The sequence below is a fragment of the Pinus tabuliformis genome, chromosome 3_1, assembly GCF_031772625.1.
Source record: "Pinus tabuliformis cultivar Carrire ecotype Pingquan chromosome 3_1, CPIR1, whole genome shotgun sequence".
Classification (NCBI taxonomy): Eukaryota; Viridiplantae; Streptophyta; class Pinopsida; order Pinales; family Pinaceae; genus Pinus; species Pinus tabuliformis.
This window is the reverse complement of record NC_142301.1, coordinates 917,562,186-917,706,364: the sequence shown is the minus strand read 5'-3', so window position 1 is coordinate 917,706,364 and position 144,179 is coordinate 917,562,186. Positions and strand designations below refer to the sequence as shown.

The 144,179-nt window shown below is 37.1% G+C and overlaps 2 pseudogenes across 1 annotated transcript in view; both read right to left on the bottom strand.

Annotated features, from left to right (window-relative positions):
- Positions 1-38,665: 38,665 nt before the first annotated feature.
- LOC149190694 (serine carboxypeptidase-like 46) lies at positions 38,666-102,267 on the bottom strand (annotated as a pseudogene).
- A 39,821-nt stretch (positions 102,268-142,088) lies between these two features.
- The window catches only part of LOC149190693 (pentatricopeptide repeat-containing protein At2g13600 pseudogene), a 2,855-nt pseudogene continuing 764 nt past the window's right edge, over positions 142,089-144,179 (bottom strand). The window contains exons 1-2 of the transcript XR_016256014.1: positions 142,451-144,179; positions 142,089-142,270 (exon numbers count right to left, since the gene is read on the bottom strand). The exon at positions 142,451-144,179 is cut by the window's right edge and continues 764 nt beyond it. The product of XR_016256014.1 is annotated as a pentatricopeptide repeat-containing protein At2g13600 pseudogene (transcript). The remainder of the gene's footprint in view (positions 142,271-142,450) is intronic.

Sequence of the window (144,179 nt, the reverse complement as noted above, 5' to 3'; positions counted from 1 at the left end):
AAGACAACCTTTATCTGTCCGTGGGGGACTTTTGCATATAAAAAGCTCCCTTTTGGCCTTGAGAATGTTGGGGCTACATTTCAAAGAGCGATGTATTATGTGTTCCATGACATTAGAAACATCGTTTAGCCTTATTTGGATGATCTTTCAGCTCATTCACGTAAGCGCCATGACCATACTAATCATCTCTGGCAAATATTTCTTCACTGTCGACACTACAACATGCGGCTGAATCTGCATAAGTGCATCTTCTACGTCGAATCCGGGCGTATCCTTGGATTTATTGTTTCAAAAGAAGGAATTTGTCTTGATCCTCTTAAAGTCAAGGCTATTGTTAATTTACCCTTTCCTTCTTCGTTGCATCAACTACAGAGTTTGCAAGGGAAAGCAAATTTCCTCCGTCGTTCTATACTTAACTATGTTGAGCTAGCTTTAGGGTTCACCTAGTTGCTTAAACAAGGAACGCCATTCATTTGGGATGAGACTACCCAAAAATATTTTGATAACTTAAAAGTCGTCCTCATCAATGCTCCTTTGTTGCATCCTCCAAACTATCATCACAATTATTTCCTTTATCTAGCTGCAACTTCTAGTATCATCACTATGGTGCTGATGCAAGACAATGACGAAGGTAATGAACATGTTATTTACTACCTCAGTTGCAATCTCCTCAATCCTGAGACACATTATGCTCATGTCGAGAAGTTGGCTTTGGTTGCCGTTCAAGTTGTTCAGCACTTTCGGCATTACATTCTCCTTTGCACTACGATAGTGATTTTCGAGTGCAACCCCATGACTTACATCCTGACTCATCATTTGCTTGGGGGAAAGTACTCCAAGTGGATAGTCATCCTCCAATAATTCAATTTGGTGTTCACTACTACCAAATCTAAGAAATCACTTGTCTTCACTGAGTTGATTTGCTCTCTTCTCTATGCTTCTATTCCTACTGGTGCTGATGAGCAGCTCTCGGACGAGACTCTTTTTCTGATTAGCACTCTCAACTCGTGGTACAGTGATATCATCGTGTATCTCCAAACATCCACCTTATGGTCTGCGTTAACCAAGGATGATCGCCGATGCATTCAACATCAATCCCAACCTTACCGCATCATTGGAGATACTTTATATCGCACTAGTGTGGATTTAATTCTTTGCCGATGTCTAACTCTCAAGGAGGCTGAGAAAGTCTTGAATGACTGCCATTCTAGTGCATGTGGCAGTCGTCTGTCTGGATATGCTACTGCTCAAAATATACTCTGCGCTGGTTATTTTTGGCCCTCCATATTCAAGGATTGCATCCTTGTTGTTCGTAAGTTCCATGAGTGCCAGATTTATCATCGAAAAATGCGCGCCCCACCTACTCACCTTCATCCCGTTATTACCGTTGGTCCTTTTGCCAAATGGGGCATTGACTATATGACATGTAACCCTCGCTCGGCTGGGGGACATGGTTATATTATCGTTGCCATGGATTACTTCACCAAATGGGCCGAAGCGATGCCTACATATTTTGATGACGGTAAAATGACGGCTCAATTTCTATTAAATCACGTTATTTCTAGGTTTGGAGTGCCTCAGGCCATTGTCACCACCCATGGCTCCGATTTTCGCAATTACATGATGGCTGAGCTGACTTCTACGTTGGGTTTGCGCCACGATGGCTCGACCCCATACTACCCTCAAGTCAATGGCCAAGTTGAATTTGTGAACAAAGTCTTGGTTACGATGCTTCAACGCACCATTGGGATGCACAAGTCAAATTGGCATCTCATGCTTTTCTCAGCTCTATGGGCTTACCGAACCTCGACCAAAGACGCCACTGGATTTACACCTTTCCAGCTCGTCTATGGTCTGGAATCAACTTTACTGATTGAGTGTGAAATTCCCTCACTCAAGCTAGCTATTGAACTTCTCCCCGAGACCTCACCTCAAGAAGAGTGCCTCTTATACTTAGAACAACTAGATGAAACTCGTAGTCTTGCTGCTTTAGTCATTAAAGCACAGAAAAAGCAGGTTAAGTCTCATTTTAATCAGTCAGTCTCCCCTCGTACTTTTTTGAGGGTGATTTGGTTTTACTGTATGATCAAGCTAATGATAAGCTGGGGGAAGGTAAATTCGAACCCATGTGGCATGGGCCCTACATTGTTGAGGGTGTGTTACAAAAAGGGGCCTATGATCTAATTGATTATGAGGGCAATCCCATAGATAAGCCCCGTAATGGGCTGTATCTCAAAAAGTACTATGCATGAGTCATCTTGCATGGCTAATTTTGTATAATAGTGTGTTATTCATTTTTGTGAAATGTGGTTTGGCGTGTTGTTTCTCAAGCAACTTTCCTGGTTACTATGTCTTCGCCTGCTTTGAAGATGTCTATGAATCCTCACATGGGTTTCGCTGATGGTGCCCCGTAGTACTCGAAATCTATCCTCCATGGCATGGGCCATTTATGACCCCCATGGTGAGTTGATTGATCTTCAAGGTATTTGTTTAGGTCGAACAACTAATAACATTGCTGAGTATAGCACAATTATCGAACTATTGTCAGAAGCCATTTCTCTTGACATTCGAGAATTGGTTGTCAACCTTGATTCACAACTTGTTGTTCTTCAACTCAACGAGCAATATTCTGTCAGAAACCCTTAGATATTGAGAATGTATTTGTGTATTCGTCTCTTAGAAAGAAATTTTGATTACATCACATATCATCATATTCCTAGGCATATGAATACATTAACAGATGCATTAGCTAATTATGTGTTGGACAAACATTTGCGAAATATGTGAAAAAACAAAACATTTGTACCATAGTAAGCAAGAAAATATAGCATATATATATATATATATATATATATATATATATATATATATATATATATATATATATATATATATATATATATATGTTGATAATGTTTGAGTGTCATACATCAAAACCCCAAAAAATAATATATGTGTTCAAAAGTACATCCGTGGCTCGCAAGCCTCAAAACTGTAAAATGCTAAACCTATAGACTACTCAGCATGGTGCTCATGATAGCATGTTACTACTCGCACCTACACAAGTCAGTAGTTGGCGGATCTGGTCTGATATCCCCACTGTATGCCACTAATACTGGCATGGGATGTCACCCACCTGGGCATACTCTGGGATACCTCTAGTCAATCCCTCAAGGTTCCGTGCAAATTTCCTCCTCATTATGAACTCCTTCCTGACAAGGAGCGATATCAAACTGCCAAGCAACGCACCTGGTGATTGGGGACATCGCGGCTGGTCGCTCTGGTCCCACATCTGCATTTAAAAAATTGAAATGTCATAAACACATATATTTCAAAAAATAATAAACAATCAAAAATTAAAATTGTTTTTCTTACCTCCATCATCACAATCTTCTCCCTTTAGGAGCGACATATCTGGATCGCCATGGAAGTCGGTACCGCTATAGGGCCAATCCTCTACTATGATCAGTTGATGCCTTAGCCACAAAAAGAAGGCAGACTTGTATGACATATGCTGGCCCCCAGTGATTATAGGCATCAGTTCACTCCAATGGACCATCTGTGGGTCTCGTGGCAATGGCGGGTTCACCTCTGCAAGCTGATAGTGAAATAGTGGGATCCACTCCAAAAAGAAGGTCACTAGAATGGAACCATATCCGAACTGCTTCAGGTTTCCTGCCTTGGCTTTGGATAATTGACGCTTCATGTTTACCTTCATGGTTTCCACCCAGTTGAAGATAGTTGGCGCCGTACAATCTATAGCCTATTGTAATTTGGATTTATTGAACTCATGCAATTCCTAAGCCCCAACCACTTTGTTTATGGCCAAGAGAAGTGTTTTCAATACAAGGTCGTTAACACTCGTGATATCAACCTTGCCACTCTTTGATTTCAATGCTTTTGGGTAGTGTTCTGCAAGCAACATGTTCACACTTTCCCCAATAGGTCTGGCCCCATACAGATTGACTGGTTCCCCTCTTCGGGACAGTCCAGTGATGAAATAGATGTCAGAAGTTTCTAAATCTAGTTCTTGGTCCCGGATCACAAATATTTCCCAGTTAATGTCCCAAAGACTGATCAAATATTGCAGCATTTCAGGTTGAGCCCAAAGACTCAGTGTGAGGAAGAATTTGAGGAGCCCACAGTTCCTCAGGGCATTTAAACAGTTTGGGTCTGCCAATGCCTGTGAATCAATTGCCTCATGCTCATGTTCTTTCCAATAGACCATTTTTCACTGTGTTTTGCCTGCAAAAACCATAAATTCAAGTCAACATTCATATTTGGCTAAGAAATTCGGATTCAAGCGGAAAAATCAAGAAAAAAAATTGAATTTTTTATATTCACGGTGCCAGTGTGACTATTTTAAAAATAGTATCGCTGACGGCGCACTTGATCGTGTTAATGACCCTCGATCGACGCGATCCCGTGCCTGGAAATCACGACAATCAAGGGCAATTTTTTTTTTTCTAATATCTCCTCCAGAAATCCAAAAAATAGTTAAAAACAAGGAAAACAAGCATAAAAATAAAGCTAAGGGTCTCTGCGCCTACCTGCAACTGACGGATCGTCGAATGGCCTCCCAGATCTGCCGCAATCTTCTCCCGAAAATCTAGGGCACAAATGGGTGAAAATTTCTCCACACAAGGTAAAAAGGTAAAATGGTAAAAAATTATTTACTTTTCCCCCTTTTATTCAATTTTTATGATATTTTAGGGTTTTAAAAGCATTTTTCATCTATTTTACCTTAGAAATTGGATAATACGTTTATCTCTTGTGCAGCGACAGGTGACAGATTGCTAATGATAGTACTGGAGTCACGTTTAAGCTCTTTTCTTGGATCGTAAAAACTCAAAATGAAAAGATCGCCAAGTATTTTTACCTTTTTAACTTGTTAAAGAGAATAAAAACGGGGGGTCCTCTTTCAAGCTCTTTTCTGACTCTTTAAACATGAAAATATTGCTATTCTCTTGTCGTTTTGAACTTGTTAAAGGTTGTGAAACGTTGTTTACCCAGTCTAGTTTACCCCCTTTTTAGGATGGGATAAACTATTTAAGAAAAAGGTACTCCTTGACTGAAATGGTCAAGCGATTCTCTCAAGTATCGTTTTCTACCTTTTAAGGCTTGAGAGACACAAATGTACGAAAAAGGACCATGTGGAGTTTTCTTTTCCATGTCTTTTTCAAACTCTCTAAACATGAAAAAGATACCGAGTTACACCTTTTTCGGACTCGTTAAAACATTAAATGACATCGGATTCGTCACCATGACGAACATGAGCTTCTTCTTCCTAGGGCTCATTAATCTTACTAGGTCGGATTCATCTGAAGGATGGAATTACAATGCAAGCACATGCTATCCCTTTCAAGCTTGCATTTAAAAAATTATTGGGGTACCTGCTAGAAATGGTGAGGGAAAATGGGAAATTCTATCAGTTGTGTCGGCAGATCACTCTTGAACATGACACTTTATACTTCGTGTCGGGTTGGGATATCCTCACTTCATCGTTGACTTTCCTGGGTTGGGCCATTCATTTTTGCCTTCCATTTGATCTTTCCCACGTCATCACGACCTCCGTTACTATGGATCCAAAAACTGCCAAACTCTGGAGTCGTATCGCCGATATGCTCAAGAGTTGTCCTTCTGTAGTTACACTCATTCTTGATCCTCTATATCATCCATGATCATTTGCATCCCTTTGTTTTGTGTCGATGATGTGGGATACATCATGGCCCTCCTTCGACATGGTCACTTCTCATCGACTTCAGCTCATTATCTGGGAAGTTGGTCAAGAGACTCCCTTCTAGTACCTTAGAGCTTGCATGCCCTAATGGCAAGTTCTTTACACTCGATGACAAGTTCATATCATTGGCTTTCGATTGGGTGATTTCACAGGTGTTCGACTTCAGTTCCTTTATTGAGATTCTATGGATTGTGTTGTTGGTACCTTGAGAACCATTGTCATTATTGGTGATATCTCTCGTGCTTGTTAACGGTTCACACCGTTGACTAGTAATAAAGCGAATTTCTAGCATGTTTGACCTCAACAAATCTATTCACATGTTATAATTTGTACATTTATAGAGTTGTGTTGGAGTGCAAAACCATGGATTTAGATTACAAAAGTCCAGGTTGCAAATCGATGTGACATGATCATGCCAATATACATGTCTCTCTCAGATGGATGGTTGTGACCATACCATGAGTTTTTATATGTGATCCTTCTCATTATTGGATGGCTGCGACCATACCTTGGTTTCGATATGATCCTCTTTATTGGATGGTTGCGCCCATGCCTTGGATCCATTTACATGATCTCTCTCTAGATGGTTGCATCCATACCATGATTCATGTATCATTTGTCAGAGTTTTAGTGATGTATATGTATCTATGCTTGCTTGCATGTTTCCCAATGACGGACTCTAGTTCCCTGCATCTACTTGTAAAGCATTTCACCCCTCACTTTAGTTTGGCCTTCACACTTTAGGGGGCATCTCTTACACAACATTTTGTCACTGTCCCTGTACTCCCCATTCCTCAATCCTAGAGGACCTCTACAATGAACCCTACATGCTTTCCCATCATGAAGAGACTCTCATTATGTCCCTCTTCATGAGCAGAACATTTCCCTTTTGCATCATTTCCCAAGAATCTTCCTTTAACCCCAGTTTATAAGACCGACACTAATGATCCATTTCCTCCTCGTGTCGATTTGCAGAATTTAAAACTCGGCCTAGCGCCGTATGACACAAATGAGCCTTTTCTCAGTCGCGCCGATCCTCTTTTGGCAAGTTTTTTAAATATGGAGTTGAAGCTTCCAGTTCTAGAAGCTCCGTAACGGAAGTCTGGTAAATGGTTGGGATGGATGGAGTCGAGGAAGTCAGTTTGGGCTCCTTTTCCATATTAAGATGGAACAAACCAAAGAGATAAGCCCTCTCCCATCATAAGAGGAACCATCTCCCCTCGATCAAACCTATATAAACTCCTCCTTTTCCAAGTTAATCTAGTCTTAGTCTTTTTGGAGCTTGAATAACTAGGAATATATCTATGGCTTGTAACTTTCTAGTTTATGTTTGTGGAGGGAGAATAGTGTGTTTGGTTTGGTTTGGAACTAAAGGGAAGAAGCCTTAAAACTTCCATTGTTGGGGCTATCCATGTTGTGGGAACCCAAATATGTCAGAGGAGACTTGCAACGTCAAGGCTTTGGTTGTAATCTCTTTCTGAACTTATATGAATACAACTATTGATTGATTTCCTACATTAAGTGTTATCTTACATTTGATGGCTTAAGATTCCTTGACCTTTTAAGTAGGCTGAATGCAATTTGTATGCTATTACATTTGTTGTTGTTGTTTGTTTTCTTGTCTCAAGTATTCGAAGGAAGGAAAGGAAGGAAGCATGATCATCACCAAGCAGAATAACATTCTAAGAGGTAGGCCCTCTTATTTTATTCTAGCCTAAGGAATTTTTCACTAGATTTCTTGTTTGTGGCTAGACCTTCTCTCTCGGGCTAGAGTAATTGTCTTTGTCCACATCAAGAATTTACCTACACCAAAATACTGTACAATGTGTAGTTCAGGATGGAATAGGCTTGAGGATTGCGTAGTTGAGGGATTCAAGGAGCCAGGTTGAGGACTTGATCACTGAGTTTTCCCATTGCGTAGTGATGGAAGGATAAGGAGGCCAGGTGATTGCACAATTTCATAGTTCAGGAGATCAAGGCTGAGGTTTGAGGATTGAGACTATGCAGTGCATAGTTCAGGGCTAACTGGAGGGAAATATTACGCAGTTTTGGAGATCAGGGGTTGGGATTCAGCACTGAGATTGCACAGTGCGCCATTATGGGAGGAATAAATTATACATTGCGTAGTGCCAAGAGACAAGACTATTTCTTAAAGGGTTGAGACTGCAAAATGCACAATCCAAGAGGGATGAATGACGTTGAGTGAGCCGATTGGGGAGTTTTCCAGTTTTTGACTAAGTGTTGGATTAGTGAGATGTGTTAGAAAATTATATATTACAGAGTAATGGAACACATAAAATATTGCAGAAATATAAACATAGAAAACACATAAAACAAGAGAGACAAAAATATACGTGGTTCACCCAGTTTGGGCAACGTCAACGGAGAAACAACCAGTCCTTCCTCTTATATTATCCAACAAACTGAAGAGATACAACCTACAACAGATCCGCTGTAATTCCCTCTTCGCTCTCAATATCCTCTCTCTTCCTCACTTAGAATACTGATCTACCTAGACGCAATACAATTCCCTCATATACAGTGAGGGTTGCTTTCTAGGGCAAAAAACCCTAAATTAAACATAACTTCTACCATCAGATCTTCGCCTAATGAACAACCCAGATTGACTACGAAATTACAACATTTTACAAGGCAATTTTACATCTATTTTTAGCTTCGGGGGTGTTGCCCCCAATCCCCTCGCCAAGGGGGGGCTCCTAAAGGTTGCAGGTGCCCCCCTTGGACCCCCCCTATAGTGAATATTTTATGGGCGGCATTACCGCCCCATTACGAACTAAGGTCCAATGCGGCGATACCTTTGAATACAGAAGATAATCAGGCTCCACACCCAACAAGATGAGGCTGAACAAAATAAAGACTTGAACATGGTCACACACTTATAATACTTAATGACGTAATGAGGAGCTCTCAGAACAGATGAATAACATAATTTCCTCAATGCAACAACTTTGCAACGGATAACACTAAATTCAACACCAAAGATATAATTTGTGATGATTGTGACAAAACTTGTGCGACAGTGCTTGAAACTTTGAAAATGAGTACAATAAATGTTTACATGGTAATTACAACTCATGAACACAAAGATCATTCCTTGAAACACACCAAAACCACACTTGTGCAATTTGTGACACCTACTTTAGCTAAAAGAAGACACTTTAATTTTCTTACAAAAGGGACTAACACACTTAGAGAATGCACATGTGATGACTCTTAATACTTGCGATGACAACATACAAAGTAGAAGTAGGATCTAAAATTTGGATGTAGGCCAAAATTTTGGAGGGTGTTGTAGTAGTGACAACATAAAATTTTTGAGTTGCATTATTACACATACCATATACAATGATCCCCTGTAATTGTGCACTCCTCCATACAAATCGAACAATGTAGAACCTCAGTATCACTTGTAAGAAGTAGATGATTTATGGCATCCATCCTATTATTTCCATTCATATGAGAACTGATGCCCTTGTTATTTCTTTGTTGATAATGTTCCTATATGGATTGTTCAACATTTGAACTAGTTACCAACATAAAATGATCAAGTTTTAACTAATGTTTTACTTTCCATTGTTTCCTCAACTCTTCAACCTAATTTTGTTCCCCAACTGCGAGATATTCTCCTTGTTTCAATCCAAGAACATCTGTTGAAGTTGAATGAATTTGAGTTGTTTCTTTCTCAACATCCCAATTGACAGATATTTGAAACTCCCTTTGTTTTTTCTCAAATCCTCCTAACTTTTGTTGCAAAGATTGCACGGTTTGATGCAAAGAACAAATAATCTTAACTTTTTGTTTCATTCCCAAAGTCTTCTCCAGTTTCACCTGCTTCAAAACCCTATCCCTTTCTACAAATTCCCTTGACATATCACTACTTTCATCCTCTACTATTATCTTTTATTCATTTACATTTTCCAAGGCATCTACCACTTTCTGTAGAATGTCATCCTTTTCTTGTAGCTTTTTTTCCAATTTGTCCTTCTCATAGGCCATGCTTTGTAAATCAATTTTCACACGATTCAGTTTGCTCATTTATTTTATATTTCCATCACTCTATCTAGTCAATTATCCCATATAATTCATGTTGTTGTCATTTTGTATATGATCATTGAATCATGGGGACTCCCTAGATGAGTTTCCTTGATAAACTTTAGAAATTCCTACGTTAGTAGTAGGTGAAACTGATTGTGAAAATGAGATGTTAGTTTTTGTGATGGAAATTTGTTGCCAAATATTACTAATAGTAGGGCATTCAATATTGAACAAAGGCAACTGATAATTTGAATTTTTAGTTACAACATTCATAAAATTTTTCCAATATTTTTAATTTCAAGGCAATAAGATGGACAAGGGGTTGCAAACAAAGGAGTACACCGACCTCCTTTAGATTGAAATTGTTGCCAACTATATCACTCCTCTAGGCCAAATGCAATATCCTTTACATATTTAGGAATATATTTTACTGGTTCCAAACGTATGAAATAAGGCAAGACAAAAGTATCCAATTTCCAATGAGAATCCTACACATGATATCGATAGGAAACGGGGAAAATCACATTTCCATATTTATTTCCAAGCATGGCCACACGTCAAGTACCAATTAGAAGCACATTTTTCCTACTATAGTTTCCCATATTTGAAGGATCATTTCTAAGGGTGGTATGGATACATGCATTGGTTATCATTTTTCGTTCATTGCTATGAAACAAGCCTCCTTACCATTGGTCCATGATTTGGAGGGGCTATTGATGATGCTGCAAGATAATTCAAGGATGCACATTACAGGGTAATCATATCAAAATTGTTTGATTAATGATACAAGTGAATGTTTTTGGGGAACATAATGTGGGTATAAAAAGAAGACAAGTCATATTTTTCTTATTTTTATTCCAATCAAATATACATGTTCAATGGTTAGTATTTACTGACAGTGAACACATTTTTTCCAGAATAATCCTTTCTAAGAGTGGTATGGATACATACATTTGCTATAAATTATGGTCCATTGTTGTGAAGCAAGCCTCCTTACCATCGATCCACAATCTGAAGGGGATATTGATGAAGCTACAAGATGCTTCAAGGATGCACATGACAAGGTAATACTATCAAATTTTTTGATTAATGGTGCAAGTGAATGTTTTTAGGAATTTAATGTGGGTATAAAAAGAAGAACGATCATATTGTCCCATTATTAATTTTTCTTGATAAATTTATCAAATAGAGTATAAATGATTATGATTGGTTCCCTTTAGGTTTTATATCCATATGAACTTGCAAAAGGGATGAAGAAGACAGGTATTTGTGTTGTAGGGATTGGTCACAGATGCCTACCATCTAGAGGCTAGAAAGAAATATAACTCTTTTTTTCTTCTTGAATATAACCATTTCTCTATATTTAATCTAACTCTAGAAGTTGATTATTTTGCTGAAGGATAAAGAGAGGAGCCAACCATGAAAAGAGAGTAGAGCTTCTGCAGTAATATGTATGTACACGCTTTCATGTTGTTAAGTACATGGACTATGCCGTGAAAGTGGATACCTACACTCTTTCCAAAGCAAACAATTTGGTTCTCAATGTTGATGGTGAAACAAGATTGCTTTTCGTGGACCTCCTTGTTGTCAGTGGGATGTTTATACAACAAGAGATTCATGAGATCGGTTATCTAAATGACCTCCTTGTACTTTCATGGTCCTTGATTGGGTGAGTAGTTGATTCTATCCTTTTGATTTTTTGTCTTTGTTACCTTTTGAGACTGTCAATTGTGATATGAATTGTGCTAATTCTTTGTTTCCTTTTGAAACTACACGCACACATATGACCAGAAGGGGTTGAAACAACCCCTCTACTGGCACCCATGGGAAGATGTTCTGTATACCAAGTAGTTTGTTCACATGAAAGCTTGTGCTTGTTTTAAAAACATGTTTCTTGAGGTTTTTTATGTAGGGAAACTAAGATGTTTCACAATACTAATAGAAGAGTCAATTCTAGATATAAAGTGGGCAATTAACCAGTGTCAAGGTCTGGTTGAGTGAACATTGTCTAAAACTATTTATTGTTGAATAATTATATTTGCATTGCATTATTCTATAGGAGCATTACCATATAATCCCCCATGTATTCTCAAAGAAATAATAATTTTTTTAATCAATTTAAGAGATTTGGTTTCATGGAGTTACTGGAATTTTTAAGGTTGTTGAAATTTTCATTTGAAGGTTTGGAGTGATGAAGAATAAAATAAATTTTTAATACCATTTAAGACCTACCATTGGTTGACAACTTTCCAACATATTATAAAATGTTGAAATGTCTTTCACGACCAGCATTAGCAATGCTAAAAGATCACTGACAATGTTACAATGCAAGTTTAAAGACAATAATGAAACAAATAATGCACAAATATTGTGTCAGTGTTCAATATCTATCATGCACTTCTTCCATTAATGCTATGATAAATCCTCTTGATCCATTACCATTCTCCTTTTCTTTTCCTCATAATTTTTGGATTCCTCTTTCTTTCTATCTTTTTTAGATAGGAGAAGTGAATCTGATTGCATCTCCGTACCATAGTCATTTAAGTTCGTTGTGATGTACTTATATTATTGCATTTCCACACCAGTTAGAATAGTTTCTAAGACAAGATTCATGCTAAATGTTCATGCCCCTAACAAATTTTGCGCTAAAATATCACATTTTCCTATTGGAACCTTCAAACACTAACAAGAGTGCTTTTGGAAACCCTTTTCATACATGCATTTCAGCAACAAGTTCTGGCACATGAAACCAATGACTTCCCCATAGTTGATTTGGACACTCGAATGAATTCTATGATCATATTAGTGAGGCAATCAAATACATAATTATATGAGAGGTGTCAAACAAATTCATGTGCATATCTAAATAGGAAAATAGGATATTACCAAGGTAGCAAGGTTAAACTTTTGAACCAAGGTTTCATTCATAACCTTGACTTTTCCTAAAACCAAGGACCTCCCCCCAAAACAAAGGATATTACCAATGTAACAAGGTTGAAAATTTTGAGCCAACATTTCATACAAAACCTATGTTTTCCGAAACCCAAGCACCTCTTTCCATAACAAAGGATATCAATAAGGTAGTAGGGTTAACACATCCTGAATCAAGGTTTCACTCAAAATCCTTAGTTTTAGGAAAACCAAAGACCTCTTACAAACACTTAATAGTGGGAATTTTTCAAGAAGGCGTGTGAAATGATGACATCAATTCGATACAAAGTATCACAAGCATAGTAATTTGGATCCAATGTCTTCGAGTTCCACATTTTGAAGGCATGATTAAGAGGTTTGTTTTCTTTTGACAAACAAAAAAAACCAAGTTTCACCACATCCTTGAATGAATGAGGCCGAGAAGAGGCGGGTACATTAGAACCTTAGGCTCTCCCAAGAAGTTTCAAAACTAGATGCATAGTAGCATCGTTGTTGATGCCATTGTCCAGGAGAAGGAAACTATCATGGACCTACTTTCTTGCGTAGAGAAACTTCTGGTGTCTTGGAGGGATCCCTTCCATTTGTTGCATTTGAATTTTTTGTTATTGAATAGAAGCCACATTAAAGGAATTCACATTTAAACAAAGTGTTTCCCCATAGAAGGACCTCACAAAGACTCGAAATTCCATAGTGGCCCTCTCCCACATCTAAAGGATTATGTTGAGCATTAGCCCAATGATAACAACTAGACTAAGGAAACCCTAGATCTTGAGACTTGGTTGACCAAGATTTTGGCATGTTTTGATTTCTCAAGTGTTATTGTGGCTAATCGTTAGTTCTAATCGCAGGGATGAAGTTGTTATGAAACCAGCTCGCAAAAAGATAGAAAAGATAGATCAACGCCTTAGAAATAAGCCTCTTTGAGGGGGCAACCTCCTTTACATTACACAAATAAACAATTCTTCGACGATTCAAATGAAAAAACCTCCTTTGTATATATAGGAGTCTAAGGGGTCAGAATATAACCAAAGTTGACCAAACAATAATAATATAAAGGCACAAAAATAACAATAGTGGGATTCTATGGGGCACAATAATAACAATATGGGGACAATAGGGGCACAACAATAACAATAAGGGATACAAAGACAATAGTAATGGGGGAATCACTAGTATTACAGGGACCTAACATGCCCCTCTCCTTCAAAAAAGTGTTGTCCTCAATGCTTGAGTAGTTCTGGATACTTCTGTATAAAATTCTCATCCTCCCATGTGGAATATTCAACGGGTAAGTTCTTCCACTTGATGAGATGCTCTGAAATTGATCGGTTTCGTAGCTGTCGAGTTCTTGTTTCTTTGACTGCTTCAGGTTCCAATATGATTTTTCCTTCCTCATCAAGTTCTAGCAATATTGTTTGAACTGGAAGCTTGTCACCTGTAACCTTCTTTAAGCATGAAACATGGAAAACTGGGTGCACTCGGGAAGCTGCAGGAAGCTCCAATTTGTATGCCATAGTACTTGTCTTTTGCAACACCTTGTACTGACCATAATACTTTGGTGATAATTTATTATCCTTCTTAGCTTGCTTGAGGGACATTTGTTTATATGGTTGTAGCCGTAGGAATACCCAATCACCTACATCAAAACTTCTTTAGTTGCGATGTTGATCTTCCTGTTGTTTTATTGTATTTTGCGCCAAGGTTAGGTTATCCTTTAAGAGTTGGAGAACTTGTTGCTGATGCTTGATATGATCTTCCACTACTTGAACCTTAGAATTTTCTCTTAAATATGATGTGATGGATGGTGGATGATATCCATAAAGTGCCATAAATGGGGTCATTTTTATTGTAGTATGGAAGGAAGTGTTATACCACCATTCAGCCAGAGGCAACCATTTGACTCATTGTGTTTGTTTATCAGATACAAAGCAACAAAGATATTGTTCCAAACATTTGTTTACTATCTCAGTTTGTCCATGAAACTGAGGATGATAAGATGAGCTATGAGCTAACTGAGTATCAAGACATGAAAATAATTTTGTCCAAAAATTTCCAGTGAAAATGGGATCTTTGTCTCTTACAATAATCTTTGGGTTTTCCATGTAGCTTTTGAATTGTTTCCATAAATGCAGTAGAAACTATACTTGCTTTAAATGGATGAGGTAATGCACAAAAGTGTGCATACTTGGTAAGTCTGTCAACTACCACAATGATAACACTCTTTCCTTCAGACTTGGGTAAACCTGTGATAAAATCCATTGAAACCTCCTCCCAACGTTGGCTTGGAATGGATAAAGGTTGTAATAGTCTTGGGGTCTTAATTGTTTCAACTTTATTTTGTTGGCAAACCAAGCATTTCGCCACAAACTTTTGAATATCCGATTTAAGGCCATCCCAAAAAAAATCCTTCTTAACCCTGTGGTAGGTTTTTAGAAATCCTGAGTGCCCTCCTAAGGGAGAGGTGTGCAGTTCCCTAAGAATCTTTTGTTTGAGTTGGGAATTCTTACATAGGCATAACTGATCCTTGTACCATAACGAATCATTTTTCCAGCTAAATGTATTATATGTACTGGGATCTTGTTGTATCTTTTGAATAAGTTCCCACACTTCCTCGTCATTCTTCCATTAATCCCTTGCTTCGTTTATCCAATCAGGTTGGATAATAGAAATGGCGCAAAGAAATGCTTCCACATCCTCATCCTTTCTTGAGAGTGCATCTGCCACAACATTTTGCTTCCATTTTTTGTAGATGATTTCAAAGTCATTGTTAGAGCCTAAATCTACCTCAAGCTGAGAAAGGTAGGATCCAGGGCCAACATCAAACCACGCTTAACCTGCTAGCTAGCCCTACCAGGTCGGGAGAGGGATCTCTCCTGGTCAATCTCAGCAAAATATAATTTCTAAAGGCTTGAGATGACTGATATAACTACTGATCTTAGGCTAGGTATAAGTGCAAAGAGTTTTATTGAATAAAATGATGTTTTGTTGGCTGTAATGAAAAGGTAGATCTTGGGTGCAGGGAATGAGGCTTAGTCTTGCAGACATCTCAATGGGGCAAGGTAGGCAATTGATTTTGGCACTTCAAATCAAATGAGATGGAGGGATTAGACAGGTGAGGAGTTGAAGAGGGCAAGAGGAGCCATGGATCCTCTTAAAACAGCTGAAAACATCAAGAAACTAAAGCAAACCTCAAGTAGAGCACTACAATTTCAATGGGTTCTACTTTCACTCTTGTTTGATTTAGTTAGGAAGAAACAAGATAGATAATGTCATACATAACACATAAGTAAATTCACAATTACAAAGAAAATCATTGTACCAAAACAAAATGCCACAGGGATCCCAAAGAGTGTTGTAAACCCTGGTCTCAATTCCTTAGCCAAAATGCTGATATGGGTGTACAATGAAGCTCCTTGCTTCCTCAAGAGTCCAACCATGCTAATGACTGAAAAACCACATAATATAGACAAACCATAGCTCATCCTAGCCTCTAGGGGTCAAGATCACATGTTTAGGAGCTGTTCCAACTAATTCTAAAATGAGAACTAGAAATTAGGCAGTGGAACAACATGCCTCTAGAAACAAGGGAACTGATTCATTCAGTTTCAAACAATTTTTTAACAGATGAATCTACCTCCATAAGTGAAAAGTTGAAATATTTACATCATGATCCATCAATGTAAATTAAATTACATCACAAATTTGACACTAAGAAGGTGAAAAAGTCAAACTGGCAAAAGCTAGGCGAAAAACAAAGTATACTTGGTTAAACTGAGAAAAATTTCCTCTATGCACCACGCCTGATTCTCTATGCATAGTGCCTGTTTGTAGCCACTTTTGAAGGCCTTTTCGGTGTCCAATTCACTCCACGTGTGCTTGTTCGAAAGGCCTACCTATCTACTTTCTAACCCAAGTGGCATTTTCCAATTTTGCCTCCATTTACCCCTCCAAAAGTCAGTTCTCCCAACAATTCTTCCTGTGTGTCAAAATAGGGGCAGTAAGGTCATTTTTTGAGTGTTTTTGACCTTTTTAAGGGCTCAAAACCTGTCCAAATTTCTTGGCCATTAGTAGGAAAGCATATTTTTCCATGCCAAATCCAAAAATGCCAAGTTTCTTTCATTGGGAGGCTCCTACGAAAAGCGAGCGCCAGGTGGCGCGACGCATAGAGCAAAAAATACTGTTTTTTGTGCCAAAAATTCCAAAAATGAAAAAAGTGCCCCAAATTTTTTGAAATTTGGCTTCAGTCTTCTCCATCAAGCATTATGTTGGGTCAAAAAAGCCTCAGCCAATATCTGAAGTCTATCATGCTCCTTTTGCCTCTTTGATGCCCTTTTCAATTTTTCCTTTAAGCTCCTGATTCTCGCCTTGCAGACTTTGTTTCTCACCATGTAATGATATGCCATATGTCTCAACAATGTCTTCTCCTTGTTGGCCTTCTCCAACAACCTCTCTAAGTGGATATTGGCTCTTTCAAGCCATGACTCCCGATCGGCATTGATCTCTTGCTCAAGTGACGTGAGCTCCACCCTCCTCCTTTGGGTAGCTTGGCGATTCTCCCGAATGTTTTGCAACTCCATAATCGCTTGCTGATCTTCAAGCTGCTTATTTCTTTGCTCCAGGTACTTTATTGTCCATTTATCCCTCTCCAAGTTGAGGGACAAGGCATTGATGTCCGCCTGCTGTTCTTGAATGACTTCTTTGAGATTTGTGCTTTGCGGGCCCATATCAGTATCATCACCCTCAATGAGAATGAAATCAGTCTCCCGCTCACCTGATGGTCCTTCATCCTGTAGTGGCCTCTTGCCTTTGTCCTGAACCTATTGTGCTAATGACGAAAGCGAGACCCCTTCCACCCCGAGTGGAGATAATACTTTCTTAGCTGCTGCGAACAACCGTCTAGTGCCCTTATGATAAGTGATAAACACCGAAATACTAGCAGTCTATATCTCATGACCCTCATGTTGATATGAAGGTTCACCTGTCTCATACAAAACCTCGGGAGGTCCTTGAGGGGCTGTGAAAAACTCACGAGAAATGAAGTCCTCCCAAGTGATGCCCTGCAAGCCAAGTGGATGGATGACCACAATCTTAATGAGAGCAAAATGGTAAATACTGTTGAACTGCTGCTGAGGAGTCTTGTGTTGCACTAGGGTGGTCATTTTCTCAATATTGAGGCACATGAAGTAGGGGAGGTTCATCATCCTCACCCTGGTAAAATGCATCAGTAGCCTGATATGATAGGCATATAAACGGGAAAACCGACCCTCACAACTGAAATACTTCATTATCAGTTTCATTAAAGGAGCATATGAATCTTTGAAGTACTGAAAAGGAAATACTCTGCTGAGTTGTCTCAAATAACGAAGCTTGATGTATGGTTCATAATGCTGCCTTTCAATTTGCTGCCTCTTGTTCCATTGCTCTCCAATGTTAGGAATACCGGTTGCTAGTGAAATAGATTCTGGTGTTAAAGTGAATGTGACACCAGCTAGAGTGGCTTGACCATCATGTAAATGAAGCACAAACAAACGGGCCAACTCATGATGAAACTAGATTCTAGCAACCATCTCACAAAATTCATAGCAGGACTGGTGTTGGAAACAAGTGATGGCGAGAGGGCAGGCTTGTAATTCAGCAAGAGTGGTAGGTTCTTCTCGAATGTGTTTGCCACCTCTATGAGGTCTCCTGGGTGCATGTACCTATATGGGAGAGTCACTGTGTGTCTCTTCTTCATGATCATATGAGGGATCAGACTCCATCTCTGCTAGTGGGTGAGTTGTCTTGATGAGGAATAGGAAATTTATAGTGTTTCTTGATTTTCTGCCACCAGGGGAAAAATATGTGAGGGACTGTGGAGAGAGGAAGCAATGAGGATTTTGGGACTGTAGGACAGGGTTTAGTTAGGGAAACAGAGGATTACGAAATGATTTGGGAGTTTTGGGTATAGCACTAGGGTTTGGGGATTTGTAGTAAGGGTTTGGGAAAATGGGAATGGGGGATAGGGATTTATGATTTTTTTTTGGGGAATATGGGAGTTAGAGAATAGGGGAATAAACTGGGAAAATGAGTGAGGGAGTGGAAAGGTGAGGGAATGGGAAAATGGACTTGGTAGCCAAATAATCAATGAAAACCCTAGGCACTGTTTTCTTTGAGAGATGCAAAGAGGTAGGGTTTGATTTTTGTTTACACAATTCACCATAAACTTTGTAACAAATTCTTTCACTAGCCAAGAGGAGAGCTACACTTACTTGTTCAGTGGAGGATTTGGGCGATTTTGGTGTTTTGAGGGAGTTTTTGAAGAAACTGGGCTTGACAGCTCTATGCGCCGCGCCTCAAACCCAACATTCCGCACCCTTTATATGCACCGTGCCCATTCAGTTTTACACTGGAAATCGTGGCCCTATGTGCTACACCTGCTGTGTGCGCTGCGCCACTTACCCAGTGCGCCGCGCCTCCAATTTTGTGCAGATTTCTCCAAATTTCTCTTGCTTGCTCTCAAACACGGCTTTGCTTTGCTCAAACTTTGTATTTTGAATGCAAATGAGCCTTTCAATTGAATAAATGACTTATATACAAGGACCTTTAATTTTTGCTTCATAAAAACGCACTTTTACAATGTTTGGAACATGGCTTGACTTTTTAACTCTGTTTTTTGGGTTTTTTCTCTTCATTTGAGCTTGTGATGAAATGAATGACTTGTGGTTTGTTTTCTTTGCAGGGGATTGGAGCTACTAAGGCTAGGGAAAGTGACCAGGGTTGCAGGTGAAGTGATTTACATATGAAGGAAATAAAATTACATGAATTTATACAATAAAATATGAAATACTCTGTTTTTCCAAATACATTTCTAAACAATTGGTTATAAAATTTATTGGTGTTGGAACCTCCTCATGTACCTGCTGACTGTTATTAGACATTTTTCAAACCTATTTAATGAAACCCTAATGAAACCTTAGACCTAATGGTAATGAAACCCTAGAAAATACTTTTGCAAACTGTAAAGACAAATAGGTGACTGTGTATGATTTTGATGAATTAACATAGGCCAACAGGTAAATGACATGAGGGAAACTAAAGGAGAAGCCACTACCGTCAGATGATCCATGCGCCTAATGGAATGCAGCTGACTGGGCGGGACACCTAATATGCAATGCAACAAGAGGATTTGATCTCTGACGGAGGGATGAAGATACCGACACTAACATTGGCTCCAATGGGGATGGTAGCTCCTTGGAGGTGCCAAGAACTACAGATCTCTGGGAAAGCAGGCAGTGCCTTCGTCCATTGGGCTATGGAGTCAATAACTTCGACAAATCAAAACCAAACTCTTGACTCAATAACTCAATTTCAGGACTGAAAACTGACTCAAAAATGACTCACTTTCAAGACTGAAATTGACTGAAAGACCTGACTCTAACAAACCAAACCAAAATTGAAATCAAGCCTCAGTTTTATAGCCTTCGCCTCGGGCCCCAAACTGAAGAATGAAAACAGTACATACTTGCAATGGAATTTAAACAAACCAGTATATACAATGATGAGTAGGACAACAAAAAACATTTCACAAATAATACCGTTTGAGGAGCCAACCATTGACCGGCCCACCAGGATAGTCTTCACCATTCATTTCTTGCAAAAGGAAAGCATTCTGGCCCCGATATGCAGCGATCTTGTAAGGTCCTTTCCAAAGATTTTCAAATTTTCCATGTTTACCTTTCTCCTCGTTCCTTGCATCCCATTTCAGCACTATGTCTCCTATTTCAAACCTGTCTGCCTTTGATTTTCGGTAATATATCCTCTTGATTCTCTCATGCAGCTTGAAAGTGTTCTAAAATACTTCTTCTCTAGTTTGCTGCAAATGAATCATTTGATTGATCCTCCGCTACAAACTATCATCTTCACTGCCGGCTTATTGCAGAAGTTTGACCACCGGGACTGCCAGAGAGGTCGGGAAGACTATGTCCACACCGTACACAAGCTCAAAAGGAGACATGCTTATAGATTTCTTTTGACTTACCCTATCTTTCCAAAGTGCATTGACCAGCTTTTTGTGCCAACTTTTCTTGTTAGTTTCCAGCAGCTTTTTGATAATGTTGACAAGAGATTTATTTGAGGATTCTGCCAATCTATTGCCTTGTGGGTAATAGGCAGTCGAGTGCCCCAAAGTTATTTTATACTTATGACAAAAGTCAATCATTATTTTCGATTTAAAGGTTGTTGCATTGTCAGTGATCAACTTATTGGGACAGCCAAAACAAGACAAAATGTTGTTTTCAAGAAATGAGATAATTATCGAATCAGTGGCCTGCCTTGTGGGAATTGCCTCAATCCATTTGGTGAAATAATCCGTCACTGTGAGGATCCACTTATGTTGTGCTGAAGAAGAAGGATGGATCTCACCAATGAAATCCAAACCCCACTGCTGAAATGGAGCACTTACTTCAATGGGCTTGAGTGGTAAAGGCTGCAACTTCCTCTTTCCTTGAAAAATCTGACATTCGTGGCAGCTGGCTACTGTTTTGTACACATCAACAAAAAGAGTTGGCCAATAATACCCCGCTCTCAAGATTTTATTGGCTGTGGTCTTCCAGAAGAGATGGCCTCCGCAATCTCCTTTATGAAAGTCTTCCATAACCTGTTTTGCCTCTTCTTCTACTAAACAATTCAGCAAGACACCACCGGGGTCTTTCCAATAGAGTGCACCATTCATGATACAAAATTTTGCAGCCTTCAATTTCAGTGTCCTACTTTTGTTCTTAGCCATTCCAGGTGGTGATGACAGATTTTGGAGTACATAAACAATGTCCGAATACCAAGGAGAAAGAAGGAAAATTTCTGATACTTGAGCGGGCAGATTGTCTTCATCTTCCTCGGACATAGCAGCAATTAGATTAATGTCCAGGGCGTGTAGATTTGACTCAGCCATTAGTTTAGCCTTCCCCTGTCCTTTAACGAGTTTTGTCGGTTTGATTTCCACGTCATACTCCAACAAGGTAGTAATCCATTTGCCTCTTCTCCCCTCCGGATCTATTTGCACTAAGACATCCTTAACAACAGCATTAGGGACATAAGCAAGGATGTGAGAATGCAAAATATAAACCCGAAAATATTTCAATGCTTTTACCAAAGCAAGGGCCTATTTTTCAATTATATTGTACTTTAACGCTGCATCCCTTATGGTTCTACTGAAAAATGCAATTGGTTTCTCAAGCTGGTCTCTTTTCTACATCAAGACCGCTGCCATAGTATGATCCGAGGCAAATGAAAACAAAATAAAATCTTGAGTATAGTCCGGGCTGATCAAAACCGGAGTTGAAGAAAGAGATAATTTCACCAAATTGAAAGACTTAACTGCTCCCTCAGTCCACCTTACTACACTATCTTTTTTGAGCATGTTTGTGATTTCTCTTAAATGTTCTGCAAGATTTGGCACAAAGCAACGTAAGAAATTTATCTTACCATTGAAGGATTGGATTTCTTTCTTACTTCGTGGAAAATCAATCTTTTGAATGGCCTCCACCCAAGCTGGATCGATGCGGATGCCGTCCTTTGAGATAATATGCCCGAGAAGCTTGCCTTCATCCATGGAAAAAAAACTTTTCTTTGGATTGAGAGAGATGCCATACTTCCTACACCGTTGAAATACAATCTTCAAATGATAAAGGCGATCTTCATCTGAATTAGAGAAAACGGTCAAGTCATCAAGATAAACAACTAGAAAGACATCTTTTTCATTAGCAAATGCGATATCCATCACCCGCTGAAAGGTTGCACCAACATTTTTCAATCCGAAAGGCATCTTTTCCTAATGAAAAGTTCCCCACGGAGTGGTGAACGTTGTTTTGTCTCGATCATCCTCATGGACTAGAATTTGGTTATAACCTAAATAACCATCCAGTAGCGACATGCGGGATGCTCCAACTACTCTCTGAAGTATGTGATCCATCTTAGGCAATGGATAGTTGTCTTTCAAGGATACTTTGTTCAAATTTCTAAAATCAATACATAGCCGAATCTCACCTGTTTTCTCGTGCATGGGCACCAAGTTTGAAATCCAATCTGAAAATCTTATGGGGACTATGATACTAGCTTTGTATAACCAATTCACTTCCTTCTTGATTGAGGGTAGCAACTTTGGATTTATTCTTCTTAGCTTCTGACGAAAAGGCTTTTGATTTGGCTTGATCGGGATGACATGTTGAATTATGCTTGTATCATATGACTTCAAATCTGAATAATCCCAAGAAAATACATCAGTAAAAGAGGATAACAAACTGATATACTTTGCTTTTACCTATGGAGGCAACGCCTTTGATAATTTTACCATCTTAGGATTTTCAGCTGATCCAATGTTCACATCCTCAACTCCTTTCTCGGTTGGCAGCAAGCTCGGTTTTCTGGCCACATCATCCTGATCGAAGAGCTCCTCTAAAGGTATTAGACCTTTAGGAATGATGTTGTCTTTGAGCTGCAAAACTTCCATCTGATTGACTTCTATATCCGCCTCACCATCATCATACTCTACATCAATAGAAGTGTCTTTGAATTTACCCTCATTTTGCATAAATTCATTGATCTCTTCATCATCTTGAAACACTTGCCAATACCTTTGATTGTCGGGGACAGCTAGGCGATGCTTCACGTGAATCTCAAACTTGTTGTTTGAATTCATCAGAATTTTCAAATTACTTGTTGCTGTTGCAAGTGAATCCGCAATGACATTCTGAGCACGGGGGACACATGTTAAAGTATAATCAGAAAATACTTTCAAGATATCCAACACTGCATTGTGGTAGGCCCACATTCGAGGATGCTTAGCTTGGTATTCCCCTTTCACCTGCTTGATAACTAACTCGGAGTCGCCATACACTGAAATCCTTTTAGCATTCAATTTTCTAAGAACTTTCAAACTAGCAATTAAAGCTTCATATTCAGCCTCATTATTTGAACAGTCAAAAGCTAGTTTATAAGAACAAACCCTTACATTGCTTGGTACTTTGTTTGGGGCGAAAACAGGGCTACGTATCCAAATGCCAATTCCAGCACCTTCCCTTCCTACCGCGCCATCAAAATCCATGCTCCACAGGCCTGCTTCATCCTCTTCCAAATGCTGAAATTCTGTTTGTTCTATTTCTCTTCCTTGCTGTCTATCATTATCTTGCTACTGTCAGAAGGTTGATTGTTCAGCAGTACTATCAAGTCTTTACCTTTCTTGCTTTAAGACTTCTCTGAAATTTTCAGTGATCTTGGGAATGTCTTCTACTTCAACTACTTGGCTATTTACATCATTAAAGCTATCTGAATACAAAACAAATGATTCTAAATCAATATGTACATAGTTGATTGGATGATTTACCGGTTTCTCCTTGCTAGTGATCATGTACTTCATCTTTTGTTCACGGTATAGTTTCCTCATTTGACCGAACACGAGAATGGTAGCATAGGAGAAATCAAGCTTTTCCCTTTAATCTTTGCTCCGCAAGATCTGGAAAGAAGCATGCCAAATCTAGGAGGTATATCCACTACAACCACATCCATCAAAACATTTTTAGCCGGAATCTGATCCAAACTAACCACCAAATCCTTGATAAGACCAATGCACCTTACTCTACTAGAATCAAAAGAGTAAAGGTCATGATACTTTCTAGTGATATCCAATCCCAATTTCTCCATGATGGCCTTAGGCATGAGATTATGAGAGGCTCCGGAATCAAACATAGCATTATGTAACACAAAGTCATGCACCCTGAGACTGATATAAAAATGAGTGACATCACTATATTGAGACTGACCTTCCAATGCTGGCCCAAAAATCAACTCAGGACTATCATCCTCCACGTTCACCATATCAGATGATGGATCTAAATTCAAAATTTTAGACACCCGACCTTTGTAATTGTTGTTCTTCATCAACTCAATCAAAGGAATGGATATTTTTAACTTAGCAATTTCATTTTCTAAGTTAAAAACTGAAACTTTTTCTACCTCTTTCACTAAAACATCCTTGTTTTCCGTTCTCTCCTTTGAAACACTTGGCTGATTGGGTCTTTCACTTGCTGATGGCGTTTTGTTGGTGTTAGGATCAACTGTCTCTTTTCCCTTTTTCTACACAATGGGAGGATCATTCTTTGGCGCTGATGCCTCCTTCCTTTTCTGAATTGGATTTATGGGCACGTCTCTACTTTGAAGTGAATATTGTCACTGCTGAGCTGACAAAGCATTCATGTATCCTCTTTGGTATTCATCAGACTCTTCCTCAAGAACTGTTTCATTTGCCAAAATGAAATTTTCATCCCTTTGTTCAACTGAATTCTCGGAGTACTCCTCATCTTCAGTGATGAAAATTGGCATATCATCGGGCGTAAAGAAATGATTCTCCTCTCCAATTACATTCTCCTCTTCATCTGATTCTGGACCATGTACAAAATTCTACTATAAGGGTGTCTGAACCTGTTGTTGCACTGCTTGATCTTGTGCTCGCTCCTCTCTTTGTTTGATTCTAAATTGTGTTTGCTGCTGACCATGGAAGTTGGGATTTCTAACTTGTGGTTCAGGCTTGTCAAGTTTCAACCTATCAAACATCTGCTCCATCTTCCGAAGCACTTGATCTAAAGTGGAAGCCTCTTCCTTTATTGTGACTTTCTTTTCAGCTCTTGCTCTAGCTCTCTTGGCAAGCAAATTTGCTTCAACGCTGACTGCAATCTTCTGCATGTCTTCCAAAGTGGTCGGATCTCTCTCTCTTAATTGATAGGCCATATTAGTATCAAAACCGTCCAGAAACTTAATCAAGGCCAACCCCATAGGTGGCTTTATATGATCAGGAATTGCATTGTAAACAGAGTTGAATCTAATACAATAATCTTGGACAGACTCACCAACATTCCGCTTGATGTGCTCATATTCGGAAAGGATCTGAAGAGGATTTTTCTTCACTTCCCAGCGATCTAAGAATTGTCTCTGCAGATTGGCCAATGTAGTGATACTTGTAGCCGGCAAAGCTCTAAACCATTTCCTCACTTCACCACCAAAGGTTTGCACAAACAGTCTCATTGTCACATTTTCTGCGTCAATCTCATGGAGGTCGAAGAAATCTGTCATCCTATCCACATGTTGCTGAGTTGTAACACTATGAGGAGTGTCGTCAAACAATGGAATTTTGCTTTGATAATCGGTGGGCATGTCATCCAAATTCTGGGGCAGCACAAGGGGTGCAAAACGAGCAGCCATTGCTCTTGGTGGATTCGGTCTTGGGGATGTTGGGGGAGTGGGTACAACTGCTGTATGGGGTGTATGAGGTGGGGATGGTGGCAAAGAAATCTTGGATGCTTGAGGGGTATATGGGGTAGAAGGAGTAGACGGAGGTGATACTACTGCAGAATTTTGATCAGAGATAGTAGGCTGCACAGGGATGGTGGGAATGAAAGGAGTTTCGATGGGAATTCCAGAGCTAGATGCGACTACAGAATACCCAAGGGTTGCAGATGCAGTCTCTAAGAAATCAGCGATATTTGAAGCCACAATTGAATTTTGAAGCTGATTCAAGATACAATCGTCAATTGATTTATTGGCCCTTTCAGTTTCAAGATTTTTAATAAACTCTAGATTTAAGGCAGTAGAGGCGACAACACTTTCAAATTTGGTTTCAAACAAAGACAACTCAAACTGCTCGTCAAACTCAAGATCTTCAAGATACTCAAAAACAACAGGACATGAATGAGATTTGAACACGGGAATCACAGAACTTTCTTGGTGAAGGATTCTTGGAATAAGATTGGGATTTTCATACACAGGAGGAGGATCAGGATCCAGATTTGCTCTGGTATATCTTCTGGAAGCTAGTGTGCTATTATTTCCAAGAAATCAAATGGACATTCGCAACTTGTTCAGCCTATCAAATCCTAAACTTATCATCCAAAAGCTTAGAATTATGAGATGTACTGGGGTGATTTGTAGGTTAGATATTCCATTTATAAGACTAGACTGGAGATTGACTGAAGTAGCTTTTATCTACTTGCGCTAGTGCAAAGCAAAAGCGTTTCGAAGGCTACCTGGCTAATCTTCAGACTCCGTCTGTAGTTTATAAAATGAAGAACACTAACAAACAAATTTTTTTTCCCCAGTATGGTTGCCACTATGTTAGAGCCTAAATCTACCTCAGGCTGAGAAAGGTAAGATCCAGGGCCAACATCAAACCATGCTTAACCTGGTAGCTAGCCCTACTAGGTCGGGAGAGGGCTCTCTCCTGGTCAATCTCAGCAAAATATAATTTCTAAAGGCTTGAGATGACTGATATAACTACTGATCTTAGGCTAGGTATAAGTGCAAAGAGTTTGATTGAATAAAATGATGTTTTGTTGGCTCTAATGAAAAGGCAGATCTTGGGTGCAGGGAATGAGGCTCAGTCTTGCAGAGATCTCAATGGGGCAAGGTAGGCAACTGATTTTGGCACTTCAAATCGAATGAGATGGACGGATTAGACAGGTGAGGAGTTGAAGAGGGCAAGAGGAGCCATGGATCCTCTTTAAATAGCTGAAAACATCAAGAAACTAAAGCAAACCTCAAGTAGAGCACTACAATTTCAATGGATTCTACTTTCACTCTTGTTTGATTTAGTTAGGAAGAAACAAGATAGATAATGTCATACATAACACATAAGTAAATTCACAATTACAAAGAAAAGCACTGTACCAAAAAAAAATGCCACAGGGATCCCAAAGAGTGCTGCAAACCCTGGTCTCAATTCCTTAGCCAAAATGTTGATATGGGTGTACAATGAAGCTCCTTGCTTTCTCAAGAGTCCAACCATGCTAATGACTGAAAAACCACATAATATAGACAAACCATAGCTCATCCTAGCCTCTAGGGGTCGAGCTCACATGTTTAGGAGTTGTTCCAACTAATTCTAAACTGAGAACTAGAAATTAGGCAGTGGAACAGCATGCCTCTAGAAACAAGGGAACTGATTCATTCAATTTCAAACAATTTTTTAACAGATGAATCTACCCCCATAAGTGAAAATTTGACATATTTACATCATGATCCATCAATGTACATTAAATTACATCACAAATTTGACACTAATAAGGTGAAAAAGTCAAACTGGAAAAAGCTAGGCGAAAAACAAAGTATACTTGGTCAAACTGAGAAAAATTTCCTCTATGCACCACGCCTGATTCTCTATGTGTAGCCCCTGTTTGGAGCCACTTTTGAAGGCCTTTCTGGTGTCCAAATTTGCTCCAAGTGTGCTTGTTGGAAAGGTCTGCCTGTCTACTTTCCAATCCAAGTAGAATATTCCAATTTTGCCTCCATTTTCCCCTCCAAAAGTCAGTTCTTCCAACACTGCTTCCTGTGTGTCAAAATAGGGGCAGTAAGGTCATTTTTTGAGTGTTTTTGACCTTTTTGAGGGCTCAAAACCTGTCCAAATTTCTTGGCCATTGGTAGGCAAGCATATTTTTCCATGCCAAATCCAAAAATGTTGAGTTTTTTTCATTTGGAGGCTCCTATCAAAAGCGAGCGCCAGGTGGCGCGGTGCATAGAGCAGAAAATCCTGTTTTTTGTGCCAAAAATTCCAAAAATGAAAAAAGTGCCCCAATTTTTTTGAAATTTGGGCTGAGTCTTCTCCATAAAGCATTGTGTTGGGCCAAGGAAGCCTCAGCCAATATCTGAAGTCTATCATGCTCCTTTCGCCTCTTTGATTCCCTTTTCAATTTTGCCTTTAAGCTCTTGATTCTCGCCTTGCAGACTTTGTTTCTCACCATGTAATGATATGCCATATGTCTCAACAATGTATTCTCCTTGTTGTCCTTCTCCAAAAACCTCTCTAAGTGGATATTGGCTCTTTCAAGCCATGACTCCCGATCGGCATTGATCTCTTGCTCAAGTGACGTGAGCTCCACCCTCCTCCTTTGGGCAGCTTGGCGATTCTCCCAAATGTTTTGCAACTCCATAATCACTTGCTGATCTTAAAGCTTCTTATTTCTTTGCTCCAGGTACTTTATTGTCCATTTAGCCCTCTCCAAGTTGAGGGACAAGGCATTGATGTCCGCTTGCTGCTCTTGAATGACTTCTTTGAGATTTGTGCTTTGTGGGCCCATATCAGTATCATCACCCTCAATGAGAATGAAATCAGTCTCCCGCTCACCTGATGGTCCTTCATCCTGTAGTGGCCTCTTGCCTTTGTCCTGAACCTGTTGTGCTGATGACGGAAGTGAGACCCCTTCCACCCCGGGTGGAGATAATACTCGCTTAGCTGCTGCGAACAACCGTCTAGTGCCCTTCTGATAAGTGATAAACACCAGCATACTAGCGGTCTGTGTCTCATGACCCTCATGCTGATATGAAGGTTCACCTGTCTCATGCAAAACCTCAGGAGGTCCCTGAGGAGCTGTGAAAAACTCACGAGAAATGAAGTCCTCCCAAGTGATGCCCTGCAAGCCAAGCTGATGGATGACCACAATCTTAATGAGAGAAAAATGGTAAATATTGTTGAACTGCTGCTGAGGAGTCTTGTGTTGCACTAGGGTGGTCATTTTCTCAATATTTCGGCACATGAAGTAGGGGAGGTTCATCATCCTCACCCTGGTAAAATGCATCAGCAGCCTGATATGATAGGCATATAAACGGGAAAATCGACCCTCACAGCTGAAATACTTCATTATCAGTTTCATTAAAGGAGCATATGAATCTTTGAGGTACCGAAAAGGAAACACTCTGCTGAGTTGTCTCAAATAACCGGGCTTGATGTATGGTTCATAATGCTGCCTGTCAATTTGCTGCCTCTTGTTCCATTGCTCTCCAATGTTAGGAATACCGGTTGCTAGTGAAATAGATTCTGGTGTTAAAGTGAATGTGACACCAGCTAGAGTGGCTTGACCATCATGTAAATGAAGCACAAACAAACGGGCCAACTCATGATGAAACTGGATTCTAGTAACCATCTCACAAAATTCATAGCAGGACTGGTGTTGGAAACAAGTGATGGCGAGAGGGCAGGCCTGTAATTCAGCAAGAGTGGTAGGTTCTTCTTGAATGTGTTTGCCACCTCTATGAGGTCTCCTGGGTGCATGTACCTCTATGGGAGAGTCACTGTGTGTCTCTTCTTCATGATCATATGAGGGATCAGACTCCATCTCTGCTAGTGGGTGAGTTGTCTTGATGAGGAATAGGAAATTTATGGTGTTTCTTAATTTTCTGCCACCAAGGGAAAAATATGTGTGGGAATATGGAGGGAGGAAACAATGAGGATTTTGGGACTGTTAGGACAGGGTTTAGTTAGGGAAACAGAGGATTAGGAAACGATTTGGGAGTTTTGGGTATCGCACTAGGTTTTGGGGATTTGTAGTAAGGGTTTGGGAAAATGGGAATGGGGGATAGGGATTTATGATTTTTTTTGGGAATATGGCGGTTAGAGAATAGGGGAATAAACTGGGAAAATGAATGAGGGAGTGGAAAGGTGAGGGAATGGGAAAATGGACTTGGTAGCCAAATAATCAATGCAAACTCTAGGCACTATTTTCTTTGAGAGATGCAAAGAGGTAGGGTTTGATTTTTGTTTACACAATCCACCATAAACTTTGTAACAAACTCTTTGACTAGCCAAGAGGAGAGCTGCACTTACTTGTTCAGTGGAGGATTTGGGCGATTTTGGCGTTTTTAGGTCCAGTTGTTGAAGAAACTGGGCTTGGCAGCTCTATGCGCCGCGCCTCAAACCCAACGCGCCGCACCCGTTCAGTTTTACACTAGAAATCGTGGCCCTATGCGCCATGCCTACTGTGTGCACCGCGCCACTTACCCAATGCACCGCGCCTCCGATTTTGGGTAAATTTCTCCAAATTTCTCTTGATTTCTCTCAAAAATGACTTTGCTTTGCTCAAAATTTGTCTTTTGAATGCAAATGAGCCTTTGAATTGAATAAATGACTTATATACAAGGACCTTTAATTTTTTCTTCATAAAAACCCACTTTTACAATGTTTGGAACATGACTTGACTTTTTAACTCTGTTTTTTGGGCTTTTTCTCTTCATTTGAGCTTGTGATGAACTGAATGACTTGTGGTTTGTTTGCTTTGTAGGGGATTGGAGCTACTGAGGCTAGGGAAAGTGACTAGGGTTTCAGGTGAAGTGATTTACATATGAAGGAAATAAAATTACATGAATTTATACAATAAAATCTGAAATACTATGTTTTTCCTCAAAATAGAGTTTTGAGGAAAAATACATTTCTGAACAATTGGTTATAAAATTTATTGGTGCTGGAACCTCCTCATGTACCTTTTCACTGTTATTAGACATTTTTCAAACCTATTTAATGAAACCATGGTGAAACCTTAGACCTAATGACAATGAAACCCTAGAAAAGACTTTTGCAAACTGTAAAGACAAGGAAAAATACATTTCTGAAAAATTGGTTATAAAATTTATTAGTGCTGGAACCTCTTCATGTACCTGTTGACTGTTATTAGACATTTTGCAAACCTATTTAATGAAACCCTAGTGAAACCTTAGACCTAATGACAATGAAACCCTAGAAAATACTTTTGCAAACTGTAAAGACAAACAGGAGACTGTATATGATTTTGATGAATTAACATGGGCCAGCAAGTAAATGACATGAGGGAATCTAAAGGAGAAGCCACTACCATCAGATGATCCATGCGCCTAATGGAATGCAGCTGACTGGGTGGGACACCTAATATGCAATGCAATAAGAGTATTTGATCTTTGACGGAGGGATGAAGATACCGACACTAACAGTCATAACCCAACATCTTTGTGACCCATTTTTTATGCTCTTCTGAAGATAATATTTGTTCTAAAAATAATTTAAGACTATCATGATTTGTTTTTACCTTGAAGTGTCTTCGCATTAGGTAGGGTCACCATTTCTTAAGTGCATGTAGTATTGCCAACATTTCCTTCTCATAAATAGCTTTGTGTAAATACTTTCCTTTGATTAGACGGCTTTTGAAAGCAATGGGTCTTTCTTCTTGAATTAAAACACACCAATTCAATTTCTTGAGGCATCACATTCCACAATAAAGGTTTTTGTGAAATCTGGTGTAGCTAAGACTGGTGCTTGGCACATTACCTCTTCAAGATGTTCAAAGGCCTTTGTTTCTTCTGGAGTCCATGAAAATGCATATTTCTTCAACAATGTTGTTAGAGGTGCTGCTATTCTCCCATAATTCTTAACAAACTTGCGATAATAATCTGTCAACCCAAGAAATACTCATAGATGCTTTATGGATGTGGGGATTTTCCATTCCTTAATGGTTTTAATTTTTCTAGAGTCTGCCTTAACACCTCCATGAGATACAATATGACCCAAATATTCCACCTCTTGTACTCTAAAGAACATTTGGAGAATTTTGCATATAATTTTTTCTCCTCCAATAGTTTGAGCACCATGTCAACATGTTGGACATGATCTTTCCAAGACTTGTTGTAGATTAGTATATCATCAAAAAATACTAACACAAATTTTCTAAGGAAGGGTTTGAAAATGGAATTCATCAAACCTTGAAATGTAGAAGGTGCATTAGTAAGGCCAAAAGGCATGACCAAAAATTCATAATGACCCTCATGAGTTCTAAATGTTGTTTTTGGAATGTCTTCAGTCTTCATTCTGATTTGATGATATCCTGAACGAAGATCCAACTTGGTGAAGTAAATTTATCCATGCAATTCATCCAATAATTAATCAATGATAGGAATGGGAAATTTATCTTTAATAGTGAGCTTGTTGAGCTCCCTATAATCTGGACACATGCGCCATGATCCATCCTTCTTCTGAACCAATATAAATGGAGCAGAGAAAGAACTTTAACTAGGTTGAATTATACCAGCCTCTAGCATTTCTGCAACCATGTGTTCGATTTCACTCTTTTGGATATAGGGATATCTGTAAGGCCTAATGTTTGGAGGAACACTTCTTGGAATCAAATTAATAGCAAGATCATGATCACGAATAGGTGGGAGGCCTTTTGGAGTCTCAAATACCTTGGAATGATTGTCCAAGACTTTTTGGAGATATGGAGAAATGGATGATTTCGATGTGGGAACCTCTAGTGAACATAATTGTGCAATTATGCCTTATTGTTCTTACTTTAGAAGCTTTGTCATTCCATTATAGCTTATTATGTTTCCCGATTTCAATGCAATACCCCTTAATTCAACTTCCTTTCCTTCTGAAGAGAATTTCATGAAACGTTCTTGAAAATTAAAAGCTATTGTGCCCAAGGATTGTAGCCATTGGACTCCTAGTACAACATCAACACCACCCATTGGAATGGAAAGCATTGTGCTATTCAATACATATTCTCCCATGGATAGCTTGATATTATGGAACTTTCCTAAGCAAATTATGGTTCCTCCACTTGCAACCATCACTTGACACTCTGGTGCTGGATATAGGAAGTAATTCAATTCCTTGGCTATCTTACAATGAAAAAAATTATGGATACTCCCTGAATCAATAAACACTATTACCTTTTTCTTCTTGATATGCCCTTCTATCTTGATAGTTCGAGGAGTGGTAATTCCAGCCAATGCATTACAAGATATGGTCGGATTCATTTCTTTTTTTTCTAGGGTTTTTTCCTAGTGTATATCCTCTTCTTTTGACGTTTCTTGTTCCTTTTCTTCCTCCTCTTCACAATCTATGTAAAATAATTTCTTCTTGGCACACTTATGACCTTTAGTGTATTTTCTATCACAACCGTAACAAATCCCTTTTGCTCTTTTTTCTTCTAATTGTTGTGGTGTCAACCTTGCAGGTTATGGATGGCTAGGGGCAACAACACTTCCATATTTATGATTGTGAGTGATAGGATTCCTTGTTGCCATAATTTTTCTTGCCAACCTGAATGCCTTCTCCAATGAATCTGGTTCCCACATGCGAACCTCATGTTGGATGTTATCTTTTAAAGTCCCTATGAACACATAAATCCTATGCTCCTATGGAATATCTTTTACCCTTATATTCAACTTTTGGAAGTTCTCATTGTGCTCCATCATTGAACCCTTTTGTTTGAGATTTATCAATTGGCTAAAAAAAGTGTTGCTTTTTGTATCCTCATAATGTGTTATCATTTCATCCGTAAAAATAGCCCAAGTGACAATTTGTTTATGAGAGCAAAGCCATCAATACCATAAAAATTGATTTGGTTCCAAATATAAAGTTGCAATGTGTACCTTTTGTGTGTTTTGCACATTATGGAGATCGAAAAATTGCTCCATTTGTAGTATCCATGTTCCGAGATCCTTGCGATCAAACTTCCTCATATCAATCTTTGGAACATGGGGTTCACAATATAACGAAAGTTGACCTAACAATAATAATATAAAGGAACAAAAATAACAATATTGGGATTTTATGGGGCACAATAATAACAATATGGGGACAATAGGGGCACAACAATAACAATAAGGGATACAACGACAATAGTAATGGCAGAATCACTAGTATTATAGGGACCTAACATGTTATAGGACAAAAGTTCACTTCGACATGCTGTCATTGAAAACCTTTGAACCTACTAACCTTGGCCTAACACTAGCTCGACTAAAGGCCTCCCTCACAACCATGTTTGATGAATTTGGGCTTGTAGTTGCAAGTGATTGAAGTCGTTTTCACTCACCTAGGGTTTTCCTCAATGGTTTACCAAAACCCACCACCAATAATTCCAACATTAATATAAGGATAAAGATCCATATAAGAGTATCTCACAAAAACCAAAGTGTGAGATGAGTATATATGTGGAAAGTAACAAATGAAAATAAAACACTTCATTTGGCTCCAACAGATGTTTATCAAAATTTAAAAGTCACAAAAAAACATAGTCATTGTTTTAACTTGGGAGTATTTGGGGATCCATTGCAACGAGGAGCATTGCTTCTCAAGATCTACCTAATTATAATTGAGCCCAAAGCAAGGGTGGTGGTGATTCATGTTTCAGCTTCATCCTCATTACAAGCTAAAGAGATTATTCTTTGAAGACTATTTTTCTCAAAAACTTAATCTTAATTCTGTTTTTTTCTTTTTCTTTTTAAAAAGCACAACTGCTCATTCCTATCATATTGTTATTCACTTACCCTATTTTCTGAAATCAATAAAATGAAAAGTACTCAAAATTTTAAGTGCATAGCTCTTGATTCAAAGTTGTAGTTTCTATTTTTATATTCTCATTTAGCACATTATTTATTTATACAATTTTACAAGCATTACCTTTCTGATGAAATTGGAATCTTTCTGTAATTTCCCTATTTGGGTCCATGTGTTAATGAAAAGGTGCAAAGGTTGTGTTTGGTTGTGCATTCTATCTTGTGGATTTTTTGGTTGAAAGGATTGTTCTATTTTTTTAACCTAAGTGTAATATTTCTGTAGTATATACAAGAAAGAAATTTGTCATCCTTTTTAGGGAATGTTCATAAATTTCCTCTCTTGTAAATTTTATTTTTGGTATATCGAATTTTTGGATTTTAGCTCAAGCAAAGTGACCAATGGTAAATTGAACAATGTACCATATAGTAGGTGTAAAATATCTTATGTGGAGTTCAACTCTTTTTCGTTCTTGTCCTTCATTACATTTGAATACATGATAAACAATTTGTATTTACAAATTTAGCAATGCACTGCAACTAGGTTCTAGGCATGGCATAATATTAGAGAGCTACGAGTTTCTAGTTGAATCTTTAGGAGATTCATCTTGAGGTCTCAAAGAAGTGGGAATATGATTTTCAAAAGAAATTCTCGTTGTTCCTTTGAGTGGTTCAACAATACCATCTACAATGACTTCTATCTACAGTAAAACCCCCATCTTATAACATTCCAATCACTAGGCCTACACCATCTCATGGAGACCACGATAGGGTTAAGCATTATGGGATCCTTGCTAGCAACAACCATAGTCCTACCAAATGCATTCCTCTTCCTCTTATTCCTCTAGATCTTGAGTTCTTTACAAAAATACATTACCCACCTTACAAAGATGAACCTCCCAGGGGGGAGGATCCATACCCACTCCTATCACTCCTCATGCTCCACCAATTGGGCCTGGTTCTCCCTTTCTACCTCTTACAACCAGTCCACATAAAGTTGATATTTTCCCTCCAAGGGATAACTCCCCTTCCTATGGAGGTTCTCCAAAACAAAAAAAATTGTTGTTTCCTCCACAACACCCCCTCCCCCCCCCCCCAAACCCCCACCTACTAGTTCCCCTTCCTATGATAAATATCCAATACCAAAACTTTCATTGTCCCCACAACTATCACCTGCACCACCTGATTTTAGGTCTAAACCTGATCCCCCTTCTTCGACCACCCTTTCACCTCCTAGTCCTCCACAAAAAAATACAATCCATAGACCCAATCCTCATCATAGGTCATTAGTGCTTGCACCACCACCATCAAAAAATCTTGAAACTCATATTAGCCACCCTTCACTGTCACCCTACAAAAATTCGCCATCACCATCACCGCTTACACCATCACCACCAACAAAATCCTGAAACTCCTATTTCCACCCTTCACTTTCACCCTACAAAAGTCCACCGCCTCCCTCTGGTTCTCATCTTCGTTAGCCACTTCCACCATCCTCAAATGTGAAGTCATCTCCTCCCCTCACCCCTCCACCTTAGCCTCCTCCACTCCCAATATGCCATCACATCACCGCCAAAATCCACAACTATTCCACTGCCATTTCCCCACCCACCTTCACCATTCTAATGTCACAAACCTTAATACAACCTCATCTTTCCAATCAACCTCTTAACTCATTCCAAATACCTCAAAGTCAACACCACATCCCTCCACCTCAATCTCTGTGCACTATTCCACTACCATTTCCCCACTCACCTATACCATCTAATGTCACAAACCTTAATATAACTTCTCAACCTCATCTTTCCAATCACCAAACAAAGTGACCAAAATACCATTAACTCATTATAATTACAACTTGGCAAGCCTTAATGATCTAACACCCTTCCCACTTTTAATATTTCTCCACTCTCTAATACATAATACCTCATGGTAAGTTATTTCAAATGAAATTTTGTTATACCATTGTGTGCATTGGCATATGTTGGGAGCAACTGAACAACTATGAGTAGAAGATTTTTTTGAATTTTAGTATTAGTGTGTGTAATTTTAGTAGTTTAAAGCATACCATACGATCTTAAAGGCATTATCACTTGCGGTTTTATAGACTATGATAGCTTCTAAATATTGTTACTCTTATCACCAATAACAAACTAGTGGCATATGATAGTGGCGTTGCTCTGTTCACTCTTTGTGTTGTATATATACTTGCACTTAAATCATATTGAAGTATTTATCTATGTTGATATTTTGAATTTATTAAAGAAATATGTAATAACTTAACATGGATAGATATCACAAGTTATTTGTGTTAGTCTTTTTGGTTTCATAATTCAAAATATAAATTGGATTAATATCAAATATTGGTTATATCACTTCTGTGAAAGGGTATTTGACAACTAATTTACAAAAGACAAAGGATAATAGATTGTATTGTACACTATTACTAGGGATAAAAATCAACAATTTTCAAAAGAGAAAGAATTATATATTATATTTTACTATGTTATTGACATGAAATACATCCTATCAAAATAAAAATAAACTTAAAATAATCTATTAGAGAAGTTCTAGTGTAACATAGTGCTCCCAATCCCAATTGTTCAAAAAAGGAAAGATCCCAATTGTTCAAAAAAGGACAAGGGATTTGTTTGTTGTTTTCCAGGTCGCATGGAATCATTTCACTTGGACAAGAGTTTTTTGTATTGTTTTCCAGATTATGGGGAATCATTTCACTTGGGCCATAGCTTGTTATACTTTGTTTAGAGGGGATTAAGAAAGAACATGCCCTACTTTGTATGGGATTAAGGAAAAACATGGCCCTTGATCCCACTTTGTCCAGGAAAGTACAAGCAATTTCTTAATAGAGGATTAGGTCAAACATCAATCTCCATGTATGTAAATTTCATGAGCAAAAAGTTTCACATATTATCATGTTTCAAGGAACCGTTTTATGCGTAAGTATTGATATTTTTGATGTGATCATAAGAGAGTAAGATTAAAATGGTTTTTGATGATTGAAAAACTTCATTAATAACTTCATAAACTCATTGCTATCATGCGTGCTAAAGATGGCATACAACCCGAGGAAACTGGGTTTGGGGAAGAGATGATTGTGTTTGGGTTCATCTCTTTGGCTCTAGTTTTGTCTTGGTCTCTCTTGGATTCATGACAAAGCTTGGTCACCTCCTCTATTCTTAAGTTATTCTTGCCCACCATTATTGTAAAGACATGATTCCTTTTAAGTTCTGGTTTCACTGGATTAGAAGGGTTGGGATCTATTAGGTTGCTTATGTTGTATTGTTAAGTTTGGAAAATTTAGAAAAAAAGGATATATTCATAAGGAAGTACTACCAACAATAATAAAAAAACGCACGTAAGTGAAAGAATAGAGCAAGCACTATTAACGAACAACACGTGGTGAAAGAACAAAGAAATCACTATTAACATAAGGAGTAATGCATCTGGCATTGCACTACAAGGTACAAATATTTTTTGTATAGGAATAATGAAGTAGTGTATCTGGCTTTGTACTAGAGGCCATCTCTCGAACAAGACATGATGAAAGATGAAATCTTTGTACAGAGTCAATGCAATATTAACATACAAAGTATTGCATATCACATTACACTATAGGGTACACATATTTTTTGTATAGGAGTAATGAAGTAATGTATTTGGCTTTGTACTAGAGACCATCTCCTAAACAAGACATGATGAATGATGAAATCTCTATAAATATTCAATGCAATATTAACATACAAAGTAATGCATCTGACATTGCACTATAGGGTACAAATACTTTTTGTATAGCAATAATGAAGTATATATGGCTTTGCACTAAAGGCCATTTCCAGAAGAAGGAAAAGTTGATGCTCTAATGAAAGCTATGTACAAACTCTATGATTCAGATGGTTTACTATATGGAACCTCGTGTCCTGCACCCTTGACTGTTGCATAAGTCAAAATACTCTCAGTTTTTCCTTTCACTGAATGTCCATATGCTTGAGTCCATCCTGCCACCTGCCCAATTTTGAATTTTAATCAGCATTATCTACATAAATGCTTCTAACCAAAGTTCTTAGATAAAAAAGATGAGAGTTTACCTGTTTATGATTGTACCAAGGACCATATGGAATGACTGTGTATAAGTTAAGCTCCTTGGCCAGGTTATTGGCAATGGTTCTTGTCGCTGTAAATGGCACCTTTGAATCTTGATCTCCACTGTAGGTTTCATTTGACTTTCAGTAAATCCAATGCTGGAACATAATATAGTATTATTAATAATGCTTTCAAAAACACGATTTACCTGTAAAGTGTAATGCGTAGACCTGCCTTTAGAAGATCAGAGAGGACTGGTATCATACTGATTCCTCTGTTTGTTTGATCATAGAGGAATTTCCTAAATCCAATTTTAGTGTTAGCTATTGCAAAATTTATCAGAATTCAATAGTTAAACTTTAAAAAATATAAATTAAGTAGCACAAAGCAGAAATGTTAATTTTCTTGTGGGGGAGGGGAAGTGGAGGGGGATTCTCTGTGACTGAATTTTGGCCCCATGATGCATCTTTCTTGATATAAATTTTGGATTGCTTAGTAATGAAATAAAAATGCATAATCCTAAATACAAAACCAAACAAATATATAAATGCTATATAACATACCGAGAGCAGGCTTCCCAATGTAGATTAGTGTTTGCATGAAGTGCCTTCTTCACCTCTTGCTTGTTCAGATATTGGTTTATTTTGAAGTGTATGCACAGGTCAATCTTATTGAATGTATGTTCAACCTGTCAAAAAACAACAGAGATCAATCCTAATTGAAGCAACACAACGATGGTTGAAATCAATGCCACCACATATTGATTAATCAATCTCAACATCAAATTGTATTTATGATGAGTAAATGACTTACTTGATGTAGAAATTTCCTTGGTTTTCTAGAACTTGTTGCCTGGGATCCTCCAGCATCTAGACATAACCCCAAGGAAACATCTTCCAAATTTATATTTCTAGTTTCACTTTTCACCTTGCTGAACACATATTGGCAATCCTCAGACAAATTGTTAAGAACATATGTTTCCCTCCACCTTTTGGAATTGTTGCACATAGACTGTGTCAGTTGGTAAGTTTCATCTGAGATGAGACCATGTGACCACAAGAATTCATCATTGTTGATGTTGATATCTATGTCTAACAAAGGATTGCCCATCTGCAAGCAATTTAAGGGGCAAAGCAAATGTCAGTACAAAGGATTGAGCACTAATAGATAAACAAATAGATTAGATTTGATTACAACAATAAAAACAAAAGCCCCATGAGAAAGAACTCATTGTTTCACGATGAAATGCACATTCTCTCAACAACATAATATTTTACATTTCAATAAATGAATGAATAGAATTGAAAACAAACCTCTACTTAAATATCCTATATGATTTTACCTTTGCTACCAGCCTTACACAACTACCATGAAATGGAGTTACATTTCAAGCTGGACCTTGAGCCTAGCAAGCTTAAAATAGAAAGAAAAACCCATGTTTAATAGAGATTGCCCAATAGCACGATTAGAAATGAAAGCCCTTAACCTTTTCATTAGTTACATTCATTATGAAGGTTGTCCCGGTTGACCCTTTGTAGTTAATGAATGCCATAATCACAGGAGCTTTATGTAAACAAAATCTACATCATTGGAAGAATCCTAAAATGATTGTGAAAGAAGATAGACATACAACAATTCCTTTGAGGTTAATGGGCTTGATGTTGGGCTTTTTGTTGTGCTCCATCACAAGAGTTGCTAATTGAGGCACATAGTGTCCTGCAAGATTACATCAACCAACATAGTTAGTGTTAAACAAGATACACAACAACCAACATGAACAATTTTAAATAATTTAAAAGAACAAGTGGCCATAGTATACAGGTGTCAAAAGATAACGCTGAGTCATACTCCATAACTCTCCCCTGTTATGTAAAAATCTACACCTTTGTATTCCGGAAATTTCTTAAACCAAATAAAACAGAAAGCCAAGTTGTCTTGAGCTGCATTATTTGACACTTCTTGTTCAGTTATAATCTTATTCAATATTACCCAAAAACTATAGTCTCCATTATCAATCTAATAAATATATTTCATTGCAGCAATCTAAAAAAACATAAACAATAAATAGCACACTAGTCAATGCATCGTTATAATACTAGTGATCATTGGAGGGAAGCTGTAGCAAATAGACCAAAACCAATTTTAGATATTCCAGTGCTTAACTTTCCCCAAACAATAAAACAACACAAATAAGAGAAACAAAAAATTCCAGTTCTTTCCATTTTACCCGGTCTCTAATAATGATATGTGACTGTACTTTTCCCAAATGAACAAGCCTAGCTATAACACATACTCGAGCAAATAAATTCTGTGCAGACTCACCATTTCAAAACAAATCAGTTCTTTTCAATTCTACCCATTTCGAATATTGATAAGTGACTGTCCGAAATGATCAACTCTAGCAATAGCATATACTTCTTACACAATTCGCAGCAAGTAAAATCTGTCTTACTAATTGAGGGACACAGTGTCTTGCAAGATTACATCAACCTAAATAGTTAGTGTTAAAAAAGTACACACCAACTAACATTGATAGTTTTAAACAACTTAAAAGAACAAGTGACCATAGTATACAGGTGTCAAAAGATAACGCTAGGTCATACCTCCATAACTCTCCCCTGTTATGTAAAAATCTACACCTCTGTATTCTGGAAATTTCTCAAACCAATTCAAAAGGAAAGACAGGTTGTCTTCAGCTGCATTATTTGACACTTGTTGTTCAGTTATAATCTTATTCAATATTGCCCAAAAACTACAGTTGCCATGATCAATCTAAGAACATATTTCATTGCAGCAATCTAAAAAAACATAGACAATAAATTAATCAAGAACATGAACAAACAAGAGAATCGAAAATTTTCAGTTCTTTCCCTTTCACCCGGTGTCTAAGTGACTGTACTTTTCCCAATGATCAAGCCTAACAATAACACATACTTCTTACACAACTCGAGCAAATAAAATCTGTGCAGACTCACCATTTAAAAAAAAAAAATCAGTTCTTTCCAATTCTACCCATTTCGAATATTGATAAGTGACTGTCCGAAATGATCAACTCTAGCATTAGCAGATACTTCTTCTTACATAATTTGAGCAAGTAAAATCCGTCTAAGTCCATTTCAATCTAAGTCCAGACTCACCATTTCAATCTAAAGTCCAGACTCATCATTTCGAGCATTAGATTGAAAACAATTCAAAACGTTACAAGAATGAAAGCAACTTTCTGGGTTGATATAAATAAGTGTGAAGCTACTTGGTGGTCATGAAAATAGTGTTCTCTGCTTCACACTCGATTAGTACAGGAGCAGTATCCCATGTGACTCGTTGAGTACATTAAGGGTCCCAATATGTGTGACTCGTTCGTTTAGTGCTTCTGCCACTCTCCACACTTTTAGTGATTCTGCCAACTTTCATGTGCCCAACTTTATCACACAAGGTGCGTTGAGTGAACCCTTGCACAAGATATTAACACAATAAATTCACTAACCGATGTCAATTATTTAGAAGCAATCAAATAGGCGTTCTCTTTTTGCATGTTTCTTTTAGTTTTTTTAATGAAATATCAAATTTAACAAATTCGATTATAATTGAATTCAAGCAAAGAAACTAGAGAAGAGTGGTGCCAAATGGTTTGCTAGTTAAGTGTTTGGGTTTTGGTTGGTTAATTGTGAGGCTCTTACAATATTTTTACACTATTTTGCACAAGAAAAATAACACTTCCAAGATGTTCTTCTATGTAGAGTTTTCCCGACACTGTTGTATTGTGTCGAAAACATGAGAAATTAAGACTAGCAGGTATACCAAATTGAATTATTACTGTCATAGATGGATCTAAATGAGGCACTTTTGCAAAACCTTAAACACAATTAAAAATTGCAAAATCTAAATTTTGTACAAGGAAATAATAATATTCAGAGAGTTATCTTTTTATAAGCATTTTTTTTTTTGTTGAAAAAAATAGAAGAGAGTGGAGCATTCCCAGTTTAGTGCTATTTTAATTTCGGATTTATTAAGCATCTAGAGGGATCAAATCTCTTGAGGTGCAAAAAAGGTTTGCACCTTAAGAGATTTGATCTCTATCAGCCCTTGATAGATCCCGGGTTAAAATAAATCTAGGATGGTTGAACATTTAATTCTTTACTACAATAGTTAGGATGGAGATAGTGTTGAATGAGAATGGTAGTGGAAAATATAGAGAGAAAGTTTGGATGCAATACTTTTTTGTATATTTGCTTTATAGTGAAGTATTATTAATTTATGTCCAAAGTGTGGAAGGTAAAGACTATAGCAATCACTTTATTGCCAACTTTTTATTAATTATCTTTTTAATATATAAATATTTATTATATTATATATATATATATATATACAATTTTTTGTGATGTATTGAAATTTTGTTTCTGTATATTTTTATTGGTAGATAAAATTAAACTATTATACAGGACTAAATTGAAAAATTTTAAAAAAAATGGAGAAAACAATCATAATTAAAAAACAATAAATTGAAATAGAAAAACTAAGAAAAAAATGTATGATTAATGGAAAAAGCTGTTTCAATTGTTTTTTCTATTTGAAATTAGATTTTTTTTTTTTGTGTGTGTGTGTGTATAATTTTGTACCAATGGCATGATATCATATTAATAGTTAGCATGTATGGGATGGTATAATGATATTCTATTATGATATCAATGCCTAATTTACAATCCATAATAAACTCATAAATTTTGGTTTAGAAGATCTAAATTTCTTTTTCCTTTTAAGATAATTGGTTCAATCCTTCTTTATTAACTTTATGAGTAAATAATATTTTTTTTATTAAATCAACACGCATGTCTATTTTGGAATAAGGATTTTAGAATTTTAATTTAATTATCACTAATTATTAAGTGGATTGTGGTTTTGGATGCTATAGGATAGGGTTTCTAATTTTGTTACATTTATGAGTAGGATTTTCATCATTGCGTCATTGGCACTTCATACGTTCCTTCCTATGATTGTTTGCTTACATTTCAATTAGGTTATTGTGCCTGGTTTTTGCCTCGCTAACATTATGGATTATTGGGGGCTGATGAGGTGGACTATACATTCAACCCAGTCTCTATCCTAACTTTCTTCACTCGATAAGAAATACACACACGTCAGCTATCGTCTTGTCCTCCAAATCCTTCAATTTTCCCCTCCTCCTCCACCAACCTAGATCTCTCGCCAACATAGAATAGAGAAGGGTGTGTAGGTATGTGAAAAAAAATTCTATTCAGTGAAGAAATGTTTAGTTTAGTTTTGTGGTGGGAAAGGATATCTCTCTTCAACTATGTTCATTTGAAATAGCATGAACCAATAGAAACTTATATTATGATTTATCTAAAACTAGTGCAATAATCTGTGCCACAGATGGTTGATTCAGTTTATTTGACATTTCACCAAAATGTTATTGCTAAACAAGGAAGTGTATGGAAAAAGTGCGTCAAGGGGGAATGTTTGTAGAGGAGTAATGTGTGCAAAGATACTAAAGTGGGGGAATAGAGGTTCCTTTGGAAGATCTTCTCTCCCTATTTAACATGCAACCATGATCTGATTCTTCAACTTGTCCTAACGATGAACCACACTCCTTGGTTCAAAACACGTCAACAAATGTATCATTATGTGATTTATGACGAAATTTTTTTCTCATAAAAATAGAGGTTCTTTCGCACATATTCCTCTTCTATGCGTCCTTTCAATTTTCTATGATGGATAGTAGATGTGGAGCTTTATCCATCTTCTTGATTTGTTTATAACTAGTAAATGTTATTAAGCACTTGAACAATGTCCTGATTATGTGTTGATTCGTCGAATAAATACCAAAAAAACTCACATTTAACGACAAGGGAGCTTTTGTTAATAATAGGATTGACCAATGTTTCTTTTATATTAAGGATTCTTTGCAATCCTTGCATTTTGTTTCATTCTTTTAGCATACAAAATAAGCTAAAAAAATCAAGTTAATGCTAGAATGTAACCTTTCCTAAAGGAAGGAACAAGTACCATTTGTTTAAAATTGTATAATTTGATTAGAAAAAAACAAATATTTTGATAGATAACAATTATATTAGTTTGATGATCCAATTTCGCATAATTTACTGAATTTATGTCCCATGAACATAATCAAAGTAAAGCGATGCAAGTTTATTGAAATATTCTACTATATGTTTCGAGAAAGTATTTGCTTTACTGATTCCAAAAATTGCAATCAGTAGATTTTAGCATTTACTAATTTGAAAATTGGATGGGCAAGTAGCAAAGTTTGGTAACTATTTCTTTATTAATCAACAATGGTTCCTAGAGGTTGGGGCTTCTCCTGATTGTCCTGTCATAATGGAGGTATGTTTGATCCATTTGTGATTTACAAGAGCTATACTTCTAGTTGATTTCTTATGGCATCCAATTCAACTTCCAACCATCCAAGCCTTTGTTGAAGTTCATGTTATCACTGGGCTAGAAAGGGTTGGGTTGTGTCAACCTTCAACCTAACGTAACTATTTCAAACCAACTTTTGACTGGAAGTTAGCCCTTCCAATCTGAAAAGGCTCTCTCAATATACTTAAAATTTTGACTAGGATAAGCTCAAAAATACAGATGGCTAACTCTGGTTTTCTATGTGATTTTTGGAGGTGAAAGAGTGTGAGGAAAACCACCATTGGGCATGGAGTCAATTAAAGAAAATCAATTACAAACAACATTGTTTTGTGGAAGCTGAGGCATTTTTGGTTTACTAATGTGAATATGGAAATTTACAATAATCACATCAAATTGAAGGAAGTTGGAGCAATATAATATTGAAATCCAAGTAATCAAATAAGCTATGAAAATTGATAACAACATAGAAGCATGATAGGATGGAACTGAAACCAAAATTGAATCTCAGGTTAAAACAGATTATTGCTGCAAACTGTATTTTATTAACTAAAAATATGCAAAATGTGGTCTTTTCACATCCTTGATCCCCCTTTTTCAAAGTCAAGAAACCACCCATATATAGAGTGAGATCTTCTTTACAAATCTACCACTTGGGATAGATTCGATCAACAGCTAAGAGATCTAGTCTTATTTTATTATTAAAATATTGAGCCTTCATAGGGATTTTCTGTTTTAACAGAGTTTGAAGACGAATAAGAGTCACCCACACAGAACCTATCTAACTGTTGCAATAATTTAGGAAAATAAAATTGTTTGTAGTGTGGCATTGTATTTGTGGAAACTTAGAACATCTGGCCCTTTCGAATCCTGCTGTGTTGTTTATGGGTAAAATGTGTTGAAAGTGTCTCATTGTCCTCTTTTCTATGCATTTTGTTTGATGATAGTGCTACTGGATATACGCTGAAAATACCCTAATTGTCCTCTGAGTAGAGGCGAAGGATGCTTTAATGCTCATTGACTTGGGCCGTTGATATCGCAATCACAATACAAGAGAGGGTCTTTAGCCATGTTTTATAGTGTTTACCAACTGTCCGGACGCAAAAATTTAACAAACAACAATATATAAAGTATCGCATCCATCACAATCGCAAGTCAGAAGGGGCTTCAACAGAGGAGAAACTTGTGACTTGAGTGATCCACGATTGCAATATCGTAATTGGTGGGGGAGAAATTATCACAATCGGTGGGGAGAGAACTATAGAAATCAGCAAGGGGAGACACATTGCAATTGGTGGGCGGGATGAAACTTTATGCAATATCGCAATCGACGGGGGAGGATGTGCGATATTGGTGGAGGAGTGGTGACAGGATTTTCCGATATCGCAATCGGCGGGGGTCTTTGTGATATGCGATATCACAATCGCAAGCGGAGGAGGGACAAGTGGTTGTTTATTGCAAAAGGGAAGGGCTGATAGCGATATGTTTTGCAGGTCCCAACCCTTTAAAAGGGATTGTGGTATGTTTTTTTTTAATGTTTTAAAGCATTTCAAAGGGGAATGGGGAAACACGGCTAAAGTTGGAAATGGATTAATGTGGCTAGAGTTGGGATATGGGTTAAATGAATGAAAATGGATAGTGTTTTTAAAAACAAAGGATGAAATGGGACGGGTGAAAGAAATGGGTTTTAGAGAACTTCTCCAAAACAATTTACACAAGACCTGTTCTTCCTCCTTAAATCTTCAAATACAAAGCACATCAACCTCTTTCAGAAAAGCAGCAGATAGATGCAAAGAGCAGTGGTGGGAAAAAACTTCTCTAAAATGACTAATTAAACTAAAAATTATTTCTAGGATTTATCATGGATAACAATGGCTCCAATGGGGATGTTGCGCTCCTGTGGTGCAGCAAAAAAACAGCATACCAGTTGCCTGGCCATTGAGCTAATCCCAATTTCAAGACTACATTCAAACCCACTTCATCAAACTGAAAAGAAAACTGCAAAATGTTTCCTAAAGTTGAAGGAAACGCTTGCTCAACAAGCTTATTTATGTACCATTTCCCTATTCTAATATTTGAAAATCCACCTGCTTAATTCAAGTAATATGAAACCTCCTGTATAACCAGTCAAAGAGTTGATCCAACACCTGGGCTTCTTGACTGTACTTGAATGAAATCAACAGTGAATCATTTATTGGCAACTCATAATACAAACTATATCCATCACCTGAGATAGTAAATGAAATAAATTCCACCTTCATTGATGACTGGAATAGATTTACCAAACAATCTTGATAATCATGAAAAATCACCTTTTCTTAATGAGTAACACCATGAAGGTTGAATTCATTCATAACTGATGACCTCTGTTGTCCTAAGTCTTCAATTCCAAGAACATCATCAAATAAAAAGGCAACAACATATTTCTTTTCCCTTCCATGTAAATCACCAAAAACATGCATACATCCTTGAACATCTTCAAACATGACATACATATTGTGTGTATCAAAACTAATCTTTTTCTTAGAAAATAAATCAAATATAACCTTTGGTAGTTTTGCTTGAGGAATGCCAACTTGAGTTTGAACACTAACAACTCCTATACAAGCAACTTTATGCATTTCATCCATGTCATTCTTATGATCCTCAAATAGAATAGGTAAAACATGTATATTCATCTCTTCATGTACCTCGGGTTTACCTAAAAGTGAACTTTCATGCACTTCAAACGAGACAACATTGTTAACGGAAAAAAGTTATTGTCTATGTAGAAAACTTTATTCACATGTTACCTCTTTGTTTAGAATCTTCATGCATGTATTTTCAACAACGTGATCTTGAGGAGTTTCTTCTTGACATAAAATCTCAAAAATGAAATGAGCTAAAAACCAATTTGAATGATTTGGGTCATACCTTTGACAACATATAGATTGACTGGGTTGCAAATCCTCATGGATTTCATGTAATATGACTTGACTGTCAATTTGCTAATCTATTTCATCTTCAACTAAAGAAAAGAAATCTGCTTGTTGGAAAACTTCTTGATCATCATGAAAACTAGCTTGAGATGAAAATTCATAAAGTGCCTCTAACATCTCCTCATCATCCATATATTCTACATCATCATCAGTACTTTTGAGATATTGAATGAAACCTTTCCAAAAATTACAATAGTCTTGAAATAGTGGTGATGAAGGATGAGATTTCCCATAATGTCCAAAAAATATTCTATGGAAATCTATAAGAGAACACAAGCTTCCTAATGGAAACCCTTCATACCATACTCTAGCTTTGTCTCCAAGGGTAGCCATAAACATGTTCATGAGACAATCCTTAGGAAACTCAACACTCAATCTACATACATGTATAATATGGAATTTAACCAAATGTAGACCAACGTCATTTTCCTTTTCATCTTTAAATATGGGAATATGGGTTGACGTATCAACACAAGGCATAGGATTTGGATAACCATAGATGTGAGACCAATCCATAGGAGCATACCTGGCATTTCTTCTTACAGTAGAACTCATCTTGGAACTTCTTCAAGCTACTGATCTTCAAGCACTGGAGTCACTATGAAGCTTCAATCTTTTGGATATTTTGAAATTGGAGTCACAGGGTAATATCACAATCTTCAGGAAACTCTGATTTCCTGTTACCCTCAGGAATCAGAATGAAGAGACTCAAAGAAAATCTGGGAAAAGGAGCTTTTTGGCTCCCGAAAAATGCACCAAAATTTTATCATTGGGATGGAATAGGGTTGGGTTGTGTCAACCTTCAACCCAGTGTAACTATTTCAAAACAACTTTTGACTGGAAGTTAACCCTTCCAATCTGAGAGGGCTCTCTCAATATACTTAAAAATTTGACTATGATAAGCTCAAAAATACAAATGGCTAACTCTGGTTTTCTATGTGATTTTTGCAGGTGAAAGAGTGTGAGGAAAACCACCATTGGGCATTGAGTCAATTAAAGAAAATAAATTACAAACAACATTGTTTTGTGGAAGCTGAGGCATTTTTGGTTTACTAATGTGAATATGGACATTTACAATAATCACAACAAATTGAAGGAATTTGGAGCAATATAACATTGAATTCCAAGTAATCAAATATGCTATGAAAACTGATAACAACATAGAAGCATGAGAGGATGGAACTGAAACCAAAAAAGAATCTCAGGTTAAAATAGAGTATTGATGCAAACTATATTTTATTAACTGAAAATATGCAAAATGTGGTCTTCTCACATCCTCTATCCCCCTTTTTCAAAGTCAAGAAACCACCCATATATAGAGTGAAAGTTTCTTTACTCTACTGCCTAGGCTAGATTCGATCAACATCTAAGAGCTCTAATCCTATTTGATTCATAAAACATTGAGGCTTCATAGGGATTTTCTGTTTTAACAGAGTTTGAAGACAAATAGGAGTCACCCACACAAAACCTATCTAATTGTTGCAATAATTTAGGAAAATGAAACTATTTGTAGTGTGGCATTGTATTTGTGGAAACTTAGAACATCTGGAACTTTCGAATCCTTCTGTGTTGTTTCTGGGTAAAACGTGTTGAAAGTGTCTCGCTATCCTCTTTTCTCTGCATTCTGTTTCATGATCATGCTGCTGGATATACGCTGAAAATACCCTCACTGTACTTTGAGTGGAGGCAAAATGGACGCTTTAATGCTTGTTGACCTAGGTCGTTGATATTGCAATTGTAAAACAAATGAGGGTCTTTATCCATGTTTTATTGTGTTTACCGATTGCCTGGATGCGAAACTTTAACAAACATCAATATATAAAATATCACATCCATCGCAATCACAAGTCAGAAGGGGCTTTGGCGGAGGAGGAACTTGTGACTTGAGCGATCCCTGATTGCAATATCGCAATCGGCGGGGGAGAACTTATCGCAATTGGCAGGGAGAGAACTATCACAATCAGCGGGGGGAGACACATTGCACTCAACGGGCGAGACGAAACTTTATGCGATATCGCAATCGGCAGGGAGGATGTGCGATATCGACGAAGGAGTGGTGACAGGATTTTGTGATATCACAATCAGTGGGGGTCTTTGTGATATGTGATATCACAATCACAAGCGGAGGAAGGATGGGTGGTTGTTTATTGCAAAAGGGAAGGGTCGATAACGATATGTTTTGTGGGTCCCAACCCTTTAAAAAGGACTGCGGCATGTTTTTTTAAATGTTTTAAAGTATTTCAAAGGGGAATGGGGAAACATGGCTAGAGTTGGAAATGGATTAATGCGGCTAGAGTTGGGATATGGGTTAAATGAATGGAAATGACTAGAGTCTTTAAAAACAAAGGATGAAATGGGATGGGTGAAAGAAATGGGTTTTAGAGAAATTATCCAAAACAATTTAAATTGGACATGTTCTTCCTCCTTAAATCTTCAAATACAAAGCACAACAACCTCTTTCAAAAACGCGACAAATAGATGCAAAGAGTGGTGGTGGGAAAAAACTTGTCTAAAATGACTAATTAAACTAAAAATTGTATCTAGGAGTTATCATGGATAACAATTCCAACATGCTATTCATCAACATTAAGATAGCTTGGCTCACTGTACATAACTCTTCTTACATCCTTCTACCATTTCTTCCTTGGGACATTTCTCTCACTGTTATTATTACAATAGTAGCAGTAACACCATGGTATTCTATGACAATAACAAAAAATGAGTGACACAATGCCCCTCCACCCCCTTTACCAGTTCTCTAAAACTACTACTATATATTCTAATGCAACAACAAATTAATAAGGCCAAGAATATTGAAATTGTATTTCAAAATCTTGACAAATTTTCCATTTAAAGTTATTTTGTATTAAAACAAAAACAATTTCAGAACTCACTTCATTAGAAAAATATTTCTAACAACAATGATACCAATTAGACTCATAAAAAAAATTGATATATGATAAACCAAACCTTGATAACTCTCATTATTTTTGGAAATAATGAAGCAAACTACTTGCCTAGAGCTTTTATAAATGAGTTTAGAGCTAACAGGCCTACAACAAGACTCAAGAAATTAAAAAACAATAAATATATGATAAACCAAACCTTGATAACACTTGTTAGTTCCCGAACAAACAAAGAAAACCACTTTCCCAGAGCTTTTAGAAATGAGTTCAGATCCAACAGGCCTACATATAGTGCATTAGAATCCATAAGTCATCTAAATCACGAATTGACATCAATTATCTATATTGATGGTATTCATTTTCCACTGATCATAATCAATAAAACTAGTACTTATTTGCTTGATCTGCAATTAGAAAAGATTGTTTTGTTATCAATTACTAAAAACCATATCCACCTTTCTTAAATTCCCACTCAAGATAGTCCAATTCATAAGATTGTATTTCATGATTGTTGTGTTTGACAAGCTTTGGAAATTGGCATCAACATAGTCTTGAGAATATTTTAATAGTGTCATTTAATACAAATTTAATTTTCATAAAATCTAAGCTAGAAAAAGAAGGAAGGAAAAACCTCACCAAGTTTTATTTTTTGAAGTTCATATCATATAATCATATTCAACCAAATGATATAATAATATTTGACTAAGTATTATTTTATAAATATCCTAATTCTAATTTTATTTACATTTATATGACGATACAATGACATTTAAACATCAATGTAATTGCATTGGTTTAGTGCTTCACAATGCTATTTTCCATGTTTGTTCGAGCTGGATTTTGGATCTAGGACATAGATATCAGGAAATTCATACAAAAATACAAAACAATGTTTTTCTACAAAATAAAAAAAACATAAGTCTTAATCCTATGATTAACTAAATATCCCTTGCTAGTAAATGTAAGTTTTTTCAACATTTATTCCATGAATCGATGCATAATTAGGACATCGCCTGCGACTGTGCTTAACAACATTTACTATGATAACTTGCTTTGTTACTAGTCAATTCCTTACTTTGACTAGATTTGTGTTCAATATTTATATGTTTATTTTGACGTTTCTTTTGCATCATTCCTCCTATTCATTTAAAAACATTATCAAAGTAGAATAAACAAATCTTGGTATTCATGTTTTCCGAATACTAAGTGCATTATTGATCTCACATTTGTGAATTAAAACCTCATTATCCAATATTAAATGAAGTGTCTTTTAAAGGTCAGGAATAAGTGTTGTGTTGGAGAATAAGTGTGCGGAGCAAGGAAAATAGACTTTCTTCTGCAACTTTACACACATCCACACACTTCTTGTTGGAAATAATACTGAGAGGGGGTGAATTAGTATTATCAGATCAATAATTTTATTTCCCAAACATATTTATATATGCTACTTCAGTGAAGTGAACTAGCGTGTAGCTGCGATTTTGATTAAGGAAACCAACGTATATCCAGAGAACTTGTGATTTAGACAATTTATCATGTGTTGATCTTAAAGCAGTATATCAGAGATTTATTAGATAGTGCAGTAAAAGCAGAATAAAGCATCACACATAAGCAACACACATGAACACCAAGATGTAAGGTGGAAACCCAATGTGGGTAAAAACCACCTACTACTGTCGTCTCTGTCTTCTTTTAATAATAAGAAAATATGTTTACAATCTTGTACTGGTGCAGACTCATACCAGTACGCAGGCTTCTACCTGCAAAAGGTTACAACCTTCTCTCATTCTCCAGCTTCTACTAGAAGGGAGCTACAACCCCCTAGCTCTTGTACTAGCCAATATTTTTACTAGTACGTAGGTGCCATCCTACAGAAAAACTCCACTCTTCCACCAGGGGCCACGTTTCATGAATTTTCAGACTGTATACTCTTGGATCACAACACCACAATCTGAAGGCCACGTTTCATCAAATTTTCACACTGGGCCCATCATAACCAACGTATATCTAGATCAATAATTTTATTTCCCAAACAAATTTATATATGCTACTTCAGTGAAGTGAACTAGCGTGTACATGCGATTGTGATTAAGGAAACCAGCATATATCCAGAGAACTTGTGATTTAGACAATTTATCATGTGTTGATCTTAAAGCAATATATCAGAGATTTATTAGACAATGTAGTAAAAGAAGAATAAAGCATCACACATAAGCAACACACATGAACACCAAGATGTAAGGTGGAAACCCAATGTGGATAAAAACCACCTGTTGTTGTGGTCTCTATATTCTTTTAATAATAAGAAAATATGTTTACAATCTTGTACTGGTGCAGACTCATACCAGTGCGTAGGCTTCTACCTGCAGAAGGTTACAACCTTCTCTCGTTCTCCAGCTTCTACTGGAAGGGAGCTACAACCCCCTAGCTCTCGTACTAGCCAATATGTTTACTAGTACGTAGGTGCCATCCTATAGAAAAACTCCACTCTTCCACCAGGGACCACGTTTCATGAATTTTTAGATTGGATACTCCTGGATCACAACACCATAATCTGAAGGCCACATTTCATCAAATTTTCACACTAGACCCATCATAACTTTTAAACTTAAATTGCATCAACCAATATTCAGATAATCTGAACAATCAAATCACTGACACCAAAACATTGTGCTGAACCCAAAACCTTGCATCATCGTTTAGAACCAGTTGTAACCTCAAAAATCATGCATTAGAATGTATACACAACTTGGTTGCACCCAAACTGCATGTATATGCTACTTCCATTAATTGAACTTGCGTATACCTTTAAAACTACTGCAAACATAAACTTTTGAATCAAGTATGTACCAACTATCAATATTCTGAATATCTACTGTCAACTTTCAGAGCTTTACACAGGCGGGGACATAGATCACTTCTTCTTTCTTATACAATCACTCAATCAAATGGCAACCTCCTTATGCATTCAGTTTTACATTCAGATCTAAGAAGACTTCATTGACAAACAAGAGTAAAATAATAGAATTTTATCAGATAGATCAATCAGATCTAAAAAGAAGCTTTTCTTTAGTATACACTACTTGAAGGAATCGAACCTACATGTATACACTCTTTGGTTGAGACGAACCTGCGTACAGATCTACAAATTTTGAATCAGAACTTTGCTGCAATTCCAGACTTCAGACAAACCCAGGTCATGATAGATAACGAATAAAACAAGCGCAAAACATTAGATCTAGTCTCACACAATATCAGATCATTCAAGAATAATTCATTTCAAGTCTCATGATTCCTGATCCAATATTGAACTCAAGGTGCACATGAATATTTCAGATCTAGTCCCAAACATAACCCTGCAACATAAAATATACTTCAGATAGAAGTATTCCTTAGAATCTTATTGCTTGCACACTTGGCCTAATGATCTTCTCCTTGTTATATACTCTTAGGCCTTTCTCAATACCTTTGACCAAACCCACTTAGGACCAATACCTTGGACCAAATACCTAGGGTCAATACCTTAGACCAAATACCTCAGACCAAATACCTTGGGCCAATAACTTGGATCAAATACTTGGTTTTCCAACATGTATGCGCTTTTCCTCCTGTGAAAGTGCGTGTATATGTTATACGCTTATTTTGTTCTATTAACCCACATGTATACACTTCTTTGACAAAGTGAAGCAGCGTATACCTCTCTTTCTTCATTCTTTGGAGTCTGATCTGTAATCCTTTGTTGTTAACCTACTGCACTATGAACTGTCATCTGAGAGAGTTTCCATCAAGGACAACACCTGTATCATAATGCCAACAATCTCCCCCTTTGGACTTGATGGAAACAACAACACCAAGACACTCTCCCCCTTTGACATCAAGGGCAAAGGGTGGACCAAGATATTCTCCCCCTTTGACATACATTATGTTGTCCATGATCCCCCTAAGTACATGCTGAATTCTCTGATTGAGCTCCCCTTTGTACATGTTGAGATGTACTAAAACCATCCATGCTCCCCTTGAGCACATGCAGAGTCTGCAAAAATATTTTCCAAAAGAATAACATGACTCTATAACTCAACTATGTGAGTATGACCTTCCTATCACCAAAGACTCATACATACATCCATCTCCCAACCAAGTGGGGATATACCAAATTTGACTCATCCACCCAACCAAGTGGGGATATACCAATTATTTATACATGACAGAAATACAATAAATATTACATCATCCATCCCATGCAAAGTGGGGATACAAATTACATCATTTGTTCAATAGGACTCATTCAAATGTATGAGAAGACATATCACACCCTAGACTTTTACATGACTTAAGCAACAAATGGTATAAATATCTGAAGCCATAGCTAGACTCAGCAACCATAATGCCAACAATGCAGAATGCGAGTGAAGGCTAATGCTCCCCTTGAACCTGTGCTACCTGTGCATTGTTAACAAGTCAATGATCAAGGCATCTTTGTCAGTCATATAAAAATTAATGAACAAATCATATCGATAGAATGTAATCATCAACAATAGACAGAGCACCCATATCAAAGTCTGCCCCACTGTTTTTCTTGACTGAAAGACATATACGCTCCTTCATCCACAGAAACCCGCATGTATACGCGACTATACTTCATGAAACCCGCATATAATATGCTTTTTCTAAAAAACTAGATTTTAACAACGGGATGATGCAACAACTACTCCCAGTTTTTGTTTGAGATATTCAAATGTTTCTCTGGGCAGTGGTTTAGTGAATATATGAGCAACTTGTTCTTTGGAGGGAACATACTCCAATTTGACCTTTTGTTCAAGCACTTGTTCTTTAGAAAATGGTACTTGATGGGTATGTGCTTGGTCTTGGAGTGCATGATTGGATTCTTTGAAACACTGATAGCACTTGTATTATCACAGAGAATGGAGATGGGTGGAGTACATGTGATTTGAATTTTTTGCAAAGTTTGCATCATCCAAAGTAGTTGTGTGCAGCAAGATGCAACAGCCACATATTCTGCTTCAGCTATTGATAAAGCAATTGAACTTTGTTTCTTGCTGAACCAAGACACTAACCTGGAATCCATATAGAATGCACCACGACTAGTGCTTTTTCTATCATCAACACTTCCTGCCCAATCTACATCTGTATGTGCATGAAGAGTAAGATCTGCATCTCTAGGATACCATAAAACAAAGTCCTGATTTCCTTGAAGATATTTGAAAATTATTTTGACTTCTTGAAGGTGTGATTCCTTTGGATTTGCTTGGAATCTTCCAACTATTCCTACTGCATGCATGACGTCAGGTCGGGTACCTGTTAGATAAAGCAGACTGCCAATCATGGATCTGTAAGTTGGTTAATGTACTGCTGATGATTCATCATTTGAGCTGAGACTGCATCCACTTACCATTGGGGTACATACAAGTTTAGAATATTCCATTTTGTACCTTTTCAAGATCTGTTTGAGATATTTGGTTTGTGAAAGAAAAATATCATCTTTATTTTCTTGAACTTGTAGACCAAGAAAATAGGTAAGTTCACCAAGCAAGGACATTTCAAATTCTTGTTGCATTACTGAAGCAAAATTCTGACTCATGGATTCTTCATTGCTACCACAAATGATATCATCAACATAAACAATAATAATTACCAATTTATCCGTTTCAATCTTTGTATATAGATTTCTATCTGCTGAACCTTTTGTAAAACCTTGTTGGTGTAGATATTTGTCAAGGCAGTAATACCAGGCCCTTGGAGCTTGTTTCAGACCATAAAGAGCCTTTTTGAGTCTGCATATAATTTTTGCATCATTTCTAAGAATGAATCCTTCTCGTTGTTCAATATAAACTTCTTCTTCTAAATCTTCATTAAGGAAAGCTGATTTTACATCCATTTGGTATACTTTGAATTTCTTAAAGCTAGAAAGAGCAAGAAACATCCTTATGGCTTCAAGTCTGGAAACAGGTGCAAAAGTTTCTTCAAAATCTATACCTTCTTGTTGAGCATACCCTTTACAAACAAGTCTGGCCTTGTTTCTAATGACTTCCCCATTTTCATTCAGCTTGTTTTTGAATATCCATTTAGTTCCTATAATATTTTTATTATGAGGTCTAGGAACTAATTCCCAAGTATCATTCTTTTCAGTTTGCTAAAGTTCTTCATCCATGGCCTTGACCCAACACTCATCTTTGCATGCTTCATTTACATTTTGAGGTTCGGTGGAGGATAGTAATGTTAGATAGCTTGAGGTCCCTGTAATGGTTCTTCTTGTCTGTACACCTACCTCTTTTTCCTCTAAAATTTGAGTTTCTGGATGATTTTTCTGACAATAACCGAATGGAGTCTTTTCTTCTACCATTATGTCTTCTTCTAGTGCTTCATTGGTTTCTTCTTCAATGTCATTTTGATTTGATGTGGGAAAATAATCCCCATCTTCTTCATTGTCATAATATTCTGTTTTTATCTATTTTGGATTTTTGCATGCTTCATCAACTACAACATCAATGCTTTCAAAAAATTTCCCAAGTCTTTTATTATAGCGTTTATATCCTTTACTTTTGGGAGAATAACCAAGAAGAATACCTTCATCTGCTCTGGGTTCAAACTTACCAAGTTTTTCATCATTCCTTTTGATAAAACATTTGCTTCCAAAGACTTTAAAGTATTTTACAGTAGGAGTCTTACCATACCAAAGTTCATGTGGAGTTTGACTGCTATTTACCCGAACATTTGCTTTGTTGAGAATAGTCACGGCAGCAAATGCAGCTTCACCCCAGAAGGTTGTAGGAGTTCCAGATTCATCTAGCATAGTTCAAGCCATCTCCTAAATTGTTCTATTCATTCTTTCTACCACATCATTTTGCTAAGCATTCCTTTCGGTGGAGAATTTCCTTTTTATTCCATGTTGTTCACAAAAGTCAAAGAATTCATCCGATGTAAATTCCCATCCTTGATCAGATCTAAGGAATTTGATTTTTCAATCTAATTCATTTTCAACCAAGGCTTTGAAGGCTTAGAACTTTTCAAATGCTTCATCTTTATGCTTTAGAAGACCTTTCCAACACATTATGGAAAAATCATCAATGAACAAAATAAAGTATTCTTCTCCACGAGGTGACTTTTTCCTTGATGGTCCACATAAATCAGTATGGACAAGTTCAAGAGGCTTACTAGCTGACCCTTCTTTTTCCATGAAGTGAACTATAGTTTTATTATTGATTTGACATGGTTTACATATTGTATTTTCTGGGATGCTGATATCTGGAAGATCACGAACAGCCTTGAGTCTGCATGATTTTCTTATTTGAGAAAATCTTAGATGGATAACATTGTTGTTGTCCTCCCTTGAGTATGTATAAGTTGTTTGGAGTTCTTGTACCTTTGATCACAGTCTCTCATGTATCAAGCTCATGAATAACACATCTGTTTGATCGAAAAACCACTTCATTTCCTTGATCACACATTTGACTGACACTCAACAGGTTATGCTTTAAATCGTCTACATACATAACATTTCCAACTTTAACCTTTTCTTTCAAGAAAACAAAACCTTTACCTTTTATGACAACAAGAGTGTCATTTCCAAATGAGACATTCTTTTCTTTTTCTAGGGCATTATATGAGTGAAGTTTTTCTTTCTCACCTGTCATGTGTTTGGAGCATCCACTGTCGATGTACCATTGATTTTCTTGTCCTTCTGCATACAAGGCTATACCACATCTTTCTGTTTGAGATTCTTTCCTTCTCCATATCTTGGGATTTAATGGCATTTGCTCCTTTTGAGATGTTTACCAAAATTTGCTCCTACATTCAGATTCTTCATGACCAAAGTTGTTACAGATTGAGCATTCTATTTCATTTTCAAGAGGATAAAAGTTATTATAGGAACTTCTCTTGATTCCTGTTACATCTTTTTGATTCTGTGCTTCTCTAGTTATTATGGTTTTGTAAGCAACGCATTGAGCAGCTTTGTGCCCAAAATTATGACATGAAAAACATTGCCCATTAAAGAAGTCCCTATGACTATCGAATCTATTAACCTAGTGATTGTAGTTTCTCTTTGGAGAAAATTGAGTATGATTTGCCTGAGGTTGGTTGTGGCTTCTATTCATTCTTGGAGTAAATTGAGTATGCTTTACCTGGTGAGCAGTGTTATCCCTTTGCTGACCATTGTCATACTGTTCAATGGTTTTTGCTACATCAAGATAACTTTTGGTGGAGGTTGAAAACTTTTGTGATTTAGATGCTTCTTCAGTATATCCAAGACATGTCTTTATCAGAGGAGAATGTTGAACTTTGATAATTTCATTTAAAGTTTATGATCCTTTAGCAAATCTAAGATTGAGAGATTCTGTTTTCTCAAGATCCTTTCTTAGACCCACAATTTCACATTCTAGTTTTTCATTGTGTTTTTCCTTTTCAGAAAGTTGGTATGTCAAGGTATCTATAATCATATTCTTTTCTTCTAAACAGATTTTGAGTTTAGATATTTCTTCATGAAGGTCTTCCTCTTCTAAAGCATCCCAAAAATTATCATCATCATAAGCCATGAGAAGTCTATAATCATCACTATTAGATAAACCATCACTATCCTCTTCTAAACTATCCCAAAAATCATTACTATCATAAGCCATGAGAAGTCTATAATCTTTTCCAGTTTCATCTTCATTACTATTAGATAAACCATCACTATCTTCATGAGTATAGTAACTCCTTTTATTCACAATTTGTTTTCTATTCCCTTTTGCATATTCCTTTCCTTTTTCATATTTATCTTTATGAGGACATCTGGCAGCATAATGACTGACTCTACCACAAGCAAAGCATTTGAAGGGTAGCTTACCTCTAAACCTTCCAGAACCCCGTTGAAGCTTCTTGACAAAGTTTACTTCATCTTCTTCTTCTAAAATATGTCCTGATTCATTGTGTTCTTCCTTTCCTTTTGCTGAGGCTTTAAATTCAGCTTCTCTTTTATTTGATGGTCTTCCTTTTCTCATCCCAAAGGAAGTTAAAATTCCGTGAAGCTGTGTCATAGTGATATTCTGCAGATCTGTTTTTCTTCTATGGCAAACACTTTTGATTCAAATTTGGTAGATAAGGATCTCAAAACTTTCTCAACTAAGGTAACTTCCTTTATTTCTTCACCCAAATTCTTCATACAATTAACAACCTCATCTATATGTAAGAAGTAACTAGCTATACTTTCATCACTATGCATCTTAAGAGTTTCATACTGAATTCTGAGAGTTTGAAGCTTAGCACATTTTACCTGAGAGTCTCCTTCATAGCTCAGAACAATTTTGTCCCATATTTCTTTGGCTGATTTGAGCTGCATGACTTTGACAAACTCTGATTGTGACAGACTTCCCAATAAAGTATTGACAGCTTTGGCATTGGTTTCATATTGCTTTTTACCTACTGCATCTGTGGGAATTATTGTTGGAAATGTATATCCTCCTTCCACAATTTCCTAGACATCCATTCTAAGCGATTGTAGATAGGTTGTGGTTCTTATTTTCCAATAAACAAAGTTTCTCCCATCGAAGATTGGTGGTCTGATGGATCCCATGCTTTCTTAATGAATCATGATGATGGATCTCCCTTCAAGCGATCAAGCTTCTTCTAAAGGACCTTCTCTGATACCAATTGTTGGAAATAATACTAAGAGGGAGGTGAATCAGTATTATCAGATCAATAATTTTATTTCCCAAACAGATTTATACACGCTACTTCAGTGAAGTGAACTAGCATGTACACGCGATTGTGATTAAGGAAACCAGCATATATCCAAAGAACTTGTGATTTAGACAATTTATCATGTGTTGATCTTAAAGCAATATATCAGAGATTTATTAGATAGTGCAGTAAAAGAAGAATAAAGCATCACACATAAGCAACACACATGAACACCAAGATGTAAGGTGGAAACCCATTGTGGATAAAAACCACCTGTTGTTGTTGTCTCTATCTTCTTTTAATAATAAGAAAATATGTTTACAATCTTATACTAGTGCAAACTCATACCAGTGCGCAGGCTTCTACGTGCATAAGGTTACAACCTTCTCTCATTCTCCAGCTTCCACTGGAAGGGAGCTACAACCCCCTAGCTCTTGTACTAGCCAATATGTTTACTAGTATGTAGGTGCCGACCTACAGAAAAACTCCACTCTTCCACCAGGGACCAGGTTTCATGAGTTTTTAGACTGGATACTCCTCGATCACAACACTACAATCTGAAGGCCACGTTTCATCAAATTTTCACACTGGACCCATCATAACCTTTAAACTTAAATTGCATCAACCAATATTATGATAATATGAACAATCAAATCACTGACACCAGGACACTGTGCTGAACCCAGAACCCGACATCATCATTCAAAACCAGCGGTAACCTCAAAAATAAGCATTAGAGTGTATATGCAACTTGGTTGCACCCAAACTGCATGTATATGCTACTTCCGTTAATTGAACTTGCATATACCTTTAAAACTACTGCAAACAAAAACTTTTGAATCAAGTCTGTACCAACTATCAATATTCTAAATATCTACTGTCAACTTTCAGATATTTACACAAGTGGGGACAGAGATCAATTCTTCTCACTTATACAATCACTCAATCAAATGTCAACCTCTTTATGCATTTAGTTTTACATTCAGATCTAAGAAGGCTTCATTGACAAACAGCAATAAAATAACGTAATTTTATCAAATAGATCAATCAAATTTGAAAAGAAGATTTTCTTTAGTTACGCTACTTGAAGGAACCGAACCTGTGTTGTTGGCATTATGATACAGGTGATTCAGGTGTTGTACTTGATGGAAACTCTCTCAAATGACAAATCATAGTTCAGGCCACATAGAATGAAGAAAGAAAGGTATACGCAGGTTCACCTTGACCAACCTGCGTATACACGCAGGTTCATTGAAAAAAAGGCGTGTATGCGTACACACGCACTTTCACAGAAGGAAAGGTGTGTACATGTTGGAAAACTAAAATTTGCTCCGTGGTATTTCGGTATTGATTCATGGTATTTGATCCAAAGTGTTGACCCCAGGTATTTGGTCCACGGTATTGGTTCTAAGTGGTTTTGGTCCATGGTAATGAGTAAGGCTTAGGACTATAAAAGGAGGAGAAGAACATTAGGCAAAGGCACTCATGAATTGAATATCTAATGAAGAGCAAGATCTAGAATACTGGTTATTGGGTTATGGTGCACTGGTGAATCAAGGAGGAACATGAGTGCTTGATGAAGGATAAATTCTATTAGGGGTCAAAATCTTAAGGCTTGAAGAGAAGTATCTTTGTGTGGTTTTGATTTCTTATCTAAATAAATGGCGCATGTTATAATCTGTAAATATGATGATCTCGGTATAACTGATGTATGAAGTTGTTGTAAAGTTTGAATCATCATTTACAGATCTGTACACAGGTTCACTTTAGCAAAGGTGTGTATACACACTGGGTCTACATATCAAAAGGGCGTATATGTAGGTTTGCCTTGAGTAAACTGCGTATGTACACAGGTTCTATGCGTTGCAATAGTGTATACCTAATAAAATAAGCTTTAGCTACTTCTGTTTGTTGTTGCAGTGTTCTGGGTTATAGCATGGGTTTTGGTTACTATTTCTGTATTTTGGTTACAACATTCTGAGAAGTGATTGGTTGTTTCAGTTGGTGCAAAGGAGATTGATTGATGCAGATATATTTGATGATTGATTGATGTTATTGATGGATCCAGTTTGAAAATTAATGAAACATGGTCCCTAGAAGAAAAGAGAAGGTTGTAGTCTTTTATAGGCCTGCACCTACGTACTAGTAAACAAAATAGCTAGTACAAGAGCTAGGGGGTTGTAGCTCCCTTCCAGGAGAAGCTAGAGAACGAGATAAGGTTGTAGCCTTCTGCATGTAGAAGCCTACATACTGGTATAAGTCTGCACCAGTACAAAAATTGTAAAAATATGTTCCTTATTAAAAGAATATAGAGATGATTGCAGCAGGTGGTTTTCACCCACATTGGGTTTCCACCTTATATCTTGTGTTCATGTGTGTGATTGTTTGTTCTATTTTTACTGCTCCTGTTCACTGTTTATATGGTTAATGAAGTTTTGATGCACTGATTAAAGATCAAAATATAATGGATTAACTGAATCATTAGTTTACTGGATATATGCTGGTTTCATTAATCACAGTTGCGTATACACGCGAGTTCCCTTAACTGAAGTAGCGTATATGAATTAGAGTATGAAATGAAAAAGTCTTATTGATTTGCTAATACTAATTCACCCCCCCTCTTAGTATTATTTCCAACAATTGGTATCAGAGCAGGTCCTTCAGAAGAATCTTGATCACTTGAAGGAAGATCTATCATCATGAGTACCTACGAAAGAGAGGGATCCATTAGACCACCAATCTTTGATGGGAGCAACTTTGTCTATTGGAAGGTAAGAACCAAAACCTATCTTCAATCTCTTGGAACAGATGTTTGGGAAATCGTGGAAGGAGGATACACATTTCCATTAGCAATTCCTATAGATACGGTAGGTAAAAAGTAGTATGAAACAAATGCCAAAGCGGTCAATACATTATTGGGGAGTCTTGTCACAATCAGAATTTGTCAAGGTTATGCAGCTCAAAACTGCCAAAGAAATATGGGACAAGATCGTTCTAAGCTATGAAGGAGACGATCAGGTAAAACGTGCAAAACTACAATCTCTCAGAATTCAATATGAAACTCTCAAAGGGCACAATGATGAAAGTATAGCTAATTACTTCTTACGCATAGATGAGATTGTTAATCGCATGAAAAACATGGGTGAAGAGATAAAAGAAGTTACTGTAGTTGAAAAGGTTTTAAGATCCTTGTCTTCTAAGCTTGAATCAAAAGTTTCTATCATAGAGGAAAAGCATAATCTTCAAAGTATTACTATGACACAACTGCATGGAATCCTAACTACTTTCAAAATGAGAAAAGGGGGTCCATCAGATATGCGAGAAGTCGCATTCAAAGCTTCAGGAAGAGAAGAACTCAATGAATCAGGACCTATTTCAGAAGGAGAGGAAGAAGCAAACTCTGTCAAGAACCTTCAACGGGGTTCTGGAAGATTCAGAGGTAAGCTACCTTTCAAATGCTTTGCTTGTGGAAGAGTCGATCATTATGCAGCCAAATTTCCTCATAAAGATAAGCTTGATAAAGGTAAGGAATCAACAAAATGGAATAGAAAACAAAATGTAAGTAAGAAGAGCTATTATACACATGAAGATAGTGATGGTTTATCAAATAGTGATGAAGATGAACATGGTAATGATTATAGACTTCTGATGGCTTTTGAAGATGATGATTTCTTGAATGCTTTAGATGAAGATAGTCTTTATGAAGAAATTTCTAAACTTAAAATTTGTTTAGAAGAAAAGAATATGAATTAAATAAAATAAAATAAAAATTAATTTATTTATTAATTAGTTGGACAATTATAGCTTAATACGTTAAATCTTGAAAAATGATAAAATGATTAAAAAAAAATAATAATTAAAATTAATTAATTAAATCAATGAAATTTTTTTAAAATTGATTAATTAAATAAAATTTTAATTGATTAATTAAATAATAATAAAAATAAAAATAAAAAACAATAGGAAGAACTAGAATTAATTATTCAATTAAATTTAAATTAATTAATCAATTAAATAGATAAAAGCAATTGAAAGAATTATAAAATGATTACTTGATAAATTAAAATAAAAATTAGAATTATTAAATTAATTAAATCAAAGCTTATTAATTTAATTTAATCTAATTAATTTAATTTAATTTAATTACATCCATTTTAATTAATTAATTAATTAATTGATTGATTAGAAAACTAGGGCTAAATAATAAATAATAAATATGGTAAATAACAATAAATAAATATATAAAAATTATGAATCAGATTAAACTAATTAATCAAACTATAAACTAATAAATTAAATTATAAACTAATAAATTAATCTTTGAATAAAATAATAATAAATTAAAATAAAATAAATAAGAAATCATACATATGAGTGTCGGCTTCTTTAAAAAATTAGGGATCTAGGTTTATTTATTCCGAGGTCGTTTGACTCTTCTCTCAATAAGCTTTCATTCATATTCTATTAGTCCTGATGATGGACCCTCTTTGGGGTTTGAAACGTCGACAGAATGAACACAAAATTGTGGATAATCCGGATCATACCACTGCGAAAATAATATGATTATAGATACTTTGACATTCCAACTTGCTGAAAGGGAAAAACACAATGAAAAATTAGAATGTGAAATTGTGGGTCTAAGAAAAGATATTGAGAAAACAAAAGCTCTCAATCTCAAATTTGCTAAAGGATCAGAAACTTTAGATGAAATTATCAAAGTGCAGTGTTCTCCTTTGATAAAGATAGGTCTTGGATATACTGAAGAAGCATCTCAAGCACAAAACCCATCAACCTCCAAAAGCTATCTTGATGCAGCAAGGAGAAGTGAACAGTTTGAAAATTGTCAACAAAGGCATAAAGCAGATCACCACGTAAATTGGGTTCAATCTACTTCAAGGATGAACAGAAGCTACAACCAACCTTAGGTAAATCATACTCAATTTGCTTCAAGAATGAATGTCAATGGAAACTACAATCACTAGGTCAGTAGGTTCGATAATCGCATGAATTTCTTTAATGGCCAATTTTTTTCATGTCATAACTTTGGACAGAAAGTTGCTCAATGTGTTGCTTACAAGACCATCATGACTAGAGAAGCATGAAATCAAAGGAATGTGATTGGGATCATGAAAAGGACCTACAATAATTTTTCTGCTCTTGAAAATGAAATAGAATGCTCTATCTGTAACAACTTCGGTCATGAAGATTCTGAATGCAGGAGTAAATTTCAGCAAACGTCTCAGAAGGAGCAAACTTCATTAGGTCCCAAAACATGGAGAAAGAAAGAACCGCAAATAGAAAGATGTGGTATAGCCTTGTATGCAGAAGGACAAGAAAATTAGTGGTACATCGACAGTGGATGCTCGAAACACATGACAGGTGATAAAGAAAAACTTCAATCATATAATGCCTTAGAAAAGGAAAAGAAGGTCTCTTTTGGAAATGACACTCCTGCTGTCATAAAAGGTAAAGGATCTGTTCTCTTAAAAGAAAAGGTTAAAGCTAGAAATGTTATGTATGTTGATGGTCTTACGCATAACCTATTAAGTGTCAGTCAAATGTGTTATCAAGGAAATGTAGTATTTCAATCAAATGGATGTGTTTTTCATGAGCTTGATACAGGAGAAACAATGATCAAAGATGTAAGAACTCCAAACAACTTGTACATACTCAAGGGAGGACAACAACAATGCTATCTAAGTAAAAATGATGAACACTAGCTATGGCATAGAAGACTGGGGCATCTAAGCTTCCCTCAAATAAGAAAAGCATGCAGATACCAGGTGGTTCGTGATCTTCCAGATATCCACATTCAAGAAAATACAATATGCAAATCATGTCAATTTGGTAAGAAAACCAGAGCACATTTTCCTGAAAAGGAAGGATCAGCTAGTAAGCCTCTTGAACTAGTTCATACTGATTTATGTGGACCATCAAGGAAAAAGTCACCTCGTGGAGAAGAATATTTTATATTGTTCATTGACGATTTTTCAAGAATGTGTTGGATAATACTTCTAAAGCATAAAGATGAAGCATTTGAAAAGTTCAAAGCCTTCAAAGCTTTAGTTGAAAATGAATCAGATCGCAAAATCAAATGTCTCAGATCTAATTGAGGAGGGGAATTTACCTCGGATGAATTCTTCAACTTTTGTGAAGAACATGGAATAAAAAGGGAATTCTCCATCGCAAGGACACCTCAGCAAAATGGAGTGGTAGAAAGGATGAATAGAACTCTTCAACAAATGTCTCGGGATATGCTAGATGAGTCTGGAACTCCTACAACCTTCTAGGGTGAAGCTGCATTTGCTGTCATCACTATTCTCAACAAAACAAACATTCGAGTAAATAGCACTCAAACTCCTCATGAACTTTGGTATGGTAAGATTCGTACTGTAAAACACTTCAAAAATTTTCGAAGCAAATGCTACATCAAAAGGACTGATGAAAACCTTGACAGGTTTGAACGTAGAGTAGATGAAGGCATTCTCCTTAGTTACTCTTCCCGAAGTAAAGGATATAAGTGTTATAATAAAATACTTGGGAAAATTGTTGAAAGTATTGATGTTGTGATTGATGAAGCAAGCAAAAATCCAAAGCAGGTAAAAACTGAAGATTATGAAGAAGATGAGGATTATCCTTCCACATCAAATCAGACTAATTCTGAAGAAGAAACTAGTGAAGCACTAGAAGAAAAGATAACGGTAGAAGAAAAGACTCCATCCAGGTATGTCTAGAAAAATCATCCAGAGACTCAAATTTTGAGACAGAAAGAGGCAGGTGTGCAGACAAGAAGAACTATTACAGAATCCTCAAGCTATCTTGCATTACTTTCCTCCATCGAACCTAAAAATGTTAATGAAGCATGGAAAGATGAATGTTGGGTCAAGGCCATGAATGAAGAGCTTGAGCAGATTGAAAAGAATAATACTTGGGAATTAGTTCCTAGACCTCATGATAAGAATATCATAGGAACCAAATGGATATTCAAAAACAAGTTGAATGAAAATGGAGAAGTTATTAGAAACAAGGCCAGACTTGTTTGTAAAGGGTATGCTCAACAAGAAGGTATAGATTTTGAAGAAACTTTTGCACCTGTTGCAAGACTTGAAGCCATAAGAATGTTCCTTGCTCTTTCTAGTTTTCAGAAGTTCAAAGTATACCAAATGGATGTAAAATCTGCTTTTCTTAATGGGGACTTAGAAGAAGAAGTATATATTGAGCAACCAGACAGATTCATCCTTGGAAATAATACAAAACTTGTATGCATACTCAGAAAGGCTCTCTATGGTCTAAAACAAGCTCCAAGGGCATGGTATTATCGACTTGACAAATATCTCCATCAATAAGGTTTCTCAAAAGGATCATCTAATAGCAATCTATATATAAATATTGACAATAATAAATTGTTAATACTTGTGGTGTATGTTAATGATATCATTTTTGGTAGCAATGAAGAAGCCATGAGTCAAAACTTTTCCTTGGTAATGCAACAAGAATTTTAAATGTCCCTGCTTGGTGAGCTCACATATTTTCTTGGTCTACAAGTTCAACAAAAGAAAGATGGTATTTTTCTGTCACAAACCAAGTATCTCAAGCAGATCTTGAAAAAATACGGCATGGAAGATTCTAAACCAGCGTGTACCCCCATGGTAACAAGATGCAGTCTCAAATCAAATGATGAATCAGCAGCAGTACATCAACCAACCTACAAATCCATGATTGGCAGTTTGCTTTATCTAACAGGTACCCGACCAAACATCATGCATGTAGTAGGAATAGTTGGAATATTCCAAGCAAATCCAAAGGAATCACACCTTTAGGCAGTCAAAAAGATCTTAAAATATCTTCAAGGAACTCAAAATTTTGGTTTATGGTATCCTAGGGATACAGATCTTACACTTCATGCATATACAGATGCAGATTGGGCAAGAAGCGTGGATGACAGAAAAAGCACTAGTGGTGGTGCATTCTATATGGGTTCCAGATTAGTGTCCTGGTTCAGCAAGAAACAAAGTTCTTTTGCATTATCTACAGCTAAAGCAGAATATGTGGCTGCTGCATCTTGCTGCATGCAACTCCTCTGGATGATGCAAACATTGAAAGACATTCAAATCACATGTACTCCACCCATCTCCATTCTATGTGATAATACAAGTGCAATCAGTATTTCAAAGAATCCAGTCATGCATTCCAAGACCAAGCACATACCCATCAAATATCATTTTCTACGTGAACAAGTGCTTGAACAAAAGGTTAAATTGGAGTATGTTCCCTCCAAAGAACAGGTCACTGATATATTCACCAAACCACTGCCCAGAGAGACATTTGAATATCTTAGACAGAAGCTGGGAGTAGTTGATGTGTCATCTTGCTGTTAAAACTTATCTATTTCAAATGAAAGTGTTTGTACATGAGTTTCATGAAGCATACCCACGTATATACGCCAGTTTCTATGGATACAGTCACATATATGTTGGTTTGAAGACAAGCAGTGGATGAAAGGAGTCTGATATGGGTCTGACAGTGATCTTCTGGCACAGATTCAGGGGGAGCATATTCTTATAAGTAATGCATTGTTGGCATTATCTTAGAAGGTCTTGGTACAAATTCACAGTTGTTTTTTATTCAGGTGGAACAGGTTCAAGGGGAGCTCATGGTTGCTGGTCTGGATGGTGATTGACAGATGTTGCTGATGATAGTTGATGATAACTATCATAGTCTTGTTTTAGATGTTTGGTCTCTATTTTATATGTCATATATATCTTTCAATGTAAAGGTCGTATTTTGTTACTCCACTATGCATGGGATGGATGATGTAATGTTCTTGTTTGACATGAATAATCAATTGGTATATCCCCACTTGGTTGGGTGGATGAGTCAAACTTGGTATATCCCCACTTGGTTGGGAGATGGATGGATGTATGAATGTATAGAGTCATGTTATCTCTTTGCAGACCTTTCTTATGATCAGGGGGAGCATGGACTTGATTAAAGGAGCTCAATCAGCGCTTCAGTAGGTAAACGAGGGGAGCATGACCCTTTGCCCTTGATGACAAAGGGGGAGAGTGATAGGTGTTGTTGTTGCCATCAAGTCCGAAGGGGGAGATTGTTGGCATTATGATACAGGTGATTCAGGTGTTGTACTTGATGGAAACTTTCTCAAATGACAAATCATAGTTCAGGCCACATATAATGAAGAAAGAAAGGTATACGTAGGTTCACCTTAACCAACCCGCGTATATACGTAGGTTCATTGAACAAAAGGCGTGTATGCATACACACGCACTTTCATGAAAGGAAAGATGTGTACATGTTGGAAAACTAAAGTTTGGTCCGTGGTATTCGATTTGAAGTGTTGACCCCAAGTATTCGATCCACAATATTGGTTCTAAGCGGTTTTGGTCCATGGTATTGAGTAAGGCCTAGGACTATAAAAGGAGGAGAAGAACATTAGGCAAAGGCACTCATGAATTGCATATCTAATGAAGAAAAAGATCTAGAATACTGGTTATTGGGTTATGGTGCACTGCTAAATAAAGGAGGAACCTGAGTGCTTGATGAAGGATAAGTTCTATTGAGGGGTCAAAATCTTAAGGCTTGAAGAGAAGTATCTTTGTGTGGTTTTGATTTCTTATCTGAATAAATGGCGCATGTTATAATCTGTAAATATGATGATCTGGGTATAACTGATGTCTGAAGTTGTTGTAAAGTTTAAATCATCATTTACAGATCTGTACACATGTTCACTTTAGCAAAGGCACGTATACATGCTGGTCATATCAAAAGGGTGTGCAAGTTCGCCTTGAGTAAATTACGTATGTACGCAGGTTCGATGCATTATAGTAGCGTATACCTAATAAAATAAGCTTTAGCTACTTCTGTTTGCTATTGTAGTGTTCTGGGTTATAGCATGGGTCTAGTTACTATTTCTGTATTTTGGTTACAGCATTCTGAGAAGTGATTGGTTGATTCAGTTGGTGCAAAAGAGATTTATTGATGTAGATATATTTGATGATTGATTGATGGTATTGATGGATCCAGTCTGAAAATTAATGAAACGTGGTCCCTGGAAGAAAAGAGAAGGTTGTAGCATTTTGTAGGCCTGCACCTACGTACTAGTAAACACAATAGCTAGTACAAGAGCTAGGGGGTTGTAGCTCCCTTCTAGGAGAAGCTGGAGAATAAGAGAAGGTTGTAGCCTTCTGCAGGTAGAAGCCTGCGTATTGGTATAAGTTTGCACCAATACAAAAATTGTAAAAAGATGTTCCTTATTAAAATAAGATAGAGACAATTGCAACAGGTGGTTTTCACCCACATTGGGTTTCCACCTTATACCTTGTGTTCATGTATGTGATTGTCCGTTCTATTTTTACTACTCCTATTCACTGTTTATATGGTTAATGAAGTTCTGATGCACTGATTAAAGATAAAAAAAATGGATTAACTAAATCATAAGTTTACTGGATATACGCTGCTTTCATTAATCACAGTTGCGTATACACGCGGGTTCCCTTAAAGTAGCGTATATGAATCAGAGTATGAAATGAAAAAGTTTTATTGATTTGATAATACTGATTCACCCCCCCTCTTAGTATTACTTCCAACAATTACGCTCTTTGGCTAAGACAAACCTTCGTACAGATCTGCAAATATTGACTCAGAACTTTGTTGCAATTCTAGACTTCAAACAAACCCAGATTATGATAGATAACGAATAGAACAGGCGCAAAACATCATATCTAGTCTCACACAATATCATATCATTCAAGAATAATTCATTTCAAGTCTCATGATTCCTGATCCAATATTGAACTCAAGGTGCACATGAATATTTCAGATCTAGTCCCAAGCATAACCCCGCAACATAAAATATACTTTAGATAGAAGTATTCCTTAGAATCTTATTGCTTGCACACTTAGCCTTATCATCTTCTCCTCCTTATATACTCTTAGGCCTTTCTCAATACCTTGGACCAAAACTACTTAGACCAATACCTTGGACCAAATACCTAGGGTCAATACCTTTGACCAAATACCTCGGACCAAATACCTTGGACCAATACCTTGGATCAAATACTTGGTTTTCCAACATGTACGCGCTTTTCCTCTTGTGAAAGTGAATGTATACGTTATACACTTCTTTTATTCTATTAACCCGCATGTATACGCTTCTTGGACAAAGTGAACCAGCGTATACCTCTCTTTCTTCGTTCTTTGGAGTCTGATCTGTAATCCTTTGTTGTTAACTTGCTACACTGTGAACTGTCATCTAAGAGAGTTTCCATCAAGGACAACACCTGTATCATAATTCCAACACTTCTTCCATAGACCTCCCTCTCAAATAAAACGACATATTATTAATTAATTAGTGGTTTTGGCTTATTAAGTTTGGGGCATGAAATGTTTTGTTTAAATGTATATTGGGTGTTAAATAAGGGTGGGTGACTAATTGTCTCGACGACCCAATTTTGAGCTTGCACTTGCACCCTTTCATGGATTTTGTTGAATTGATTAAGTAATTCATGGTATTAGATTAACAATTCGGTCACAGTGTAACCCATCTGGGTAGCTATATGATATCAATTTCCTATAAATTGAATCCATATGAGTATACCTTTGATAAGTTTGTTTAATTATATCATCTTAACATTCCTTAGCTTTTCCATAACATTTCTATGTTAGTTCCCTATAACACTAGTGATTCCCCCATTACTATTGTCATTTTATCCCTTTTTGTTATTGTTGTGCCCTTATTGTACCCATATTGTTATTATTGTTCCCTATAGAAGCCCATTATTGTTATTTTTGTGCCCTTATATTATTATTGTTATGTCGGCTTGATTATATTGTGACCCCTTAGACTCCTATATATAGAAAGGAGATTTTGTCATTTGTATTATCCAAGAATTGTTCATTTGTGTAATGTAAAAGAGGTTTCCCCCTTGAAGAGGCTAATTTTTGAAGTCGTTGATCTATCTTTTCTTCTATTTTATGAGCTGGTTGCATAACATTTGGTATCAGAGCTTTGGATTCTAGGGTTTCGCTGCTCCAAATAGGTTATTATGGAATTGTCGCTATAACATTTTTTTGACAACGTTTCAAATGTTGAAAATAAAACCCATTTGAGCCGAGATTTCGATGAATCTCGGGAACAAATTTAAGATCTTTTCTCGCTATATTTTAGGAGATATGATCCAAGGAAGTTAGGGTTTTTGCAGGCTCCCGAATTATATCTCAAACATGTGACTTGAGGAAACTCCTCACAACTTTCTCTTTGAGCATCAGATTTAGATTTAGTAAAAAGTTACAGAAAGAGAACAGACTGTAGTTTTCTTTGTATCGATTTCAGGTCTTAAGGTTGAAAAAATGACACGTGGAACTTCGTACAAGTTCGCTCTACTAAACCAGTCTATAATCAGGTCATCGTGGGATATTTGGTATAACTCTTTCTTGGAGAATCCAATATTGACTAGACTTGTGGGGTTGGAATGAGGACGATGAGGGCTACCACAGGACGTAATTTCAGACTTGGGAGATCCACAATTACAAAGATCCAACATATTCAATATCGAGCTCCTACAAAACCAAAAAAGGTGTGTAGTCTTTTTAAAATTTTGCATAAGTTTGCTTTGAAAAATTAATTTGAAGAAATTCAAAGGACATAGTGAGGCATAATTATCATTAATTGATGCCCCAAAAAATGAAAATGGAAACACCTAGTAAGCAACCTTAAAGCTCTAGCATGACTCATGAAGAAGAGGAAGAAATGCAACATGATCTATCAAAATTACGAAGCTAAGATGGATGGTTTAAAGAAAGGCATGGAAGCTAAGATGAATGGTGTGGAAGCTAAGATGGATGGCATGGATTTAAGATAGAAGCAAAACTTAAAGACAACATGGAAGATTTGAAGATAGATTTGACAAAGTTGCTACAAGAAATGCTTACTAATGGCGAAAGGGTAGTAAAGGAAACTCATGATGAGAACAAAAGAAATACTAATTGTGATTTCATAGACTCTAACGTTGGATTGAAGATCCACCATGTTCCAAAGATTGATATGAGGAAGTTTGATGGCAAAGATCCTGTAACATGGATACTACAGATGGAGCAATATTTCGATCTCCATAATGTGCAAAACACACAAAAGGTATGCATTGCAACTTTATATTTGGAACTCAATCAGTTTGTATGCTATCAATGGATTTTCTCTCGTAAACAAATTGTCACTTGGGAAATTTTTACGAAAGAAATGATAGCACATTATGAGGATACAAAAAGAAACACCTTTTTTAGCCAATTGATAAATCTCAAACAAAAGGGTTCAATGATGGAGCACATTAAGGACTTCCAAAAATTAAATATAAGGGTAAAAGGTATTACAAAGGATCATAGGATTGATGTGTTCATGGGGACTTTAAAGGATAACATCCAGATTCCAACATGAGGTTCACCTTTGGGAACCTGATTAATTGGAGAAGGCATTCAGGTTGGAAAGAAAAATGGAAAGAAAAATTATGGCAACAAGGAATACTACCATTCACAACTATAAAGATGGAAGTGTTGTTGCTCTTAGCCTTCCACAGCCTACAAGGTTGACACCACAACAATTGGAAGAAAAAAGAGCAAAAGGGCTTTGTTACATTTGCGATAGAAAATACACTAAAGGTCATAAGTGTGCTGAGAAGAAATTATTTTACATAGATTGTGAAGAGGAGGAAGAAAAGGAACAAAAAACGTCAAAAGAAGAGGATATACAATAGGAACAAACCCTAAAGAAAGAAGAAATGAATCCGAACATATCTTGCAATTCATTAGCTGGAATTACCACTCCTTAAACTATTAATATAGAAGGACATATCAAGAAGAAAAATGTAATAGTGTTGATTGATTCGAGAAGTACCCATAATTTTATTCATTATAAGATAGCCAAGGAATTGAATTGCTTCCTATATCCAGCACTAGAGTGTCAAGTGATGGTTGCAAGTGGAGGAACCATACATTGCTCTGTAAAGTGCCATTATATCAAGTTATCCATGGGAGAATATGTATTGAATAGCCCAATGTTTTTCATTCCAATGGGTGGTGGTGATGTTGTACTAGGAGTCCGATGGCTACAGTCTTTGGGTAAGATAACTTTTAATTTTCAAGAACTTTTCATGAATTTTTTTCGGAAGGAAATGAAGTTGAATTAAGGGGTATCGCAAGGAAACTGGGAAAGATAATCAGCTCTAATGAAATGAAAAAAAAAATCTAAAGAAAGAACAACAAGGTGTAATTTCACAATTATGTTTGCTAGAGGTTCCCACATCGAAATCATCTATTTCTCCATATCTCCAAAAAGTATTGGATAATAATTCCAAGATATTTGAGACTCCCAAAGGCATCCCACTTATTTGTGATCATGATCATGCTATTCATTTGATTCCAGGAAGTGTTCCCCCAAACATAAGGCCTTACAGATATCCCTATGCCCAAAGAGTGAAATTGAACGTATGGTTGCAGAAATGCTAGAGGCTGGTATAATTCAACCTAGTCAAGGTTCTTTCTCTGCTCTAGTAGTATTGGTGCATAGGAAGGATGGATCATGGTGCATGTTTCTAGATTATAGGGAGCTCAACAAGCTCATTATTAAAATTTCCCATTCCTGTCATTGATGAATTATTGGATGAATTGCATGGATCAATTTACTTCACCAACTTGGATCTTCATTGAGGATTTCATCAAATCAAAATGAAGACTGAAGACATTCCGAAAACAACATTTAGAACTCATGAGGGTCATTATGAATTTTGGTCATGCCTTTTGGACTTACCAATGCACCTTCTACATTTCAAGGTTTGATGAATTCCATTTTCAAACCCTTCCTTAGAAAATTTGTGTTAGTATTTTTTAATGATATATTAATCTATAGCAAGTCTTGGAAGGATCATGTTCAACATGTGTAGGTTTTAACCTTGTATAGAAATTACCTACATATGAATTCTAAAACACAGAAAATAAACAATGTGAGAGCATAACACATAAAACACATATACACAGATATTTTCCCCTGGATCCCAAAACCGGGATTACCAACTTGATTTTTTTCATTATATTCCTTTCAATGTTACAATACATATTTATACATGCTGAAGCATCCAATACCATGGACCGAAAACCATCGCGTCCAAAACCATGGACTAAAAACCATAGGTAGGTTCGCCTAACCTAATATAGGGTCCAAACAAAATTTCCTGGGGCGCTACCCCGGACCCCGTAGAGGGGGGCTACCCACCCCCCTCAAACCCCCCAGACAGGGGGGGCTACCGCCCCCCCTATGACCCCTTCGCTGCACAATCAGCACAACGAAGGGGGGGCTACGTAGGTTAGTCGTGGAAAGAATATAACACAACCCAACATTCTCCCACTTGTTGTTTTCTTTCTACAGGGGGCCACAGGAGAGTTTAGTCATTTTTCCAGCCTTGAAACGCCCATTGTTTCTCTACACCAGGAAAACTTCTCAGAGCTCACAAATTTTGTCAATGCATCTGCAGTATTCTTCAAAGTGTCCACCTTTACCAACAACACCTTTTTTTCTTCTATCTTATCCCTCACAAATTGATACTAAACATCAATGTGATTTGTCTTTGAATGATAAGCAGGGTTCTTTACCAAGAAAATTGCACTTTGGCTGTCACAATCTATCCTTATAGCTCCCTATACTAACCCCATACTTGAACACAATCTCTGAAACCAAACTGCTTCCTTGCTTGCATGAGTGGCTGCCATATTCTTCCTCTGTAGTTGATAGTGCCACTACAGATTGTTTCGTACTCATCCAACTGACTGCACCTCCAAATAGGTTAAACAAATACCCACTTGTAGATCTTCTGTGATCCAAATCTCTAGCCTAGTCTGCATTAACAAAGCCACGAATATCCAAAACTCTGTCCAATCTTAGTCTTCCTTGGTAGCGCAAACCATAACCACTAATGCCACGCAAATACCTGAAAACCCGCTTCACTGCTCCAATGCTCCTTCCCTGGTTTTGACATAAACCTGCTCAATACTCCCACTACATGTGCAATGTCTTGTCTAGTACATATCATTGCATACATCAGGCTACCGACTGCACTTTCATATGGAACACGGGACATATCCTCTTCCTCTTCTTGTGTCTTGGGACACTATTCAGCAGATAACTTTACACCTACAAGAATAGGAACCTTCACCGGTTTACTATCTTGCATATTAAACCTCTGCAGTATTGTCTCGACATACTTCCTTTGGTTTAACCAGAGCTTCTAATTTCCATGCCCAAAATATAGTTTGCAGCACCAAGATCTTTCATGTCGAATTTGGAGGACAATTGGGTCTTCAAATCCTGGATAATTTCTTTGTCATTTCCAACCAGCAACATATCATCCACATACAAGACCAGATAAATAACATGGTCACCAATTAATTTAAAATACACACAGTGATCTACTTTGCTTATGGTGAAGCCAAGTCCCCGTATAAATGTATCAAATTTCTGATACCACATCCTTGGTGACTATTTTAACCCATACAGAGACTTCTTTAACTTGCATACCAGTTCTTTCTTACCCTTCATCGCAAAGCCTTCTGGTTGCTTCATGTAGATCTCCTCTTCCAGATCCCCGTGAAGAAATGTTGTCTTCACATCCATCTGTTCTAACTCAAAATAAAAATCAGCAGCAACAGATAAAAGTAATCTAATAGAAGTTACCTTGGCAACGAGAGAAAAAATATCACCAAAATCAATTCCTGACACCTAGGAATAACCTTTTGCTACCAACCGAGCTTTGTATTTCTCCTCCTTTCCTTCTGCATGTGTCTTCTTCTTGAACACTCATTTGCTACCAATGGGTTTCTTTCTAGCTAGCAACTCCACCAGATCCCAAGCCTCATTTTTGTGCAAAGATGCCATTTCATCAACCATGGCCTCTTTCCAGAGTTTTCCATCCTCAGAATCTACTGCTTCCTTCACAATTCTGGGATCATCATTAGTAATAGATAAAGAAAAATTTGAACAGAAAGCAGATGGACTATACCTTTCTGGCTGCCTTCTTTCTCGAACTGATCTTCTCACACTCAGAGTTTGTAGCTCTTCATCTTCTGATTCCTCCTCTGTTGTAAAGTCTGATTCTTCCTCCTTTAGCTCAAAGTCTATCTTCTCAGGTTCCTTTGGTTGGACTTCATGTTTAATAACATCTTTCACATCTCTGAACACCACATCTCGGCTGTACACAACCTTCCTTGTTACTGGGTTCCAAAGCTTATAACCATTTAAACCATCCTTATACCCAATAAAGATGTACTTTCTAGATTTACTATCCAACTTGGTTCATTTCTCCTTTGGAACATGTACATATGCATCACATCCAAATACCCTTACATGTGAAAGAGAGGGTTTCTTACCAGTCCATACCTCTTGTGGAGTCTTATCCTCCAACACTGATGAAGGTGATCTGTTGACCAGGTAACATGCTGTCTCCACCGCCTCTGCCAAGAATTCCTGTCCTAACCCAGCACCACTGAGCATGCTTCTTGCCCTTTCCATCAACATCTTGATCATTCTTTCTGCAACTCCATTTTGCTGAGGTGTATATGGAGTAGTCTTCCACCATGCTATACCACACTTCTTACAAAATTCTTCAAATTCCTTGCTGCAAAACTCTCCACCATTATCTATCCTCAGCACCTTTATCTTCTTCTTTGTCTAGTTTTCCACCAGAGCCTTAAATTCTTTAAACCTATCAAAGACTTCAGATTTCTTCATAAGGAAATATATCCATGTATTCCTTGAGAAGTCATCTATAAATGATACATAGTACACAGAGTTACCTAGTGATGGAACCTTCATAGGTCCAAACACATCACTGTGCACAAGCTCTAATATCTGTTTCGCCCTCTTACCACCAAAGGGGAAATTCACACGATTCTGCTTCCCGTATACACAATTTTCACAGAAATCAAAATCCAGAAAGCTATTACTCATACCTTCTATCATACCTTTACCATGAAGTATTCGAAGGCCCTTCTCTCCAATATGTCTAAGCCTTTGATGCCACAACATGGTCTTCTCTCCAAAGACCACTAGATTTTCAACTCCACTTTTAGGAACCACAGAACTGTTGCACCCATCAACAATCGTGCTACCTTGCAGCTTGTACAGCGTTCCAATCCGAACTCCCTGCATCAATACCAGTGCTCTCCGAACCATCTTGCAGGTATCTTTCTCGAACACTGTATTTACACCTGAATCATCCAGCTTGCTTACAGAAATCATATTTCTAGCCAATGCAGGAATATGTAGAACACCCGGAAGTGTTCTAACCCTTCCACCTTGCAACTTCAACTTTACTTTTCCGCGACCAACAATTCTATCGTCCCTATCATCGCCCAAGAAGACATCACCACCATCATATTTCTCATACTCGCAGAACCACTCTCTATGGGGAGTGAAGTGAAAGGATGCACCTGAGTCAATCAACCATGTCTCATGATCTACATGTGTACTTGAAGAAGCCAAGTACACATCCCCACATTAATCTGAGGTGGTTTTCGCCTCTACAGAAGGAGCATCATCAGATCCCTTTCCTTTATCAGGAGCTTTAGATTTACATTCCCTTTTGGAGTGCCCTTCCTTTCCGCATTTCCAGCACACCACCTTTACAACTTTTCTTGGAGATTTAGATCTCCCACTCGATGACTTATTTTTGTTTCTGTTCTGGGATTGTCCTCATATAGACAAGGCATCACCATTCTGGCTCTCCATATTTTTCCGTCTCATCTCCTCCATCAGCAAGGCTGAGGCTATTTCATCAAACTGCAAGGCAGTTGCATTGCTACCTATTGCAATAACCAGACTAGCCCAAGAATCTGGTAGAGAACACAGCAAACTGATGCACTTATCTTCATCTGAAATTTTAATTTCAACAGATGCTAATTGACTTACCATAGTATTAAATGCGTTCAAATGCTCTATCACCGAGTCTCCATCTTTCATCCTCAGGTTATACAGCTTTTTCCGCAAGAACAGTTTATTCACCAGAGACTTAGATTGGTACAAAGTCCCTAACTTGTCCCACAAAGCCTTCGTCGTAGCTTCCCCTGATACATTCAGCAATACTGAATCTGAGACACACAATCGTATTGTTCTTTTTTCCTTCTGATCCAACTTCTTCCATTCTTCATCGAACACTCCCGTTGATTTAGTACCCAGATCTACCGCGATCCATTGATCTTTATCCACCAATAGATCCTCCATCTTGAGTTTCCACAACTCAAAACTCTGACCATTAAATTTCTCGATCTCTATCTTTCCACTGCTCGCCATCTTCTTTTACCACCAGAATCGATCTCGCAGATCTACCACTGAACAGGGTCTACCATAGGCCCGAGCGAAACTCCTCAGCAACAAAGGCGTCCCCTTGAAGCCAAAATAGCTCTGATACTAAATGTAGCTTTTAACCCTATACAGAAATTACCTGCATACAAATTATAAAACACAGAAAATAAACAATGCGAGAGCATAACACATATACATAGAGATTTTCCCTTGGATCACAAAACCGGGACTACCAACTTGATTTTTTTCATTATATTCCTTTCAATGTTACAATACATATATATACATGCTGAAGCATCCAATACCATGGATCGAAAACCATCGCGTCCAAAATCGTGGACTGAAAACCATAAGTAGGTTCGCCCAACCTAATATAGGGTCCAAAAAAAAATTTCCCAGGGCGCTGCCCTAGACCCCGTAGAGGGGGACTACCCACCCCACTCAAACCCCACAGACAGGAGGGGCTGCTGCCCCCCCTGTGACCCCCCCTATGCAATTGGCGTAATGAAGGGGGGGCTCCGCCCCCATCTCTAACCCCCCGGTTCACTACGTAGGTTAGTCATGGAAAGAATATAACACAACCCAACAACATGTTGACAGGGTGCTTAAACTATTGGAGGAAAAACAATTATATGAAAAAAGCTCCAAATGTTTCTTTGGAGTTGTTGTGGCCACTAACAACCCCCCTCTTTGTTTGGTATTAGTAATAACACCAAGCAAATGGGGACCCTTAATAAAAAATCCAAAAAACATTTTATGAAAATTTTTTGTATTCAACTCCTTAAAGCTGTATCGCATCGCGAGAAGAGAATGAAACGTTTTCCTATGAGCATAATAAACTGCAAAGAAGCGACGAGAAATTCATCGCATCGCATACATTATGAAGCGCTCTTAAAAGAAAAATCTTAAGAAATCTCCGACGGCCAATATGCGACGTCGCATATCGCAACATCGCGTAAGCAGCACACAATAATTGAATGACTAAGCACGATCTGCGATCTGCGATGAATGCGATTTGCGATAAATGCGATCATGAATTTCTGCGATGACACATCTTGACGACGCAATCCGCGATGCTGCGATGCGAGTCACAGAAATCACCCATCGCAAATTTTCCTCGGCGCAGTATTCAAGGAAAATTGTCCGTAAACCAAAATTGGGCGTGCGCCTTAAAAGAAATTAATGAATGTACGCCAAAGTATTCAAGAAGGACAGTTTTGTGTTTTTCAAAGAGTCAGTTCACTATGGGTGTCATGATTATACATTCATAAGAGCTTAAAGCTTTCATGTCAATCTTTATTATCATTACTCTTTTCCTTTGCGTAAACTGTAAGACAGGAAATAACACGAAGCAATGTGCAGGAAACATCTAAGGAAAAGGGGAAAGCGTCAATGCTCGAAGAACAGAGAAGAGATGCGTTCATAAACGGATGCCGCATGCAACAGGACCACAGATTCCAGAGTATCACTCAACAGATGCTGATGTCAATAGGCCATCCAAAGCTCAGGGTCAAAGGTGCACAAAAACAGCATGTTTACAAAAGATCCTGAAGCTTATGCCCGGTAAAGAAAAAAAATGGGGGCGCTAAAGAAGGAAAACGCACCAGAAAAGCCCGGAACAAAGAACGGAGGCAGTTTTCGATGCAGAAAATTGTTCAGAGAGCAAAGTCCCTAACTTATTCAGTCATTCGCAATGCCGGAAACCGAAATAGCAAAAGCAGAATCAGTTTGAGAGAAATTTGGGTTATTACCAAGTATACACGTAGTGAATACACCCAGCCAGAGGAAGTTTCTCGAAAATATCTTCTAGTTTACCAGAAAGTGGTGCCAGCGCTTGTTATTTCTATTCTCATAGCTCAAACAAAAGCAGAAGGCGACCAGCCGACTCTTCCCAGGCGAATGTTGCATGCTTGCAGCACTAAGGAGCAAATACAGAAATGGTTAGGAATTAGATTCAATTTTTAGAAATAGTTTTGCTTTAGCAGAAGGGCGGTCATTTAAAACTGTATCCTAAATTTATGTAATTAAGTTAATTAGTTAGCAGTATTTAAACCCTTCTCAGGCATTAGGAGAAGGGTCCAAAAATTTGTCAAAAAACTTGTCCTCAGAACATGCACTTTTGCACCCTCAGAGGGGGTTTTGATGAATGGATGGATCAAGGTTTATTAATGTTTGCATTTGATATCTGCTACTGATGTTGCACTTCTGTACTCTTAGTAGATGTTAGAGCAAGGAGAGATAAATCATTGTTGCTTGAAGCTTATGAGTGGAACCAGTCATAAATGGTACTTTTATCTCTTGACCGTTTCTGTTTATATTCTTAAAGTGATATATAGTTTTTAGTTGTTTATATGTTACTGCATGAATGTGTGAGTTACCATTTGGCACTTTTGTACGGTGGAGTCATTTATTTATGTTTGATATATGAATAACTTATTATGCGATATGCTGTTCACAACTGTTTTGCCTAACTTTTTATGCAAAGTGGTTTATCTTAATTGATTTCTATTCTTATGATAGCTGAATGATCTTTATTACCAGTTATTGTTTGAAATCTCTTTAGATCGCATAATAGAAGAAATACACCCCGGGTTAGCGTAGATTAGATGTGTTGTTTCTCATTAGATTACAATAGCATAGAGTTAGTTTAAAAGTTTGAATTAAATTAGCTTTAAGTACTCTTAGATCAGCATCATCCAACTCCACACACACACACACCCTTAAATTGGGAAACTGGTCCCATTATCCCCAGTCGAACCCGCTATACCAAACGGATAAGGAGCTGCCAACCAAGGTCCGGACCGGGTGGGTATCCCCCTTGTTGTCGACCCGATTTTCAGGGCTTCAACATATTTGGCGCTAGAAGGAGGGCCCGAACTATGAATGGCACCTAAATCAAAATCTAAATACCATTCTGAGAGTAAATCGCCCTCATAAACTCCCCCGACTTCCCCAGTACGTTTAAATCCAGAGTCAGAAGTCGCTCGAGTATTAACCGCTGCTACATACCCTAATATTTCAGACCAATCTACCATTGAACCCCCTGAAGTTCAAACTCTGATTCGCAAACTCCAGGGATTTTCTATTTCTACACAGAGGTCTGATAAATCTCAAAGCAGCGTGACTTCGCAGTACAATCCTGCTCATCCCTGACCAAATTAAAGAGTGAAAAATTTGGCATCCAGCCAACTGAATTCCCTCTCCCCACCAGGAAAAGAGCAAGGAAAACACCACAAGAGTCTGACAATGAGACTCTTTCATCTACATCGTCCATTTCAACTCCCTCACCGCGAAGTCAGCCACCCACATCTTCATTCCAAACCACTCAAACATCTTCCACAACCCCTCTTCTTCAATCATCTAAGATCATAATATCTTCATCTTCCCAGCCTCAGGGATCATCCTCTGCACTTGCATTTACCAGCAGCTCAACGATGGCCCAGTCTCCATGGAACAATCCTGGGGCAGTTTTAATGCCTCCACCCCTGAGCCAAATACCGGCCCATCTCGAGAAATGGCTACCCAAATTCAATCCAGAAGCAGGCATGCTAGCTGAAGAGCACATTAACAATTTCATGCTTTTTGTCAATCTCAATGGAGTTACCAACGAGGATGCTGTTGTCCGGCTTTTTCCCTATACAATGCAAGGAACAGCCGAGTCATGGTACTTTTCATTACCCTCCGGGTCTATCACAAGTTGGGACATTTTTCAAAGTCAATTCCTTACCAAGTTTGGTGATGACAGATCAACGGCAACGTTAATCAATGACCTATCCAATCTTAAAGCCGAGGCTAGAGAACCCATCAAAGATTTCAATTTACGGTTCAATAAAATCCTCAACAAAATTCCCACTGCTTCCCAACCTAGCGAAGAAGTACGATGTGAATGGTATATTACGGCCTTACCATCAAACTTAGTAATCTTCGTGGATAGGGAAAATAAAACAACCTTAGTTGAAAACCTGACAGAGGCGATAGCAGTAGAGAAACGCGTAGTAGCCCTGGAAAAGAGATCTGCGATAGAGGAACGCAAATCTAAAAAAGTCACCTTCAAGGAAGACTCCAAGAAGAAACAAACGAAAGATCCTTTCGATTTAGAAGGATTGCAAAAAGTATTAAAGACCATGTCCAATGAGATGATTGACATAAAAAAACAAGTAGCAGAAACTTCTTCAAAAAAGCCCTACAGAGCTTTTAAAAGAGGCCCTTCAATGGATGTGAAACCACCCAACGCTATCTCAAATGTCGAATCCGAAGAAGAGGAAGAAGAAGAGAGTACCACTGAAGGGCAGATCGATGACGAAGAAGTTGTGGAACTACAAGGAATGTGGGATTTCATCCTCCCACAAGAAGAAGATCAAGAAGCATTTCCGGTTAGCACACGAAGCAAAAATCAACTTGATCCTCCCCAAACTACCCCTAAGCAGAAGGGCGCAAGCCCTGCAACAAAAGATAAAGTCGCAACAAAGAAAACGACCGCTAAAGCGACTTAATCTAGCCCAGTCCAACCAAATCAAACACCTCCATCAAGAACACTGATAGTGTCGGATGAAATGGAATACAATATTATTGATGACATGAAAAAGACTAGGGCTAATATCACTCTTTATGAATTGAGCAAATTGAAACATCAACAGAAGATAATGATGAAAGAATTACATGCCGTGCACTACATCTTTGCCTACAGCTGTAGCTTCCCACAACATGGGAAGACCTCCAACCAACACAATCAATAAGATTGATCCAAATGACATCGCCTTGATTGGAGGAAGATCAAGGTCTCACACTCCCCCTTTTCTTCTCACTTATGAAATTTTCAATAAAAATGTGCACAATTGTTTGGTAGATTCTGGTGCTTCAACGAATATTTTACCCAGATCAATATGTGCCAAGTTGAATGTTCAACCACAAAAATCCGCAGTGCGCATAGTTCAGCTTGATCGATCTCAAGTCGAAGTGATTGGTGAACTTAATCAAGTAACCATAAGATTGTCGTCCAACCCGAAGGTATGTCAGGTTATTGACATTCTAGTAGCTGATATCCCAGAATTATATGGCTTGATTCTTAGCAGGGATTGGTCCGAAAAACTCCATGGATACTTCTCAACCGACTGGTCGCACATGTGGTTACCCTACAATGGTAAACCGAATCAAATAAAGGTTGAACGAGAGTTACACCAGAAGTACATAGTAACAGAATTGGAGGGAGAAAATGAAGCAATAGCATATAACAGCAGTATCATAGGCAATTACTCGGTAGATTCTTTCCTCGACAATTTCAATGCTCATACATCACCTTACTTAGAAAATTCAGTTTTGTCCCAAGTCGAAAATTTTTCCCAAACTGATAATTCAAAGTGTGTTAATTTTGTAGATAAACCTGTAAATACATCTTTGTTTTGGAAATTATATTTTTATGGCTCTAAATCTAACGAAGGAGAAGGAGCAGGATGCGTTCTGATTAGTCCAGAAGGAAATAAGACCATGCTTACGTGCAGACTTGAATTCGATGGCACAAACAATACAGCGGAATATGAGGCCTTGGTGCAAGACCTATACAAAGCAATCGGGCTGAACGTCAAGTATCTTCAAGTCTTCGGAGACTCTGAGATTGTCGTCAAACAGGTACGTAACACCATACATTTCCTATCAGGTCATTTGAAACACTATCAATATTTAGTACAAGATCTGACTGAGCATTTCATAGCATTCAATATTTCGTCAATCCCAAGACTCCAAAACGCGAGCGCAGACCTTTTAGCTAACGTAGCCTCTAGAATTATTCCCTCCGAAGATTTTAGTCCAGATAGATTCTCAATAGAATTAATCTTTAGACCGTCCATCCTTGACAACATTACAAATTCGAGAGTATTCAACGACGATCCTGATATTGTAAATTTCCTCACTTCTAAAGGATCCTACTCCAATCAAATAATTGACGAAGACCATCACGATCGACAAACACAACAAGATAGCACTGATAATGCTATACCTAAATCGGTGGTTAAGTTGGAGGACTTATACGATTTGAAAAGTCGGTTTAAAAGGTCTACCAATTCTAAGCTCTACAGTTCAACTCTGACCTACGAATTAGTAAACCTAGGAACCGATGATAAACCACAAAACGTTAATCTAGGCCACGGCCTAGCCCCTGAAGAAAAACTAGCGTATATTCGTCTTTTGAGACAATACAAAAATGTTTTTGCCTGGAATTACGATGAGCTGAAGACATACGACACTTCTATCATTCAACATACTATCCCTATGATTGACAACAAAAAACCTGTCCAACAGAAACTCAGAAAAATCCACCCCAATTTAGAAAATTAGATAAAAACTGAGCTAAATAAGTTATTAAAAGCCAGAATAATTTTCCCCGTCAGACATTCCAAATGGGTCTCCAATATGGTACCCGTTAGAAAGAAAAACGGAGATATTAGAATCTGCATCGATTTTCGGAATCTCAACAAAGCCTGTCAAAAAGACAATTTTCCCCTCCCACCTATGGAGCAGATATTACAGGCAGTAGCAGGCTCAGAACTAATGTCTTTTTTGGATGGATTTTCAGGATACAATCAAGTGCTAGTACATCCCGATGATCAGTTAAAAACCACATTCCGAACTAAATGGGGCACATACGCATATCGGAAGATGCCATTTGGTTTGATCAATGCCGGCGCTACATTTCAGAGAGCCATGGACATCGCATTCAAGGGTTTAGTCAATAAATCTGTAGTAATTTATTTGGATGATATAACAGTGTACTCCAAGAAGCGAAGCGACCATCTCAAAGACTTGAAACAAATATTTCAACGATGTTTAAGGTATGGGATTTCACTTAACCCAAAGAAATCTTTTTTCGCATTAAGTGAAGGAAAACTTCTAGGATTCATAGTGTCAAAATCTGGTATTCACATTGAGCCTGACAGAATCAAAGAAATTTCTGAAATATCCCTACCTCATAATAAAAAAGCCATGCAATCTTTCCTTGGTCAAATCAATTTTGTGAAGAGATTTGTCCCAGATTTTTCACGAATTGTTTCTCCTTTGCAAACCATGATTAAAAAGAATTCAAATTTTAAATGGGGTCAAGATGAGCATGAGGCATTCAACCTGATCAAACAAGCTATCATTAACGCTCCATCTTTAGCAACCCCGAATTTTTCAGAATCTTTTATCTTATACACATTTTCCTTAGAGAAATCATATGCCGCGATTCTAACTCAAGCAGATCAAGAGAAAGCGGAAGCTCCAATCGCATTTTTTAGCTCGAAATTACAAGGTGCTGAACTCAACTATTCAGACGTGGAGAAACAGGCATATGCTGTTTTCAAAGCGGTCAAATATTTCAGACCTTTCTTACTTAAAACCCATACTAAGGTCATAGTACCGTTTCCAGCGGTAAGAAATCTTCTAATACAGAAGGATGTGGGTGAAAAAAGAGCAAATTGGATCACTGCTTTACAAGAATACGACCTTGAGATCAAACCAGCAAGTATTGTGAGAGGTCAAGGCTTCTGCAAAATGTTGGTTGGAGCATCGCAAATTCCTGAAAATTCATCTAAGGAGGTACAAATGTATGAGGTAAGCCTAAACGATGCAGAATCATTATATGCTAACACCATTTATTATCTTAAGAACGGGTATGCTCCATCACACCTGGATCACACCAAGAAAAGAGCTCTGAGATTGAAAGCTAAACAATATCAGCTCATAAATGATGTTCTGTTTAAAAGGAATTACGATTCTGTTCTTCTTAGGTGTCTTGAGAAAACTGAAGCCGAAAAGGTTTTGCAGGAACTCCACAATGGACCAGCAGGTGGACACTATGCTAGAGATGCTACTGCACATAAAATCTTACGTGCAGGATATTATTGGCCCACACTGTTCAAAGACTCACACAGTTACGTAAGGAAATGCCAAGTCTACCAAACTACTACAGGGAGACAAAAGAAACCGTCCATGCCACTACAGCCGGTAAACGTCGAGCAACCATTCAGTCAGTGGGGCTTGGACATAATAGGTGAGATCGTTCCTCACTCTTCTAAGCAGCATAGATACATCCTCACGGCAACAGATTATTTTACTAAATGGGTAGAAGCAGTTCCTCTCAAGACAGCTAATTCTGAAAACATCATTGAATTCATAGATCAATTTATAATCACTAGGTTTGGATTGCCAACGACTTTAATATTTGATAATGCCTCATACTTTTCTAGGAATTCAATGACTGAGTTTGCACTTAAAAGAGGGTTCAAACTGAAATATTCAGCCAACTACTATCCACAAGGTAATGGATTGGCTGAGTCAACAAATAAAAACCTAATCAGGATTATTAAAAGAACAGTTGACCAAAACCAAAAGAATTGGCACAAAACTTTGGTAAATGCTTTATGTGCAGATAGAATAACGAAGAAAGCTTCAATCGGCACTTCTCCCTTTAATTTAGTTTATGGGAAGGAAGTGGTTCTCCCAACTCACTTAGTGATCCCCTCCTTGTCTTTAGTACAATACATCGATGAAGTATCTAATTCCTCCTTACAATTAAGACAAATGGAAATAATTAAATTAGAAGAACGACGAGAACAAGCTAAGAAAACCCATGCTCATCACCAAGTGCTAATAAAATCCTCTTTTGATTCAAGCATAATGACTAGAAATTTTTTTCAGATGGGAGATCTAGTTTTGAAATGGGATAAGGCTCATGAAGAAAAGGGCAAACATACAAAATTTCAGAAGATGTGGCTTGGTCCTTTTCAGATTGTAGAAGTCATAGGCCCATCGACGTTTGTGTTGCAGGATTTAGCAGGTAGAAGGGATTCTTTGCCTGTTAATGGACAGATCCTTAAAATATATTTTCCATAGAAGATTATTCTTCTATTTTGTAGGATAGTTTTAGTTTTTTCTTTTCTTTCTTATAAATAAAACCAGTTGTAGATGGTTACTACAGGAGTTCACGAAAAAGACACCAATTCTCTATCAGATTTTGATTTTTTTTTCGCTTGTACAAATAGTAAAATTTTTCGAAAAATCTGATCTTTATTATTGATAGATAGAGTTACTTTAGCCTAGATATGATACTAGTTTCAACTTCAAAAAATTTGATGAAAGCAACCTTTGGTAAAAAATTGTTTTATATCAGCACAATGAAAGGTATCAATAATAAAATAAAGATTCTCTGTAAAACTGTTGTTTTCAAACTCTATTATTGTCGTCCAGAGCTTTCTTAAGGAAAAACAATGACTTCCTCCCTGCTAAAGGAAATCGCAGCATTCAGAGGAACAATCCAAGAAAACACTATATCTCAAAGAATAAGAGGTCTCATCACGAGCCGGCTTATCATGATCACAGATATTATAACTTGCTGACTTTGCCAATACTGTCCACCAAAACAGGGCAACGACTCAAGATTGTTGCAATCAAAAGACAAGGGGTCTCATCACGAGCCAGCTTGTTCAGCAAAAGTGTAAATCAAGTGAATGACTGTGTCATAATTTGGCCACCAAACCAAGACATTGTTCTTTAGAGAATAAAAAAGGAAAAAGTGTCAAAATGGGTTTTTCTCTGAAAAGTTGTAAATAGCCTTAAGCAGTATAAAGGATCATTGCTGGGTAACAGGTAACCCTGTCGAGGCTATGGACGCCTGCTGGCAGCAGAGGTTCTACCTACGGCAAATGAGCATATTTTAAAAGCTAGCACACAGAGAAGACCTTATTTTATCTTTAAAAAGACCAAGTAATGGCTGATGTAAATACAAGGACAAAGCTTGAGGAAGCAAACAATTGGAATAGAAAAAGGTTGAAACAAAATATCATTGATAGGATAAGGCATAATGTACTCTATCTATCCATAACAAAATTTAGACTTATGAAAATTTTCTGCTTTGGAAGTAAAAATTCAATAGAAAAGCAGAGATAACTGGTTCTTCCCAGTGAATCGACATTGTTGTGGCCACCAACAACCCCCCTCTTTGTTTGGTATTAGCAATAACACCAAGCAAATGGGGACCCTTAATAAAAAATCCAAAAAACATTTTATGAATTTTTTTTTGTATTCAACTCCTTAAAGTTGTATCGCATCGCGAGAAGAGAATGAAACGTTTTCCTATGAGCATAATAAACTGCGAAGAAGCGACGAGAAATTCATTGCATCGCATACATTATGAAGCGCTCTTAAAAGAAAAATCTTAAGAAATCTCCGACGGCCGATATGCGACGTCGCATATCGCAACATCGCGTAAGCAGCACACAATGATTGAATGACTAAGCGCGATCTGCGATCTGTGATGCTGCTATCTGTGATGAATGCGATTTGCGATAAATGTGATCATGAATTTCTACGATGACACATCTTGACGACGCAATCCACGATGCTGCGATGTGAGTCGCAGAAATCACCCATCGCAAATTTTCCTCGACGCAGTATTCAAGGAAAACTGTCCGTAAACCAAAATTGAGCGCGCGCCTTAAAAGAAATTAATGAATGTACGCCAAAGTATTCAAGAAGGATAGTTTTGTGTTTTTTGAAGAGTCAGTTCACTATGGGTGTCATGATTATACATTCATAAGAGCTTAAAGCTTTCATGTCAATCTTTATTATCATTACTCTTTTCCTTTGTGTAAACTGTAAGACATGAAATAACACAAAGCAATGTGTAGGAAACATCTAAGGAAAAGGGGAAAGCGTCAATGCTTGGAGAACAGAGAAGAGATGCCTTCATAAACGGATGTCGCATGCAACAGGACCACAGATTCTAGAGTATCACTCAACAAATGCTGATGTCAATAGGCCATCCAAAGCTCAGGGTCAAAGGCGCACAAAAGCAGCATGTTTACAAAAGATCCTGAAGCTTATGCCCGGTAAAGAAAAAAAAAGGGGCGCTAAAGAAGGAAATCACACCAGAAAAGCCCGGAACAAAGAACAGAGGCAGTTTTCGATGCAGAAAATTGTTCAGAGAGCAAAGTCCCTAACTTATTCAGTCATTCGCAAGGCCGGAAACCGAAATAGCTAAAGCAGAATCAGTTTGAGAGAAATTTGGGTTATTACCAAGTATACACGCAGTGAATACACCCAGCCAGAGGAAGATTCTCGAAAATATCTTCTAGTTTACCAGAAAGTGGTGCCAGCACTTGTTATTTCTATTCTCATAGCTCAAACAAAAGCAGAAGGCGACCAGCCAACTCTTCCCAGGCGAATGTTGCATGCTTGCAGCACTAAGGAGCAAATACAGAAATGGTTAGGAATTAGATTCAATTTTTAGAAATAGTTTTGCTTTAGCAGAAGGGCGGTCATTTAAAACTGTATCCTAAATTTATGTAATTAAGTTAATTAGTTAGCAGTATTTAAACCCTTCTCAGGCATTAGGAGAAGGGTCCAGAAATTTTTCAAAAAACTTGTCCTCAGAACATGCACTTTTGCACCCTCGGAGGGGGTTTTGATGAATGGATGGATCAAGGTTTATTAATGTTTGCATTTGATATCTGCTACTGATGTTGCACTTCTGTACTCTTAGTAGATGTTAGAGCAAGGAGAGATAAATCATTGTTGCTTGAAGCTTATGAGTGGAACCAGTCATAAATGGTACTTTTATCTCTTGACCGTTTCTGTTTATATTCTTAAAGTGATATACAGTTTTTAGTTGTTTATATGTTACTGCATGAATGTGTGAGTTATCATTTGGCACTTTTGTATGGTGGAGTCATTTATTTATGTTTGATATATGAATAACTTATTATGCGATATGCTGTTCACAACTGTTTTGCCTAACTTTTTATGCAAAGTGGTTTATCTTAATTGATTTCTATTCTTATGATAGCTGAATGATCTTTATTACCAGTTATTGTTTGAAATCTCTTTAGATCGCATAATAGAAGAAATACACCCGGGTTAGCGTAGATTAGATGTGTTGTTTATCATTAGATTACAATAGCATAGAGTTAGTTTAAAAGTTTGAATTAAATTAGCTTTAAGTACTCTTAGATCAGCATCATCCAACTCCACACACACACACACCCTTAAATTGGGAAACTGGTCCCATTATCCCCAGTCGGACCTGCTATACCAAACAGATAAGGAGCTGCCAACCAAGGTCCGGACCGAGTGGGTATCCCCTTTGTTGTCGACCCGATTTTCGAGGCTTCAACAAGAGTACAAGAGGTGGAATATCTCGGTCATATTGTATCTCATGAAGGTGTTAAGGTAGACCCTAGCAAAATTAAAGCCATTAAGGAATGGAAAATCTCCACATCCATAAAGCATCTGTGAGGATTCTCGGGTTGATAGGGTATTATCGCAAGTTTGTTAAGAATTATGGGAGAATAGCAACACCTCTAACAATATTATTGAAGAAAGATGCATTTTCATGGACTCTAGAAGCAACGAAGGCCTTTAAACATCTTAAAGAGGCAATGTGCCAAGCACCGGTCTTAGCTACGCCAGACTTCACAAAAACCTTTATTGTGGAATGTGACGCCTTAGGAAATGGAATTGGTGTTGTTTTAATGCAAGAAGAAAGATCGATTTCTTTCAAAATTCGTCTAATCAAAGGAAAGTATTTACACAAAGCCATTTATGAGAAGTAAATGTTGGCAATACTACGTGCACTTAAGAAATGGCAACCCTACCTAATGGGAAGACACTTCAAAGTAAAAATAGATCATGATAGTCTTAAATACTTTTTAGAACAAAAATTGTCTTCAAAAGAGAAGCAAAAATGGGTCACAAAGATGTTGGGTTATGAATTTGCAATCATCTACAAAAAAGGGAAGCAAAATGTTGTGGCAGATGCACTCTCAATAAAGGATGGGGATGTGGAAGCATTTCTTTGCGCCATTTCTATTATCCAACCAGATTGGATAAAAAAATCAAGGTATGAATGGAAGAATGACGAAGAAGTCTGGGCACTCATTCAAAAGTTACAACAAGATCCCAGTACATCTGATACATTTAGCTGGAAAAATGATTCATTATGGTACAAAGATTGCTTATACCTATGTAAGAATTCCCAAGTCAAACAAAAGATTCTTATGGAATTGCACACCTCTCCCTTAGGAGGGCACTCAGGATTTTTAAAAACTTACCACAGGGTTAAGAAGGAATTTTTATGGGATGGCCTTAAATCAAATATTCAAAAGTTTGTGGTAGAATGTTTGGTTTGCTAACAAAATAAAGTTGAAACAATTAAGACCCCAGGTCTATTACAACCTTTATCCATTCCAAGCCAATGTTGGGAGGAGGTTTCAATGGCTTTTATCATAGCTTTACCCAAGTCCAAAGGAAAGAGTGTCATCATGGTGGTAGTTGATAGAATTACCAAGTATGCACACTTTTATGCATTATCTCATCCATTTAAAGCCATTACAGTTTCTACTGCATTTATGGAAACAATTCAAAAGCTATATGGAAACCCAAAGATTATTGTAAGCGACAGAGATCCCATTTTCACTGGAAATGTTTGGACATAATTATATTCTTGTCTTGGTACTCAGTTAGCTCATAGCTCATCTTATCATCCTTAATTTGATGGGCAAATTGAGATATTAAACAAATGTTTGGAAGGATATCTTTATTTCTTTGTATCTGATAAATAGACACAATGGGTCAAATGGTTGCCTCTGGCTGAATGGTGGTATAACACTTCCTTCCATACTGCAGCAAAAATGACCCCATTTATGGCACTTTATGGATATCATCCATTGTCCATCACATCATATTTAAGATAAAATTCTAAGGTTCAAGCAATGGAAGATCACATCGAGCATCAACAACAAGTTCTCCAAATCTTAAAGGATAACCTCACTTTGGTGCAAAATAGAATGAAACAATAGGCAGATCAACATCACAATGAAAGAAGTTTTGATGTAGGTGACTGGGCATTTCTACGGCTACAACGATATAAACAAATGTCCCTCAAGTAAGCTAAGAAGGATAATAAATTATCACCAAAGTATTATGGTCCATACAAGGTGTTGCAAAAGATTACTACTATGGGATACAAATTGGAGCTTCCTGTAGCTTCTCGAGTGCACCTAATTTTCCATGTTTCATGCTTAAAGAAGGTTATAGGTGACAAGCTCCCAGTTCAAACAATATTGGCAGAACTTGATGAGGAAGGAAAAATCATATTGGAACTTGAAGAAGCCACAAAAACAAGAACTCGATAGCTTCGAAATCAATCAATTTCAGAGTATCTCATCAAGTGGAAGAACTTACCCGCTGAAGATTCCACATGGGAGGATGAGAATTTTATACATAAATATCCAGAACTACTCAAGCGTTGAGGAAAACACTTTTTTGAAGGAGATGGGCATGTTAGGTCCCTATAATACTAGTGATTCCCCCATTATTATTGTCATTTTAGCCCTTATTGTTATTATTGTGCCCATATTGTTATTATTGTGCCCTTATTGTGCCCATATTGTTATTATTTGCCCCATAGAAGCCCACTATTGTTATTTTTGCGCCCTTATATTATTATTGTTATGTCGGCTTGATTATATTGTGACCCCTTAGAATCCTATATAGAGAAATGAGGTTTTTTCATTTGTATCATCCAAGAATTGTTCATTTGTGTAATGTAAAGGAGGTTACCCCCTCGAAGAGGCTGATTTTGAAGTCGTTGATATATATTTTCTTCTATTTTGTGAGTTGGTTGCATAACATTCTATGTATGCATCCAAAGCTATTAATTTTCTATTTGAGCTTGAGTAGAAAGGAATATCCATTCATCCTAAAAGATCAAACCTATTATTCAATGAAACAATTTATTTCTGAACCAATGTCCACTTCTCCTACATTTGCTAGATAAAATTTCCAGTGTTTGATAGTATTGCTTGTTTGCTTGGAAGATATCTTTCGAAACACAAAGTGAAAAACTCAAGAAATGGGTGAGTCTCGGATTTGATAAATTGGGGTAGATAGGATGCCAAAAATTGGTATTTTAAAGACAATTTCATAACTATAAAACTAATTTTAGATTGGCATTTTAGAGCTAATTTAGTAACTTGACTCCACAGGATAAAGAACTTTTATATTTTAGTATGTGGAATACAGGATCTATGGAAGAGGAGTGTGTATGACATAACCTTTATTCCCCCACTTCCACACCTCTGCATGCAACCATTCCCCTTGGGAAAATTTCTTCCACAGATTGCAAATCGTCAATTTTAACCAAGAGTTACACGAGTACTTCAATTTTCTATTGGTTCATGTTAGGCTAAAAGCTAGCATTTTAAAGCTAATTTCTTAACTTGACTCCATAGGATGGAAAGATTTTAAATTTTTAGTGTGAAAAATAAATGACACACAGAAGAGGTGTATGTGCAGGAGAGATTTTAAATACCCCCCACTTCTACACCTTCGTACACATTCCCCATCCACATACTTCTTATGCACATTGCAAAAGGTCAATTTTCACATTTTTTGGCATACATATTTTCATGTTCCACAACAATGTTTTGGAAAAGAGTCATATAAAATCAACCAACCTCTCACCACCATAGATCACCGCATATTAAAAAATTAATTAAGGCTTAATTCTATGATTAACAAAAGGTCTCATGCCAATAAATATAAGTATTTTTTGAATTTCTTTAGTGAATCGACACGTAGACATGACATTGTTCAAATGCTTAATAGCATTTACTATAAAGCATTTTGTAATGCTTATTGGTTCTAACCAAATCAAGAAGGTGCAAAGGGCTCTACAACTAGTTTATGTCATATTATATTGAAAAGATATGCTAATGAGGGGTATGCACGGGAGAACCTTTATTCCCCCACTTTGCACCTCCGCACAGATTCTCCCTCCACACACTTCTTTTGCACACTGCAAAACATCAATTTCATATTATTTGACACACATATTTTCCCATTCCATGACAATTTTTTGGCGAAATGTCACATAAACTCAATCAACTTCCCATGTTGTGGACTAGTGGATTAGTGCATATTAAAAAAATAATTAAGGCTTAATCCTACAATTAACTAAATTAATAACTTTGAAACTAAATTGGCATTTTCAAACTAATTTCTTAACTTAACTCTATAGGATGGAAAACTTTTAAATTTTTAGTGTGTGGAATAAAGGATCTACTAAAGAGGCATAATTCCAGGAGAACATTTATCCCCCCACTTCCATACCTATACACACATTCCCCTTTTGAAAAGTCTTCCACACGCTGCAAAAGATCAATTTTCACATTATTTGACACATATTTTCATGTTCTGCAACAACATTTTAGAAAAATATCACAAACTCAACCAACCTCTCGTGACATAGATCACTACATCATAAAATATTAATTAAGGCTTAATCCTATAATTAAAAAAATATCTCTTTCCAGTAATATGAGTCTTTTTGGCATTTATTTGGTGAATTGACGTGTAATCAAGACATCATTTGAGTGCTTAATAGTATTTTCTCTAAAGCATTGTGTAATGCTCACTAGTTCTAAACAAATCAAGAAGGTGTAAAGGGATTTGTAGCTAGTATCCATTGTAGTAGATTGAAATGATGTGCAGAAGAGGGGTATGTTTGGGGAAAATTTATCCCCCCACATCCACAACTCCACATAGATTCCCTCTCTACACACTTCTTCTGCACATTGCAAAACATCAATTTTCACGTTATTTGACACACATATTTTCTCGTTCCATGGTAACATTTTGGGAAAATGTCACATAAACTCAATCAAATTCCCACATCGTAGACTAGTGCATTTCCTTCTCTATATACTTTTTCCATACAATTTTACTCTACACACTGCTTCTTTTCCATATGCTCTACTCCAGGAAATTTCTTTCTAGAATTTGTCTTTTTTCGCACATTGTGATACTCAATGCTACCAATTGTTTCTATGCCACCTATTGTAATTCAAATTATTTCATGGAAAAATATTAATCATTGTTTAATGTTTTTTTACAATTAAAAAATGGGATTGGAACTCCATGCTTTTCATCCATATGCTATGTTTCCTTTTTCATGTTTTAAAATGAATGGGGATTTCGAAAAAGTTTTGTGGCTAGGTTTTCAGATCCTATAATTTGTGAAACAAACTTAGAAATTAGTTTATATCCACACATAGTCACATGCATTGATTCTCATGCTGCATAAATAATAAGTTCCTATAATTATATAATTATCCTGAATTGTAGCTTTATGTTTGTGTTGCATGTGTGTAACTCATAATATGAATTAATTTTTTCCAATATATAAATTGTTATGAGTTTTTGTGAATCTAGTAACTATTCGTCACATGTTTATCCTGATTGGTTGGTTACTTAGGTAGATGTGGGAGTATGTAAAAAAATTACATTGTCGAGAACAACTTAAAAATATTATTGGCCTCGCTCTTACCAGATTTATTGGTGAGTAATTTTTTTTGTGAATCTTGGCTTTTCATTTATGCAAAATATTGTGGTGATGTTACCAGCCTCACTCTCACTAGATTAATTGGATAATAGGTCATTACCAAAAAAAAAACATATTGCCAAAATTGCTTCGATATTCAAAAGAAAAAAGGAACATATAACCAAAAAAAAATTAGGATCAGCACACAACCAAGAGCTATTAACTATCAGTGGAAGTTACCAAATAGGATTCTCTAGTCCTGAACTAGTTGACGATAGAGGCTGAAATACAAAGTGTATATGTTTCTCCATGTGAGCCAATCTTCCTTCAAAGTGGTATAGTTTATCTTGTAGGCACCACTGACCCCTTTGCAGACTTGACAATATGTCTTGCATGTCCAACTGGTTTCATTGGAGATTACTCATGAAGGAGATGATTATATTCATGTCATCATGCATGTCTCTTGTGAGTTGCTCTAGAAACATCTTGAGATATTTGAGTTGGTTGCCAATTTTTTGTTGATTAGAACTATGCTTGTTAAAATTAGTTGTACTGATAGGGGTGGAGTCTACAACCTCACCCTAGCCAATGTTTTCTAGGTGACATTGACTTGACTCCCCTCGTTCACAAACTCCTCACCTTACTCTGCCTTAGTGACATGTCATCTTGTGTTTCACTAGGAAATAAAAAGACTTGGGTAAAAGAATTTTATAGGCGAGATAAACTAACAAAACCTTCCACATCAAAAAGAATACCAACCCACCCCAGAACAAAAACAACCCACCCAGTCTTATAATGTAATGCACTAGGACATAGTCCCAAAATAAACTATCTAAATGAATATTCACAAACCACAAGATAAAAGATACAAAGCCCCCAAGAAGGAAGCCAGAACATAGATACAAAAACATAAATCCAATCTCTTGGAATTGCCTACTCAGATTGGGCTTCAAAAACCCAAAAAAAAAAAAATTGTTATACCGCCCATTAATAACAAAGAACGGTTAGAAGACCCAATTAAAACAACTAAATACAACAAAAGTAACCAAATAAATTTGGACCATATAAGCATTCCACCTTACTTCATTATTGAAGTAGGAATCCGGAAGAGGGTTGTCACACACTTCTCCACATGCCCTCCGACAAATAACAAACTAACATCTTATCCGCTTACCGATTGAATAGTGTTTAATTTCAATGTGTAACATGTATCTATATACCTCTTTTTAATTCGTTGGTTATAACATACGTCGATGTAAAACACCACTGATTTAGTGGTTGTCGTAATCTAGGTGAAAAAGTTCATTTTCCCATTTTTGTGTAAACCAAAAAACATTTTCCTAATTTTAACAATTTTAAAATAGGAAAAAAAGGAATTATGTGATTAGTAGCTCTAGAGACTCTGACAGTGGCTATGATGATTGTTGTGATTTATTTGCAAAGATCCTCAATCTAACGACGAAATCTTGATTTACAAAGATTTATGATTCTCAATCATTGCATGGGGTTGCAATTTTGGTTATGCTACCTTCCCATAACTCTAGTCTATGATGCAAATTCCACCCTAAACCATCCAAAAATTGATTAGGACCCACACTAATGGTTTTTGAGGTAAATGAATGAGTCATGATGTTAGCGAATTGAATTGTACGTGAATTTTACTAAGAATCAAGAATGTGTGTCAATAAAAGAATTCGCGGAAGAGGATGTGTGTGCGGGAGAATGGATGTGCAGAGGGAAGAAAAAACATTAAAAAAAAACTACATAAATAAATGGGAATCAAAATTTACTCTATCAGTTCAACTTATTTTTTCATTTTAAACTTTTACACAGTCAGTTATGTGGCATAAATAATGTGCAGAACATGGCGTATGTGTGGGAGAATGGGTGTGCGAGAAGATAGCATGAATATCTAAGCATGTGTTCTAGATATATGTGCTATCTACTAATATTGGATAAATAGTTTACAAACATATAAGATTTTATGGACTTTATAAGGTTCGATAAATGAGATAAAGAATTAAACTAAATGTGTAGAAGTTTTATCTCTGCACAAATTCTCCCTCCGCACACTTCTTCTGGGCACATCCATTCTGCACAACACTTCTAAATGTTAATTTTCATGTTATTTTACACAGATATTTTTCCATTCTACGAGAATGTTTTATTGTTGTTTCTAGGCACATATTAGCTTAGGATTTAAGCTGGGTTTTTTGAATGATATGCAATTATATGGATAAATTGTGTTGTATTATTTTGTTGCATGTTTGATTTGAAATACAATACATGTGGAAGAAAGGCTAAGTGGGGGAATGCATGTATGGAAACAAGAACACAAATTTTTATTTACATGCATGAATGATTGTTATGTCAAATGTTAGCTATGGAGAAATGTTATTATTCGACCTAGAGGTAGATCCAATCACATGTTCCCCTGATCATGGATGCTTCTTACTCAGTATTAATTCCATGTTGGTACGAGTCAAACGTAATGGATCATTTCCCATGATTTCAACACTAAAAAATTATCAATTGAATTATTCATCCATTTATCACCATAGATAATATCACTAAACAAAAATAAAATCTGCTTTATATATATATATATATATATATATATATATATATTCAAGAAACATGATCATCTCTTAAATGAGCATTTGCAATAACATAACTGAACTGTTTTGATCAGTTGTCTATTTCCAAGACCAAATATGCATGATAAATATACATGTTGCCCCACTTGCATTTATTTCAATATTATTGAAATAATTGCAACATCAAAAGTACAATAATTCATAATTATTATATTTTTATAATCATTACAAATTTCAATATTGACATAAATTCAAATAGTGAAAATAGTAAACAATAACTAGATTACATGCAATCAAAACAAATGCCATAATTGATGAAATTTGGACAAATTACAGTTGATGCTTTATTACATTCAATGTGATTCTATCTAAATAGCCAGTGTAGAAAATAGAAGTATACCCAAATGGATTTTAAGAAAGTGTTCCTAAGGTCGTCACCATGATTACCTTACTTCATAAACCTCTACTCCTATGTACACAACCTAAGTGAACATATATATGAGATTTACTCCTTTACTTTACACATACTTACATATTCCGTGGAAGGAATTTTGGAGTTCTTGTCACCCCATTCTTTAAATTGTTTCCTTTAATGGTTGTTAACTTTGAGTATTGAATAAATTACAATTACAATCACTTACCTCTTTTGTATTTCATTACAAAGGTTTCTCATCATATTCATCGTCCTCATTCACAACAAGATGATAACTAGCAAACAAGACAAAGAGTACCATAAATTGTCTTGCCATAAAGAGTACATCTATAAGCTATTAGTTTCTCAAGGATGTAAATTGAACTTGTTGCTTCATTCCTTTCTATGTATGAAACTTTGGCCTTTCTTCTATGTTGACGGTGTTGGAAATTTGTCAACCAAGGGATCTCCCCGATGTGAAGTCCCAATTAGACCTCACACCATTTGGAGTAGGAGCCACATCCAGAATATCGACCTGGTTGCCATGTATTCTTATACATTTTCCTTGGCTCTAACTATCAGCAAGAGAGGAACATGTGGTGCCTTTGAAAAGAAATAAGGTGTGCTTGGTGAGTGCTCAACTATAGGTGTGTCAAATATCCTCTATTGCGGAGGAAAAGAGTAAAGTCAGCCTCTAAGAGGAGGTAATAGTACCACCCTAGAAGAGACATACACAATCAATAAGGATTTGTCTAACATCCAATGGAAGAGTCAAAAAAATATGTGAAAGTCTTTACAACCAATCAATGAGAAATATTTGTCTAGTATCCTACAGAATCGTCCATAAGGATGGGACAACAATAACAACCATTACAACACATTCTCAATAAGATAAACACTAAAACAGCTGAAATAGTTTAACTACTTTAGCATAGATGGAAGCAAACATGAAATAAAAACATCCACATAATAGTCTTACAAATATTCATAGTCCATGCATGAAGAACGTGATGGCCTTGAAGGCTTCTGTTATTAAGTAAAAGTTCCAAGACACATGTATGCAATGAAAATCACTAGCTTCAATAGTGGAGCGTTGGAGCCACTCCTTGCTCCTCAAAAGAACTAGTTTGTCTCTTTGATGCCTTGCGGGAGGTGTCAAGGTGAAAAAGTCCTTTTCTCATACAATGAGGGTGTATATATAACCAAGAGGTGATGTTTCACCTTCCTTGTGAATCTTTGAAGACACTCATGATTGTTTGACTTCCTTTGACTTTTTGAATTTACATGACACTTCTGATTCTGAATGTGTCCTTTGGACTTCCACTTTATAATACATTTTGAATATGTAATTACATAATCCACAATAATGATGTGGCATATCATGACTTGTGATAGGATGTGACATGACATTGATAACTTGGATTGCATGATGATGCAATAGTGCCAAGTTGTCCTTCTTGATACTTATTTCTTTGTGTCTTCTTGAAAATATGGTACATGTTCTTCTTCTTCCTCCTTATGACTTGAAGATGAGGAGTCTTCCATGTGATCTTGATATTGATCTTCTGTTATAGTCTGGTGTTCCTTCATATCTCACCTGATGACAATCTTATCTCTTCAGCCCTGTATGTGTCTTCTAGCATGTCCTCCTTATCCATCTCCTTCTTCGTCATCTTTTCATGGCATGAAAAGGTACCTATTTTTTCAATTCACTCATTGTGAGAATACATCAGCATGAAAAACCCCTAGTTTAAGATTGTGCATATTGATTCAATGACTAATCTGGAACCGAATGGAAAGCTGGGAAAGGAGCTCAATGACTACGTAGTTCAAGCAATCAAGGGGAGACTTAAGCCTTGAGAATGCGCAGTGTGTAGTTCACGTTGGGATGAGGGAGAAAACTGTGCAATTCTAGAGATCAATGTGACAGGATGAGGGTATGATCATTGAGAGAGTACATTGCGCAGTTTTGGGAGACAGGGAAGACTGGGCCATTATGCAGTTGTGTAGTTCAAGAACTCAAGGATGAGCTTGAGGCTAGATATTGTGCAATGTGCAGTTGCACAATTCAAGAGATCAAGAATCAGCTTAAGGCTAGAGACTACATAATGCGTAATCAGGCCTGGCTGGATGGCATGATTTCAAACTTCTAGGCTTGAGCACTAAGCTTGCGAAATGCACAGTTCTAGGCTTGAGCACTAAGGTTGTGAAATGCACAGTTATGCGATTAAGCACTGAGGTTGCGAAACGCATAGTTCTGGGTTTGAGCAATGAAGTTGCGAAATGCGCAGTTATGGGTGGTAGAGACTATGCAATGCTTAGTTCCAAGAGAAAAAGTGACTGCTTGAGGGATGAGACTGCCAATGCGCAGTTTGGGAGGGCTAGATGAGGCTAGGTTGCCAGGATTTTTTTCAAAATTTGGCTAAGTGTGGGACCGAAGAGATTGTTTTGAATCAATGATATGACTTGACTGTGATCACATAATTGAGAAATTTTGACAACACAACAACATAGATCATAAAAAACATGTTGACAACATATTTCCCTCAAGGCGACAACTTTACAACAAGTGCAACATTAAAGGTACACTTTGTGAGGATCATGACGACACTTATGCGACAATGCATAAAACTTTGGGAATTACTATGACTGATGTTTACATGCTTATACCAACAAATTCACACAAAGATAACCCCTTGAAATCACTAGACCAAGAATACATACATTGTGCGACAGCTAATGTGCAAAAAGACGACAATTGCTAAATTGTGAATGACTCTCGTGATATGTGAATCAACAGTGAACATAACACATGCAAGAGCAAAGATAACATGAAAATTTCACTAATTAAAGTGAAAGCAAGTGAAATCGGCAGCCGCAAACATAAAAATGACACTCGCGAAAATAAATGTGCGCGTGAGCGACATTTTGCAAAACTCACCAAAACAGAATTACAAACGAAGCTAAAATGTGAGAAATTGTCGTTATTAGTGTGCATTGACTATCAACATGGATTGGACATCGCACATGCACAGTCTTGATGGAATATTCTATGCTTATCCAAGCTTGCATAAAAGAATGTTCTCATGCACTTGTTATAGACTTAACATGCGTGAGCAAGTGACATTGACACTTCCAGTCCAAGAAGGGAGGTTAAAAGGCATCCGTTGACCAAGAAGTGACTATGAAAAAACCGATCACCATATCCATAGTAGGCTCCAAAATTCAAGTGTACACAAAATTTTGGAGGGTGTTTGTTGCAGCAAAAACACTTGGTGACACACTGGTAGAACTCCAACTTCTTTGCCTTGGTCAATTCTTTCATGCAGGATCTAGTTATTCAAGAAGTATTGCTTCATTGTTTAAGTTTCCATGGCTTCCCCACTTACCCCATGCATAAACATAGTCTCCTTCATTCCTTTACTCAGTTAAACACAAACATAAGCTCGACGATCACACAATGTTTCGAATGGGGATAAGGTAATGAAGTTCGCGAGATTTAGATTTTCATAGTATATTGTTTTCATCTCTCATGTTGCTCCATTGCCAACAGGCCTAGACGATACCCCAACAAATTCACTTTAGGAACAAAAACATTACTCTACTGCCAGCAAGCCTGGACAGTACCCCGATGGAGTTTTTTGCTTCACATCTCTACGCAGGAAGCCTTTCTCTTATTTCTCCTTTATTTATTTATTTATTTATATAGGACTTTGAATCAAAACTTATTTATTTCATGGGTGGAAGATGGATGCTGACTTATTGAAAGTAGGATAGGTTGCCCCTTCATAGAAGCATATATAATACCTATGATATTGGTTTCCTCATTTAGATTTTCCCCTTGTCCTTCTCTACTTGATTGGATCAACCTAAAAACACGGAAACATAAAATCCTGAGTGCATGCATGAAGTTTCTAGAATAGACATGGAGATCATGGTTTGACACAAGTCTTTATTAATGCAAGGATCATATTTTTTGTTAGAACATCGTCGATCAAAAGATGTAACCAGGATATGGAAGAAGGATAGAGAGTTAGCCAAATGCTGCAGTGTTGCAAAGTCATTTTCTATTTTTCCACATTCCCTTTGAACCAACAGAGTGTCTTCATACATGGTCTCACAAAATGAAAGGAAATACAACAAAACAAGGAAACAAAATAGAAGATAAGACAAAAAATGGCTAAAGGAAAACTATGATGTGAAACCAAAATCAAAAAACACAAGACAAACCACAGGAAATGAATGCAAGATGGTTGGTAGGTAAACTAAAATACAACTAGACCTACTCCTAACCTAACCATCTAGAATTTCAGAATCACGTATAATGGAATTTCCAATGTAGCCACCATAATTGTTCTCAACCTGCAATTACAAAGATGCAATCGATTAAAACAAATATAAAACAATGTGCACTACAAAAGATAAGAACTTGAATAGCTTGCACAAAAAATTGAAGGTCTTCCCTGTGAGCAGAAAGATAGTCCATAGCCGCCGCTTCTAGCCAGTTTATATTCTTAACTTTTTGATGAGAATGATCATTCAACAAACCTCAAAATCTTCCCATGTTTGTGTCTCCATCTAGACCAAACTCCTTAGCAAGCGCATGGAAAGATCAAAACTTGTTGTTTGCAACAGAGCATGTCAGGTAATATTGTTCCAACCATTCAACGATTGGATCGTAAAATTCATGGTAATCCTCTTGATAACCCCGAAATTTTGAAAATATGAATTTTTAATTAGAGGTACTAGATTATGATGAGAATATTGTGAGGGAAAATAAATATGATCATATTTGGCAAGCATGTCGAAACAATGAGGACTTGACATAATCGTTAGCAAAGGATGGCGTGCCTCGACTACTCGACAAAAATATGAATAGTGAGATGTTGAATGATGAAGATTGAAGGATCTAAATCAAATTTCATTAGATATACTAGTGGAAAAATGATAAAAAAAATGATAGTCATCAAGGACATAATAATGATTAGATGGGCTTATTAAAGCATCAAATTCCCATTTTGTAACAAACAAAGATAAATCAATTTGAACAGTTTCACAAATGCTCTAAATAATAGAGTCATATTCCTCGTGTGATTAATGTGAGAAATTATTTATTTGTAATTGGTAACACACTAATCTAGCATCGTAATCATCGAAAGAAGTGGAAAGGAATTCTAGTACAACAAACACATGAAACAAGTCAAGATGAAGTGAAAGAAAAAGAATTTTATTTGCACAATAATTCAATCATTCATTCTCACTCAAGAGGATTTCAAGTGTGATGAAGAACAAGATTCATGATATGATATTCACAAGGAAATTCGGAAGTTTCTCATCATGAAATAAATCTGATAGATATGATTCCTTCAACCAAAGATGGTCTTTGGAATGATCAACTTCGCAATTCCATGAATCTATGAGATATACACATTCCAAACCTGAGTTTGTTAGGAGAGATTTGCATGAAGATGAATGAACTGGAAAATATTCCTGCATCCAGTTAGAAGTAAAATCTTGGAAATTTGAAAGATCACATTTGAGATACCAAAAAAATTTCAAAAAAGAAATTATCATCGAGTGAAGCCATGAAAAGAGAAGGATTGTGCAAGAGAAACCAAATCTAACTTAATTCGGGGGGCTTACCAGAGTCGTTGGATCCTAACATAACCATAAAAGGGAAGTTGAAGTGCCTCGACTCCCTGGTAGGTCCGGGAACTTTCCAGGGTTGTAAAATCGAATTTTGAAGATTGAACCAGATCATGCATGGTTTGTGAATAACCACTACTATTGATTTCAATAAAGCCACTACTGACCAGATAGAGCCATCTCTATCACTTATTTGACCGTATTTTTCAACTTCAACAACTAGATTACTCAAGTTGAAAGATTCTTATGATCGCAAATTCGAAGATGAATGAATCAGGTAAATTTCGTGAGCAAGTTTGAAGAGTTGTCTTCATGCAAGAGAAGAGATGATGAGGGATGGGAAGAGTACTCAATGATTTTATTGTTTTCATTTACATCATGGATAATCTCACCACCTTGTGCCAATTGAGAGGTTAACTCATCGAATGAAGGACTTGAAGAGCATGGAGTATCTTCATCGCAAGTAGATGCATCACAAATGGTAGAGCACAAGGGATAGTAAGATGAAGAGGAAGTTTTGATAAGCCCATATTTTTTGACTGAATTAGATTCTATATCTAAAGTAAAATCTTCATGAGAAACCAATATATTAGTTGACGCACCTGGGAATTTTTTATCACATACATTAACAAAGTAATCATCATTGGAATGATTTTTTCCCAAGACTACGAATTGATTGAAAGAGTTCATTGCATTTGATTCACTACCAAGATTAGTAGACTTGAAATCATCCAAGAACATGAGCACATCATCTTCACATGGAGTATTTGGGAAAAAGAAGAAATATTGATAGCATATTCACCTTCCTGTTCCTCTACCTGTGTAATGTGACTTCCTTGTATCTGATAGCAATTTGAACCAGCAACTCGAAAATTGAGAGGGTGAGAAAAATTGGTTGGTGGAACAGGTTGATCGAGAAGATCACAGTACAAAGAGCCATGGCATGTGGATGATAGAGGATAACAAAAATCCATATCGGATTCGAGAATAGAGTTATGAATAGTAACATCATCTTGTGGAATGGAGGAGTTAGTATTCACCATGGGCTTCATGAGCCATTATGGGATTTCCTCCATTGAATCTGAGTCATGACAAGCGGAAGAAGAATGAGAAGATGGATTAGGAATTTTATTTGCAGATTTACCAACTTTATTATCATTGCATGGAGACACCCTCATTGGAACTGGAAAAGGAGGAGGACAAAGAACAAAAGGAGAAGTAAATTCCTCCTCTGAAATTAGAGGTGTCTCATGATTCACAATATTTGGGGAAGTAGAAACATTAGGGGGTTCATGTTTGCTATGCAAAGAGAGATGAACCAAACGCCGAAAATTTTGCTTAAATAAATCCCAATCTACATCTTCTTCAGGAAATTCATAACAATGGTTAAGGAATCGATTAGAGAAATCCTTAATTGATTCATCAAGCTTCATTCTTAACTAATTGATTATCTCATAAACATATTGATAATCATACCTATCAAAGGATTGATAAAGATTCTTGAGGAAATGATGGAAAGAATGGATGGAGGCAGGTGGTAAGGTATGGCACCAATGATTAACATAACCTTCAAGGATGAGGAAGAAAATCATACAAGCAAACTCTTCATCATTGATTTCGTAAGATTCACAAAATTTCAGAAAATAAAAAATGTGCGCGGTTATAGATGTTCAATCTTCACCATCAAACTTTAATTGAGACAAATGATAAAGAGGCTCATCAGAGATTGAAAATTGATAAATGGGAAAATTAGAGAAACACCCCGGGAGTAATATTTGAGGATGAGCCATTTGAGATAAGAGGTTCAAAACAGACTCAATGGGCACAAATTGTCATCTGGCCCTACTTCTAGCACCAATTGTTGACGATGCTAGAAATCTGTCAACTAAGCAGTCTCCCCAGTGTGAAGTCCCAATTAGACCTCCCATCATTTGGAGTAGGAGCCTCATTTGGAATATCAGTCAGTTATCATATATTCTTATAGATTTTCCTTGGCTCTAACTGTCAGCAAGAGAGGAACACGTGGTGCCTTCGAAAATTAAGAAGATGTGCCTGGTGAGTGTTCAGTTGTAGGTGTGTCAAATTTATTCTATTGTAGAGGAAAGAGTAAAGTGAACCTCTAAGAGAGAGTTAATAGTACCACCCTAGAAGAAACACACACAATCAAGAAGGATTTGTCTAACATCGAGTGGAATAGTCCACAAAAGATGTGAAGGTCATTACAACCAATCATTGAGAAATATTTTTATAGTATCCTATGGAATGGTCCATAAGGATGGGACAACAATAACAGCCATTACAACACATTCTCAATAAGATAAGAACTAAAATAACCCAAATAGTTCAACTACTTTAGCACAAATGGAAGCAAACATGAAATAAAAACATCTACATAATAGTCTTACAAATATTCATAATCCATGCATGAAGAACGTGATGGCCTTGAAGGTTTTGTTATTAAGTAAAAATTCCAAGACACATGTGTACAATGAACATCACTAGCTCCAATAGTGGACCGTTGGAGCCACTCCTTGCTCCTCAAAAGAACTAGTTTGTCTCTCTAATTCCTTGCAGGAGGATCCAAGGTGAAAAATTTCGTTGCTCATACAATGAGGGTGTATATATAACCAAGAGGTGATTCTTCATCTTCCTTATGACTCTTTGACTACCCTCATGATTTTTTTGACTTCCTATGACTTTTTGACTTTACATGACTCTTCATATTCTGAATGTGTCCTTTGGACTTCCACTTTAGATACATTTTGAATAGGTAATTACATAATCCATAATAATGATGTGGCATATGATGACTTGTGAAAGGACATGACATGACACTGATGACTTTGATTGCATGATGATGTGACAGTGCCAATCTGTCCTTCTTGTTTCTTATTTCTTTGTGTCTTCTTGAAAATATCATACATGTTCTTCTTCCTTCTCCTCTTTATGACTTGAAGATGAGGAGTCTTCCATGTGTTCTTGATCTTCATATTCTCGCTTGATTATCATCTTATCTCTTCAACTCCATATGTGTCTTCTAGCATGTTCTCCTTCTCCATCTCCCTCTTCATCATCTTGCAATGGCATGATAAGGTACATGTTTATGAAATTCACTCATGATGAGATGGGATCCTCCCGAAAAACCCCTAGTCTAAGATTGTGCATATTGATTCATTGACTAAGTTGGAACCAGATGGAAAGTTGGGAAAGGGGTTCAATGATTGCTTAGTTGCACAGTTCAAACAGTCAAGGGGAGCCTTGAGACTATGTTGTGTTTAGTTCAGGTTGGGATGAGGGAGAAAATTGCGCAATTCTGGAGATCAGTGTGACAGGCTGAGGAGATGAGCATTGGGAGAGAACATTACGCATGGGACTATGATAGCAAGGCCAATGATTTTTATGAGCACAAGCTAGGGTAACTAACAACTAATGAATACACAACTAGATTCTTGGAGCTATTGAAGTATGTGCCTTACCTCAAGGATCAAAATTCAAAGATTCAAAGTTATCTCAGTGGGTTTCCACTAGCATTCAAGGACATAATATAATTTAATGAGCCTAAGACCTTGTAAGATTCCATCCAAAAGATGAAGAATTTCTACAAATATTCCAAGAATGGGATTGAGTTCTACACTAATTAGAAATAAAAAGGAAACCCTGACTTTAAAGGAAAAGGGTAGAAAGCTACAAGAAAATAGCATAGGGGAAAGAACATGAATTTTTCCTCCCAATAGGAGTGAATTTCAGTAGAGATCCACTACTGCTGGTAGAGACTGGTTCTCTTAGCCTATAGGAGAGGAAATCAAGGTTTTCATAGGGGAATCTATTAAGTGTTGGACCTAAGGAGAAAACCACAGAAATAGAGATTGTCCTTGGCAATATAAGAATGGCCTGAGACTGTACAATGTGCAAGAAGTGGAGATAGTAATTGATGTGGCTCAAAGCATACCATGCATCTATGTAGCATTGGACAATAAACAGGTCAATCACAAGCACCAGTGATCGAAATGGAATGTATGACCAATAACTAGTTTGTTTCAATTTTGATTGACCCTGGCTCAAATTCAAGTTACATAAGTCGACAAGTTGAGCAGAAATGTGCATTGTAGAGCACAATACACGAAAGCTCTTATTCGGTTCAGGTAGCCAGTAGATTAAGAAATGAATTTGGAATGAGGTGAAGTCAAGACTAGTCACTATAGACATCATGTCCACAACTACAAATCTAAGATTGTTTATGTTGGGGCCGTATGATGTCCTAGCTGGGATGGACTAGTTAGCGGCCCATAGAACCAAGGTCGACATCTACAACAAGTCAATTAAGTGTCTCAATGACAGAGGAGAAAGGGTGGACTTGCAGGGAAAGAGAAAACCTATAATGGTGTTGTAGTGGCTACAACCACCCTCCAAAATTTTTCCTTCACTTCATTTTGGAGCCTCCCTCCTCGAAATATTAGCATTCATCTTGTACTGCTCAGGTACTTGTGTTTCATTTGATTTTATCTTTCTCTTAACAACTTGTGTTCACTTACTTGTTCTGTCGACTAACCACAAGTTGACCCAGCAACTTGGTTCACATTTGGTCTTTGTGTTGTCTGGGAAAACTATGCAATCTTAGAGGGAAACTGCCTTGCATTAAGGAATTGTGCAGAGCAGCCAAACAACTACCTTGCACTAAGAAATTGTGCATAGTAGGCTGCCAGCCTTGCTCTAGAAAATTGCACAGAGCAAGCCAACAATGAGTTGAGGCTCAAAACTGCGTTGACCCAATAGGAAGCTAGCCTTGCTTTGGGAAATTGCGCAGAACTTGTGAGACATTCGGGGCCACTTAGCCTAGAAACAACACATAAGCTTCCCCTTAGTTGTTGTCTGTTGCATGTGCGGTAGGTTTCTCAGTTCCCTCCATAACATCACAATTCTTCCTTGCATGCATGGCAGCTTTTCCCGAAAAGGAAAAAAAACAAAAAAGTGAAAAATCATCCCTAGATTTTAGGGATCTACTTTTAGCATTGGGAGTTATAAGAAAAGTCCATTTTAGAAACTTCCCGCCAAGTTTCACTTTTTCCTAGATTTGTGGCATGTGCATCATAAACCCTAAATCTAACAAATCTATTTAATGGATGCCCCAGAGCTCATTCTTCACATTCGATCTTGGATCTCTAGCATTCCCAAGGCATCTAGGAACCTTTGGCACAGTCGGAACAACTTTTCCGGGTAAGTTTTGCTTTTCATGTCTTTTGTTGCTTTTTTTGTCGCTTTTGATTTCTTAGCTTATGTGAGTGTTGTTTTCCTTGTTTTATTGAACGACCATTGGCGTTTCAATGTATTTTAACTTGTAGAAGTGTTGTTTCAAGTTTTTCATTGCATTTCCTTAGTGTCGCATGCATAACCCTGTTTTTGCACTAACAGTCATCGTTGCAACGACTCTCTTCATGAGCTTCATTGTTTTTCTGTTTGATTGATTTCTGCACTTGCTTGGATTGCATGCATGTCTATTCACTCAGATCTACACCATCTTTGCACACTCATTCAATCCCTCTCATTTTCAGGTTTCCCTTGGGTAGATCTAGGCTGCCTTGGCCCAAATCTTGCTTCTCCCGGCATGCACTACGCATTCCCGGAAGTCAAGGCTCTGCCTTGCCTCCAGGAATTGTGTAGAGGTTGCTTGAAACTAGCTCCCATATGTTCTCTATGCAATCCTGGGAGACAGTGCCCAGTCATTTCCATTGGGTCTGCACAATGCGTATTTCTAGCCAACAACCCAACTAGACTAAACTGCACATTCCGCAGTTCCAATCCATAGTCAGCCTCTTTCGACTACGCTCTGTGTAGTTCCAATCAGTAGTAGGCATCACTAGCAGTTGGGACTGTGCAATGAATAGTTCCATCTGATAGTCTCCTAGCCTCTCAGAGTCAATGTTGCGCAATATTGCCCAGCAATCACCTAGTTTGGTGCATGATTGATTCCCAAGTCACTTTATGTTTTTCAGCTAACATTGGCCTGTCGTGAGTGTCTTCTCTGTCTCCAAATACAATAGGCATTGAGTAGCTTCTCAACAGTATAGGTAACATGGCCTCTAAGAGAGCAGCAAGGAAAATTTTCTAATAGGCTAACATGCTGTGATCAATAGGTGTCTGTGAGCTTGCTTGTTTATGAAGACACACATATGTTCATTGAGAAAGACATCAAGATCACATGGCAAGACATCAACACTATATTTGCAGGCAATCTTGAGGAGAATATGGAGGACTATCATGTCTATGTCAACATTCATAAGTTAGGATTTTACAAGGTTGCATGTAGGTATCCCACCTTCCTGTGTGCAGACATGATCCACTGGATTGTCTCACACACTGATCCTGAGATAATGATACTGAGCAGTGTTAGTGGAGTAGAGCTTGCCACCTTCAGGGCAGAAGATTATCAGTAGATGTATCATTTGCCGCAATCGGTGAACAGGATGGATGCACTGTTCTACACTCCCAACAACATTGCGAACACAAGAGACATCTTGAAGTGTTGCATAAGGGAGCCATCAAAGATTAGGACGAAACCCAACTAGATCTACAAGAAAAAGACACTCAAGAAGGCTTACCAACTCTTGGTCGTCTTTGGATGTCGCTTATATGTCTAAGAGAGTAAGGAGACCTTCCCGCGGAGTTGGGTTGTTATGTTGGATCAACTGGCAAGTGAAGGAAAGCCTTTCAATTGGTCCAACATGTTGGTTGTTCAATTGAAAGTGCATGTATCGAATTCCCGTAGTCCATCCAAGGATCAACAAGCAAGATTCTTCATGTCTGCCTACCTGCTCAATGCAATCTGTGCCCATCAACGGTTTCCTAGCATGGGTTGGGCATGGACACCTTTAGAGAATGTTGTGAACGTATATTGCAAGTTTATCTCAGAGTGAAGCTACTAAGGAGTCATGGCCAGACTATCTATTATAGATCCATTTGGGCACATCAACCCTGACTTACAGATCAGTACTATTAAGGCCCATCAAACCCTAATTCAATTGTTACATGCCCTAAAGAAGTCAACCATCAGAATTCCTAGCTTCCAAAGAAGTTCCATGACTGAAATCATCCAAAAACTGCCTCTAAGAAGATCAGTGCAGGCAGGCCTTCATTAGGGTGCGCTACAGTGCAGTCCAGTACACTACTAGGGTGCTATGCAGTGCACTTGAGCCCTCTTTGGCCTGCGCTGGGTGAATTTGAGCGAAATTGCATTGGGGTTTGGGAATATTCTTATCCATTGGATGCATCTAGAAGTTTCCCAAGTTTATCTACTCCTTTGAGCTCGAATTTGGATGAGGTAGGGAGTTAAGGAACATCAATCCCTTTATCCCTTCCTCCATGGAACTAAATCCTAAGTTTGGGAGGGAATTCATTGTCACAATTTATGGCATAACTTCCTTCATTCACCTATAAAAAGACCACTCATCTAAGTGATCAAGGGCTAGAAATCATTGAATTATAGGGAGATGTTGTTAGTATGAGACTTGAGTTGATTTCAAGTATTGTAATGATGTCAAAATGCCTTGCTTGTTATGACGAGAGGATGGGATTGAACTGGAGGAGTGATGTTGAATCAAGAAAATTGGGTTGTAAGTCTTCCTTTTACTAATAAAGTGTTCAAAGCTTTTTCCATATGCTTGTGTTATTCATTGATGCTTTCGTATGTGTACTATGTACTTGATTCCATGCTATGTTTAATCAATAGAGCATTATCATATGCTTTGATCGGTTTTTGTCTTTTGTCTATGTGTAGGTACTTTTCAAGCGGATTAAGTACGGAAAGGAGCGACAGAATTTGTCAAGGGAGATAAGGAATAAGTGAAAGCTTTAGGTAGGCTTATTTACCTCTTATTTAATCTATTGTTCATAGAAAAAGTAGAGAATGCTTTGCACTGTTGTTCTAGACTTAGCTACTAGTCTAGGGGTTTAAGCGTTTATCCGTAGACACTAAAAATTCCCAAAACAAATTGGCAAATCCACCGGAGAGCGATCATCATCTTAGTAGCTTATCAACCTCTTAAGACATTTCTACATACTATACTTGTGGTTGTTGATTGAATTTCAGTCTTCTTTCATTGAAAATTGAGTCAAAACTGTGTCAAAATTGCCTTCAAAATGGCTTATTGTCACCAGCGCAGCCCAATGAAGGACACAGTGCACTGCAATGCACTTCCCACTTAGATCCAGTGCACTGAAGCACACCGTCTCTCACTGCTACTTGCGCTGATCCCTTGAGGGTCAGTTTCCCATCTAAGAGTTGAAGTTTTTTGCCAATTTTCTCCTATTTGAATGATTTGTTGAATGTCAATGATGTCTTGTCTCTGAAAATAGTTTTTCCATCTCCTTAGCTAGCCCTACTTAGACTAGGATTGATAAATGTTTCTTATGTATTTACTTTGTCATTCTCAATCTATAGTCGAAAGTTAGTTTTTCGGTTGATTGATCTTTGTCAAAAGAAAGTGTCGTAAAATTGTCTTTTCCTTCGAAAGTTGAATTGTCGTAGAGTCCTCATTCATGAAAGATTGATTGATTGATGTATGCATATGATTAGTATTTTCGTTGAAAGTGTCGTAATTCCCCATTTCTTTGAAAACGGAAGTGTCTTAAAGTCTTCCTTTCCTTGAAAAGAAATTGTCGCAAAATAGTCATTTTTATGAAAAGAGTTTATTGATCGATTGTGCATTAGTTTTCCTTTTTGTTCATTCAAATTAAGGGAAATTGAAAATAAATACATGCATGTTGCATTGAAAAAGTTTGTGTGTGTTGATAGGAATAGTGTAGGGAAATTGCATTAGATGTTCTCTTTTCTCTTTGTCAAAAGAAATCTGATTGCTCTATCCCTAAGTAGCTAGGATTTGCATCGTTAAATTGAATGGAAAGAATACTTATCATGATAGTTTCATTCCTAGGAATTTCAACATATTTCACATGGTGAACCTTGAAAGGCAAATTCTAAAGAAAATCAACTTAAAATTTATCTGAATTTACCTAATGGAGCATTGTCACCTAGCGAAAAGCATTTAGAGGTCTAGGCTAGAGACGTGTTCCGACTTCGTAAAACAAAGTAGTTGTCGCTAACTTGTCTGCAATACATCCCGACTATGATACCTCCTTCCACGTACCTGAGTATATCGTAGCTCATCCATGTACCTTTAGGTATATAGGGTGGTGTTACAATACTTAAAGTATATGGGAATGCTCTCACTATGTGGTTTTGCATTAGACAGCACTTATACGGACTGGGCCTCCATGTACCTTCGGGTATATATGGGAGAACAACTCTAGGTTGCTATCCATCCTTAGGTAACTGAGTCGGCTGCCTTGTAAACTGTGATACACCAAACACAATATTCGAGGAGATTGCCTTCCCGTACTTCTTGGTTCGCCAGGAGGTATTCTACAGTTCACAGTTGCTTGATAAACCTTTTTCCTAGATTATCCCTCTTTTGTTTTGTTACGTTACTTTGATTAAAATAAAATTAATTGACCACGGATAACATCCTCCACGCTCACTCCTTAGTTGATCTTAGGTTGAAACATATGGCGACAAATTTGGAGTCCACCGATCAAGGAATTCCTTTTGATGGGAATCCTAGTCCTTTTCCTTCTTTTGGAAATATTAGTGCTCCATATATGGCTACATTATCCCTACTGGGACTTACCATTGGCTTGCCAGTATGGTTGTTTTCAACCTCCTTGGTTCAAAATGTCATTATTTCTCCGCAATCAAGTACACCTCCAACTAGACAAAATCAACATCCAGTTGATCCTAAAGTTGACCCTTTGCCTTCTTCCTCGGATGTTTCTTCCTCCCCTTCTTCCTCTTCACCTGATGAAAGTGTTGGTAGTAGTAACCAGGTGGCTAAGAAGAAGAAGAAAGGGAAGAAGAAGAAGAATAAGAAGCAAATTAGTAGAGGGGAAACTAAGAAATCATTGCTTTGAATGAAACATCAGATGAGAAACCATCCATCAAGCCTCAAAAAGTTTGATATCCATGCAAACTTTGTGTGAGAGACCATCTTCTTCGAAATTGTCTTGATATTCCTCAAATATTAGAAGATTGGTCTTCTCGTTCACATCATCATGTGTCATCAACTTCTCGAGATCATGTTGGTGACACACCATCAACTAGTGGTAGTAAAGTTCATAGCCAAAGGGACAAAGTTAAGTTTCCCTGTAGGTTATGTGAAGGGAGTCATCCCATTCATCTTTGTCCCTATCTGGATGAAGCCAAAAGAGTGTTGGATAACTATCCTACTTCACCGCAGCAACTTCCATCTAGTTACATGAAACTCTCCCTAAATCCTTCACTAGTTGATGAATTGACTGACCAAAATCAACTGTTGGTTGAACTCACTCTCTCTGAAAGTGAATCTTATGAGTCTATACTTGACCCAAATCAACAGTTCGAGGTAGCAGTTGACCCGATTTCACCTTCAATTAATCATATAGTTCTCGTAGAGAGTGAGTATGATACCACACAGGGTCTTTTTGTTTCTTCAGCTTCTAATGAGCTTGGGGGAAATCCTCCTATTCCATCAAGACAGGAGGAAAATCCTCCAGTTCTCATAACTCAAGGGGTTAATTCTCCTATTTCTATGGTACCCCCTCCAAGTAGTCTGGTCACTTCCTTTGATTGGAATCGACTGGTTGAATTTGTCTTCCTTCTTGTGTGCCTTTCCATATCATAGTACAAGTTTGTAATATGATTGTATCTAGCACTATAATAGATGAAGGTGCATCAGTGAGCATCCTTTCCTCAATTGCTTTGCAAGCGCTCGGTTCACTGCCGCTAGTGCCAGTTACCCAGAATCTTTTGTCTTTTAACAGAGGAACCAGTCAACCATTAGGGATCCTCCCTCGGTTACCCATTACTTTGGGAGGAAAAATCGTTTATCTGAATGTGATGGTAGTCCCAGGCCCTTTAGATTATAACTTAGTTCTAGGGCACAACTATGTTTATGACATGGGAGCTATTGTTTCAACACTATTTCGAGTGATTTGTTTCCCGCATGAAGGCAGAATTGTCACCGTTGACCAACTTTTATTTCCCAATCCAAATATGTCTTCCAGTCAACCATCTTCCCTAAATGGTCCTTTTGTACCAATGGTATTATCCCTGCCACGAGTTAATTATGTGGCAACCTGTTCCATACCTACATCAACTAACGATCAATTCAGTGATGTTGTACATCATGTACTGGGGGCACTGGAACCAGATCTCTCCTTCATAACCTCATATGGGTCATGAAACCAAGGAATACGAGGATAGTTTGTTGTCTTGTGTCAACCTCGTTAAAAAATGAAACAAGGAATCCGAGGATAGTTCGTTGTCTTGCGTCAACCTCGTTAAAAAATGAAACAAGGAATATGAGGATAGTTCTTTTACTGTGTCAACCTTGTTAAAAAATGAAATAGACCCATGAGGATAGTTCCTAATCTGTGTCAACCTCATTAAAAAAATGAAACAACTCCCATGAGGATAGTTCCTTGTCTTATGTCAACCTCGTTAAAGAAAGAAAAGTAATATGAGGGTAGTTCTTTTACTGTGTCAACCTCGTTAAAAAATGAACCTTCATTCCTTCCACCTAATAGCCATGAGTAGTCTACTTAGGTGAATGTAATGAAGCTTGGGGGGCATGCACCTAGTGGTAAAGTTATGTTTCCCTATAGGTTATGTGAAGGGAATCACCCCATGCACCTTTGTCCCTATCTGGACGAAGCCAAAATGGTGTTGGATAACCGTCCTACTTCACCACAGCGACCTCCATATGGTTATAGGAGACTCTCTCTTTCACCATGCTGGGGGCATGTAAACCAATCTCAAGCATAGTTTTTCATTTTAAGCTTGTGTAAAAATGAAACTGATTCCAAGCATAGTTTTTCATTTCAAGCTTGTGTAAACATGAAACTAAACCCAAGCATAGTTCCATATGGTTCAAGCTTGTTTAAAAAATGAACCCATTTCCAGTTTAACCCTCGTGATTTCCATTCTATTAGCCTCTTTCATCAAATGAGCCTTGGTTGTTTTCATCCCATCACCACCATCTCTTTGGCTGATCATATGCTTTCACTTGGTTGTTTTACACTTTTTGAGGGACAGTTGCAATGAGTGGTCTTATTAGCTAGCCTCTTCACATCAATCAACATGTTTTGAGAAGTTCCAAAATCACCGGAACCAGATGCTATCCTAAACACCACTCGTTCCTCAAAATGGAGTCCTCTTTAAGCTCTTTTTAGACTCTCTAAACATGAAAATATTGTCGAGCGCTTGTCCTTTCCAACTCGTTAAAGGATTGGAAATGATATCTCTCTTGTATTATTTTACGCTTTTTCGGACTTGAGAGATTAATCTACGAAAAAGAACTTTTGGAGTTTCATTTTCGTCCCTTTTCAAACTCTCTAAACATGAAAAGGACCGAGTTATCTTTGTCATTAAACTCGTTAAAAACATCAAATAGCGACAAACTTGTCCATCTAGACAAGACCAAGTTTCACCTTCGCTAGACTCGTTAAAGCATCAAATAGCGATGGATTCACCCAAAGGGTGAAATTATACAAAAAGCATATGTTATCCTCCTCAAGCTTGATTAAAAATAAAGAGGTATTAGTTAGCAATGACTAGGGAAAATTGGAAAAAGGGGAAAACACTTTACGGTAGCAAGTCACTCTTGAACATGACACTTTCACCTCATCACTATGACTATGTGGGTTGGGTAATTTAACTTGATGGTTATCACACTGTTGGTCTATCATACCATCCATTATTTTGTTTTGGGTTAATGCTACCAATTCATCTTAGTGTCGCCGACATGTTCAAGAGAAGTCATTTAGTTCAAACTTCATCCTTTGCAATACCGTAAACCTTCATTTTCATGACCTCCATTCCTGAACCTTCTGTCGTCAGTCGATTTTTCATCTCCAAAATCATTTACCTCATTTCATGTCATTGATGTGGGATACATCAAGGCCCTCCTGCAACAAGTCACTTCTTGTTGACATCAGCACATTATCCAAGAAGTTGACTTAGAAACACCCCTTCAGTACCTTGAGGCTTGCATACATCAATGGCAGGTTTCTCGCTTTCGGCGATAGGTTGACATCACTGGCCTTCGACCAAAAGACTTTGTATGGTGTTCGACATCAAATCATTTATTCACACCATGCGAAATGTACTGTAGTACCTTGAGGGTCATCATCATTATCGGTGATTCCTCTCGCGTCTGTTAACGGCTTACATCATTGGCTGGTAATCAGACAATGTCTTCCCATGTTTGACTTCAGATCATCTATTCACATGGTTAGACTTGTACTTGAGTGAAAGATTGAATGAGATTGAAGACCCCGGATCTAGTTTCATCCATCCGGGCTGCGATATTTTCAGGAGTACTAAATCAAATGTACAATGGCCTTACATTCATGGGTCTATATCTGTAGAAGACTATATTTGTACATGTAATGAAAGTTTATAAGCTGAGCATGGGTATGCCTTCCTTCAGAAAGTTCATGAGAAAAAATTAAACTATCATGATATATGATTGTAATCGATGCAGGTCACCTTCCGCTTTGAAACCTCTTCTCCACATGATAAAGCATTTCACTCAACATACATATTTACGACTTCATGCTTTAGGGGGGAACTGTTACAGATCCATTTGGGCACATCAACCCCGACTTATAGATCAATACTATTAGGTCCCATAAAACCCTAAATTCAATTGTTACATGCCCTAAAGAAGTCAACCATCAGAATTCCTAGCTTCCCAAGAAGTTCCATGACTGAAATCATCCAAAAAATGCCTCTAAGAAGATCAGCGCAGGCAGGCCTTCATTAGGGTGCGCTGCAGTGCAGTCCAGTACACTGCTAGGGTGTTATGCAGTGCACTTGAGCCCTCTTTGTCCTGCGCTGGGCGAGTTTAAGCGCAATTGCATTGGGGTTTGGGAATATTCTTATCCATTGGATGCATCTAGAAGTTTCCCAAGTTTATCTACTCCTTTGAGCTCGAATTTAGATGAGGTAGGGAGTTAAGGAACATCAATCCCTTTATCCCTTCCTCCATGGAACTAAATCCTAAGTTTGGGAGGGCATTCATTGTCACCATTTATCTCATAACTTCCTTCATTCACCTATAAAAATACCACTCATCTAAGTGATCAGGGGCTGGAAATCATTGAATTATAAGGAGATGCTGTTAGTATGGGACTTGAGTTGATTTCAAGCACTGTAATGATGCCAAAATGTCTTGCATGTTATGAGGAGAGGATGGGATTGAACTGGAGGAGTGATGCTAAATCAATAAAATTGGGTTGTAACTCTTCCTTTTACTAATAAAGTGTTCAAAGCTTTTTCCATATGCTTGTGTTATTCATTGATGCTTTCATATGTGTACTATGTACTTGATTCCATGCTATGTTTAATCACTAGATCATTATCATATGCTTTGATCGGTTTTTGTCTTCTGTCTGTGTGTAGGTATTTTTCAAGCAGATTAAGTACGGAAAGGAGCAACAGAATTGGTCAAGGGAGATAAGGAGTAAGCGAAAGCTTCAGGTAGGCTTCTTTACCTCTTATTTAATCTATTGGTCATAGAAAAAGTAGAGAATGCTTTGCACTATTGTTCTAGACTTAGCTACTAGTCTAGGGGTTTAAGCGTTTATCCATAGACACTAAAACTTCCCAAAACACTATCTGACCACTTTATCGCCCCTCTATACATGATGATCTTTGAACAGGATCTGCCTTGTGTGTCCCGGGTAGAAATGGAGGCATTTCTAAACATTGCAGATTGGTATGCCTCACCTAATGGCACCTTCATCAGGATGTACAACATTGAGAAGGCTCTGCATTTGTTGCCAAAGTTTGCCACGAACAAGCTAGTCATGTAGGAGGTTGCATACCACATCTCGACAGGGTTATCAAGTTGGGTTGCATAGGAAGAAGAAGGCACCATGGCCTATGCTTCCTTTTCGAATTGGGTTGTATGTGATCTGGAGTTTGAAAGAAGCGAATGTTGAGGTCAAGGAATTCAAGAATTTTAAGTTCGGCACCAAGAGTTTTAATCTGTATTATCTGCATGGCTTATGCAGGGTTTATTGTATGATAGTGCTATTCTTGGATCCATGGAGCGTGTCATTGGCCAGAGGAAAACCCTTGGAGATATTTCTATAACTCCTCTAGGCTCAATGAACCAGTCGACATGGTAGTAGAGTGGGTAGCAGCACTCAAGGCAACACCACCACAGAGAGCAGAAACAACAACAATAGCAAGCAACAAACCTGCATAAGACAAAGGCAAGATGAAGATTTCCCAAAGCGCAGAGGTGGAGAAAATATACGAGTTTAAGGAAGATCCACTTGTTGAGAGAGTAGCTTTGGAGATAGAAGCAAAGAGGCGATAATGTGACATGAAAGGAGCGTAGAACATAAGAGATAAGAAAAGACTGGAAGAGACAGAGAGGAAGTTGTAGGAAGTAGAGCAGAAGCTCAAAGAATAATAAGAGTTGCACAGAAGAGAGAAGGAAGCACAGTAGGGACAGGAACAAGAGGAAATGCAAGGCGCTTAGACAACGCAAATTGCACCAATACATGTGAAGACTCAGATCGACCACTAGTGGATGATGAATAGGGTGAGCAGTCGCAGGAACAGGAAATTTCTTAGTAGGATGAACCAATGGATGAACATATGGATGTGGAGATGGAACAAATGAAAAAGAATCAGGACACTGGCCTCATGCCAAAAGCAATTGAGGTAACTGCACAAGCTTCATGAGCTCCAGCAGGAGAGAAAGTCCCAAGTGAACAAGGGGATACCATTATCCTTGAGGATGATCCAGGAACAAATGTGTACAACATAGCCTTTAATAAGTCACAACACAGAGTTGTACAAGCACGTAGATCACACATCCCGGATGAGCATGCACCACCTGCGAACTTTGAAGAATGAATGATTGTGTCAAATGTGCAAAGACATCCAACTGCCTTGGTCGATGCTACAAAGGCTTATGTTGAAGCCACGAGCTCAAGTGTGAAGTTCTTGATAGCAGAAAATGAGTGCATGGCTAAGGAATTGCAAGCAACCAGGAAGAGAGAGGAACAATCAACAGGATCCACCAGAGCAAAGATGAAGAAAGTGATACTTGCTGAAGTGTCGATTCTTGAGACAGTCATGTAGAGACTGTATGACAGGTTTGTCACTGTGCACAAGGAAGTTGTCCATCTACATGGTCATCAACAGTGCTGCATCAAGATAGTGCGCACACTCACAGACATACATGTCGTTGTTGATCATGTACAAACATGGACAATGAGGTACAAGGGAGCCTCGCTTCACTTGCACAAGATGATGAAGCCACAGGTAGAGTTGGACAAAGCACGCATTCATAGCCTGATCCGGAACTATGAGTAACTCTTGTTGCTCATCACCAATGTTGAGGCTTCATACGCATGGTTGTTTAGGAGTTTTGATGTCGTGGTGAGAAAATATGACACCCCGTTAATTGGAACACTCACCAAAGCCAAAGAGAAGAACCAAGTCTGACTGGAGCTTGAAATGTACTTTGATCAGTTGATGCCCATGGCCACCAATGCAAATTTACAGATCATCATAGAGAACATGCAGAGATATGTCGTCAGTCCGGTCGTGCTCAGGACTAAGTTGCGCATGTTATAGGACGAGTTGGATAAAGGTTCCAAATCAGTATACTCGTAAGCAATGGAGGCAAGAGTTTGTTTCCAGAAAGACATCACCAAACAGTATGCATACACCATTGCGCAATACCAAGCTTGGCATTAGTTCATCACCGAAGATCATAGAGAGTATGTTGACGAGTTGGTCTTTCCACAACTTTCTGAGTCTTAGTGTTGTCTTATTTGGATGACTCAAGCCTATTTTTGCCCCACAAGGGTATGTGGAAAATGTATTATTATTGTAAACATGATGTAAATTGAAATTCAAAGTGTCATTAGTGGAGTGCAAACAGTCATATGTAATGTAAAGGGTTATATGTAATGAAGTTGAAGAGTCATGAGGGTAGTATAAGAGTCACAAAGGGGAATGTCAAGGGTCACCCCACCCTTTGTTATAAATAGAACCTCATAACTCATAGAACAGGGTTTTGGGAGCCAAGCTTTTGCTAGGAATTTCTTAGAGAGGGCTTGGAGAGCATTGTGACTAGCCTTGGCTTCTCCACAGTGCAGAGGGAGTACATCTCTTTGGAGGAGCAAGTGGTGTTGACTTTAATGTTCCATTATTGGGGCTAGTGGCTATCATGGTTGTATGTATGGATGAAACTTTCACTTTATATATAATATAACAGAGCCAACACATTTTCATGCATATGTTGTTATTGTAGTTGGACTATTATGGTTTCTTTATAAATGTATGTTATTTAACTTACACATTCATGTATGAACTATTTTGTATATGATTGTATGAATCTTGTTGAAATCATGTTGTTGATTTAACCTATCACCCTGGATTGTGGACTATTCTGCTTCCAACCCGTGATGTCATTTTGCTCGTGTGTTCCTTTTAGGCTAAGTACTATTACGAGCTTCTAAGGGACACATTTCATTTTCCCCTTCATGCATTAGAACCTCCCCATGCATCTCTCTTGACTCACTACAAGGTCATACACTTTCTTCCGATAAAGATATCTCATCTACTTTTGCGCGCTACAGTAGTAAAGGCACTACTGTACTACCCATTGTTGGGACTCCTACTCCAAATGGTTTAGGTCTAGTTGGGACTTCTTACTGGGGAGATCCCCTGACATGTTGGCAGGTCCAACACCATCAAAAACTGGTTAGAAAAATAATTGTGTTGCAGTTGAAGAGGTGCAGTAGGAAGGTGTGTGAACTGTTCATTGTTCAAGTGACCAACGGATCACGGGATGATAAGGAAAAAATCAAAGAGCACCCAATAATAAAGCAATTCAATGATGTGTTTCCCAGAGAGATCCCAAGATTTCCACTATGCAGGGAAATCAACTTTTCAATTGAACTAATATCGAGATTAGTGCCAATATCCAAAGCTCCATACTAAATCGATACGCCCGAGTTGGTAGAGTTGAAATTGTTGTTAAAGGAAATGTTGAACAAGGGATATATCATACCCAACATATCACACTAAGGAGCACCTGCATTAATTTTCAAGAACAAGGATAGCACATTGAGGTTGTATATTGATTACATACAGCTCAACAAAGCCACAATCAAGAATAGATATCCCCTACTGAGGATTAATGATTTGTTTAACTATCTAAGAGGCATTGTGATCATCTCAAAGATCGATTTGAGGTTTGGGTACCATCAAGTACACATCAAAGATAAATTCATTCATAAAACAACATTTAGAACTAGATATGGGCACTACAAATTTGTAGTTGTACCATTTGGGCTCACAAACATCCCAACAATCTTTATGTGTTTAATGAACAACATTTTAAGTTTGTATTTGGACACGTTTGTTTTGGTTTTGTCAATAACATATTGGTATATTCAAAAACCAAGGAAGAGCATGAAAAGCATTTAGAATCAACATTGCAAGTGCTGAGAGAGCACAAACTCTAAACCAAACTTAGCAAGTGTGACCTTTTTTAGTCACAAGTTTAGTATTTGGGACACATTCTCTCCAAAGGAGTAGCAGTGGATCTAGAAAATATCAAATCCATTATGTAGTGGCCTAATCCTCAAAATGTGAAAAAGGTCAAATCCTTCATGGGTTTGGTTGGCTATTACCAAAGATTCATCCACACTTTCTCAAAGATTGGGAATCCAATCATATTGCTACAAAGGAGAGGAATTAAATTACAATTGACATCGGAATTTCAAGCCAACTTTTAGCATTTGAAATATATTCTCACATATGCATCGGTATCGAGGATAGTAGATAAGATATATATTTTGTGGTTTGCATGGATGCTTACAAGGATGGACTCAGTGGATTCATGATGCAAGAAGGGAAAGAAGTCTGTTATGAATCCAGAAAGTTGAATGAGCATGAGTGAAAGTACGTCACTCATGATTTAGAGTTGGAAACAATAGTCCATGCACTGAATATGTGGAGGCATTATCTCCTCATAAGAATATTTGAATTGATGTCATATCATGGAGGGTTGAGGTATCTATTTGATCAACATAAACTAAATGTCAGGAAAGCCAAATTGTTAGCCTTGATTAGTGAGTTTTATTTTGAAATAAAATACTTCAAGGGAAAGAAAAATGTTATGCAGCCACCTCACAGATAAGATAGATCAACAACTTACAAATTATCCTCTTCAAGGGGGAAACCTCCTTTACATTACATAAATGAACAATTCTTGGATGATACAAATGACAAGACCTCCTTTGTATATATAGGATTCTAAGGGGTCAAAATATAGTAAGAGCCTAAATAACAACAATAATGTAAAGGCACAACAATAACAATAGTGGGCTTCTATGGGGCATAACAATAACAATAAGGGGGCTACATGGGCACAACAATAACAATAAGGGGGATACATTAGTATTATAGGGACCTAACATGCCCCTAACCTTCAAAAATTGTTTTCCTCAACGCTTGAGTAGTTCTGGATGTTTCTGTATAAAATTCTCATCCCCCCATGTGAAATATTCAACGGGTAAGTTCTTCCACTTAATGAGATACTCTGAAATTGATCGATTACGTAGCTGTCAGATTCTTTTTTCTGTGATAGCTTCAAGGTCAAATATGATTTTCCCTTCTTTGTCAAGTTCTGACAACACTATTTGAACTCGAAGCTTGTCACCGATAACCTTGTTTAAGCATGAAACATGGAAAATTGGGTGTACTCGAGAAGATGCAGGCAACTCTAATTTGTATGCCATAGTACCAATCTTTTGCAACACCTTATAAGGACTGTGGTACTTGGGTGATAATTTATTATCCTTCTTAGCTTGCTTGAGAGACATTTGTTTGTATGGTCGTAGTCATAAAAATACCCAGTCACCTACATCAAAACTTCTTTCACTGAAATGTTGATCTGCCTGTTGTTTCATTCGATTCTACGCCAGAGTGAGGTTATCCTTTAAGGGTTGCAGAACTTGTTGTTGATGCTCGATGTGATATTCCATTGCTTGAACCTTAGAATTTTCTCTTAAATATGATGTGATGGATGGTGGATGATATCCATAAAGTGCCATAAATGGGGTCATTTTTTCTATAGTATGGAAGGAAGTGTTATACCACCATTCAGCTAGAGGTAACCACTTGACATATTATGTTTTTTTATCAGATACAAAGCAACGACAATATCCTTTCAAACATTTGTTCACTATCTCAGTTTGCCCATCAGATCGAGGATGATAAGATGAGCTATGAGCTAATTGAGTGTCAAGACAACAAAATAATTTCATCCAAAAATTTCCAGTGAAAATGAGATCTCTATCACTTACGATAATATTTGGATTTCCATGAAGCTTTTGAATTGTTTTCAGAAGTGTAGGAGCAATTGTACTGGCTTTAAAAGGATGAGATAATGCACAAAAATTTCATACTTGGTAAGTTTATCAACTACCACCATGATGACAATCTTTCCTTCAGACTTGGATAAACCCGTGATAAAATCCATTGAGACCTCCTCTCAATGCTGACTTGGAATGGCTAAAGGATGTAATAGACCCTGGGTCTTAATTGTCTCAACTTTATTTTGTTGGAAAACCAAACATTCTGCCACAAAATTCTAAATATCAGATTTAAGGCCATCCCAAAAAAATCCATTCTTGACCCTATGGTAAGTTTTTAAAAATCCTGAGTGCCCTCCTAAGGGAGAGGTGTGCAATTCCAAAAGAATATTATGTTTGAGTTTAGAATTCTTACAAAGATATAAGCGATCTTTGTACCATAATGAATCATTTTTCCAGCTAAATGTATCATATGTACTGGGATCTTGCTGCAACTTTTGAATGAGTGACCACACCTCTTCATCATTCTTCCATTCATCCCTTGCTTCGGTTATCCACTCAGGTTAGATAATAGATATGGCACAAAGCAATGCTTCCACATCCTCATACTTTCTTGAGAGTGCATCTGCAACAACATTTTGCTTCCCTCTTTTATAGATGATTTGAAAGTCATAACCCAACATCTTTGTCACCCATTTTTGTTTCTCTTCTGAAGATAATCTTTGTTCCAAAAAGTATTTAAGACTATCATGATATTTTTTTACCTTGAAGTGTCTTCCCATTAGGTAAGGTCGCCATTTCTTTAGTGCATGTAGTATTGCCAACATTTCCTTCTCATAAATAAGTTTGTGTAAATACTTTCCTTTGATTGGATGACTTTCAAAAGAATTGGGTCTTCCTTCTTGCATTAAAACAACACCAATTCCATTTCCTGAAGCATCACATTCCATAATTAAAATTTTTGTAAAGTTTGGCGTAGCTAAGACCAATGCTTGGCACATTGCCTCTTTAAGATGTTCAAAGGCCTTCATTGCTTCCAGAGTCCAAGAAAATGCATCTTTTTTCAGTAATGATGTTAGAGGTGCCGCTATTCTCCCGTAATTAATAACAAACTTGCAATAATACCCTGTCAACCCGAGAAATCCTCAAATATGCTTTATGGTTGTGGGGATTTCCCATTCCTTAATGGCTTTAATTTTGTTAGGGTCTACCTTAACACCCTCATGAGATACAATACGACCCAAATATTCCACCTCATGTACTCCAAAGAAACATTTGGAGGTTTTTGCATATAATTATTTCTCCTCCAATAGTTTGAGCACCCTATCGATTTGTTGAACATGATCCTTCTAAGACTTGTTGTAGATTAGTATATCATCAAAAAATACCAACACAAATTTTCTAAGGAAGGGTTTGAAAATGAATTCATCAAACCTTGAAATGTGGAAGGTGCATTAGTAAGGCCAAAAAGCATGACCAAAAATTCATAATGACCCTCATGAGTTCTGAATGTTGTTTTCAAAATGTCTTCAGTCTTCATTCTAATTTGATGATATCCTGAACAAAGATCCAACTTGGTGAAGTAAATTTATCCATGTAATTCATCCAATAATTCATCAATGACAAGAATGGGAAATTTATCTTTAATAATGAGATTGTTGATCTCCCTATAATCTGGACACGTACGCCATGATCCATAATTCTTGTGCACCAATACTACTAAAGCAGAGAAAGGACTTTGACTAGGTTGAATTATAACATCCTCTAGCATTTCTGCAACTATACGTTCAATTTCACTCTTTTAGGCATAAGGATATATGTAAGGCCTGATGTTTGGAGGAACACTTCTTGGAATCAAGTGAATTGCACGATCATGATCATGCATAGGTGGGATGCCTTTGGGAGTCTCAAACACCTTGGAATGATTGTCCAATACTTTTTGGAGATCCAAAGAAATAGATGATTTCGATGCTTGAACCCCTAGTGAGCATAATTGTGCAATTATTCCCTATTTTTCTTTCTTCATAAGCTTTGTCATGTCATTAGAGACCATTATCTTTCTTGGTTTCCTTGCAATACCCCTTAATTCAACTTCTTTTCCTTCTCAAAAAAAATTAAAGAAAAGTTCTTGAAAATTGAAAGTTATTGGCCCCAAAGATTGTAGCCATTGGACTCCTAGTATAACATCAACACCAACCATTGGAATGGAAAGCATTGGAATATTCAATACATATTCCCCCATGGTTAGCTTGATATTATGGAACTTTCTAGAGAAATTTATAGTTCCTCCATTTGCAACCATCACTTGACACTCTGGTGATGGATCTAGGAAGAAATTCAATTCCTTGGTTATCTTACAATAAATAAAATTATGGGCACTACTCAAATCAATCAACATTATTACCTTTTTATTCTTGATATATCATTCTATTTTGAAAGTTTAAGGAGTTAATTCCTACCAATGCATGACAAGATATGGTCAGATTCATTTCTTCTTTCTTTGAGGTTGGTTCTTGGTGTATATCCTCCTCTTTTGATGTTTCTTGTTCCTTTTCTTCCTGCTCTTCACAATTTATGTATAATAATTTCTTCTCAACACACTTATGGCCTTTAGTGTATTTTCTATTGCAACTGTAACAAAACCCTTTTTCTCTTTTTTCCTTCAATTATTGTGGTGTCAACCTTATAGGTTGTGGAAGACTAGGAGAAACAACACTTCCATCTTTATAGTTGTGAGTGGTAGACTTTCTTGTTGCTATAATTTTGCTTTCAAATTTTCTTTCCACCCTGAATGCCTTCTCCAATGAATTAGGTTCCCAAAGGTGAACCTCATGTTGGATGTTATATTTTAAAGTCCCTATGAAGACATCAATCTTATGCTCCTTTGGAATATCAATTACCCTAATATTCAATTTTTTGATGTCTTTAATGTGCTCCGCCATTGAATCCTTTTGTTTGAGATTTATCAATTGGCTAAAGAAGGTGTTTCTCTTTGTATCTTCATAATGTGCTAACATTTCCTCTGTAAAAATTGACCAAGTGACAAGCGGTTTACGAGAAAAAAGCCATCTATACCATACAAACTGATTGGGTTCTAAATATAAAGATGCAAAACATACCTTTTGTGAGGGTTGCACATCCTGTAGATCAAAATATTGCTCTATATGTAGTATCCATGTTACCGGATCCTTGCCATCAAACTTCCTCATATCTATCTTTGGAATGTGGTGGTTCTTAAACTTCACATTGGAGTTTCTAAAATCGTAATTCATATTACTTTTGTCCTCATCATGATTTTCATGGATTACCTTGTCACCAATGGGAAGCCTTCCTTCAAACCTTCCATGTTTGCTTTTAAACCATCCATGTCACCTCTTAAAGCATCCATGTCACCTTTTAAACCATCCATGTCACATTTTAGTTCATTGTTGGTTTCTCTTTGTGAGAGAAAAATTTGTTGCACTTGGTCCTGTAATTTTGATATATCATGTTGTAATTCTTCCCCTTCATGTGTCATAGTAGAGCTTTCTGAGGGCTTAATGGGTGTAGAATTCTTTTTCTTATGAGGCATTTTAGAACCCAATACTGATATTTGTGCTTCAATATTCCCTTGGAATCACTTCAAACTACTTTTCCAAACAAAATTTATACAATACTTTTAAAAAAATACACACCTTTTTCATGCTTTTAGGAGCTCAATGTTGAAACGGTTGTAATTCTGTAATTTTGGATCTTCAAGTTCTAAAATTTCTTCCTATAGTAGCTCTCTGAGTCTTATTTCCAACCCCACAATTCTGATCAAGATTGGATTCTTCCAGAAAGAGTTATGCCAAATCTCCCACAATGACTTGATTATGGATTGGTTCAATAGATCGAAGTTGTACGAGATGCCACATGTCACTATTTCAACCTTTGGCCATAAATTGATACATGAAAAACTACAGTTCATGCACTTTTAGCAACTTTATACAGAATTCAAATTTGATACCTAAAACGAAAGTTATGACGATTTTCCCTAGGTCACCCTGTTTGAGATTGAATTCTGGAGCCTACGAAAACCTTAACTTCCTCATATCATATCTCCGAAAATATAGCGAACCATGCTCTAAAATTTTTACATTATGTTCACCAAGATTTTGGCTCCATGTGGTAAAAATTTCATCTTTTGACGCCTCGTAGAAAAAAAAGTATAGCGAAAATTCCAAGATGACCTATTTGAAGATGCAAAACCCTAGAATCCAAAACTATGATACCAAATGTTATGCAACCAGCTCACAAAAAAGATAGATCAACGACTTAGAATTTATCCTCTCCAAGGGGGAAACTTCATTTACATTACATAAATGAATAATTCTTGGATGATACAAATGACAAGACCTCCTTTGTATATATAAGAGTCTAAGGGGTCACAATATAATCAGAGTCTACATAACAATAATAATGTAAGGACATAATAATAACAATATTGGGCTTCTATGGGGTACAACAATAATAATAATATGGGGGCTACATGGGCACAACAATAACAATAAGGGGGATACACTAGTATTATAGGGACCTGACAGAAAACAAGGTAGTTGATGCACTCAACAGAAGGCTACAAGTAGCTCATGTGGCAGTTGTAAGTTCTTGTGAAGTTGACATTCAAGACAAGATCAAGGAGACAATACATCAAAACGAGCATTATTACCAAATCAAATAATGCTTGCAACAAGAGCTAGAAGGAACGATGAGTAAGAACTTATCACCCACCGAGGATGGATTTATAAAGTTCAAAGGAAGGTAGTATACTCCTTGCATGGGCGACTTGAAGAAACACATTTCTAATGAATTTCATAAAATAACATATTTTGGTCATCAAGGTTATCAAAAACTGATGATAGCCATGAAAAAGTTGTATTGTTGGCCAGGAATGAAAAGGTATGTGGCCGAATATATTTCAAAATGCTTAGAGTGCTAGGAAAGGAAGGTGGAGTGTAGACATCCAGCAAGATTTCTACAGTGAATCCCCATTCCATAATGGAAGTGGGAAGTCATTTCAATGAAATTCATCACTGGGTTGTCGAGAGCAACTAGGTGGCATGATGCCATAATGGTGGTAGTAGACAAGTTGAGCAAGGTAGTCACTTTGTAGCCATTAAATATACTCACCAAGTGAGCGACATTGCTTAGATTTTCACAAAGGAAATAGTGATATTGCATGATGTATCCAAGAGGATCATCTTGGATAGGGATGCTAAGTTCACCTCTAAGTTTTTGATAGTGTTGTTTGCAGGTTCTAGGAAAGAGCTAGCCTTCATCACATCGTTCCATCCTCAGAAAGATGGATGGAGTAAAAGAGTTAATAGAGTGTTGGAGATATGCTGAGAATGAATGTCATGCATTAGCCAGAGAGGTGAGAAGAATTTCTACTTTTGGTATAAATTGCCTATAAAAATGGCTACTAGTTATCATTGAGAATGAGTACATTCATGGCTCTTTATAGCAAGAAATGCAACACACCTATCAGTTGGAATGATCCAGTGAATAGAGTGCATATCGATCAAGGTACACAGAAGGAAATAGAACATGAAGTAATTTCTATCAGATAGCAATTGAAGATAGCTTAGGACAAGCAGAAGAGCGATGCAGATAAGGAGAGAATGCACAAGGAATTTCAAGTGGTGGAGCATGTTTACCTCTGCATCAAACCAAGGAAAAGTTCCTTAAGGATTGGGTCTTGTGCCAAGTTGGCACCATGGTTTTGTGTGGCATTTTAGATTTTAGAAAGAGTTGGGCCAATGGCCTACAAATTGGCCTTACCTCCCACAGTGAAGACTCATGATGTTTTTCATATATCTTTACTTAAAAGGTATGTACATGATGTTAATCATGTTGTTGATTGGTCTATGATACAGGTGGAATATGGGGGAGAATTTTAGCCAGAGGCACTATGGAGTTTGGATTGAAGAAGGATCACACTCTGGAATCCAGTAATTGAGTAGATCAAGGTGCAATGGAGGCACTTTGGACTAGATGAAGCCACTCAAGAGATGGATGAACAGATGAGGGTATCATGCCCACTTTTGTTCGTTAGTTAAGAAAATGTAAATATAAATGTAAATGAATGTAAGGAACTATGTATATAAATCAATGTTGAAAAAATCGGCAAGGGTCCAAAAAACATCTTCTCGAAAATGTTGGCAAAAAAATTGGAAAAAATTAGCAAACCATGGCACATATTAAAAAATACAAAATACATTCATTTTTTCAAAATAAAAATGAAAATTTGGGAAAAATCAGGAAAAAAAGAAAACAAACAAACAAAGACAAAAACAAAAACAAAAAACAAAAATTGGGAAAAAAATAGAAAAAATGGCCAAAGGAAAAATAATGAATTTTTCTACCTAAAAAATCAACTGGTTGAAAAAATCGTGATTTTTCGAAACATCACCAAAAAATCGATGATTTTATCAACGTTGATATAAACCTTATTGTGAACCTTGTATTCAACATAGAATATAGTTGATTTTGATGTTTGATAAAGAGCACTATGAAACTTTTTGCTCAAAATAGAGCATGGTTGAAATTGTGTTTGGGTATAGAACACTGAGGACGGTGTTCCTCTAAGGCGGTGGGGTTTGTGATAGTGCTTTTTACTACTCCTATTGTAATTCTTCTTGTGAATTTTAATTCATGTAAATATTGTGGAAATGTAAACACAATCACTGGCTATGAGAAGTGGACAAGGACTTAGAGTTTTGAGGAGGAGTTGCTTGGGAATTCGATTAAGTCAAGGTTGTTCATTTAATGGCCATCAACATTTTCATTAGGTTTTAATGGCTTGCATGGCAAGCAAGGAGATGGAGTATGGGTTTCTCGAATAAAGGACAAGCCCATACCTCCTTTATCTTTCCTTTTGGGTTCGATTGTGTGGTTAACATGCAAGGGCCATGAGGGGCTCAGTGGGGGAAAAAGGAGAAGCCGATAGAAATGGAGACATTCATTCATTCACATGAGTGGGGAGGCAACACGGTGATATGTGAAGGAGAGTGCATGACACACAGGGATCAAGCATGGTGTAATTTCAGAAAAATTCACAAAAACAGGTAGTGTGTTGTGGGTGTTGTATGTTGGGTTAGGAAAATAGGAATTTGCAACTAAACTTGGGGAATAGAAGGAGAACATTGGGATGAGCATTGACACTGAAATAGGAGCATGTTGGGAAACGTGGTTGAAAAAAAGAAAATATTTGGAGACACTATGCCTTCTATAATCCCGCGAGGTAGAGCAAGTGGAACACAATGTACTTTGGACCCCTGGTTTGTAGAGGGAAATCTTTATTGAAAAAAAAAAACAGGTGGAGAAATTATGCCTTCTGGAATCTTGTGAGGAGGAGCAGGTGGAACATAGTGTACTCTAGATCCCTGGTTTATAGAGGGAAAGCTCTATGTGTTACTGATATCTGCATGATTAGCATATGGACATCAATGTGCTTTGGATTCCTGAGTGATCTATTGATTAGAATCGATTTTAATTCCCTTGAGCACTTACTCTTAAGACTCTGAATTCGGCTCAAAGGTGGTCAATTGCAAGAAAGATTGCAGGGAAGTTAGCCTATGGTTGGATGGAGAGTTCAAGTCCCTCCCTTAGTTTCCAATCGTTAAGCTATACTAATAAGTGTACTCGCTTGTATTTTGTTGCATTATGAATGTGAAATGATGTTGTTATGGATAATAACAATGGTTGTATCAACATTTTTTATGTAGGAATGGTGTTATTCCCGGTTTCTCTCAATGAGATGTAATTGTGAATGTTCTCATGGTTTGATTGTTGATATTGCTCTGGGTTACAAATTTTATTTATAATGTGTGAATCTTATTGTTGGCATGGCCAAGGTTATTTGTTGGTTTGCATATGTTGATTTCTTTTATACCACATTGTATGTTTGTCATCAAGTTGATGGCATTGTGTTGCACCTAGTTGAGGTGCAGTGTGTTGTTATTGAGTTTAACATGCAACGCAGTGTTAGCCAATGTTGGTTGGTCCTCAAGGGAGATTGGGTGTGGTCTCGGAAATTATTATGTTTCTAAGTCTAAGGCAGCATGCTTGAGCTTAGGAAAAAGAGCTTAACATGTAAAGGGAATCGTGATTGGCCAAGGGCACAAAGATAAAAGGAGCATGAGACTGAAAATTCCTCGTCTTGTGTCATGAAATATTCATGTTTTGCTACATCAGGATGGCCAAGTAGTGGTTGTGAAAGGAGGCATAGTATACAAGAGGTGTGGGATGGAAAGTACCAATCACTTGCTGCCAAATCCATCGTTGCACTACAGAGGTGTAGTAGAGGGTTTGCTTGGGTCTTGGTGGATGTCACTAATAACTAACGACACAAGGCATGTCGAGAATTTATCCCTGTCAACAAGCAAAAATATGTAGAGGCGTGGATGACAAAGACTATGGAGAAGATGGAAGCCATGGGATGGAGAATCATTCTGTCACATGACATTAAAAATGTTTATCGTGTCGTGGAAGGCCAAGAGTCGAACACTCTTAGCAGTTGGGTGTGGCATAATGGCACAGTGGCACTATGTTGTGACAATGCCATGGTGGACCTCTCTGAGGTGGAAGTTTCATGTGGGTACCACGTAGCAGGTGCCTTGATGATGTTTCAAGGGGTTAAGAGGCTCAATTTCAAATGACCATAATTTTTTATCTAGGAGTTGGATCGAGGTAAAATTCATATCATTGAAAATCTCTTAACGAGTTGAATGTGATGGTGTTGTCCAAAGTTGATTCTGCCAACTTTAGGAAAGAAGGAAATTTTGTAACCCCATTTCCATGAGGAACTATGGAGGTTGGGTTAGATTAAAGTAACACCTCCCACTATGCTTAGGGAACTCCAAGGGCGTGGGAGGCCACGTTACATCTTTAGTGTGGTCATCAATAAAACTCGTGATATATTTATTACCAAGAACAAATGGACCAAGCGCGGGGCCACACAAATCAAAATATATCAGTTCTAGCTTTTTGCTTGCTCACAAAATGGAATCATTATTGCTTCTTGTGTTTCCCAAGATACAAAACTCACATCACTTCAAATTCCTTGGAATAGTAGGAAAACCATAAACACCTTTTTTCTTCAACATATGAATATTATCATAATTGATGCACCTACATTTAACATGCCACAAAAAACTAGAAGATAATTTAATTCCATCATAATGAGAAAGATTTGTAGAATTATGTAGCTCAACAAATGTTCCTTTCAAATCCAACAATCTATCATCCTCCCATCCTATCATGATGATCATGTTGTTGAAAGACCTCCTTATTTCAACTTTTCCATCAAACATGTGAAGGGAATGGCCAAATTGTCAAATGTGTACAAGATACAACAAGTTCCTACACAACTCAAGAAGATAAAGAACATCAAGAGAAACAAATATGGGAACTCAGACAATTTGAATTTGATAGTCCCAATTCATACAGGTTTGAAACTAGATCTATTTGGAAAGTACACTACACTCTCTACATTGTCATTCAATTCCTCAAAAAAAAATTCTGTGGAATGTCACGTGGAAAGTAGCATGAGCGTCCAGCAACCAAGCATCTCTCCAAGAATCAAATGAAGCTTTGAACAAATCTTTGTTTAAGTAAATATTATAGTGAACAACAACAAAATGAGTGGAATTGAGAGCTTTACCTGTGTCTTCCTTTTGTTCCTACTTGCCTTTGATATTCTCCCATGGGATTCTACATGTCTTTACTTCATATCCACTCTTTCCACAATGAATATAGTGAAATCAAATCTCTCACATTGATTGTGCCTAGCCCTCTTGTCTCTAAAGTTTTTCTTTATGCATCCTCTCTTACTACCTTCTACTTTAAAATAATCATCTAACCAACAATAGATATAGAACTTACCATATGAATAAATAAAAAAGCAAGAAATATTACGTCTTAATTGTTGCTTCTCTAAGTGAAGAGGTGAGTCGTTAAATTAGACATACCAAAAATCCTTAGAGTGTGTTAAAGAAATTGAAATACTTGTATGATTCACATTCATAATTGGAGCTAATCCAGTGGTTGATGAAGCTCTTCAACTTAAAAATGAAGGATAATGATCCCATGGCTTTAACATCTTAAATTAAAGCTAGCATACATGATTTTTGTGCTATTGATGTGAAGATAGGCATTGCTCTCACAACCTTCATCAAGGCCCTCTACTCCACATATTCTCCCCGACTTGAATCACTTCAAGCTGGTGAACAACTGAAGTCCCTCGATTTTGACTCTTTGGTGGAGAAAATTGCAGAACATGACAAGGCTTTTGAGAAGAAGATAGCTCATCCCACTAGAGATACTCTGTGCCTTCTGAAGAGGGAAGAATCAACCACATGATTTTGATCAATGATCAAAATTGACCAGATGGTGGAAAATATGCCAACAATCATATTATATTAGGTTTAGGGTTTTGATCAAATGCTAAGGAGATCATCTACTTTTTGGTGCTAATAGAAATTGTGGAAGGACTACATTGTTGTGGCATGGCCCCCTGACAACATAATGTTGTTGTGAAACCCTCCTCCAAGAAATTGCAATACATTCCAATGAACTTGGGTGGTACATCGCCACAATCAACTATGCCAAAAAATAAAAGAAATGGGCTTAGTTCACAACGCAATTGCCATGCAAGATGGGCAGGTGTAGGATATCATAGAGTTATCAAAAACATCAACTTTTCTTTGATACCATTGATAGACTAGGATCAAATAACTCCATGTAGTTTTAAAATTTGTGCTTTAGTAAGCCAAATATATATACAAATGGGACCTTCAGTTTCACATTCCCTCAAGTCAAATTGTTGTTCTTATTCACCAATGACTCTTCATTTTCTCCCAGATTAAAAATTTACACTAGTATTTTCAATACCATAATCCCAAGGATTGGGTATTTGACATTTTGGAAAAACATTCAAATTTCTAATTATTTTATACAACTAGAAAATTTTGTTGCTTTTTAAAGAAAATTTTGGGGTTGTTTCAACTAAAATAATTTTATGCTATAAAAATTTAAGTGAATCATTTTAGGAAAAATGGAAATTGGTAAATAGTCTTTCCAAAAATTAATGGGAAATTAATATAGTTGTGAAATTTAGCCCTTAAAATTTTTTGTGAAGAAAATCTAAATTAATCTATTTTCTCTTTGCTTTCTTTTGAAGTATCTTCATTATTAAAACATGAAACCTATTGTTTTGCATTGGTCTCTTCATCTATGAAACATGAAAACCATCATTTTGCATTCGCATCTTCATTTATGAAACACGAAAACCATTGTTTTACATTGGCTTCCCCTAACATAGTTAAAAAATGTTTCAAAAAGGCAATTTCACTGATAAAGTATCTATGAGACAAAAGAATGGCATTCAGTGTTTCTCATGGCTTTCTTATGATGGCTCACAAATTAGCTTGTAGGAATATTTTAACCAGTAGTTTAAAATATTCATGTTGCATTAGATATCAAATACATGTTACATTTACGTAACTTTGAGTCATAAAGCTTTATATCTTACTGGTCAATGTACTAGGCGGCTTAAACAAGAGGTGAACCATAGTGAGACATCATACTTCCATTAACCTAACAAAGTTTAGCATGGAATAAGAAAAAACCAACAAAAAAACTCATCTTATTTAAAGACATTGTGAAAAATGACCTTTATTCATACATGGAATGTTAATGATCCTCCTCAACATCAATATCACCAGCCTAGATCTATCTTAATTTTGGATCTACCAAGAAAGATCAAATCTCTTGAGGTACAAACCTTTTGTAGAGTGAAAAGAGATTTAATCCCTCTCCACACTTAATAGATCCAGGGTTAAGATAAATCTAAAATGATATGTAAAACATCACTTTTTACATCAAATACACAATAATTTGTTTTCTAATAAATATTTTTATTTAATAAAATATTTTCAAATATATATTTTTTAATTGATATACTATTTTTAATTTTATATTTTTTATAATAAACACAATGTCCCCCCTTTTTACATATATGATAATAAACGGGTTAAATTAAATAATTTATTAACCTAAGAAAAATATATTAATATGATAAAATTGAATAACTGATATACTACAAGTAGTTATTTATTCTATTACATTTGACTTATTAATATTTTAATATTATTTTTAATCTAGCTGTTGATGGTCAACCCTGTCAGCCTAGTCATTTGGATGATCTGCTCTCCCTATATAATTGGCAGCCATGATCTCACTCCTCAACTTATCCTGACCAATGAACCACACTAATTGGTTCAAACCTGTGTGACAAAAGTTTTCTATATGTGATTTACACTGAAAATCTTCTTAGCAATAAAAAACATAATAAAATATTTTAAAAACCTCAAAAATTAGTTGAATTATAATAAATCCATCTCATTTAACATTTCTGTTCACATCTCAGAAACTTTTCAAAATGATTAAATCGTTAACGAAAAATGAATCAATCTCAATAAACCTCCGTTCAACGGTTGAAATCATATTCAGGCATAGCGGTTCTCCTTGGCGTCTCCAAAATTATGAGAATGCTCACAAGCCTAGACTACATTGGTTGCTGATATTCCCATATATATGTACATCTACCTTTTGCTCCAGAGTTCATAATGGCATCCATTGAGAACTATAGAACAATAAGGCTGTGATGGGATCTCCAATACACGTTTCTGTTATGAAATTTCAATGCTAAGATAAAACCCCTTAAAATGTTTCCAGAATAGAATTTTTTAGTACACAGATCCCTGCAGTGTAGAATAGAATTTTTTAGTTCACAGATGCCTGTAGTGTTGCTCGTCGGGAGGTGATTCAATATTTCCATAAATACGCAGGGTAGAATAGGGTCATTGTTGGATTGAAACATGTATATTATTTAGTAATAATTATATATTATTACCACCATTGGATCGAAACAAATACATTATTTAGCAATAAGCATATTGGATCGAAACATATACATTATAAGCATATACCACCATTGGATCGATACAAGTACATTATCCAACCATAAACATATACTACCTCGTATATGCTCATCATTAGATCGAAACATATGCATTATCCAACAATAAACATATACCACCGTTGCTTCAAAACAGATACATTATTCAGCGATAAACATATACTACCCGGGTATTAATGACTCGATAGCCCGGTAAATATGCCTTGCCGTGATCGTGTTGCTCGTCATGGAGGTCGGTATGATCACGTCGGTACAGTGCTCTTCATGATTTTCTTCCGGCCAAAAAATTCAGTCATTCCACCTCGTACTTCTGCTAAGAAGAAGAATAAGGGAAAGTCCCACTTACGATCGATGCCCAACGGTCTCTATGGAAGTTCCACTGGTAGGGAAATTTCTCATGTCGGTACAGTGCTCTCCATGATTTTCTTCCGCCCAGGAAGATCCAATCATCCCACCTCGTACTTTTGCAAAGAAGAAAAACATAAGTCTCACTTCCCCTCGATGTTCAAGGGTTTCTATGGAACTTCCACTCATAGGATTTCTCGCTTGCTAAATATTCACCATTATTTCCTATTTGGCCTCGTACATATCCAGCAAAAACACCCTCGAGCAGGTATACACAGCCGATAGCTAAATGTTTCCAGTTAGAATGCGGGCTCTTAACGATACAATGGATATAGATAAAACCTTCCCGCGAAAAGATGATGCTGTAACTTCTTGTCTCTATCATGTAATGCTTTCTCCAATTTAAACAACCTTTCTCATTTAAATAGAGTATATTCTACATTAATGCTGCTAGTCAATACCATGGGTGATACCATGGTTCCTTTACATAAATTACATTTCATATTGATAATATAGGTCAATATCATGAGTGATACCATGGTTCCTTTACATAGATTACATTTCATATTGATAACATACTTAAATATTTTAAGTTTTTTAATTTTAATTTTTTTATTATTTTTGTTTTGAGAACAGGAGGTGACGTTACATCTCTTTTATATTGGGATAGCAATTTTTTTATTATTTTTGACTTCAGAACAGGAGGTGACGTTACACCTCTTTTATATTGGGATGGCTAGTGCCTCTCAACACAAAAATTAACTATTTTATTTTACTTATTCACTTATTTTATTTTATTTTAATTTTAGTTATTTTAATTTTAATTTTTATGTAGTTTGATCAAGTCAAAATGTTAAACAAGATAGGACAAGACAGGAGAAGGCATTACAACATCTCTACCATATTGGGCTGGAAAGTATCTCTCGGCACAAGAAATAAAAGGAATAAATTTATAATCAGCTACTTTTTTTAAAGGTGAAGAAATTTTTCAGACTTCTAAATAATGGTTTGCAGCGGGATTAAATTGAACTAGATTACCTCCAATATCATTTCGATCCAAACTGCTCTACATATATTGAGATTGTTAGCCCAGTGGATTAGCTCTAGTGATTGAGTGTTGTGAATCACAAATAAGAAGTCACGGGGTCAAGTTCCCAAGTTGACTGCCTCCATAAATATCACTAAGCCTCACTCAATGTCCCCACTATGTTAAGTTGCCAAAACTACAACCAACTGGTTTACCCTAGATGCAATCCATGTATATTCTATAAAGTATATTCTATAAAATATATATATGTAAGTTCTTGCAAGTGAATATGAAGCCTTGTGGAAACATGTACTCCTTACTTGAGTTTGGTTACCAAGCAATCCATGTATATTCCATAGAATATATATATGTTTTTGGAGACCACTGAGTTGTAGAAATTTGCAAGATCGCATATTTATATATAATCCCCACCAAAAACTTCATATGATCAGATTTCCATCATATATAAATTATAATATATATGGAGACTTGCTTGCGACACATTCTTGTCAACATTATGGTTGTTGAAACTTTTTTGAACGCTACTTACCATATAGTGCTTTCATCATAGGGCTTGTCTTAGTTGTAGTTCTGGAATATGTACAGGAAACATCCATAATTTTATTCTGGAATTACTTTTCCTTAATAGAAAATCTCAACTAATGTATTCTTTTTTGCCTTTATCTAACAATAAATGTAATAAAATCATTAAAATAAGCATCCTCACTGATGACCATAAAGTTATATGACGATGGCAACAAGATATAACAATAAACATCAAGTGAATTTCTATACTTAAATGGCTGAAAGATGATAGCCATATCTCCATCCATCGTCTTTGTAAAGTTTCCTAAATTTGTAACCATCATTTTATGAGGATGCAGACATACTAGAACAGCAAAAAGCTTCAGATAATTCACTCTCAAAAGTTAAATTGTGCAAGCATTAATAAATCAATAGCTTCAATTTTTTTATGCTAAAATACCGGAATCACCAGCTAATAAAGTAAGGTGGAACAATACATAAAACCATGAAGAAAATGGCTCACCAGATCCTATAGTCTTGAAGGCAACTGAATGCAGTCAGATAGAGAACATATACAGCACACAGCAATGTGTATGCAAAAAAACCCATACCCAAGAATTTGGAGCTCATCCAACTATGTATCCGAAACTTGAGCTACAGCATTGTTTGAAATTATGGTCCATTCAATCTAGGAAAGACAAATACATAAAGAAACGCTGTCCGTTATAAGAGAGAAAGCAATCCCTAGAAACATTTTAGAATATTGGAATGCAAGCTTGACACGTTTTAAATTTCTTGTTAGAAACACCTTGTTTATAGATTGCTTCAGTTAGCGTCATCAATAATGGCAACAAGACCACTGACTGACCTGGAAATGATGGAAACCGTTATATCCCTGATAATGATCTCTTGAGCAACAATCTTCAAGAGGAATTTGGTGACAAAGGGACAGTTACTTGGCAATCAAAGTTTATTGATAATTTGGATTGGTGCTGCAAAGAATGCTTTCATAAGTACAAATATAATGGCCAACTTCTCACTTAGAGAAAAATTTCCTTCTATCCCTCCTCTATGACATGCAACACAAAGTTGTATCAGGCACACGCCCTGCCTCCATCGGCCAAAAGCCCAGAGATTGTGTCCATGTTTGTATAAATTTCCTTCATTTTTGAGAATGATTTGTCTCCGGTGAGGAATGTGTACACCTTATTATTGACCTCAATCCAGCTGCATCCAGGCATCTTTTTCATCCCTGTGTCCTTCATTATTTTTCTTACATTTTCCACATCATCCCACATACCAGCTTCTGCATAGATATTTGACAATTGTACATAATGAGCAGAAGTTTTAGGATCCAATTCAAAAAGATGCTCTGCTACACGTTCTCCTATATCTTTATGATTATGGATTCTGCAGGCACTGAGGAGGGATGCCCACACGTCAACATCAGGATTTATAGGCATTTTATTGATAAAGTCTTCTGCCTCATCAAGATGCCCAGCACGGCCAAGAAGATCGACCATGCAGCTATAGTGTTTCAACGAAGGGGTGATCTTAAAGTCTTTACTCATATTATGAAAGTATTTCCATCCATCATCAAGGAGGCCTGCATGACAGCATGCAGACAGAACACCTATGAAAGTGACAGAATTTGGCTTTGAATCAGAATGCAGCATGTGTTCGAAGATTTGGAGGGCCTCCTTGCCATACCCATGCATGGCATATCCTACAATCATCGCAGTCCAAGAAATCACATTTCGGACAGGGGTTTCATCAAACACCTTCCGTGCATCTTCTATGCTTCCACATTTGGCGTACATGTCTACAAGGGCATTCCTCACGCAGATATTGAATATAGATCCGTTCCTAAGGACATCTTCATGCACCTCCTTGCCATGTTGTAACGATGCTAAATCGGCAAATGCTGGAAGAACAGTGGCAAACATAACAGCATCTGTCTTTACACCTCTCTGTCGCATTTGTCGAAAGAGAATAAGGGCATCATCACTGCAACCATTCTGCACAAGTCCTGCTAGCATTGCATTCCAGGATACAACGTTTTGCTCGGGCATTTCACGAAAGAGCTTCAGAGCATAATCAACATGCCCCCTCTGCATAAACCCCGCAATAAGTCCATTCCACGAGACCAAATTCCTCTCAGGCATTTCCCAAAAGAGTTCCAGGGCCTCATCACTATGTCCGTTTAGTGCATATCCGCCCACGATAGCATTCCAAGAGACCACATCTCGTTCAGGCATTTTGTCAAACACGTGACGTGAATCCTTTACACATCCGCATTTGGCATACATATCTACAAGGGCATTTCCCATAGAAACATTGCACTGAACCCCCCTTCTAATTACGTATCCATGGACCTCCTTGCCTTGCTGCAGAGCTACCAAGTTGGAGCACACAGAAAGAACAGAGGAAAACGTAACAGAGCTTGGATACGTACCTGTTCCTTGCATTTGCCCAAAAACCGCTAATGCTTCCTGAAAAAATCCATTCTGCGCATAAGCTGTAATCATGGCATTCCACGCTACGACATCTCGTTCAGGTATATTCTGGAAAACTGTGTGGGCTTCACCAATTTCTCC